Here is a 105944-nt window from a genome sequence, read left to right on the forward strand (position 1 = left end):
CTTTGATAAACTGCAGACTTCAAACTGTAACTTCTCAAACTCCCTGGTATGCTGACAAATAAATGAAAGGTTTTCTGGACGGCATGCACAAATGCAGCACTTAGGTTTCCTCTGAAGTAATAGGATGTTGGGTTGTTATGATTGCAAATCCATATGAACTTGCATTAACCGTGGTTAATGTGGGTAAGAGACTCTTCTCTCTTGACTTATGTATGTGCATCACAGATTGCATTTGCGCGTGGACGGATAGACCAAGCATATCTGAATGCAGAAAGAGGCTCTCGCTGTCTGTGAGGAGATTTGAGCTGACGAAGCTCTTGTGAGGCAGGCTCACCAGGACGGGAAATGGGATCGTACAAGCAACGGGCGGATTTAAAAAGGCAGCCATGCCATACCGAGCATCAGGCTGCAGAGAGCTGACCTTGTTACCTCCCACAGGGCATTCTTTGAAAAAGGGGTGACATCATTTTTGAGAGCTCTTGAGCAGTGTAAGAGAAGGTTTTTGCTCATCAAAACTCTGGCGTGTGCACGCACTGCGCTGCCACCACCTCCCCCTTCATCTCTCCCCAAATCTCTCAGCACATAATGAACAAAAATATGTAAAATTCATACGCTCTCATTCATTATTTACACTGAAAAGGGAAAAAAAGAAGCATAGCTTAATGTGGTAGAGGAGCGAGGCAGGCTGCTAACTAGGCTGTCTTTCAAAATATTAATGATCAAATGCGGACATGTTGTTAATCAGTTTTGTTCTTGGAGCATTATTTTTGTCTGTTGTTCACTGGAAGACATAAAAGTACAAATTAGAAAATGATTGAAAATTCATTTTCATTAAAAAGTTAAACTAGATTCATCATTTATTTTTTTAAGCATTTATGTCTTTTAATTTTGAGGAATATGAAACACAGTCAATGGAAACTCAATGTTCTATTTCTTAGATAATTGCAATATTGCATAAGACCAGTGGATTTTCAATGTCAGCCTGCTGAAAGATACAACTCTGTGAAAAAATTAAGAGTCTACTGCACTGAACCCCATTCAAAACCTCTTGGTTATTCCACCAGATATTGATTCCTGAACTCTTCCCGAGTTAAAACATTAGTATTGTTGGTTCTTAGTAAAAATAAACTTGTTTTCTTTTAATTATTTGAGGTCTGAAAGCTCTGCATCTTTTTTCATTACTTTGACTTCTTCAATTTCAGCAAATAAAAACAAAATTTTTGCTTTTAATTTCAGAGACGTGCTGTCAGTACTTCATAGAATAAAAGAACAATATTCATTTCATTCAAACATATACCTACAAAAAATAAAAACAGAGAAACTGACCATTTTAAGTGGTTTCTTAATTTTTTTCCAGAGATGTATGTCCATGATGTGCACTGTGTTCTATTTCTTTAGTAAACAGTGACATAGAAGATAAGAGGACATCGGTCAGAATAAAGGGAATGCCTTTCTTTATGTCTTTAAGCTGACACGGAAGTGCTGCTGTTGGTGAGACTTGAGGTAATTCCCACACTGAGAGGGACTGAAGCTTCCAGCTTCATGTTCCCAGTGAGACTGTGACCATTAAGGCCATCGTGTTAAAAGCCTCAATGTAGCCTTCTTTTCTCACCCTACTGGAGTCAGAGTAGCTGTCTGATACTGTAGGTGGACTGTTATATCCTCACCATCCTTTAAAAAGGTCCCCTTTGACCAACACTTTGCATTTTCATTTCTTTTATTTCATTTGAAAATGCTTAAATGTGTAAAGTTCTTCAGTCTGTCACTCTGTTCATTGGGATGGACTTTACTCATGCAGATGCTTGAGTGTTGTTCCCGTGACATGCAAACTGTCGATTCTGCTTTGCCGTCCATTATTGACGAGATCAATATTGCAGACACGGTAGGGTCATACAGGTCTGGAGATATGAAAATATCTGTATCTGTAACCTGTAAGCTGAGAGTTTTGCTTCTGGTGAAGCTTTCCTAATCAAGCAGACATGCTGAGACATGTTGGACTGGCAAAAAAAAAAGTGTGAGAAGCCTGAAAATGCTTCGTGTCAGTGAATCTCATATGTCGGGTGGCAGGTGTGCATGTTAAAAAATGCATAACGCTGGGTGCCACTGCATGCGCCAGGTTATGCTGATGGTTGATTCAACTCCTAAGCTTAAAAATAACTTTATACAGTCAGCAGGGGCCATCGAGGAAAACTGCTGGGGGAGGTTCAAGCTTAATTTCAATAAAGAGAAGAGTTCAGAAACAGCCTCAGTGTCTGTCACAAACTGTCATGTTGAACTTCCCGACACACTTCTCTGTTTCTTTTCCACAGGATGACACAGGAAATTCTAAGATTACAAAATTATTACAGTGTAACATGTGAGAATGTTGAGTTATTGATTGTTGTTCACACTAGAGAATGTGTTTCCTCACTTAAGATAAAATTAGTCTTTTAGCTGTTAAGTAGTTTGTGCAATCTAGTCCCCATCTTCTTATATCCAACAGTCATATTTCAAGCAAATATCATAAAAACAATCTAGATAGATAATAGTTTATATATTGCATATATATTTTGTGTCACGGTTCTACCATTTATCTTTTTCTCACTTCTCAACACATCTGTCTGTCCCCTTTGTTTTCTGAACCAGATGCAGTACATTCCTGCAATTTAATGAAATTAATTTAGCAACAGAGGTACGTCACCTGCTCTTTTGTTGGTGAAATTTGCTGTAAGGCAGCCAGACCCACCACAGAGTTTCACTTTACTGCCAAAAGAGGATACTTTGAAAGTAATAATAATAAAAAAACCTAGAATGATACCTAGTTACATTTATCTCAGTATTTATCATAAATATGATTGTCTCTCTCTCTCTAGAAGTTCTCAGATCAGTTGAGTGAATGATCAAATAATATAAACACATAAGTGTGTCAATTTTTTTTAAAGTCAAATTGAGATTCCCATTATTGGAAATAAGATGTATGAGAGGATGCACCTATACATTCAGAGTCTCTTTTCTTCAAGGATAGTTTTAACATTAACATTAACCCTTGGATTACCTGCACTCTAATCAGACTTGTGCACAATGTAGTCTGTTATCACCTGCTCATTACCTTCATTATTTTCTCTACCTTTTGCTGCAATTCCCTCCTCGATGTTCTACCAAAGAAATCAATTGTGAACCTGCAGTGAGTTCAGAATGCTGCTGCCTCATCTGCACAAAAAAGAGAAAGCACATTACTGCATCACTCAAGTCCCTCCACTGACTTCCTGTAGCTTTTAAAATTGATTTTAAGATTTTATTACTTGTTTTTAAATGTCCTATTGCCTTGCAATCCATTTTTGTTCCATCTAAGCCGGCGGTAATCTTTTGGTGACAACTAAGTATCAAATTAGGAGGAAAGATGTCCGCTTTTGGCTACAGATGCTGTAATGCTCTTCTAGAGCAAAAAAGACTCCTAAGACTAATTTTTTATTGTTTCCATTAATTGGATTATATTTTAATTGTGGTTACATTTATTGGATCTGTACAGCACTTATCGGTTTACATTTGCTGATTACACTTTATTGCAATAGAACTTTATTAGGGCTATTGTTGTTTTCTATTTGTGTCTTTATTTTTCTCTGCAAAGTATTTTGAAAACACTGATAGTGACAAGGTACTATACAAATAAAACTGTCTTTCCCTTGTGTTTTTTTGTTTTTGTTACAATTATTTCCAATAATAAAAACGTATTATTAGTATGGAAATGGGACACACTACTGCCTCGGTCCTTGGTTAGAATCTCAGCCTGCTTACCTAATAATGCAGGATCAAACCTGTACAGGGCTCCTTTAGCAAAATTACTAAAATCGCTGTACAGCATTGCTATTTATTAATACGACCTACATTTCAATATGAATTTGGTACATATGGAAATAAATTATGCTTTTAAAGCATCTCTGTCTGAATCATAGGTGCTCCTCTGTTGTAAACTCATCATTCCCCGGGTGGACCGCCTCATCATCACAAGCAGAATGAGAGCCAGCGATCTGTACCTCCTCAGCCTGCCACGGCCTGGTTGCTGAGGGGTTAAAAGTCGTGTTATTGTAGGAAGTGGGTGGCATTGGAGACGAGGATGGAGCGATGTCTGTGTGGCAACATGAGATCCCTTTGAACCGGAGAAGCGGCGGTACATCGGAGGAGAGCAACCCGGATTGAACGCACAGCTCACCAGATGACGAGAAAATCCGCGTCCCGAGGAAGTAAAACGAGAAGCGATCGTCCTGTTACCACCGCTGCTGTTTGAATCCTGCCGTATGGACGCTGCACACTGGCTGCAGATTGTGTTTGACCGTGCCGTTGTTAGTGCTTAGATGCTCTAACACTGTATGTGTCATACTATCAAGGCTCCTAGTTAAATGTGCGGCAAGCGTGAACTCTAAATAAATGCGACGAGCGAATATACGAATCTGGACGTGGTTCGACGCTTTAAGAGGACTTCGGGTGTCAGGTGTTTTATAGGTGAGATACAAGATTTCACCCCCGCCCCCCATACTGACAGATGACAGAAGCAGAATTCAATGTCCAACAAACAGATGCGAAGGAATTGCTTTTGTCTTGGATCGTTGCCTGGAAGTGGGGACCTCTGCAAACTTGTTTGTTCTATCTAATCTGTGGTGTAATAACCTTCGGTCTGACCGTCTGGGTTCCTAGCAGAGACTCATCTCTATCACTCAGCTGGACTTCAGTTCATCCCTCTGATCCCTCCATGCAGCCTCCCCACCAAAGAGCAGCCCTGACAGTGGTTCTTGTCTGACAGCATGGATTGTCTGCTCGTGTGGAACGCAGGGGCCACACTGTATCATGAACCTTGTTCATAGATGGTTGTCTTTTTGACTGTAAACCAACCCCTCCTCTGCGTTTCTGTTTATAACAACAAACATGATGTTACAGCTTTAGTATATTTTTGTTTTCACCCGAAAATTGGTGTGGGCCCTCAGCGAAGTGTGCAGCTGTGATGGTATATCGTGAACCGTGCTGGTCGGCTGGAAGCAACGCGAGACTTGGAACTCTACGTCCAATATTAAGAACTCAAGACAAGGAGACCCGCCACAGGTGTAACCCGGGCACGCGCCATGGATGATTCTGGTATCATCAGAAGACGAAGATTGCAGGTGAGCAGTTTTTTTTATTTTAATTAATTAATTTTTTTTTAACTCTTTAGTAATTTGTCAGAAATTATAGGTTCATTAGCATGATTGTCAGGTCTTATTGTATTTCATGTATATTATTTTATTCTTTTAGAATGATACACAAACACCGACTTCTTCCCTCGCTAATGAACTAATGATGTTTCTTATTGCCTGAGAAAAAGGCTAAGGTGGTTATTTTGGGGGAAAATGGAAGCTGTATAATACTCATACTGTGATAGATTCCAAAGTTGGTGTTAGGAACATATAATTGTTCCTAACACCATCCCCATAACACCATATGGGGAGGTTCTTGGCTGGGGAAGCACCAACTCTTCTGGAGTTAGATTTATATTGCAGAACTCGAAATAGACGCCCATTAAAATGTGAACTTAATTGTAACGTTTAATTGTTTTTAGAAGCTTTCAAAAATGCTTTCATTAGTTCCATGTTAAACAATACTAAGACAAACAAAAGGCTATTCAATATAATATTTTTTATCAGTCAGTCTGTAACACACAGATCACCACTACCTCACCTCACTCTTCTATGTCTTTGGCTTTGTGTAAATTCAACAATTCTGACCTTAAAAATGTCGAAATCGTACAGAAAACAAATTGATTTTCTCTTATCATTGTCAGTGATTGCCTCACTTGCCTCCCCTGACTAAACACCACTGAACCCACCAGGTGTGATATTTTGTAGTCACTTTAAAACTGTATATAAATATATACAATATATATATAAAATATAAATATAAACTAATGAAAGAAAACAATTGTTGATGAAGAATACTTCTTTACCCAATTGTTTCAGGTGTGAAATGCAGCCACAGGACGTTTGGTATGTTGTAGAAACACTGTTGAGTAATGCGTCTAGTTGGAGACAGCTCTATTTTATTAAGCCCTTTCTTTGCTGACTAATTGAGAATATCTGGTGAAAAGGGCTACTGTTTAAATAATTATTAAAATCTTTTAGAAGCTTTAGACAAGTGGCATCAACTGCTATTAGGTGTTTGCCATTGCTGGAAATGAGTCTTTTACGTCACTGTGTGGAGTAGTAACAGGATTTTTCTTTGTAGTTTTATTATAATCCAGACAGACTGGAAGATTTTCAAGCATGAGTGGATTTTTTAAGATCACTCTGAAGCATTCAAATCAGATTTAAGTTCAGACATCAACTAGGCCTCTCCTAGACATTTTGAGCATTTACAGATGAACTTGCTGGTGTGCTTTGGATCATTGTCCTTCTGCTATTCCCAAGTGAGTTTAGCTATTTGATAGCTTGGCATTCTCCTCCAGGACTTTCTGGTGGCGAGCAAAAGTCATGGTTCCATAAATCACAGAAAGTAAATAAAACAGCCCAAAGCCATCATTCTATCTCAGTGTTTAACCTATGACATTCATTTTCTAAGATGCTACTAGTATGCCTTAAGTGAAGGAATGGACAGCTTCCAAAAGGTTTCTGTTTTGTCAGTCCACATAATGCTTTAACCCAGTGGTTCCCAAAGATTTTCGTCTGGGTCCCCCTATGGATTACTATAAAGTCCCCCCCAAAAATGAAAAAAAAAAAAAAATCAACTGGGCACACACATCGTTCAACCAGACATAAACCTACACACATATTTTGTTTTCAAACTCCACTGAAGTTTATTCAACACTTCAGGTTGCAACAAAACAAACTACAAACCACCTTTACAGTGAAACATGTTTATTTTTATTAATGCATACTGCTTTCTGCACCCCCCTCCCTTCCCCTGCAATGGCACTGTACCCCACCTAGGGGGCACACCCCACACTTTGGGAACCAATGCTTTAACCCAAGTTTTGTAGATCATCAATCATATAAGACCCTATAAAACTCCACAGTGAAAGCCTGAAAACAAATATTGAAAATCATGGTCAATATATATGCAGGGATCATACACAGGAAAGCTCATGTTGGTATACTGAATGAGAAAATTAGGCGAGAATCTGTGGTCAGGAATCAGAGCAAGAGGTTCGAGTTCAGATGTCAGAAAGGCTGTAGAGATCCGGTAAGGCAAGGCAGGAATAAAAGTGAAATTGGTGGGAAACTTGGAACGGCACAAGAGGGAGGAAAGGACCGTTGGATTTCTACTGGCACAAAGTTGTAGATAATCTGGCAGGAAGGCAGAGACTGAGGAGAGGTTAAATAGTGCATACAGGTGATACTGGGAGACAATTAAGCATGGCTCAGGTGAGTTGAATAAGGCTGATTAGAGAGAGACTTGGCAGGAACAACATGCTGATGTGGAAACAAAATAAAGCATCGGGTTGACATTGGAATAACGTGAATCTTTACAGGCAGGAAAGAGATTGCCATGATAACCTTTAGTGAATATACTGTTTTGACTGTATTACTGTTTTTTCCCAAATATATAAACCAAAAATGGGAACATTATCTAAGTACTTAGATTTAGAGACAAAAATTACAATTAGTCTTGCTGCAGAAAAAATGTATATTGAATCCAAATGCCTAAGTAGAAGGTAACTGGACTTCCTTTGTTTCTTGAATATGTTTAACTTCTCAACCAAAAGGCTTTTTAAAGTGCCTTTAAAAAGTATTCAGCCACTTTTACTGGTTTCACAAATGAATCATGATCAGCAAAACGTGGCTTGTTTGGCATTTTTTAACAAAAAAGACTTTAATGCCTAAAGGAAAACTGATTTCTACAAAACAATGACAATTGAATAAAAACATTTAATGTAAAATAAGTGGCTGCTTTAATGTTCACCCCATTGAAGTCAAGATTTAGCAGATGCACCTTTGGCTGCAGTCATAGCACAGAGTCTGTGAGGATGGATCTGAATTAGGCTAGGAAGACTGTGGTTGTCATCATTGTGTCTGCACAAAGCAAAAACCTTTCATATTTTATAGGCAAAATATGAATCACACATTTTTAGCTTAAACTTGCGATATATGCCTTTGCTTAAATAAATAACTATGGTAACTCCTGATTTGAGAGTAATACAATTTTTTTTATTGAGATCTTGTTTAAATGTTAGACATTTTGTTATGGATTTAATTTGTTCAACCTAATTTAGCTTCTTTTTAAACACCTACAGTACTTTGGTCACTAATAATTCAGGCACATTTGGCAGAAAACACTGTAGAAGTGATTCAATAGCAAGTTAGAAAAATATTCATTCTGGGATAGGTGTCTATATATAAGAAACTTTCATATGTATGCATATAAATCCTCTGTCATGAGGTGCGGTGGTGAGGCAGACGCTGTAGACCCAGGTTGAAGTGAAAGATGGTAATTTTAATAATAAATCATGCTCCAAACAGTCCACAAAGTTCTGGCGGCATGGCTGAGCAGAAGCCAGGGCTCACACCAGTAGCAACAGAAATTATCCTTGGCAAACAAACAGACAGACAGACAGACAGACAGACAGACAGACAGACAGACAGACAGACAGACAGACAGACAGACAGACAGACAGACAGACAGACAGACAGACAGACAGACAGACAGACAGACAGACAGACAGACAGACAGACAGACAGACAGACAGACAGACAGACAGACAGACAGACAGACAGACAGACAGACAGACAGACAGACAGACAGACAGAACAGACAGACAGACAGACAGACAGACAGACAGACAGACAGACAGACAGACAGACAGACAGACAGACAGACAGACAGAAATGACGCGACAAGCGACGAGAACCCAACAAAACACAGAGACACAGGTGAGACTAAATACACAGGAGATAATTAGGGAACGAGAAACACCTGGGAGTAATCAAAGGGAGACATGACAACACGGAGACTCAGAGACACAGGAAACTCAAAATAAACACACAGAAAAACACGGAACATGACATCCACGGTGTTGAAGTGTTATTCTGGATACATTACCTGAGTTACCAGTTTGTGCATTTGTACCTTAGCCATTACCAGAATCCAGAGTCTCCAGTGTGAATGGACAATATCCGTGCCTCTGTGTACATATGAAATTGACTCCCACCCCAAGTCTGTGCTCTCCATTTTCACTGAAGTGATCAATATCCATATCTCACACAGAGAAGGTCTAAATGCTGAGGATGTGGTGCTGTTGTCAGGCCCATTAGCAAGACATAATGGTGGCCTAAGAGCCTTGTGTGCCCTCAGGGAGGAAGATCAACCACCAGCAGCAGGACAAGCTGAAAGGCTTGAGGGGTAGTGGGATGGGAGGGGGCAGCATAGACTGGAAGAAGGCAGCAACTGTATGCAATGAGAGAAGCTGTTTAAAGGGCTGGGATGTCTGAGTCTGGAGGAGGTAATATAACTTACTCCTTCACGTTTGCATGGTGGAGGCTAGACACATGAAAATCATACCAATGCACTTCCTTTAGGAGGATACTAAACAGATGAAGCATGGTCACTTTCTGCTGTTTATCTCTGACTCCTTCATTCAATTAATATTTAAAGTACTTTGTCCCAAGATTTTCACCTCAACTTTTCCTGCAGACATTATAACCATAAAAGGGGAGGAATTAAAGTGTAATTTTAGTTACAAAATGACAAAAAGTAATAAATTAGAGGAAATGGTGACGAATGGATGGGCCACAGCCAGCTTCTATGCTTGGCCTTTGGTAAAAGTATAGCTGTCTCTCAGGTATTGTTGTTAATTTTATCTACAGATTATATTTTTTCTACACAACCAAAAAAATCTAACTTACCAGGATCACTTCTAACAGTAACATGTAGCAACTTATTGAGATTTTTTTTTTAGAAAAAAAACCCAAAACTGTTTCCAAATGTTCTCAAACCAGATCTGGACGACTTCTGGTCGTTCGGATGTTACAGTGCTGCGTATTTAGTGAAAAAAAAAAAAAAAAAAAAAACTTAATATACATTTGATTTAAACTGTTAATTTGTTGCAGCTTAAATGACATTGTATTGCAATGTGATGTAGCTTAAAAAACAAAAGTGATTTTTTGTTACTTTGAGAAATAGCTCAGAGATTTCAGCATGCAAGATAAAGATAACACTTTTTTATCTTTATCTTGATCATGAATGTGAGAATGGTTTAATAAAAACAAGTTTGCTGCCCAACTCTCCTTTTATCACAAAGTAATCTGATCTGCAACCAACCTGGTTGGGTGTGAGATATGGCCTCAGGGTAATAATTTAGTTTGTAATGAAGCCTGTAAAAATAGAAAGTAGTTCAGCTTAAAAGATGATCAGTGCTGTGATCTGCAGCATCAATTGGTGCATTTTATTTGACTGTAGCTGTATGACTGTGTCTGAGTGAGGCAAGTTGATTTCATCTCAAGCAAAACATCTTTGTGCAATTGTAGGTGTTTGTGGAGTGCACTTATGCTTAACCCATATGCTCTTTTACTCACGCTGACAAAGAAAAGCATGTCTCATCCCTCTGTGACGTAGGAGTATATAGTGCTCTATTTACACACACTTGGAAGCATAATTTGTCCAATATTTTGTTCTGGGCAGTGTGCCCATTTCCAATATGCTAAGCACAGGGGATAAGAGTGTGATCACTGCGAGGACCCAGTTCTCTGTGCCAAGTCCTGTCACTCACTGCTTTGTTTTGTCTCAACATGTCCTTCTGATGTCAGTGTTAATCAGAAAAAGTTTGGCTTTGAACTTAGAGAGCTAAGCTAGTAAAAAAAAAAACAACAAAAAAAAAACAATAAACATATTAGATCCAGGTTGTGTTTTGTGAATAAATTAAAACTTATTACTTCTTGGCCTGAGAAAACAAAATAAGTTATTTACAACCTAATCACTAAAATAGATAAAAATAGAAAGATTCCACTATTACAGTTTTAAGATCCATGTGAAACAAATATATAACATACATAACAACACAGTTCTAAATTTAAGGGTTTGTTAAAAAACCCCCAACTAAAATCATTAAACCAAGGAGTATACTGTGCTTTGCAGCCTGCTGTTAGTTTGGCAGTAAAAACAGAGCAGACGCCTTGTAATTTATCCAGAACATTTGCCCCGCATAGTAACATTTTTATGCCTTTGCTTACTGTCTGTCCTTTGCTTCCCCTCTATAGTTAAATGACAAAAACAGAACACCTGCTTTCAGTTGCAAGGTCTTATACATCAGGATATGTTAGAAATGATCAGAACCCTCATTAGCTGCGTGTCCATTACAAATGTGTGGAAAATGAAAAAAAAAAACCCACAATTTTGTAATTGGGGTGTTTCCATTAATTAAGAAACGCAATTAAAATCACACGTGAATAAGTTTGTTCTTGCAATAAGTAATTAAAAAACATGCTGCGCCATGATCCTCCTGCTACTTCCTGTATTCTTCTTTGTGATTTGTGCCAGTGGCGACATAATGCAATGTTTCTATTGCTGTACAAACCAATTTTGATGCAAACTCATCCTAGCGCCAAAACCTTTTCTTGAAAAACTAGAGCTTTTATTTTAATTGGCATTTGACGTTTATTTTCAAAATGTCAAATTGTGTAATTATGGTCACTGGAAATGCAGCTACTCTTAAAGACTCTCAGATTCCTCTCAGACAGTTCCTATCTTAGCTTCTTCTTCTAGGAACTGTGATTAGTTGATACACAGAACAAAGTAAGACACTCACACACAAACAAATACGCCCCAGTTAATAAATAATCAATAAATTGAAGTAACCTTTTTTATACAGTCATAAGGTCCCACCACTGCATTTCCATCAGATCGAAGTCTGGACCTTAGATGAGCTATTGCAACATTTTCAGTGTTTGCCTTTTCAGTCATTTTGTTGGAAAATTACTGATGTATTGTGCATGTTGATGATCCAGTTTGCTACTTGTTCATTAGTTATTAGTTGTCTCTTGATTATTTTGGTTTACATGCAAGTTTGTGATGGGCTTTGCCCCTCCAGGAACCAGACAACTTGCCATAATTACTCTACTTCAATGCTGCTTACGAACATTTGACCAAAAGTTTGTGACATTAAGTTTATCCGCACAGCAGGACAAGTCCACCTTCCTTAGAATTGCTTAAAATAAATAAATCCAGGTGATTTGAAGTAACCTAGTTAAAAGTTGGACTTAAATAAGATTCAGATGCTGTGGCATCACTTTAGAGAGGTTATTTGGTTACTCTAAATTGTGAATAAATTAAGTTCAATCTGGAAGAAGAGTGAGTCATTACTAGTTATTGTCAACACTTGATTGTAGTTGTTGCTCCCGAAGATGGTGCATCCAGTTATTAAGTTTACAGAGCAATAACTCTTGAATAGCTTTTCTCCTTAATAAATAAAATCATTTGTAAACCTTTTTTTTTTCCTCATTATGAAGAAGCTGTGGTCTGATAAATGTAGGCACACAGAGTAATGTCTGATGTCCCTTTTCCATGCCCTAATTATAATAGGATTAGCAACAAAATGCTGTTGTAGAAGTCTTTGTCTTCATTCAAAGTGCTGCGAAAACCAGTGCCGGGGGTCTTGGAAACCCACTAATAATTGACAAGTAGGGAATAGGAATGTGTTGACCTTCATCTCTGGCACGAAATTGTTTATATAGTTATACAAGAGAATCTGTCACATCTGTCATTGTGTCCAAAGTCATGAATACTAATAGTAGATTTTATTATGAACCGTTTGGAGGTCTAGATGTAACCTTCTAGTTGTAACTGATCATTTTCTTTCACTCTTCTAGAATAAATACTTTCTGGATTCATGGATCTGGAGTATGGGTAAAGGAATAATGCTCAAAACTTTAATGCATTATTGTTATTACTTGAATTCTGACAGATAGAAATGATGGGATGACCAGTACCATGGCAACAGCGCACACAATGTCTGTGGATTGGACAGACTTTGAGAGGGAGCAGGTGTTGGCGGCTTTATCCATTAGCCAGGCATATCACCCCATATCCAAACACACACTCATGCACACGTGCACACGCTGGCACACGCACACACACACCCCAATGCACACACACATGCGCACCCCCACACACATACACACACGGACAAGACTCCTATGGGGCTCTCTCTGAGTCACCCTGGCCAAGCTTACTTCCTCTTGATGATGTAGTGTATTAGCATCTCAGAAAGCGCTCACCATAACAGATGATCTCACTCTCATTGAAAAAAAGGTTGATGTGCTCTTCTAAAAATGTTAGGATGCAACTCTAAGTGGTTTTTAATCTCTAACATTTTTAATTTAATTAACTGAATGTCAGCCAGAGGAGACTGCACATTTTCCAGTCCCAAATTTTTATTTTAGTTTTGAAATAATAATAATAAAAAAATGGTAACACTTTATTTGACGGGGTGTGCATAAGACTGACATGACGCTGTCATAAACATGACATAACACCTGCATTGAACATGAAGGAGTCTTTATGAATGTCTATGACCGTTATCATGAAGTGTCATTCGGTAAATAATGGCACTTTTAATGCAAAGTTGCTTTAAAAGATGCATTGAAAGTCCATTAAAAGTCCCAACTTTGCAATATTTTGTAAATAATGACACTTTAAAGCAACTTTGCATTAAAAGTGTCATTATTTACCGAATGACACTTAATGACAACGGTCATAGACATTCATAAAGACTCCTTCATGTTCATGACAGGTGTTATGTCATGTTTATGACAGCGTCATGTCAGTCTTATGCACACCCCGTCAAATAAAGAGTTACCAAAAAAACTCATGTATTGATCTTGACAGGATGGTAAAGACAGAACATAGTATGTTTATTAAATTAAAGTAGCTAAAGTAGTCAAACTCATTAAACTTTACCACTTTTTGTCACAACTACAAACTTTAGTGTAATCTAGTAAAATTTTAGACTAACAAAACCAGAACAAAATTATGAAGTGAAAGTAAAGTGATTCATGGTAATAGTTTTTTTTAAGAAATAAAAATAGAAAAAGTTTAGCATCCTTTTTCAGGTCTCCTGAGTCAATACTTTGTAAAACCACCATGTGTTGCAGTTGCAACTGTCTCTACCAGCTGAGCACATCTAGAAATACATTTTCCCCATTTTTCCGTGCAAAATAGCACAACCTCAGTCAGATAAGGTGAAAACAGCAATTTCAAGTCTTGCCACAGATTTCCAGCTTGTTTTAGTGCTGGATTTTGACTGAGTCAATGTAAAATGAAAATATGCTTCATCTGTTGTGATCATATTTTCACCTGTTTTTATTTTTATTTTTGAGGCCTTTTTATGCTTTGTCATTTGCTTTTATTTTGTATCACAGTCATGCCTTTGTGTCTTTCTGCGTCATTTGAGTGAAAGCAAAATCCACATACATTAACTTCTTTTTTTTTGCAAAGCCATCAAGCAGTATAAAATGTCTTGATAAGTAAAGTATGGCAGGCTGGCAATAGAAATTGAGTCATCTGATCTTATATAAACTGAATGTTCAATGGTTTTAAATTACAAACAGATGGACAGCAAGCAGTGTACAGATTCATTGCAGCAGAACCTAATCACATCAGGGTCGTTGCTGTTGTTTCCCAATGTCATAAATATAGCAGCAACAATTTTTCTATTGACTTTTGCTCCACTCAACCTGCTGGTTCCTGAAGCTTTGAAGTCTCAGAGCACTTAGGATGGATCGGTTTTCAAACCGCCTTTCACCCACTCCAGACATGAATGGAGACATTTCAAAACAACATCAGAATGGAGTTAAACTCAAATTAATCTAAACGCTAAATTGCATCCAGTGATTTCAAGTATTTACAATAATGCGTTACTTCTTTGATCTCAGATGTTAATTTGTATAATTGTTTAAAGACTTTATTGTTGATTTATTTGGCTAAAGCTGGTCAATTACTGTCACTTTGGTTTTATGGAAGACATGCCAGGGGACATACCTAGGTCGGTGGATTTAGGTCTTTTGAATATTGTCTTATATGAGTATTGTTATTGGATTCCTTGCTCTGTTATTAGTTATTTATTGTTATTAACAATATAATGTTATTAACCATCTATTTCATCCTATCTGAAATTGATCTAACCTGGATTATCTGTTTTCTCTCCCTCCGCCCTTCTGATTTGTCTTCCTCACCAGAAGGATTTACCTCTGCCCCGAAAAAGTAGCAGGTAAGATCAACTTTCTTCTTCTTTGAGTTAGGCTACGTAAAGTACATGGGTGCTTTTAAAGTTTATAGGATACATAAGGCATCTTCAAACTGTTTATTTTTTATTTTTTGGCTGAAAATTGTCACACAACTATTCACAAAATAGATTACAATACTGTGCTTTAGCTGTTGCTATAAATATATTCTCACTACTTACAGCATGTCTCTAATTTCAAAATGTGAAGACGTTGTGTGAGGTGTTATTAAGACAGAATGTGCTCATTTTGAGCCAAATCTTCTCAGCAGAATGGACATTTCCTGCTGTGTTTGCTTTTTCTTGCAGCATGCAACGTCACACTATTTATTTATGAAAGAGAAAGTACAGAATTAATTGAGCTGATGTTTTGAGTTTTTTTAAAATCTGGTCCCTTTTCTTCTGACTCGTGCTGAAAAGTTTAATGTCCAAAGGGAGTTGATCAGTAGTGGCAAAGAAAACATGACACAGTTTGTAAGAATCTTTAGTAAGTAAGAAATTCTTAGTCCATGACTTTCTGTCTTTTTTTGGTTGATGAATTGTTCTTGCCTGCATCTACTTGCATGCATTAATATTTCAGTGTTTTTGTTGTAGTCCGATTTTCTGATATTCATAAGATTGTGTCTTTATTCACTGTACATCAGGTGAGTTTCATTTGTCGGATTGATCCATTTTTAGTTGACAGTTTTAAGCCTCTTGTGAAGAGAACTGTCTCCACTGACTGCAAGTGTCTTTGAATATTTTGGGTGGCTTGATAAGGAGTCATTTAAACAAGATAATCTGGCTAGAACTGGAAAATCTATCAAACATAAACCTAACATAAAGTGATCCTTGTAGAAGAAACTATTGCAGTCTATTTTTGAATTTCTCTTGCTATTTCCTAGTAAATTTCAATTTAATTGGATACAATTTTCTTGCATCAAATCAACTTCCACATTCCATCTGAATGACTTTACCTGTAATAGTTCTTGGACAACATGAATGTAACATTTTATCACAATATTTTGTGATATTTATTGTAAAAACATGAAGATGAAAAAAAATCTATTTACAACTTATTTTCAGTCACTTTTAGGTAACTATGACTACAAACAGAAATACTGCTTTTAAAAACACTCCCATTTATATTTACTGATGTTCTCATGGAAACCAACAGAGAAAATAGCAATATATATATATTTCATGGATTTACTGCATCTTGTCTCTTTGTTATATTTACATAAAGACTTGACCAGTTTTCTTCCAAAAAAATTGCAATCTGTAATAATTTAACCATGTGCAGTTGCACTCATTCACAGAATAGTGAACTATGCATCATATTTAAACATTTAAATTACAAATTGCGTGTCCCCATCATCCTTTTGCTATAAACAATCATGTTTACACTAAAGATTCAACAAAAAAGATAAAACGATTTATTTTTTGATTTTTTTTGGTTGATGATAGGCCAGTAAAACATGGAAAACCATCAAAAGCAACAACTCTCCCAATTTTCAGTCTGAAAATGCTTAAGTCAATAGCATGTTTCCTATTGGCTCTGTTTTGAGTTCAACAATTCATCAGATGAACCTCTGAGAACTTAATCTAATGGAAATTAACTATAAAATCCTTAAAAATTCCCTCAAGGAAAATTGTAGATCTGTATCAGCTAGATCCTGACTGCTGCATCTCCAGATGATTCCTATGTGCTTCCCATTTTCAAACATTTGGCTTTTATTGAGTAGAAAGCACAGAAGCTGAGCTACAAATGAAGACAAATAGCTTTTTTTTTAAAGATCCAGACTCTCTCCTGCTTTGTAATAGGAAGTCATGGTCAAGTGGGGTTATTGTGCTCTGCCTGCCTTGTCTTTCAACTTCAGCATGTTTCAGCTTTGTGTGAGGCCTTTCACTTGGAGAGCTCCTCTGCCGCCCAATCTGTTGCACCAGTGAACTGTGCGATGAACAGTCAGCCGCGGGAGAGCTGTGCTTTCACCCCAATGGCCTTTCTGGATGGGGGGGGGGGGGGGGGGGGGGGCGTCAGAGGGTTCAAGAAGAGAGGGGAATACAGCAGTGTTCATAGTGAACATGTGTACTTTTTTAAAGATTTTCCTAGTTTTAAAAATATCACATTAATCAATAGCTGTCAGTGAATAACAGACAGGTTGTGTTAGTTTAGAGTAATTCCTTGACTCAAGAGAGGGAAGTCTCTTAGTTGTGATTTTAACCTCTTGTCCTAGCTTCTCCTTTCAAGCATCAACATTAAATCCAGTTATTGACATTGTGTAGCAGCTTTACAATATATGTCCAATGTTTGTCCGAGAGAAACAGACAAATCTGGCTTCAATTGACACATGCATTCATTAAGTGATTAATATTGAAGCTTTGCAATCTGTTTGTATATATAATTTAGAAAGGAGTGTGATTAAATTATCATTGAAAAATAAATTTAAATGTAGTACTTAAGGGTAAAAGTATTTGTATTAGACAGCTTCAGCAGATAAACTGTGAAGTATTTGTTAAAAAGAAAAACAAGCTAGTTTTTAGTCTCTGTCCATGGTGCTGAAATACCGTCTATTCTTTAAAAAGCATCTATGAAATAGGATCAAGGACTTCAATTGCTTTTGCTCCCACTATTTCATTTAATTGTGAGACTGTAAAGCAGCAATCTTTTTCTTAATTTAAATCACTAATTTGTTTTTACTTCTGCTTCTGCTGGCCATGTTTGGGCTCACAAACAAAGACTGACTCGGTTTCACACACACTCAAATGATTAACTTCAAAGGACATAAAATAACAAAATGCACAAATATATGTGTATGTATGTACACATATGTCTGAGTATATGTATGTACCGATAGTTTGGAACAAATACAGTGCAAATGTGTGTATTTTTTACTTGACAGAAAATCAGGAAATAGAGTCTCTGCTTGGCTTACTTCCAAACATCTATGTACAAGGACTATCTCAGTACATACATTTTCTGTCTGTATGTAGCTGTAACTATGAAAAGAATGTTTTATTGATTGTTTCCCGTGTTTACATTTACAGACAACAGTCTGTCTAAATTGGTGACTGATCAGGGATATCAAGATGCATTAGCCAAAGAGTAGCAGGCTCAAAAACTTCAAATTCTACTCACAAAATCCTCCCGTATTATTGAAATAACCAGTGAGTGAGAAGGTAGTTTGCATAGGCAGCTGACAACCCTACAATGAGTTGAAAGGACAATTTTACAATTCAAATTCCAGTAACATGTTCTTGTTGATGTTTAGCTTAAATAATTTTTATTGTTTTAATAGTTGATAATTGAAAACAATTTTTTTCTTCCCACCATCTTTTAGCGATTCACTGTTCTTTGAAGCACAGCATTGAGTTCCTTTGAGGTGACCAAACAAGCACAACTGGAAATTAAAATGATGCTGTCTCTTTAAAAACGGAAGCCAAAGGGCATCACTGTGCAAAACTGCCCCATCAGTGTAATAAAATAAACGTGTGTACGAATACATGCTGAATTTGTCGCTCACAGTTTGGTTGCCTTCATATGAGTGGTGCATGGAACTCATGTGTGTGCTCCTAATTGCAGTCAGTGGACAGGAGTGTGTGTGCATTTTGTCAGTGACCTGTGACCTTTGTGGTGGAGTGGCAGATGTCACAGCCAGACATGAGGGAGACTATAGAGCCGGAAGTTCACAATCAGCTCCCCCCTCCTTTATGTGGTGCTGCTCCTGCTGTTGTATTTGTCTCATTAAGTCCTGCTATGGGTGAAGTTTTGTGCTGTCGGTTTAACTGTTATGGAAAAAGACAGCCAGGATAACAAATAAAAGATTTAATGTTTCAGAAAAGCACTGACACTCAGGAACACTAGTCCCATCTTCTATATGATATCATGATCCTCATCACCATCTCTGACCTCCCACTGTGCTACAGTGATATCACCCCCTTCCCTCCCTCTGCCCTCCTCTTCTCTCCCATGTATATTTCATCCATCCAGACTCCCACATTAGAGACAGCATCCATTATTGAATTACTCCCTTCAGCACTACTGTGCAACTGTCACCCGGCGTCAGCTTTAACATTTGGTGGATTGGTTTCAAAGGGAGGGACAGAGGGAATATGTGCGCACATACAGCAGAGTGACATCTCTTGGTCAGACACTGAAGAGCAGCTCCGGTGTTACAGACAATACCTGGATTCATGCAGGGTGGCAACTTGCTTCTTAGAAAAATTTTAACTATGTTTGTGTGAAACTGTGCACTTTTTTTAGCTGCTGGTGTATTTATATTAGTGCTGTCAATTGATTCAAAAGTGTAATCAGATTACTCACTAGCGCTGTGAATAATCTTGGTTATTCATTATGCTTAACTTTGCATAGTGTGTTATGCAACGGAACACACCAGTGTGACTGTCCTCGCTTATTTTTCGCGCCTCTACATTGTTGAGGGCAATACAAAACCGCGTTACCTAGCAGGTAACGCGGTTAAACGTTTTAGATCAATAGCGTGCGTTAACATGTTAATGTGACAGCCCTAATTTCTAAGATTATAAATTGCTGTCTTGATATTCTACCAGCTGCTCCTTATTGTAGGACTGATAGTAAACTTAAAGGAGTTCATGATTTGCTTCTCTTGAGGCAAATCAGTTGAGGAGTAATCTGCCCTTGGAAATTAGAAAGGTGTCTTCTTGTAAATCTCTTCTGGAAACCCATTGTTTACCCTGGGATTAGACACCATGAGAGATGTTTTTAAGAGATTCTTCTGTAGATTTTTTAAAAATTATTTTTTATTATGAGGTTGTTTACTTGTATATTGTGTGTTATAATGAGGTTTTGTTTGTAACTTATTCAACCATTGAGCACTTTGGTCCTGTACTGTGTGTCTCATGTGCTTTATAAATAAAGTTGGGTTGGCTTGAGTAAATACAAACTGTAGTTTTCAACTGATGACTTACTTTATTATGAGGGAAGACACACAAGACTTTGGGTGCTTTATATACTTTGTGGTTCTTTTGTGATATCTTTGAGTACTTTTATAGTAGTGTGTTTTAGTCTACTTCATGTTGATTTGACTGGTCAAATCAAACTTTGCTGAAATTAAAAGGGAACTACCATTTGTGTTTACTCATTTAAGGTCACCATTATCAGATTTCAGAATTTGTTTATTGACTTGAAAATATTGCGTTCAGCAAAAAGCAAAAGGCAAAAATCTGTAAGGGGACAAACAGTTTTTCACGGCACAGCAGATCATTATAGAAAATATCTGAGAACAGATCTCGAGGTACCTACGAATTACTTATGGAAGATGAGCCCATTTTTTATAAATGTTAGTCACATAGAAGTAATTGGCATGTTTGTAACATTTTTGAACTGCAGATGAACTGATTTCATGGTTATGCAGCAATAAATATCAGTCAAGGGAATGACTCAGAACAATAACATCCCCCTGTTTATAGTAATCAAGTAATATGCCACTCAGTAAACTATGTGACTCAATTGTGTACTTTTTAAAAGAAATGTCTGTAGATGTTCTGTGCTTCAGTTATCTGCTTCCATTTAGCTTTTTAATAAGAACTGCATCATTTGTGTCACTCCACAGACTGCTGATTAAATACCGTGACTGTCAATGATGAAAAAGCAGTTAATTATTGGTAGCAAAAAAATTATAATCCCATTCCACTGAAATTAGTTTTGTTTTTCTCCTTGTATCCCATATGTTTATAAATTATTTTCTTCAGATTTATCCATGGCTTATTTACGTTTAACCATGAAGTATTGTTAGACTGATCCTATATTATCATTAGTGTGATATTGATGACAGATGTAGTGTTGTATAACAATAATACTCTGAAGAAGTTGATGTAGGTGACACAGTAAACTAAAGGTCAGCAAAACTGAGAATCAATTTTCTTCAATTACTCTCACATTGTTTCATACATTGTTGGCATATTGAAAAATATGTTTTCTTCTGCACATTCAGAGGGACATGAATTTCTGTCATGTCTGAATTATTTGTCTGGCTTTTGAGGCACTTTATTCTGAATTTTGTGTGTCTGCAGGGATAAGGGATGTAAAATTTAGATCCTGCTGTACCAGGCATCATTGTCTCTTGACTTGTTTTCATATTCAAGGTCAACTGAGGAAGTGAGGGTTAAAGTGTGAAATTAGTGTGCAACTGTGTGGGAAGGCAATGCTAAAGCTTAATTGCTTTGTCTTATTATGCCAATGCAAAACAACAGTGTAACAGAGGTATTAAGATATTCTATCTATAAAATAATCTGAAATATAAACATCCTTATTTTTTACTCTCTTTTTCATTTTAGAAATAAATGCGTAACAAATCTCATCACACAAGATGTCCCCATATTAAAAAGTCATAATATTTCAAACTGAAACTATGTCAACTAGATAGCGCTATATCAGTTTAAGCTGTAACTGTGAGCCTTGATATCACAGTAAGTGGTTTAGTCTTGACATATTCTTGAGTCGTTGTCTTGCTGTGTTGACAGTCAGCTGTCAGCTGCATAAACATCAAAGAAGATCCCACCACTTTTAAATACATTTTTAGAAATATTTTTGCCGAAGAAAGCAAAAATGTTAAGTTCACGTGAGTTCATCAGCATTAATTATGCTGATACGCTCATCAGTCAGTGTCTTTTATGCCACTAATACTATATTAGTCAGTTTCCTTTTTACTTCTCCCACTGGTTTTCCTTCAAATTCACACATTTCTCCAATAGTTTATTGACATACTCCTGTTTTGATGACGATGAGAGCAAACACATGCTCTCTCACTCCCTCTCTTTTTGTATGCCTAACTCCCTAACTCCCCCCTTTGTCACTGTACACTTCCTGGCTTGGCACGATACCCTTGAGATCATCCCCACAGTCCTCTCTCCTTTAGAGAGGGATGCTCGACAGCCTGCTCTCTCTGTCTGCCTCTGCTCTCCTTGTTTAAATTCTAATCTGCTTGCAGCTGTAACACAGATGACACCTCCAAGTCTTTTTTTCACTTTTTTCATGGACCCCTGAAGAAATACTCATTTGTGCAGAGTCTGTGGGAGCAATAAGGGACAGTTTGAAGCTGTGTTTGTGTGTGTAAGTGGCCAAGGGAAGATGTCATGCCAGCGTGGAGCGTAATTGCTGCTTCTTGACTGCCTCTTTCTGTGTGTGTGTGTGTGTGTTTATTTCTGTAAAAAGCAATTGTGGCTGTGCTGCTCTCATGTTTATCTGCCAACACATCATTCTGCTGCGAGAAACATGTTTCGACGAACAAAAAGGTAAACGGCGACGTTCTGTCAACGTGCATTCTTTGTGACCGTTGTGGTGCCCTGCTGTTGTAGCTGTTTGTGGAGGTTGTGTTTTTTCCATGATGTTTCCGTGGTCACTGCCAGCTCTCATGCTGTCTCACAGTTGTCCCCTGTCTCCATTTAGCTTCAGCAATATGCCATTTGCTTATGTGTGTGTGTCTTTTTGTCCTTATGTGTTTATCAGCTGTATTCTTGTTGCACACAGCATTGTGCAAAGTACAACGCCATGCCCTTCAGGGTAATTGAAGTACAGTATTTGGTTTCAAAAGCTATGTATTTTCTCTGTGTGTGCTCTCATATGCAAATGCAGTGAACATGTGACACATGAATTTATAGTCATGTTGAGCTACATTGTAATAATGCTGAAGCATTTTGTTTCAGTTTATGATTTGTGTACTTGTCTCTCTATATGCATGCATAATGTGTTTGTACTTGGTGGTAGCCTGTGTGTCAGAGATAGAAATATGGAGAGAAAGCATTATTTTCAGTGTCCAGGGAGTGCTTGCAGAGAGCCAACAGCGGGCAGTGCATGAGTGCTGTCTTCCTGGCTCAATTCCCCTATCCTCCATTCCTCTTCATCCCTCCTAAAACACACGCACACACACATAAGTACATCACTGTTGCCTGAATTTTGTGCCCCTAACATTATCCCTTTCTCTACTGTCGTTCTCTCCTCTCCTTTATGGGCCATCTGCACAGGGCCTTTAGTCCCCCTGCTGCTAGCTTTCTCCCCTTCTAATCTCAGGGGGATTAGTGTTAGACTTCACTATTATTTCCATCATGCATGCACTGAGCAACAGGATGCCCAGATGCATAAGGGAGAAGAGCTCACTTAGCTCTGGCTTAAGTGTTTGTGAGACATTACAGCTGACTTTTGTTCTAGTAGATGCAGTAGATTTAACCAAATGGGGGATTGATCCCATTAGGCTGTGGATCTAGGCCCTTTTTTCAGTGTTTGTGGTTTGACAGTAAAAACAACAAAACACACACACACACACACACACACACACACACACACACACACACACACACACACACACATATACAGTATATATATATATATATATATATGTATATATATATATATATATAAAGTAAAATCAAAGAAATTGATAATTTTAAGTGGTCTCTTAATTTTTTCCAGAGCTGTACATGTGCAATTTTTAAGTACTAATGTTGTAGTAATGCTATTGACTATCTGCCTTCAGTTTCAATGACTTGGAAATACAGCAAAAACTCAATAATTTCATGTTGTACTATGCAGATTCTCAGTTTGCACTGATGAAGATTTACTCACCTCTGCATGCTGAATAGTTGGAGCAGCTTCAACTGAGTGCAACTCTGTCTTAATTTGGTTGATACTTAATTCTTAGGGAATTGAATGTTTATACACTGATTCTGAGCTAACTAAAACAATTAAATCATTTAGTGGCACCTCGTTTTCTGTGTGTGTATTCATTCCAAATACACACATGGAAAATGGGGCAGTTTCAAAAGTGACACAGATTTCAAAGACAGGACCTGATATTATATAAAACGCTCTTCATTTCCTCCTCTTTAGATCCCCCTAACCTGTCTTATTTAATCGTCCCACAAACATGGCAGAAGACAGAATAATAAGACAGAGTGTTCCAGCAGCTTAAGCTGAAAGATACTCTTAGCTGAGCCAAAGTTTTCCAAAATCAAAAATACCACAACACTTAAAGTCTCCACTGTGCTTCAAGGAAGTATGTGCATGTTTCCCACTCAGCCACTTCCCCATTAAACAAATGGATGCTTTGGTATTATTTTTTTTAATTAACAACATCCATGTTGTCATTGCTGGACTGGAGTTGATTCATGCACGTATCTTGTGGTCTGCTCAGCAACAATAGACAGTTTTGTTTTTGTCACTGTGTGCCTGAAAAATGAATGCAACAACAGCACAAGAAAATATTCTAAGAAGACTACTGATGGTATTTTCTTGGGGTTTCTTCTTTGGGGGGGCTTGTTAATTATATTTAGAACAAAGTCAGTGTCACATCTTGTCAGAGAGGAGTGGCTGTAAAACAGGGTTGTACTGATATTTTAAAACAAAGAGGAAATGATTTGAGTTTGTAAAATGTCTATTAGCTAATTAAACAAATTAACTAAAATTATTAGCATCTAGTATTAAGAGATTAGCACGGTGAGCACTATTATATATAAACAACAGCATGTGTGTGAAGTCTCTCTTGATCTCTGCCTCTAACAGGCTGCCAACGTTTTCAAATCCAGCAGTTTGCATGATAGCCAGAGGTTGAGACAGACATATTTCTGTACTCTTTTAGGTTCAGTATTTCTTTTATCAACTGAAACTCTGTTACAGCTTGCATAATAAATGTCTGGACATGTAGAAAACATAATTTCCTTTTACATCCTTGAGGTTCCTTGATGAAACTTGAAATAGCTAGTCTAAAGTCTTCCTCCAGTTGTGGGATGCTGTTACCATGAATTGTTTGAGCTTATCTTGGTGAGTTCACTGATGAGAAAAAGATCAATTCTTGACTTTCTGACTGGCACATGACGGATCAGGATTGATCAGGCTTAAAATTGGACGATTCCAGTCTACAGTCAACTTCTCTGTGCACCTCTTACTCAGTATTAAATTTCTTGTTTAAAGATTAGCAGTAGTGTACAATAAATGCTACATGCGAAGCTAAAACCAGCAAATATTTAGCTTTGTTTTTCTTTTTGCATTTTCAGCCATTGTAAATCAGTTCTGTTTTAAATTTGCTCAATCATTGCTAATTTAATTTGTAATTTACAGAAAAATTACATCTGCGGGAATTTATCATTTTTAAATCTTTGCAGTTATTTCTTCCACTAACTAGAAATCACAACTTTAACTATAAGATTATGTGGAAGATGGATTTAAAGGTCTGTAAAGGTCCAGAATCTTGTTTCCAAACACAAATATTTTCCAGGCTTTCTGATTATGTTTCATAAATAGCTGTTGAAAACCAGATCTAAATTTACATGCAAGGATTGTTTAACAATTGGGCCCATAATAAAGCATTGGAGGAGCATTTGGCTGCCCATCCCTGGTTTGTGTTATAAATAAAATATCTTTGATCCCTACTTTCTCTTTGTTCATTTTTTAATTACCTCACATTTTGTCCTTCTGTCCTTTCTCCCTTGCTTTGTGTTGCATCTGTCCATCTGTGTATTTTTGGCTGGCTGTAGCAATTAAGAGGATAATGCTTTTCATCCACTCCAAACAGTCTGAGCTAAAGACACTGAAAATATGAGTAAGAGAGGGAACATTAAGCAGTAGACAGAGACCGTGGCAGAGCTGCAGGAAGAGGAGAGTGGAGTTGGATGAAAGGAAGAGCCTGAGGTAGTGCCTCAGCCTACATTTAAGAGAAGCCCACCGGGGTTAACAGAGCCCTTGACGATAGATTCTTAAGTCCATTCCTGCTTGTTACTTGTTTGTTTTTACCACTTCTTGTGGGTCTCTGTTGGATTGTGAAAGAAAGAGGTAAACAAAACATCTAAAGCTTAAATACTTTCCTATAAGTAGCTTAGTTGCCAAAAAAGTCATCTCACTCACACTCAATGCAAATAATAATGATTTGCACATTTACATTTATGTTCATCCATGATGCAATATAGAAAGGATTATGATAAAGCAGAAGATATCTCACAACCGTGTTGTACAATTTGCATATGCTACATTAAATATATAGCACTTTCTAGAGGTGATAGGGCTGGATAATAAGTCAGTAACAATATCGCGAAAAACACATGATCAATATCAGTAGATAACACATTAGAATATTCAATAATTTCACTAAACTCCGAACCAGAACCACACAGCATTCTGGGGGATGGAGGCAGAGGAAAGGCTTTATCTGGCCTGCTCAACATCTCATGGCCAGCTAAGAAAGGTTGCTGGCATCAACTAACTAACTCACTCACTCTTTGGTTACCTAGCAACAACCTGTTACTAGGTGACTTGCACAGCAGGTTCAGCCTGAAGCAACCAGTTTGCCAGTATTTCAGATATGTGAGCATAGTTATGTTCATTGATCAGAAAATGTTTATCCAAATTGCAGAAAATTTGGAATCTGGATAACTGAATTTGGTCAGGGCCGATCACATACAAACTTTCTGGTCACCGGCCAGTTTCTTGGTACATGTGATTTACTTTACTTTTCAAACACTGTGATGTAGATGTGGTCTCTGCAGATGGCTATTTTGCACATTATAAGCTTCCATAAAACCATCATCATAATGATAGCTCTGATACAACAGTGAGAGATCCAGTCATGCACTTCAGCATTGCTACAATGAGGCACACACTCATGGCTTTTATACGGCTCTGAGACAAATATGCTCTGATTTTATTTTTTTCATACATGATGCTGAAAATAATAATATTGCTACCTGCCTTCTTGCTGCTGAAGATGACTGAGATAGAGTTAAATGTTCATCCATTTGTTTTTACTGTATAAGAGTTGTGGAGTAAATTCTTAGCACCAAACATAGAAATACTCTCCATGTTTTTTGTTCCTGTTTGTACCGTGACAGGACCATCTGTTACTGACTGATGTTATGGTTGGCTTAAACCAAAATGCATGCTGACTGCAGTTTATTGCTATGGGATACTATGTTTGTCATATGTAATCTGTATTTATATGACAACCTGTACAGGGGCTGCAACAAAATTGCATTCACTCTTTTGTCTTCTTTGTACTCATAATATTGCTTGAATGCAATTTTTATTGGGACTTGGTTATGTATTTATAAAGGCTGCTGTCAAATGATTTGTCTTTTTATATCTGACAGTGTTGACCAAAACTTGGGACAAATTTCAATTGAGTTGGAAAATATATAAAAATGAATTTTAATTCAATTTATTGATACTTTTATAATTATTTATTTGAATACTTATACTTGTCATAATATATTATCTTAGTATTCCTTTAATTGTTTTAAACTATTATAATGTATTGAGTTTTGCTCCAGGACAAAAGATTTTAAAGACACCCTCTTACTACAATGTTTAAAATAAAAAATACTGGATCTGGGCATTAAGGGAAGTTAAAGTCCACTTTACTGGCCAAATTTGCAAAGTGGGACTGCATGAAACTTTGAATTGTATATCCTAATATCCTGGATGCAGTGCAATGGAGATATTTCACAGACAGTTTTTGTAATAATGAGCATTTTTTTATTATGTTCTTTATCGTGTCAATAGTAGAAATAAAAAATGGCTTCCTAAAATTCAGTTACAGCTCTAAATTGGTACTTCTTGGTGATGGAAATATCCCATATGAGATGCTGCATTTAATCCCATATGAGATGCTGATTGAACTCATGGCAATCATTAAGTCTGGTATATCATAGCATCCCTGCCAAAATGACAGGAAAAGACATTGTCCTAGTAGCAGCTAAAATACTAATCTTCAGCTATTTAGGTTCACATTCCTGAAAACTTTGCTTTCATTCATGATACTAGAATAAACAAAAGGGTGCTTTTCAGGACTGGAATATAAACCATGTCCCAAAACTGTACCACAAAATGCCCCAAGATCTGTTGGTACTTATATTTGTCAAACATAAAGCAAAGCCACAACTGATATCAGGGTAGGGGGAGGGTAAATCAAGACAAAAATGAAAGATGAACTATGAAATGACCAGCTAATCGAAGAGCTACAGCACACAGTTCCCATCTCTGTCAAACTGTATAACTCACCGTCCTGTCACTATCACTCCTTTGGTCTCATCCATCAGTATTCTACCTGGTTGCTGCTGATGGAATCACTGAAGCGACTGCACAGCGTACCGCTATCTGCCATTAATCTGACGTGGTTCTGGCTTCTGCATCCCATCTGGGATCATATTGCTTGGTACATAACCCTTCTGTCTAAAATGAGCAGCACACATAGTTGTTGTTTTTTTCACTACTGACAGGTCAGTAAAATCTCATCCCTTCACCTGCACAACATGCACACAGGACAGAAAGCTCTGACAGGCCAATAAAACTCCTAAAAAGGCTGTCGCTTGTACATATTTTGCTATCCAATAAAAGTCACAAAGTTAAAAGAGAAATTAATCATAATGGAAATCTATCAAGCACATTTTTAAGCTTATGTTTCTGTGTAAGTTTGTGTATCTGCAGGAAATTCTAGACGAGTTTGTCCTGCTTCTGCTTAGTTTTTCAATTTCAATTCACCACTGTAACATTTCTTGAGTTCTTGTGGTGCCTTGGGAAATAAGCCATATTGTCTATGTCATAAACTGTCACTGGACAATAAACAGCCACTGCCTTCATAGTAGATGTTCCTTTTTAGATGACATCAGATACAAAACTGTGTACTCTTGTTACTATCAAATGTTATGAGAAATAATAGCCACAAATGATGTCCTTATGTTGAGAGTATTGAGATTACTTAAATCCAGTTAATCTTAGAAACAAAGCATGCTGTCTGTAAAGATGATGCACAATTTGCAGGGTTTTGATGGGCTGCTATAATGTTTGCATGAAACCATAAGCATCACACTGAACATTTGTTTATAACCACCCTCCTGCTGTTGTCTTTATTTTAGATTTGGTTTTTCAGAGCCTTGGAGCCTTAGCCACAGTCACAACATTTTTGCTTTCTTTTAGAAATGCTGCAAGAGTCAAGCTGGATGCAAATAAGGTCTATTCACTGTGGGACGCTTTCATTTTCTCTGTAAGGTTACTGCCACGGATCACTTCCTGCAAATGAGGACACTTTTTGGATAAAATGAAATGTCATTATTGCAGTGATTCAGGTGCACTTTCTGGCTCTTTACATACAGTCATTGTAGAGAAATTTCACGGCCAGAAACACACACACTCACAGAAAACAACAAAATAAAACACAAGACAGACAGTGTCATGCAAATACTCAGAAAATCGACAGAGGAAAAGCTGATATGGAGGAAGGATCCTGTTGCATCTATGCGATGGGGGACGATTTTAGCGTTTCAGAGGACATTTGACAAGAAGTCACAGACAAAAAGTCAACATTTTGATGTTTGTTGTTCCCTTCTGGGTTAAATCTGTGCCCAAACTGTGTTGTGCTGATGCTTCTCATTAAATACCATGTTAATAGTTCTTACTTTATCACTGTCCACAAACACATGAATGAGTGGTTTTACTAATTTGGAGAACTTACAATGTTTTTTTTTACTTTTTTATTTTTTTTACAAGAAAATGTTGAACTGAGCTCAGTCCTCCCTGACATCATCTGTTTGAAAGTGAACAAAGGGTTTTAATTGAGAAACTTTTCAAATAAACTTTAACTTGTTTATGCAGAAAAGACTCACAAAATTGACTTGTGAAAGGAAGAGGATGGTGACTGCTGTTTCTTCCTGTTTCTGTGGGTGTCCACTCACATTTCGGGCTGTGGTGCACACACATCGGAAATCACATCTAACTATTTTTGTAGAGATAAATACAGCCAAATTAAAAGCGCACATGTTAATCTATGTGGCTGACTTTTTGGTAGCTGAAGAAACAGGATCAGGATTTAAAACACTCCTTTTCTGCCGTTTAAATGGGGCCTGACTATAAAAAATATACTTTTAATGAGCAAACTTGTGTACTGTTGTAATTTCGTGGCAGTTTTGCTGTTTGCCAACTAAAACAGGACATTATGTTAATAAGAGCAGCTCTTTGAAAGTTTTGTCCTAATAAAATACAGTTTATGTGAGAAAAGAGAATGGGAGAGAATTACAGAGATGTGTATGAGCTGACAAAGTCCAGGTTGAAATTGCTGAGTTATAATATGCTAACTGATACATGACGGCATGATCGATACATGGATGAGAAATAGTTCATGCTGGGACTGTAAAGCTTAACTCAGTTTTGAAGGTGTGAAATAAACTTGGAACTAGCTCTCAATGATTTATTGTTTTTGAAAACAATATTCATTTGGCCCCTCTTTGTCCTAAATTGTGTTACTCACCCCACTGAATCTGACTAAGTTTCTTTTAATTGCAGAGGTGTAGTTAAATGTATTTTTTCTGCTGTGATTTAGCGCAGGTTGACGCCACTCTTCCCTTCACCAGTGTAAAAACTTTCCATCTGAAGATTAGGGTTGTCACAATTTTAAATGTCAAAGTTGATACTGACACTAAGAAAAAAAAACTCAATACCATTTCTACAACATTAATTGAAATGCCCAGGGTTTTGCCCAGAGCAAAAATCTGATTTATTTTAACTTCCTTAATTCTGACAAAATCGGAAAGTAGGGGAGAATTAAATCTTTCTTTAGAAAAAAAAAGTAATTTAAGCATTACTTCCCTGTTTGGCAAATCAGTAGAGAAGATAACACTTCACAGTATAAGTGTTAATATCCTTCATGTAAATATGAGCCTTTGATTTAGACATGCAATTATTTTATTCCATAATAGTTACTCATCTTTAGTGTAACACGGTGTGCTTCTGTTTTTGTCTTTGTTTGCTGTTGGGACAAATATATTTTTATACTGAGAGGCAAATAAAGCCCATCAGCCTTACTCAAAATAGAATAGAATAGAGTTTATTATCATTTGCACAGAATCATTAAGCACATTGAAATTCATGTGTGTTTCTCCAACTTAAGGATAATAAATGTTTATAAAATATAAAAAAATAAATGTAAGATAAAAAGGACACATTGAAAACAAACATTTAAGAAAAAGCATCAAGCGTTCGTGTAAATAAATAGTAATTGATGTTGCACATTAAAATGATCTGATTGCAGTTCAAAGGCTTCACATTTATCATATTTTGTGTTGCAGTAATGAATAGTTCCTGCCATCTTTTATGTCATGTGCCACTAATTTAACAGTGGCTCTGAAAAAACCTCCTGTGTAATTACTTTGTATTATTTGTATGACTTTGGCTTTCTATTGTTACAAAAGCGATGCAGTGGGTGTTACTCTGTCATCTTTGTTCTCTTTCTTCAACAGAAAAACACCAGATCTTCTATTTTTGTCCCTCTGTGCCAACGAGCTTAGCAGCAGGAGGACCATGTGAATAACACCTGCAACAACCTTTCACATCAACATGACAATGTTGTTCTTCACCTCATCTCATCTTATCTTATTTATCTCTTCTCCTATCATTTTTGTCTCAGCTTGGCCCATTTTCTTAGATCTGCTGCCTGTCAGCATCACTCAGTCATCCTCTCAATCTTCATTTAAATGCCTAAAGCCTGTTAAATCTGGCCACATGGCTTGATTTGGACCCTGTCCCAAATTTGGGATCAGTCCTAGTCCCAGAGGATGTTTTGGACTGTGGATGCAGTAGATGTTGAGTAATTGGATGCACAAACAGGAACCAACCTAACTGAGCGGGGAAGCATTTTAAAGATACAGCTTTTTATCCCATTCAGCTTTATCCCATTGCACACGATGCAAAACATGCACTCACCTTTAAGAGGGACTGATGTAACCTAATGTGTCCTGTCTGCCCCTGTGAGTCAGCACTCAGTGCAGAAGACGACACCACTGACTGACAGACAACATACACACACATACACACTCGGAGAGTTAATAACCTTCAGGGTAAAACCTATTAAATATGCACAGACGCTAGATCACATCATTCACAAGCTAACGTGTGCAGGCAGATGGAGGTTGAGTCGTGATCTCTCACCCAAACAGAGTGATAGGAAAACTCACATTTTTTTCTTTACTTGTTCTATTTACATGCACTACTCACTGTGACAAATCTCTATAACTTTGGACTCTTAATGTTTTCTTTGAATGATTTTTGTTTTCAGGGAGGAGTAAGCTTACAGCAAATAACATCAATAAATTCGACTTAAGTAAGAGGTCAAGAGCTGGACACATAACTTAGATGTTTTGTGGATTTTCACTTTATAGAGATTCGGGCTCAAATATATACATACACTTGAATATGTGAAATGTCTCTTAGCAAGTTGCAGAAAAGCTCCACTCCTATCATATTGACTAATAAGGTTCTGGATTAATTTTGGCTGAAGATTTAAATTGTTTTGTTTCCTAGCAGATTTTAAGTATACACCATGCAATTTCAATAGAGCTTAGGTCACAACCAATACAAAAGCATCACATTAGCCGTCTTTGTCCACTCTTAAACCGTTGGAAGGATCATTAGGAGTATGACGAGCCAGAGAGCTAGCCTACTGACTGCTCATGTACAAAGCTGAAATGGCAAGCTGGAAGACCAGTGATTCCAGAACATGTCTTCACAGTACCTACTCTGTAGATAAATGGAGTGCTACCAACAGGAAATAGAGAAAGATAAAACACTTTTGATGAATGAGTAGTAGAATGTCAGCAAGATCTTGGTGAGTTTATTTATCCAAGAAGATGCAACCTCCAGTGACACTTTAGGATTCCCTCAGTGTTAGAGGAGAACCTTGTTATCGGAGATGGTACCTAAATACTTAATCCCTCTACTATCTCAACTGGAGAACTGTGAACCACAGTGGTGACAGCCAAATGCCAGTTCCCTAGAGAAAATAATGAAGAAATTTAAATTTAATGACTTTAGCAGAAGCTTTTTTGGAGGGTTCTCCAACTCCCAAAAAACAGGATTGTAAATTTACAGAGACGTTGATGGCCCAATTGCCAGTTGTAGGCCTGCGGGGGATAATTGTTCGTCAAAGCTTTTGCTCGAGTCATTACTGTGGTTTTAACCTCGTAGCATCTCGCAGCATGCCGACTGGAGCAACCAGTGCCACTACAGTCTGTCATTAGTGACACACAGGCAGAGGTCACATGTGTGTCAGTCTGACAGTTTTACTAAGTCATGTAAATAAATCCTGAAATTTCTGCACTGTGAAGTTATTGTACAAGTTTCAGAGGCATCTGGTAGGATTGTCCTTGATGACTTTGTGTGTCCATGCTGTAAAACACCATAAGATGCAAACAGGTGGAAGTTAAAAATCTGTTTTTTTGAATACAGTCTGATTCAAACAGATGGACTGTTATCTATTCAAGATTCAAGGGGTGAAAATACTGTAGTGATGCTCTGTACGTATATACTATATATGTGTTGCGGTGCTGCCCACTCCATGTCTTGTGTCTCTTTGCCCTGTCAAGGATTCTGGTAATGTTAAGATGAGAAAACCTAGATGCACAAACCTTCTGATTCCTGCAAAACACACAGAAAATCACTTACTTGCTTTGCACCTTGTGATAGACTGACACGTTCACTTATATCAACAGACCCCCATGCGATGCACCTGACACTTCTAGACCGAGTGAATCACCCCGCTCCTGAATGACAGCATCACAGATTGAGTCTACGTTATGGATTAGACAGCGGATTATAATGGATTAGAAATCTGGCATTCACAAAAACCAGTGAATGCCAGATCCCTGCTTTCATTGCAGGGTGACGTCATTCTGTTTGGCTTTGCAGGCTGTCGATCGGAGCTCATTCAGCCTCATGCCCTCCTTCATTACTTCGTTTGTTTGACACGTCTGCTTCTCACTGTTAGCTTTGGTGAAAACAGTTGCATTTGTCACCGTTTGCTTTTTATAAGTGTGACTCTGCATGTGTTACTATGGCAACGCCGTACATTCCTCCTTACGCGTTTTCCCTTCTGGCTACTCTTCATCTTTCTTCTTTTTTGGTCCATCAGCTCTAGATGGAGGAGAGTCGTGCTGAATGAACCCAATTAGGGTTATAAATTTCTATTAGTGGAGGGTCGCAGTTTTTTTTATTAAACCTTCAGTTATTTTTTCAATTTAAGATGAATAATGCATAAGTGATTGACTTAATGATCTGCATGTGTATCTCGAAGGCTTTCTTGTGTGTGACACAGAGACGCATGCACGTTTAGATTTATGGTTTAATGACGACAGTGTGCTGCTTTCTAACTTCCCACTCAGACACAAACACACATGCCATCTTAGCCAGATTGAAAGAGGATGAGCAGTCTGCTGTGGACAGATCTGTGAGAGAGTAATTTATAGCCGTGTAGACACAAACACACCTCAACACACTTACACAAACACCCCCAACAGAATTTACTCATCGCTTTCTCATTCAAGTTTATCATTTAATTTAGTTTAATTTGCTGACAGCCTCCTACAGCTACTGTAATCTTTACAGACTACTTCTGCTAATGACAGATAAAAGATTTTCTTTTACACCTCTTCTCTAAAGACTCCAGGCTCCGATTCACCTAAACCACCGTGTCACTTTTTTTTTAATGTTCAGTATTTTCATGAATTTTGAGACAATTTGTGAAGCTCTCTTTCTAAGATGTGTTCTGTGTACATTTTTACTGAAAGAAACAAAATCAATTAGATTTTTTTTTTTGTAAACAGACTCTGGTTTACACAAGAACTACAGTATATGACCAAACATGTTTTCTCCTTATACATGCTTCTCTTAAAACAAATCAAAATTAAGTTGTAGTTTGACCTTTACTGGCAGCAAGAATAAAGAGCAGCCCTTCTGTTTAGCCTTTGTTACAGTACAAATGCTTTGGGCAAGATGCCCTTTTCCAGAACTCATTTAAGATAACAATGTTGTAGAGCAAAAAGACTTTTCTCTTTATGGGAAGATTAGATGGCTTTACCCTCAGGAGCTTTCATTGTGTTTCTGTCTTTAATAGTCTTGTCAGCTCTGAGCTCTTTACTTGGGACTTACAGGGGAACAATGTTCTTGACTTCACACGTTTCAATAATTTATAATTCAACGAGCTCTGAACAGGATGAGAGCAAGGTTGGATGTGGCGCTCTGTGAAAGAACAGACTGAGAACAGAAAGAGCGACCAGCCATCGGAAGAAGTTAGGATTATTTATGGCAATTAAAATTGATTTACTGAGAGTTCACAGTGACAAGCCACAGATTGATGTGCCATCTGGATAAGATGCAGGTTGATGATTAACCTTAAAATGTATTAAAAACCGGTGGTAAATATCAGGAAGCCTGGTTCAGCTGTAATACATGATGAATCATGAATCAAAAGCCGGGAATATGATCTGGTGTCAAGATGGAGCAGTATGTTTGTTTGCTTAAGTGACTCAGCTTCTGAATAAGGATGAGCAGGTGGATTATCAACACTGGACATGAAATAAATAAGCTGGTGATTTCAGGCAGGTGTAGGAGCAGGACATCAGTGGTCGACACAAATGAGATAAGTATGTGCAGTTGGTGCCTCTTCACTGCGTCTGTTGTCTTTCCCTCCTCCCCATTGCTTTACTTGTCTTTTCTTATTGAAAAATCTAGAGTGAGGGATGCTGTTAAGTCTGCTCCAGCCCTCTCTGTTCAAAGCCTAATGCATTTCCCTTAAATATTTCAATGTATTCCTCTTCTGTTCTGCAAGGCTGAGTACAAGCTCTCCGTCAGCTGGCGCCCACATAGGCAGACTGCCACCAGGAAAATCCTTCTACTGGTTTGATGTCTCAGAATGCCAGAGAAAATAGCTGAAGAGTGACATCAGTAGGGAGAGAGATAAGGCAGGCAGGAAGGCAGGGTTTTGGAGCGATGCAAGATGATAGATCCAGGCTTCTCACATTATTTAAAGTGCATTAAATAATCGCCTTGTTCTCTGTGGCTATATGTTCAGATTTCTCTTTGTGTTCTGCTATTTACTATACTTCCTATGCAGATGTGAGAAGGTTTAGTGGCTGATGCAATGAGAAACCAACTTGTTTTTTTCTTTTTCTTTCTTTTCAGTGGTTCTGCTTCGCAACATCTGATATTGCTGAAGCACACACAGCCACAAAGAGTAGTAAGCAAAAATCCCAGTCAGTACATGACAGTAACACCTGTATCATTCACTTCCCACTTTATGAGCTGTTGTGTGAAACAATAACTCCCGTGTTTCTGTGTGTGTGCCCTCCTGTCAGAATCTCCAATGGCACATCGAGTCTTGCCGCACCAACATGTGAAGCCCTAGCGCTTCATTAATTTCAGTTTTTCATTACGGTGAACTCCCGTCTTCCCTGATTTTTTCCCCCTCCCTCTCTTTCCTTCACCACTCCTTCCATTAAATTTCTTGGCAGCAGCTGTCAAGGAGGTGAACCTTAAGGAAGTAAAATATTTTCTTGCTTTGTCGCTGCTTACTGAATAAGCAAATGTTGAAGTCCTGTGAAATGCAGAAACAAAGACATACTTCACTTAAGGTTGCAATATGCTTACACCTACATGTAGTTTACTAGGATTTTACTAAACATCCTATCAGAACAACAAGTAAGGACATATCTAAGAGCAGATGGTATTGATCTGGATGTCTTGGGGTAATCGGTGCAGCTGATTTATGGAGGAAAGACAAATACTTATTTGCTCTTTGTTCTGTTTCCAGTTGCAGAACCAGTAACCGGAAGAGCCTCATCCTGACCAGTACTTCCCCCACCCTGCCGAGGCCACACTCTCCATTACCTGGACACATAGGTCAGTGAGACATATACCTGCCTGCCAATATATAAAGGTAATCTCATGTATTCTAAATGTCAACATATACAGGGGAAAAACCCCTCAGCACATTCTTACCTCCAATGTGTCTCGATTCATCTAAGAGATCAGGTATTTTTTTTTACCACTATTTCATTTTGCAGATATAGTAAGGACCGTTTTCACCATCTGGCTAACATACATTAAGGAAAATGTGATTTTTTTATATATACTTAGCTTTTTGTCCAAACTCGTTACATTCATTTTGCTAGATTTTGTTCATTTATATTTTTGTGTGTTTGAATATCTTTAAAGTATGAATCAGTGATAGGAATTCAACTAATTTAAAGCACAAAGACTGGTTGAATATACAGGCAAAATTATGCCAGAAAAATTATGGCAACACAAAGGATGTAATTTTACTGTAGCTTTCTTAGAAAAATGTTTCCATATATTAGTCAGAGTATGTTATATAGATCTACATTTGAGCCTATATGCTTAATTTTCAACCTGTGTGCAGAATATATCCACAAAATATTAAACCAATATACCTAATTATTTGTATTAGTTAAAAAAATGTATTGAAGTAATTTATTAACAACTTTTAAAAAAGACAAATATTTAAATTAACCTAATTTCTATTATAAAATGTTTGGTGAGAATTTTCCTCCTGCTATTTTAGAAAGTACAGATAAAATTGGATATACAAAACAATCTGTATGTTTACACTTTAAAGCTCTTTGCAGTTTCTTGAAAAACTCCTCAATATTTTATATCTAATCTGGTCTAATTGTTTCTGTATTTGCATTGTAAGACTGGCGTCATACACTCCAAAAGTCTCCACAGTTTTTCTACTGGGGGCTGTATTGTAAATAGGCCATTACAGCACCTGTAGTAACTTCTCCATGTCTTTGATATGCATGCAGGAAGCGGTTATGCAAATTCTTGTTGAAAAATGCATGGACTTCTGTGGAAAAGATGTCGTCTTGAAGGCAGCATATGCTGCTCTAAAACCTCTGCTGTACCTGCTGGCATTAAGGCTGCCATCATAGAAGTGGAAATTAGCTTTGCCAGGGGCACTGATACAAACCCCTGCTGTTACAGAGCCTGGCTTGGAGACCAATTTTTAAAAGTAGTCAAAATCACCCCTTAGTGTCTTTGATCTAAAGCACAGGTCATCCTTTCACCATTTGAACTAATCTCTAATCTACAACTCAGAATTAAATTATTTTGTATTCCTAGAATCAATTTATTAGACATTATGTAGAGAGAATCATTTTTCTTTAAATATTTAATATTCATTTACTTATCATTTTTGTTAAGTAATTGAAAATCCCCTGACCTTCTTTGCTGCTCAATGGTTTATTCTTTTGGCATCTTTTGCTTTTGTGCCAAATCATAATTCTAATCGCTTGTAGAGTTTGAGCACAGACATCACCTTGCATTGCATTCTGGGATTTTTGGGGTCTTACTGTCAGATCTGCTAAACAGTTGTCTACTGGGTGGTGGAAGAGTGATACAGTAGAGAAAGAGAAAGAAAAACAGAAAGGAATATAAAGAAATATGGTTTTATTTATTTTAACAGAAAGCCTTACAGACAAGCAGCAATTTCTTTTTACTCCATAATGTTTTGTAGATGTTTTGCTGAAAAGCTCTCCACAAAGTGAAGAATTAGCTATTATTTTCTGCACACATAAATCTTACCTTTTATCTGATGTTGAAGTTTGAATCTGCCTTAGACCTACACAGTATTCACTGCTAGTATAAGCTCCAAGATGAAGATATGCTACTGTGACACAATGTTAAATAAAATGCTGAAAGATTAAAATGTTACTCTTAATAAATATTAAGATTTAAAGATGCTTAATAATTAACATTCAGTCTTTTGTAGAATATTTTTGTAATAATGTTTTGTAATAAGGACAAACAGTACAGTTTTGGATTCCTAACCTACTGTGATTCAGGATTAGAAGTGACCTAGATTTTGACGATTAGATATGAAAATGTCTATGTCCGTCATTAGAGACTTGAGACTTGACTTGGACTTGGAAAAAAAGACTCTGAATCACAACAGTTAAAAGCAAAACTAAAAAAAAACACATAGTGCGTGTATCTTTGGTAACTTTGTTTAGTGTTGTATTCATATTTCCATACAACTGCTTCCCTGCTTCACCATCACTTTACCTTAGCAGATTAAACGTAGAAACATTTCCTGTAGGTGTCCAAGTGCAAAAAAGGCAAGCTAGATCATAGTTGTCTCAAAGACAAGAGTGTAATGTCCTGCTTTATATTGCTGGCTTATTCTTCTCTCCACCTGCGTTTCATCAGGAAGCAGTCCACTGGACAGCCCTCGCAACTTCTCACCAAGCGGACCTGCCCACTTCTCCTTTGCCTCATCTCGAAGGTTGGCTTTGCCTTTTATCACACCATCTGTAGCCACACCTGTGCTTTACAAAAACACAAGGCATTGCAGTTAAATTGTTCTTTGGATTACTTTTGCACACACAACGTCTATCGCAGATCTATACGTCTTTGTCCTGGCCTGCTCCCTCTACGCCTGTGTGACAATGTCTTGACAGCAGGCTGACACAGTTTGAATCAGGCGAAGAGCCAGGACTGTGCCCCTCATTACTCACTCAGAGGAGGCGTCAGACTCTGTGATGATTGGAGAAAGCCTCGAAGGAGAAGAACGAAAGAATCCTACATGTAATTGGATTGGGAGGAAGTGAAGGTGGCGGATTTGCTCTTGTTTAACTGCCAGTTGTGTTTTGCCATGAAAATAAAATAGAAACATAAGGTTACAAAAGAACTCATCCTCCTCTCGGTGTCTAACAAGAATCCTCTTTTCTGATTGTAATTTTTTGTCTTTTGTCAGGGCTGATGGGCGTAGATGGTCTTTGGCATCTTTGCCTTCCTCAGGATATGGTACCAATACACCCAGCTCAACGGTAGGCTCAACAAAAAATTAATACAGTTTTTTTATTTAACTTACAAGAAAGATGATTTTTATTTGTCTTGAAATACTATACTTAAATGGTCAAATCTTTTTTATATTAATCTTTCTCTTGTGATCTGCTTTATATCAACACACCCATAATTTGCCACATATATAATTATATGTATTGCAGAGTTTCACCAACATGTACAGCTGGCTCATGAGGACAGTAGATGACATTTTATCTGTAAATCTGGGAAAATTACTAATGCCATTTTTTTTTGTTTTTACAAATAAAGTATGTGCAAATTACAAACTTTCTTTTAAAGAGTTTCTAATCCGTTAGAACTATTGATGTCCATGTTAGACTTTTTGATGCAAAAATGTCAAACAAACAAGTTTTGACTTGAGGCTCAGACTCTCCTGTGTTCACATTATCCTGTCTATAAGGTGTAGCCAAGTTATCTGACAAAAAGCATTCAATAGAAAGCAAAAGCAGCCTTTACGTCCCTTGAGTTTGTTGTCTTATTATTGCAGCAGCAACCTCTCTTATCCCCTCTCAAATCGAGGAGCCTTCTGACTAAGTGTGCCCTTGTAACAGGAAACTTGTCTATCAAAAAGCAACAGAGGATTTCTCTTCCCTCTGCACAGTGTGAAAATGGAAACTCACTGGGATCATATGCTTTCATCTCCATGTGTACCAGAGAAGCTCAGGAAGAAAACTAACATGAAAGCGAGAGAGATCTGGGTTTCTTCCACACTAATCTTTCTACCTACCAAAAATCCTGATCTTAGAAGCTCTCTTATTTCTGAGTGAAAAGTTTTGCATCATTCTCATGCATATATTTATTCTATTCAAAGACTTAATTTGCATATATTGTAAAGATTTAAGCATGGATGAATCTGAAGATACATAGTTTTGTTTTGCTTTAAAATGATTACATGCCGCAGTTGCAGCTGAATGCCATGGATACACAAACATGTTCACTCAAGCGTTCTTTGACTTTGTGTTCTCTTCAGTGAGTCTTGGGTGATTTTCTTCTCAAAGCTTTTGACTCGCAAGAACATGCAACGCATGTAAAGCAGAGCTAAAAATATCTAATCAGTTGCTAAGATATGATCGACCTGGCTTAGCTGCAACTCATATCTTAGAGTTTCAGGGAAAAAAAACGTGCAGCAGAGGTAATTGAAAGGAAATGTAACCAATCGTTGTGTTTGCAAGTGGTTTCTCTTTTCATCTCTAAATCTCCAGAGAGGCAGCGAAAGATGATAAAAGGAGCCAACTGAGACAAAATGAAAGAGAGGGAGTTAGAGATGAAATATGATTTCAGGCAAACGGAGAGACTAAAACAGCAATCGGCTCAGTCTGAATGCAAGATGTTCGAAACATAAGAGGCTTCTGTGAGAGATGAACACTGCCAAGGCACATTTATGTCTTTTAAATTGTCCATTTAGGAAATGGATTGTAATGCGAGGGAAGCTCAGGTGGATGTGTCAACTCAGTCCACTTGCAGTGCATTTATTTATATCCTGGAGAAACTCACCTCCTCTGCATCCTTTCTGCTTATTCCTCCTAATTTCTGCACTGCAACAACAAAGTAATTCACTTTACTGACTCTTTTTATTGAAGCTGAAGATATCTGCTCTGTCTCTCCAAATTCTTTTTACCTCCAACACACCTCTCCAGCCTTTCCACCCAGTCATTACTGCTCTGCTGGTTCTGACATGCGCCATTACTCGCTTGATTAGCTACAGTGGGACACTTGCATACTAACCAGAAACAATGACAGGAGAACTCTTGTGTTTAAAAAGGAGTTTTTCTTTGAGAACGTTATATATAATAGAAGCGCTGCTGTAAACCCATGCAACGTATCAAATCACAATCGCAATCTCTAAGGACTGTTGGGTTGCAGTAATTGGTAGTATATGTACTTAGTTTTTTAAAGCTTTGATTGATCAGTGAACAGTCAGAGGTTTTCCCAGGATGATCTATGGAGTCAGGCGCAGGCAGATCTATTGATCTGAATTGACTCTGAGCTGGAGTCCAGTACACTTCAGCAGGGCTGTTGTAAACGAATATTTTAGTAATCGAGCAATCTATCAATTATTCTTACGATTAATCAACTAATTGGATAAAAAAAAAGATAAAATAAAACATTGGTAAATCTAACATAACAGCAGTGTTACTATCGCATATCAACATCAGTCCAATTTTTCACATTTGAGCTTCGCTAACAATAACTTTTATGTAGGTTAGAAAATGAACTTGTAACAATAATAGCTCACTTTCTAAGTTAACCAGAAGAAAAGTTACACAAGAATCTGAAGTTATATTAAATTTAATGATAAAGAGGCAGGCTCACAAATACGCTTATAAAAATGTCTATACTCCAGCTTTTGGTTTATGTATTCATCTTCAGTCAATTTAATAGATGAACTCTCACCTTGCCCAGTCATTTATAGCTTTGTGTTTATGTTAGCGACGAGATTTGACACCTTCTTTCGTCACACACAGAAACTCATCAACCAGCTATGTGCCGCCATGATGAGCTCCGCCACCCATTCATTTAGACCGGGATGATATTAAAAACATTTTCCGGTTCGTCCGTAAGACTACACTTAGGTTAATCATCTAATGCGCAGCCGCCCGCAGTGTTCAGTCTATCTGCTCACCTGTATAAATACACCTTGAGCTCTTCCCCACTGTTCGCTGTGAACCGCCACCAGGCAGCAGCTCCGGGATGAAAAAAGCTGCCTTACTCCAGCATCGTGCCAGTCATTTTAAGGATGCTTATTGATCTCCCTAAAAACGACAAAGACCCGCCGGACATAATCATCAATCAATAAAATCCTCCCAGGCCGAACTTGAAAATTGGACCTTCTGCTGCTAACACTTAGCTTTCGTCAACAACTCAGGCAGAAGTGAGAGCGCTGCGCAACGCAAGTAATTACCCGGCCGGAACACGGTGCATTAAATAATGAAACATAACTTAACGAAGCTTCGAGGCAGTGAAATTTTCCTCGAGGAATTTTAATAATCGAGGTACTCGAATCACTCGAGGAATCGTTTCAGCCCCAAACTTCAGTGCATCTTGCAGATATTTGCTTGTTTTTGACCTTAAGCATTTTCTACTTTATACAGTCCCTTGCAAAGGCATCCGGTTGAGCTTTTCCATGTTTTTTGATATCACCAAAACAACCTCGATGTATTTTATTGTGACTTCATGTGGCACACAAACACAAACTAGTGCTTGGATAAAGATATGTTTAAAGTTATTGTCTGGTACAAGGTGAATCTTCACACTAGTTGCAAGTACTTTGGAGCTTCTAACAAGTTTTATTACAGCTTTGCCTTTTATTTAGGTCCGTCTGTCTTTCTTGTTTCTGCTGAAGAAAATTATCTAAACAGCATGATTCTGCCACCTTGGGGGTCAGTGAACTTTTTAGATTTAACTGCGGTATAAAATCTCGATGGGGCATGAATACTTTTGCAATGCATTGCATTACTCCTGTGAAGCAGAGTGCACTATCCTGTTGGGCTGCGGCAGCTGCCATCCTGCAGGTGCTGTTGAAACGGAAATCGTTTTGTGGTAAATCAGTGCTTAGCTGGGTGCGGTGACAAAGAGGCATCTATATTAACTCTAAATCCAAAGATTTTCCTGCAGAAAGTTGCATTATGCCATCATGATCAGCACTTTGTTCTCGTTTTACTGCTTTAAACTGTGTCAGTGTGAATCTGTGTGTATCCAAAATCAATAAAACCTCATCAAAATGCTACAAAGTCTTGAAATTGACTGCTAGGTGATCCAACTGTGCTCCTCGTATAGAAAGCAGTTGTAGATGAAGTGAAAAGATATACTCACAGAAACTCTTTGAAATATGAGGTCAATACTAAACATATCTCTTCTATATTGATCATTATATTAAATAAAATTTCTATGAAATAATCTTTGTGTCCAAGAACTTCCTAATTAATTTAGTCCTGTCAGCTCTTCTCTAAACTGAGCATCAACTGGATTTTTGTAGCAGAAATGATTGTGACCAAAGCTAGCTAGCCTTGAACTCCCAAAGGGAGATGTGTTCATTAAGCCTCACATTGATCCAGGCCACTTTCCACTCCTGTGGAGAAGAAAAGTCTTTTGTTTGAGCCCAAACAGCGTTACCTTCACCTCCCAGTGGTATCAAACACTTAAAGCAGCAAGTCAACTTCCACTTTAAGTTACATTTTTGAGGGGCTGAGGTCTTTCTGATGTTTTCTAGACTACTAAAGTTGGCTATGCTCCTACACAAACCCTTTCAGTGCTGTATTTTCTCCACCTCTCGTAGTTGCTTTCCTTTTACTTAGCTGTTTCTATCAATCAGTTTTCTACCCACACACATCATGCTGTGCTTTCTTCTTTTCTTTTTGATGTGGTCTTTGTTATCTCTGGGTATCTATTTTTAAATGTTTGATGTTTTTCCTCCAAAGCCTTAAAAAAAAAGTCAAAGAAAGAGCAGGTCACTTTAACCCCTCTCTTTTTTCCCTTCTTTCTGTCTCTGATCCCTCTCCAGTCGTCCAGTTCCTCTCAGGAGCGTCTGCACCAGCTGCCCTTTCAACCAACCATGGATGAGTTGCACTTCCTGTCCAAGCACTTTGGCAGCACAGAGAGCATCACAGACGATGACGGGGGGCGGCGTTCGCCTCATGTGCGACCTCGCTCCAGAAGCCTCAGGTACAAGAGCTGCAGGTCAAAAGAACGATGTAGAAAAGCATTTTCAAGTGCTTGCTTGCATCCTAATGGAAAGATCTTATGCCAAATGGTGGAGGTAGAACAGATGAAAACCAAGAAAACAAGTCTACATGTAAGGTTTTGTTTTTTTTTCTCTGGGTTAATTTAGGTTTTTGTGTCGTTTTCAGTTAAATTTAGTCTTCGTGTTGTCCTGTCCACTCCATGATTGTCCCCAGCTGTCCCTTGTTTCTCCTGATTGTCTTCCTGTGTATTTAATCCCACCTGTGTTCCTGGTTTCTTGTTGGGTCCTTGTCTAATCTGTCTAGTTCTTGAGTAACGTCTGTCGTTTCGTCTGCTGTCAGTTATTCATTTGTTCCAGTTGTGAGCATTAGCCTTCCGCTCATCTGTGCTGCCTGGATTATTGTGTTTTTTGGATCTATGGATATTAAATCATCATTCTCACTCAACAACCTGGGTTCATTGCATAATCCTCACATTTAAATGACACTACATTTAAAATGCTGATTAATTTTACAGGGATACAGAAGCTTATTTTATAAAGGATAGGGTTCTTCTTAGAGCAATATTTGTGTTCATATCAATCATTGTTGTAACCCTTGAAAAGAGAGATTTTTAGGAACACCTTAGAAATAAAGGGGTGAATACTGCACTTGCAAATTCCCTAAAAAGAGTAAATGTGTCCTCAATTAACATATTTTTCATCATCAGTTGTTAATCCAGATAACATTTTGATTGGCTGTATGTTTAAGATGTACTGGTCGGAGCTTTGTAGTTGATTTCAGGTTTCTAGTTGATCTTTGCCCTGCTGTTTTGTACATGGAAAAAGTCAGGTATGTAACAAACAAAAGCATAGAACCCAAAACTGCTACAGAGCTAAATGACCATCTCTATTGTAGCAGTCTGAATGAACAGCAGCCATTTCTGTGTAGACAGAAGTTTACTTCTTCTTATTTGGTCTTTTGTTTGACTTATATTGATATTGTAATTAGTCTTCTCCCTTCAGCATTAACTTCCACACTAAAGAGTGTGTGAGATAGGTGTGGTGGATTTTCTGATCAGATTGAATTTTGAGTTTTCAACTGGCTGGTTGCTCAGATTGTGTATATAGAAATCTAGTAGCATTAAACTACAGTGTTCCCCTGCTTCTCATTGCTGGGTGATGATTTTGTATTAAATCTGTTTCTGGCGGTTAATGGGGATTGTAATAAAAACATTACAGAAGCGGAGTGCACTGAATTTCTGATGACTTTATTAACATAATGGACCAAAACAACATTCATAAAATTAAGTAGAGCAAAAAAAAAACTCTCTTTAAGTATAAATTATAAGATAGCATCTGTTAACTTCTTTTGTTTTGCTGTATTTTTTGCCTGATTTCCTCAGTAAGAGCTGCACCAGAATATTCAGTGGTGTGACAAAGTGTTTCCTGATTTCATATTTTTATGCAGTTTTGTCACACTTAGGTGTTAATTTCTTTGGATTTCTTAATGTTGTGTTGCTTTTGTGGATCTTTTAGTGTACTTCACTTTGTCATGCAGGTCGTATTTAAATGATGTCTTAATTCAGCAGTGTGGCAGTAACCAGGCTTTTCTGTGCCTAGATACACTAAACTCAGGTGTGTTAAATCACAGTTAAGTTATTTTTGTGAGGATTTTTTGTCTCCATTAATAAACGCCTTAATTTAAAAACTGCATTTTGTGTTTACTTGTGTCGTCTTTGACTAATATTTAAATTGGTTTGATCTAAAACACTTTAAGTGTGATGAACATGCAAAAATAAAGAAAATGAGGAAGGGGGTAAACACTTTTTCACACCACTGTATGTGTATATTACTCTCCTGCTGTCTGTTTGTCTCCTCAGCCCAGGGCGCTCTCCATCCTGCTATGACAATGAAATTGTGATGATGAACCATGTCTACAAGGAACGCTTCCCCAAGGTCAGGCTCACACAAACCTTACCTAAACACACACACACATATTCCTCTAACACACAGCACAATGGTCAAGTCTTACTTGCAGATAAAACATTCATTTTTTAACAGGAATCAGACCTTTCAAGAACACAGATACCAATTATTTTAGCAAGAACTTCCAAGCAACAGATACAATCTTAAAAACCTTTCAAGAAAACACATTTAAGATTTTTTTTGTTTGTTTTAGGGTTGACAGGTGGCTCAGTATAAACACCTTTTATCCATTTCAGGTGTTAAAGGATCGGTTAATTTGTTTACATTATAAGTTTGACTTTTGTTGAGAATGAGCTAATTTGACCTCAAGATGAAAAGTAGAATATCATCTCACAGGCTGTGCTGATTTATTTCCAATGCTATTGCACACAGCTGCTGCTGTTTATGTTGCCCACATGAGTCATTTATAACATTCAGCAACAAGTCGGCATTCGGAAAAATGAGAAGCACTTTCTGAATCCTGTCTCAAACATTGCTGCCATTTTTATTGCAGCTGGATGAGACAGAATAATGCAATACATGTTTACATAGTGGGTTTAAGATAAAAGTTCTTCACACCTCTTTGTTTCTCACCCCAGAAGCTTCTTAAGTTAGTCAGCTGTAGAACATATTGCAGGTATTTATGTAAATCGGGAATGTTGAGGCAAAGAAGGTCTAAAACCTGCAGTGTTGAAAGCTTTGAGCACTAAACACTGCTTTCAGTAGTAATTGCTTACCTTAAATTTGACATTATTGAGGTTTGGGTCTTCAGACTGAGTTCCAAATACAATCAAAAGTTTGGCCTAATTCCTCTCAGAATATTATTTGTCCTGTAAATGCCAGTAGATTTCACATGAGTGTCTCCTTTAAAGCTCAGTCAAATGCTTGCATTCTCATACCTTCACTGTTTATTTATAGAGAACCCTTGTGAATACTTACATTTAGCTGACCTCCACTAAAGTGCAGAGCACACTGCAAGAACAAAGAGAAGTATTGATATTTCGTGAGGACTTTTGTGAAAAGGGGATCCTAAGATGTTCAGTCAATCAAGCTCTGCTGGTTACTGTTCAAAAGCTTTTCACAGCTGAGGGAGCAGACAAGCACGAGACAGGCGTCCTGGTTTCTGTTTCCATTGGAGACTTGGACCTGACTTCAGTTTGTACTTCTAACACAAGAGTACCTAGACTGACAGAGGAACAGGCAATATTAATATAATTTCTATATAAAGTGGTCATGATAAAAAGAAAGTCTTTTTCTCATTGTTTGATCATATGCTGAAGGAACATTTTAATCTGAATCTGTACGAAAACGTAAAACGTATTAAACACTGTCATAATTACTGAAAGGAAATGAGGTCACAATGTGTATTTGTCTAAAAATGTAATAATATACCCTTATTCAGTTGCTTGTAAAATCATATTTTTCAGCACAAACATGGTTTCCTGCCTGACTTTAACTCTTAATTGTCTCTAGAATTTTGACTTAAATGTCTGTATTTTATGTAGGGTTGTGAGGATTTGCTTATTCAAATGCATGCCATGCAACAAATGTCATGTAATATACTTTAATAGAAGAATCCTCTACTTCTAAAACTTTACAGAAGTGTGCAGTCAAGGTTCTGTTGCATTGTAGTCTAACTCATCACACATGTCCCCACTAAGGCCACAGCTCAGATGGAGGAGAGGTTGGCAGAGTTCATCCAGAACTACTCTCCAGAGAACGTGCTGCCCCTGGCCGACGGGGTCCTCAGTTTCATCCACCACCAGGTCGCCGAGATGTCCAGAGACTGCCTGACCAAATCACACGAGGGGCTGATTACAAGCGTTTACTTCCGAGAGCTGCAGGAGAATCTGGAGAAGCTGTTGCATGATGTGAGTTACGCATGAATCATAAAGATGGAGATAATTGTTGACTTCATATCTCACCTAACGTCATCCTGTCTTTCTTTGCCAGGCGTATGAGCGCTCAGAGAGTTCAGAGCTCACCTTTGTCACTGAGCTTGTGAAAAAGCTCTTCATCATCATATCTCGTCCTGCCAGGCTGCTGGAGTGTTTGGCAAGTTCCTTCTGACCATATATATGTTCCTTTTATCAGTTTGGTTAGTTGGTTAAAAAAAGTGTTACAAATCTACTGGGATTTATTAATGCTAAGAGGAAAAAATAAAAATCTTTAGTAATAATCAATACTTCCTGTTATCTGCTGAAAGTGCTGCTCTTTTATTTCCTCGCAATAAATCTCTCAAGCAAAGAATAAACTGTTTAGTTTGAAATAGTTTCTTACATCTCTCTGAGAAATTTCAACCCTCAGTAAAATCATCGTTTTAGATTTTGTGCCAAATTCCAGTCACCTACCAATTTCCCTAAGCATCTTTACACTCACTCTGCATATCGGTTTCTTATTAGAATTACATAAATTATAATAGGCATAATAAGCTTTTTCCTGCATACAAGCACTAAATAGTTCATTAGCATAACATTGTTGCATATTATCTGTAGCAATTCTTCAGTTGTGATATTCATTTTGCATGTGTCATTGCATTTAGAAATAGATTCCAGTGTTTATTTGTTGCTTTTAATTAAATAGCAGTATTTGTATCGTATGATATGTTGGAAACATATAGATGTGTTGTATTATGCAGTAGAGGTCAGGGTCTTGTTAAAACTGTGTGATTCGGTGTATCGCAAATGCTCTGCTGCCGCAGCATATATACTTAATCCTCCAGGATATTTTTTTACTTATCTGCAATATGGAAATTGGAATATTCCTTCCTCCTGTACCTGGCTGTTCTCTCAGAATCAAATCTGCCCTGTTAGATGGAGCCATGTCCTTGGCATGCTGATGCATATTTCACCTGAAATTATCTAGGAATAACACTAGTTGTTGTGCACATATAAGGTCTAACCACACCTGCATATCTGCTCGCTGATTGATGGCCTCCACTGTTCATCTGGCTCCTAAACCCTCCGGCTCATCTTTCCGTTGTCAAGGCAACCGTCAGAAGAGGTCGATAGGGTCAGTCAGGATGTAGCAGGGACTTTAGATCCTCACGGCTCTAAGGTTGGAAAGGAGAATACTTGCACTGATAAAATGTTGTCCGTGGCTGTGGAGTTCATTTGGCATTCAGGTCAGTTACAAAGTCTGATTTGTTGAAAATGTCACACAGTGAGTACGCTGCTAGCTGCCGGAATATTATCCTCCCAGCATAGGAAGTGATCAGAAAGCCAGGTTAATTCCTTCTCCTCTGGAATAGAGGAGCAAAGATGAGAAAGCATGGACGGAAATGATCCAACATGCCCTCGGTTTTCCAATCAAAATGTTTTCCCTGCTACAAGAATGAAACTGAGTCCCACAAAAACGTGTTCCACTTGAAAAAAGGAGGATTTTGACAAGAAAAAGGGAGCAATTCAAAGTCTACAGGAATGTTAATGCTGATTGTGTTTTGTCATGTAGTGGACCAGTTATGCTTCTACAACTCTAGTGCATTCTTTTAAATTAGCAAAATATTACTTGTATGATGTTCTTCTATCCTTCATTCTTGTGTACGTTTTCATTCTTTCAACTCTTCCTACTGGCGCTTCCACGATATTTTAAACCTCTTCTCGAAATTTCTTCCTTGCATTTATAGCTTTAGTTTCCTATACTTAAAAATGAATGTAAATAACTGTAGACTCTTGAAAACCTAAAAATACATAGGGATGCTCTTAGGATTGGTTCTTCAAATAAATGCCCAATTAGTTTCTGTCTTTCTGTCATGAATACATTTGTGTGCTTACTGTTTACATTGATTTCTCTTCAACATTTATCCATCCAATGACAGGAGTTCAACCCAGAAGAGTTTTACCATCTACTGGAGGCTGCAGAGGATCATGCCAAAGAGGGACAATTAATGAAAGCTGACATCCCCAGATATATCATCAGTCAACTGGGACTGACCCGAGATCCTTTAGAAGGTTAAAGAAAGAGCGAATATTTTTTATCTTTTTGTACAACGTTCTGCCTGAAGCAATTCATACAGAATTATTTTTTCAGTTTGGAGACAGGCTTTAATAGTTTCAATTTATTTCCTGAAGTCCAAGGATCACTGCCACTCTTTTAGGTGCTGAGCTTCCTATCCTGGAGATGAACAAATAATTCACCGTAAACACTTGAAATAGTTGGAAAGATGAAGGAAATGCACCATGAAGCTCAACCCACAGTAAAAGCATCTGAGGATAAAAAGCTCACTTGTTATCAGTGAGTGTACAGACCAAAATAAGAAAAGTGGTACATTTGTGCTGAGAAAAAGACAGATTATCTGTTTTAGTGATTTCTGAAGGGAGCAGCTCTATCCTGCATCAATCTGAATGTTTAATGCACAGATTTCTTCATGAATTAGATCTGGGAACTGAGATGATCATTTAATAAGTTTAATTTTGTATGTTGCAAAACGTTTTGCATCAGTACTTTGCTGAAAGATCCACTGACAATCCAGTTTCCAGATTATTCATTTGAAACCTCCTGATGTTTCAACTCTGATGAACTTAAAAATTAAATTATACATTAACAAAATACTTCATTTAACTTAAAGAGGTTGTTAGGGGAAATAACTGAGTTTGATAAAAAACAGTTATTACCTAAAATTATATTTTTTCACCACTAAATAAATTTACTCATAATGGTTGTATTGAAAAAGAAATTTCGGAATGACGGTGTGGATAAGGATGCTTTGAATAAGACTGTCTGTTTTAACAGTAACATTTGCTGGGTAATATTGTGTAAACGTTGCTCTCTTACATTTATGGTGAGTTAATTTGAGCCCTCTCACTCAAAGTTTTGTCAATTTCTGGTGAACTGCTCCTTTTGTAATCCTTTAGGAGCTTTAATGGTTTAATGTGACAGAATAACTCACTAAGAAATAACCACATGGTTTTATTTCTGACTGAGTGAAATACTTTATTTTAATAAATCTCTGCTAACAATGTGCCACTTGATATCTTATCCTGCACAGCCTTTTGCACTTACATTGTCATGCACTGGCATGCATGCACACCCACATAGCCTCTTGCACGTTCTTACTTTCACACTATTGTTTCTTTTCTTGGTTTCTTAGCGACGAATGACAAGTCTTTCAGTCTGAAACAGAAAACTCACTAATTATGTGATTCTCTCCTCTGTGACTTTTATCTACAAACAATTTATTAACTACAGCGAAGCGTTGTCGGGGCTTTGGAAACTAAATTCTCAGTCAATTATTTCTCTGCCACGTCAAAACTGTGGCACAATCGGAGGATTTAACCAGCTGTCACATAGAAAATGCAGGAATGTTAACCGTTGGTTGGCAGTGCTGCCGAAGAGGAGAGAGAACAAAACAGGGAGGAAGGAGAGCTGAAGAAAATAGCACCACTTAAAAGGAGGACATTTTGGTTGCCAAAACAAAGTGGGATGCATGTGCTTTTTTTATCTTTATAACACCACTTTTGTTTGAAACAAACATGTTTCTCTACAGAAATTGTGAGCCTTGACAGCTATGACAGTGAGGGTCCACACACTCCAGAGACGGATGACTCAGCAGAGGTGAGGAACTAACAAACAAACATCCACCCGATGCTCCTGTTTCATATCAGCAGTCACACACATTTCACATGGATGTCCCTACAGACTAGCATAAAAACTTGGACAGTCAGCTGTTGCAAAAGAAATTGCTTACGTTAATGTTTGAGTTGTGATTTTAAGTCGTTGGATGTTCCCAGGGAAAAGGCAAATCCATCAAGCCACCCTGTGAAGAAGACTTTCAGACCATCAAACTGATAAGCAATGGAGCTTACGGGTAAGTAAAGGATTTGTACCTCACTGAGTCCGCACCGAAAGGAAATCACATCTGCTTAAGGTATATAAAGTCTTTAGAGGATAAAATCTGGAGAGTTTTTTGGGGACTTACAATCGACTTAAAAAGTTTACACAAGTTTAACACTCCTAGAAAAAGCTGGTTTTTAAAGGTATAAAAATTAGACGTTTATTAATAATCGTTTTTCCACCTCTAATGTGGCATATCATTTAAAAGTAAAGTAACAAAGTAATTAAACTGTTGGAGGGTGACATAAAAATGTTAATGAAAAAGCTGCCATAAGGCCACTTCAGGTGACTGTAAGCATTTCCTGTCGGATTTAGTTTAGTTTCGCGTTGAACTTTTTTCTATTGAAGCCAGTCATTTGATGATATGAATGGCTAGGCATAGTTTTGCTGTTTTAAAACCTAATATATGTTTTGAAATTGTGGAAAAAAAGTTGTTGCTTGACTTATTGGAAGATTATAAAACATTGTTCCGCAAGATTTTAGTGGAACACAACCAGTGCTAGTTAGGAACTCATGCAACTATTTTAGTGTTTGTCTCTTGGCAGTCTTTGCTGACCTTTTTCTAGCTTATCTTTCCTTCCCTGACATACATTATGCAGTGATTTTTTTGTGCCCATCTGCTGCTTTCATACAATGGTTTCCTTTTATTTGTAACTTCTGTACAAAGTGGGGTGTTTACATTTCAGCAAATGTCAGGAAAAACCTACAGATTAACTTTTTTAAGGATTTGATTTTAATTGATGGCTGAATGTTTAAATTGAATCAGAAAGTGTTTTAACAAAGTAACAATCTAATGCACACATATGCAACCAGCTTATTGCAGTGTTTCTTTTTCATTAAACTTCACTAAGTTTTTTTTTTTTTCTCAGATTAACTGTTGAATAAAATATCACTATAAATGTTGAAAATGATTTATCACTTTACTACAGCAGAAACTATAGGATTTAATATGGGTGTGTTCACTTTTTAGTTCCCCTCTAAAGCTAAACAAAATTGGGAATATTATCATTACATCATTTTTTAAAACTATTTAAAATAGGATTTTAGAAAAAAGGCAAAAGATATATATAAATCAGTTCCATATTTAAAATATTAAAATTTAAAATATTTTGGTCAATCATCGGTAATAGAACACTTAGGTTCTATTGTTAGGTAACAAAACCCAGATATTCTAAGCTTCTCAGCCCTGCTGACTTTGTTATACTTCACATTCTGTTTAGCCAAAATTAAGATAACTACTTTTAAATTGCTAAATATTTAATATATTTTAACAGCTAGAATGTCATAAGCCAATATTTCTCAAACTAATAACAGAAACTCCTAAGATAAAAGTTTTTTCAGTATTCCAGCTTTTTCTGCTCCTAACTGTGTGGAGCTATGATATTTTATAGACAGAAATAATAGTGTCTTTATGAAACCTAAAGTACCACTAAGTCTGTGGACTTACATATTTTAAATTCAGTTATGTCTGTCAGTGCCTGAGTGATATGCGAGACAAAACAGTTTTGGCATCGCAATTTTTTTAAATCTTGCCCTCCTTTGCTCTATCAATATTTAAAAGAGCAGGAAGTCAAAACCCATGGGATTTAGATTGGACACATTTTATTGGGTTCATGTCAGACATCTGTTCAGGGAATGGCTTTTTCATTTATTTGAAAGTATGTTACATAATTTTAAATGGATTCAGGAAATAATATACCCAAAGGGATTTAAAATAATGAATAACATGTAGTGTCATTTTTATCTTGACCTGCACAAGCTGCTGCATGATAAAAGCTGCCTCAGGTAGCACAGGGAGCAAGAACAGTGCTGTCTCTGCAAAGCCTGCAGTAGACAGGAATTATATGTGTCATGGTTGAGGTAGGAAGGATCCAAGTGAAGAGATATAGTATAGCTGGTAAAACAGAGTACTTTAATAAAAAATTTGAAATTGCAGAAAAAACGTGGAGAGACAGCAGGTCAAAGATTGTAATGAACAAAAGAATCAAGCAACAAGCAATGAAAGACCAGGAGCTTAAATACTGAGGCAGGGATACAAACTGACAGATTAACCAGCACAACTGTAGGAAAACTGAGCAGGACGACTAATTAATATAAAGTGAGTTGAACTAAGACTCAAAGGATCTATAAACCAAAATGGAAAGACCTGTCAATAACCTAAGATGAATAAATTTAAATGTACAAAGAACAAAACAAAAGTATAATCTAAGAAACTAAGCAATGAACACATTCCTGTGTTCATTATTGTTGTTGAATAAGGGAAGACCTAATGCACAAAAATAAACAAGCAAATGATTAAAAACACAAAACAAAAGCAAAACACTCTAGAATCATGACAATATGCTACTATATTCTACTCCAGCAAGAGATATTCTGAACAGGAAAGTTGCTTGTGTTGTATATTCTAAATTTAAAAACTATATTTTTTTTCTCGCTCCTCTTCCCTTGTTCTCCACTCCTCTTTGCAGTGCCGTCTACCTGGTGCGGCACAGGGAGACACGTCAGCGATTTGCCATGAAGAAGATCAACAAGCAGAATCTGATACTAAGGAACCAGATCCAGCAAGCATTTGTGGAGAGGGACATCCTCACCTTCGCAGAGAACCCCTTTGTTGTGTCCATGTTCTGTTCCTTCGAAACGCGCCGCCATCTCTGCATGGTCATGGAGTACGTGGAAGGTAACTGGATCAGAACTGGTTTATGTCAGATACACAGGGTGTGTGTTCAGTTTGTAAAGCTTACAAAGCTTTGCAAGTTTACTAAGCTTTATAAATCTTAGTACGTTTGTAAAGCTTCCTAAGCTTTGCAACTTGGTTGATCCTTTGAACTTCTGAACTCCCGTTTATTAAAGCCAAATGTCGTCAACTGGAACAGATCATTGATCTCCCTCACAAGTCACTCCGGAAACTTCAAACGGTCCAGAATCAGCTGCCCGTATCATTACTAAAACCCCCTCATTTTCTCACATCACCCTAGTTTTACAGCATCTTCACTAGCTTCTGGTCATGTTCAGAATCCAATTTAAAATACTGCTGAACACCTTCAAAGCCATCCATAACATCTCCCCTCCTTATCTGTCCGATCTCCTGCACATCGCCACTCTTTCACGCTCCCTTTGCATTTCCTCTTCTATCCACCCCACTGTTTCCTCTGACTGCCTCAGCACCATGGGAAGTCTGGAACTCTCTATTTCCAGATATTCTCAATATACTCTCTTCTTACTTTTAAATCACAACTCAAAGCACATCTATTCTAGTTGGCTTTTTCATTGTAATCTCTTGTTAGTTTCTTGTTTTTTTTCTTTCTTTTGTTTTTTTCTGTTGTTTCTTTTTTTGTGTATTTTTCTCCTGTAAATGTTCTTAGCTGTCTTGTAAACAAATAAAATGCTTATTATTATTAAAACCCAAAGGGATTTACAATAATGAATAACATGTAGTGTCATTTATATCTTGACCTGCACAAGCTGCTGCATGATAAAAGCTGCCTCAGGTGGCTCAGGGAGCAAGAACAGTGCTGTCTCTGCAAAGCCTGCAGTAGACAGGAAATATGTGTGTCATGGTTGAGGTAGGAAGGATCCAAGTGCAGAGATATAATATAGCTGGTAAACAGAGTACTTTAATAAAAAATTAGAAATTGCAGAAAAAAAAGTGGAGAGACAGCAGGTCATAGATTCAGTCCATTGGATTTGTGGATTGAGCCTAAACTGTTTTCTGTAACAAAATGATAAAAGTTACTCTTGTTTAAAAAAGCTGCTTGTTTTTTTCTCAGGAGGTGACTGTGCCACTTTGCTGAAGAACATCGGAGCTCTGCCTGTAGAGCTAGCGAGGATGTACTTTGCTGAAACCGTTTTGGCCTTGGAGTATCTGCATAATTATGGTATTGTTCACAGAGACCTGAAACCTGACAAGTGAGTTCTTTGTGCTGCAGTAATGACTTTCTTTAGATTTGTGTTTTCATGCCCTTCATGTTTTAAAAGTTACCCACTGGCTTTTAATAACCGGCTGAGAAATAAATTAAAGTTCAATGTCGATGTTAACATATACTGTAAGTAACCATTGTGACTGATAAAAATTATCCAGTATTCTTTTAACTCAGTTTGAGAATTTTAAAGACAACCCTTTATTTTTTTGTTACTTATGGAAGAGCAGTAGCTAAAACCCAAAAGAAAAGTTGAAGGAGTGAACAGGGCAATACCCAAACATTTTGATATATAAAATTTATTTAAAAATAAAACATTAATGGCACAACAGCAAGAAAGTTTATTTTCCATTTTTCAACAGCGTTAATGCCTTTTTCTTGTTTCCTTGCAGTCTATTGATCACTTCCATGGGGCACATAAAGCTGACAGACTTTGGTTTGTCAAAGATGGGTCTAATGAGTCTCACCACCAACCTGTATGAAGGACACATTGAGAAAGACGCTCGGGAATTCCTCGACAAACAGGTGCAGTCAGAAAAGGCCTTTATTTGAACATTTATTTAAAAGCTTCTCTCACACTGTTTCCTATCTTTCAACATATATTTTCTACATGCGTTTCACATGAGTCTAAATATGAAGAAATTATGGGCATTTTGAGAAACATCAAGCCCTGCTTTATCTGTCAAGTTAATGTGTGTTCCTTATAAGGTTGTCAAAATTTCAAACTTGATACCAATCCTTAGAAAAATCCTTCATACTGAACACCATTTTTAAAACCATGGCAGTGTTTTTTACAAAATAAAGGGTTCTTTGTAGATGACAACAAAGTATGATTAATTACAATGTACAATACAATTGCAACATTTTTGCCAACAGTAAAGACAAAAAACTAAGCTCCCAGCAAGAGCTGAATGTGGTGGAAAATAATGAGAACATCTGGTGCCACAAGCACATTATTCCCAAAAAGTGACATCTTGAAATATTATGTTGTAATTTCTTGAAATACTCAGCGTGTTGACGTAAAACAAACACCACATCCAAGCCATACTAGAAACTGTGTTGAATTAAACTGACCGCAGTTAATGGGTCATTGTCACAATTTAGTATTACAATACTTCAGTGGTTTTTATAAGTAGTATCTGAAATTACACGTGCAAACAGTCACTCTCTCTACTTTGGAAAGGTTTTGCAGGAGAAACCCATTTTATAGGAGTCGAAACTTTGTATGTAATATAATCTTTATGTCATTGGAACTGAAATACATTTTTTAAAGTGTTTTGTTGCTTCTGCTATACTAAATACCATTAATGCACTGCACCTTCAAATTATTTCTGCTATTTTGTGCGCTTTTGTGTTTGTACCTTTAAAAAAGCTGTATAAAGTTATCCAGACAACATTTAACTTGGTAGCCTTAAGATTATGTGAAGCTCGGTATGTTGTCTGTCTGTTCAGCTTACAGTGTTTTTTGCCTGCATCATTTAGATTGTGCAAAAGATGAGACATCCAGATGTTGCTTAGCAATTTAAAACATATTTTATCCCTTCCAGTCATTTATGCAAACTTGCCAAATCATCCTCCTAAAACCTATAAGCTCTTAAAACCTGCTACACAATTCCTCCTGTAGAGTTGCTGTTACTGAATCATTTATGCTCTCCAGCTTCATCACAAATCAATTTTGCAATCAAATTTATTTAGTCTGTAAATTAAACTGTAATCAGTCATTCAGGCTGCATGGATTCTACAGGCGCCTGTTAGTCTGCCAGTAATCATCTCATATTTGTGGCTAGCACAGACCACTAATTTGCTTTTTAAGTTTTTAATGGAGTCCCTTATTGAAGGGAAATGCCTCATTCAGTCGTCAGCAATGCCTGTCTTTATAAGACGGTGGGCACAAGTAGAAGCACTTACACCCTCACACAAAAGCATGCATTTATTACTCGGCAACAGATAGTCTAAAATTGCACATTAATGAATAGCGTATGCTAAGTATGGTTTCAGAGCGTAACCGTGAACATTTGAACACATCACAAGGGACTCATTGAATATCAGAGGACGCCATGGCACCATTTTAATCCAATAAAATCCCCTTATTTTCATGACATTGTCATCAGGTCCAAAGAAAAAATCCTCAACATATTTCAGTAGACGAGCCTTTTTCGGCTAGTCAGACACTGTTGTGGTCATGTATGGTTTTTCCACAGAGTTTACTAAATGAATAAATTGTTAAATCGCTAGTATGTCTTGTTTATTCAGACTTCAATTATCAAATCCAATAAACAACAACCCACAAGAGTCAATAGCAGAATGAGCTGTTTGGCATTGGCAGAGTGGTTTTGCCAAGCTTTTCCTGTGAACAACCCACACACTCAACTCAGTTGCTAAACGCACCAATGCATTCTCCTTGCAAATGTGGCACCATTTAAAGGGAAATAAACAGACTTTCCAATGATATGTTATTGCCCAGAAGTATTGGTACAAAAAAGAAAGAATCAACTAAATACAAATTTCCTTAGTTTTCATGCTAAGTTTACATGGCTAATACAAGTATTTTTAGTGAAAAATAAGAAAGAGCACAAACTGCTTTTCCCAGAGGTAACATTAGTTTTCTCCCATGACCAGATTCTGCTTTTGTTTGCAGAACAAAGATGCATCTTTATTAAAAGCTGCTGGAATTGATTAAATCCCTATGAAAAGGAAGAAAAAGGAAAACAATAGGAACACATTTTTATTTGTAAATGACAAGCTTCAAACTTTCTAGTTATTATTTAGGATTTTTTTTTTGTCATTTTTCTCTCCATTGTCTGATTTGAATGTTGCATTATTTTTCCAGCTTCAGCTAAAATTGTGGACCACAAGAGATGTTTTTCCTGCCATTTGTGGAACAAGGTGTTCATGGGTTAATTCGCACTCCTGAGAGTGGAACATCTCTTTTGAAATACAATGATTGATTTTTATCTGTTTGACTCCCCTGTTTGACGAAGAAAACATTTCAAAGGTTTAATTGATGTTAATGACATGGGAATAGAGGCATTTTAACAGTTCCAACAAGAGAGAACATCTGAGTTCTTTTGACATTAAGGTTTATGTTCATTTCAACAAAATACAGTGTTATAAATGAAAATTTTTGCCTCCTTAAATATTTTTTCTTTATGTTTGTTTTCAAATTATGATATTGTTTATTAAAGAAAAAAAGCTGTCCAAACCAAAATAGTAATTCTCCTCTACACCTAAAAGCTGCCATTACGAGATTGTGATAATTGGTAATGAGTTTTTATATCACTTTGGAGGAATTTAGGCCCACATTTCTTTCCAAAATTGCTTTATTCAGCCAGACTGAAGAGTTTTTAGCCATGATCAGCCTACTTGATTTTATGTCACAGTATATCAATCAGTTTTCACTCCAAATCCTTCATTTATTTGTTTACTTTGTTTATTTTTTAATTGTTGGTGTGGTTTGAATCACTGCCTTTGAATCATTGCCCAAATTCACTTGTGGTTAAGGTCACAAGCTAACAGAAGCAGTCAAGGGTCTTCACAATATGTTTCTTTTCAAAGCAGGGGTTTTGTCCTTGTGACTCTGGGGGGGGAAAGCCAATTTTCCCAGTCTCTTTGTAATAGTTAAACACTGATGTGCAGTGTTTAAGACATTCTGGGTTCTTTTCATGACCTTTTGGATGAGCTCTCAAAGCACTCTTGAACTAATTTTTGTAGGGTGGCCATTTTTTAGAAGGTTGAACACTTTTCCAGTTTGGATAATGACTCGATCTGCTACATTGGGTCCAGAAACCATAAAATTGTCTACGTAAATCTTTCCAGAGTGATCAATGTCAAAAAATATATGTCTCGTCTCTTGCTTTATTGCCTTGGCTTTGGGTATGATGTGTTGTTTTTTTAGATCATTTAGCTGATATTCAGATTTTTTTTAAGGGATTTCTTGTCTTGCCAAAATAACACCCGAAAATATTGTTAGGACAGGAGTCACAGCTGAAAATCGTGATTCAACTAAACCTATGATTTCCCACTGGGCCCACTTTTGTCTCTTAATAAAAGAAATCATTACTTAGAAACTTTTTCTTGTGTTCACTCAGGTTCTCTTCATCTGATATTCATATTTGTTTAATAATCTGAAACATTTAATTGTGACCGATAAGCAAAGGAAGAAATCTATTAGGTGTTAAGTTTTTTTCTTTCTCACACTATAGAGCCTAATTTCAAACACTGGATCCAGCAAACCCTCTTGCACAAAAAAATGTTGTTTATTGTATAAATGACTTTCACAGAGTGAGCTAGACAGAGTTTAATTCAGTTTAAACATTTGCTTATTGACTGATGTGTCAACTTCTCAGGCACTTTTTCTATAAATAAATGAATACATTATATCCCAGCATGTCATTAAGCCTTCCTGTAGGAATTCCTCTTTTCAGTAGGTTCTCAGTATTTATCTGTGTCATTGTGCTATATTATAGCCTGGAAACTGTTAATTGATGTCACACTGTTGTCTGTAAAGCTTCTCTAATAACAAAGCTCAGTGTTTCCCCCCTGGCAGAGATTTCAGCAAACCTACACAGGCTTCACTTGAGCTTGTTTGAAGTTTAGATAATCTAGCCTGGGCTTTAGAACATTTCATAACATGCACAATAAGAGCTTACATTATTAAAAATTTTTCTATTACATTCTTGCTCTTTACCATCTCTCCATCACTTCCAGGTCTGTGGGACTCCTGAGTACATCGCTCCTGAGGTGATTCTCCGTCAAGGTTATGGGAAACCTGTGGATTGGTGGGCCATGGGCATCATCCTCTATGAGTTCTTGGTGGGATGTGTACCTTTCTTTGGAGACACTCCTGAAGAGCTGTTTGGACAGGTCATCACTGGTGAGAAACCCAAATTAATTTGGTCTTCAAGTGATTTATCAGGCTAACATTTTTAACCTTTGCTCTGTGTTTGCCATCTGTTGTAGATGACATAGTTTGGCCAGATGGTGATGATGCTTTGCCTGCAGACGCTCAGGCCCTCATCTCTGCTCTGTTACAGACTAACCCTCTTTTAAGGCTGGGCACAGGTACGGTTTCATGCATTTACTGTAACATTGTGTCTGTATTTAGAACCAAGTTACAAATTATATAGAATTACTATTGATCCAGTATCAATATTTTGGCAAGTTTTTTTCAGGGTTTTTTTCTACATTGCATTGTTTCTGATTTTGTGTTGAATAACAATTATGAGCATTATGCATCTTTCATTTTTTTTTTAGAACACATAAAACCTAAATCTCTTAGTCTGGACAAATGTAACTTAAACTTAGCAAATGAAAAGCTCTTTATAGGTGAAGCAGATGCCATTCACAGCCAATAGTTGTACACTTTTTCAAGAAAAACACTACTTTTTAAAGTGTATGGGAAAGTGTTTAATTTCATTTAAGCATTTTCAAAACCTGCATAGGTTTAAAAGAAAAACTTTGTATAAATAAATGTTTAAATATACAGAGTTTATTCTGTATACTGACAGCAAATCAGAATTTTTGAAAAATTGAATATTAGACTTCATTGGTTTATGTTTTGGTTGCCGACGGCAATGCTTTCAGCTGCTTTTGAGATGCTCTCAGTATTGCACAAATGTATAATTTCAATAAATCAAACTTTCTTTTAGTTTAGATTATTTTTTTTATAAATTTAACACTGTTGTTGCAACAAGTACTCCTATTAAAGTAAGACTGATTTTAATTGGGATTACTGCCTGAGAACCCTGTAATTGCCAAAGGGCAATCACTTTAAATGAATCGCTGACAACTTTAACTGTTATTATGTTTTTAAATTATCAGTAAACCAGATAGTATAGGATGCACTAAAAATAAAAATGAACAAATCTAAATATTTTTGTCACATTTTTGTCCATTATTTTAAATCACTGGAAGACAGACATTTGTTGCCTCTGTTTCTCTCACCAGGTGGAGCATTTGAGGTTAAGCAGCATGCTTTTTTTTCTGCGCTGGACTGGAACAGTTTGTTGAGACAGAAAGCAGAGTTTGTCCCCCACCTGGAGTCAGAGGAAGACACTAGCTACTTTGATAGTATGTGCACTTTGTGTCTCTGCATTAATATGCCTAAAAATAAGAGTAACTGCATTTATGACAAGTTTAGGTTATAATCTGACACCATTAAAGTCACAGCTCTCCTGTCTCCCATGTTCCTGTTTTCCAGCCCGTTCAGATCGTTACCACCACATCAACACATACGATGAGGATGACACCAATGATGATGAACCTGTGGAGATCAGACAGTTCTCCTCTTGTTCTCCTCGCTTCAGTAAGGTACACCTCTTCCTTTTTCTTACCCTTGGTTGTGTTTCTATCTACGCTTTTATCTTCCCCTCTTTGTGTCAACACACCATACTTTCTTTGCACTTGAGATTACATGACAAGGGTTGATGAGGAAGGGGAAAAATGTGGGTCAGACTGCACCAAGAGGCTCTACAAGGCTGAGCCTGGTTTCATACCTGCTGTTAATGAGGTCTGTGTCGATTTTCTAACAGCCACACTATGTATGCTGCTTTCACTGGTCTCCAATTTCTACTGAAGGTTCAAAATGTTTATGCACCTTTTCAATATATTTAGAAGGTATTCATTCTCCTTTTTGCATTTTGTCATGTTACACCCCACAAACTGTAGTGTATTTTAGATGGTTTTTCGTGATAAACTAATAAAAAGCAATATATAAATGTAAACCCTCATGTAATTTTAGTGCAATGCTAAGGAGGAGTGCAGAAAATGTCACGATCAGACAGCAGGGAACTGTGAGAGGTCGTCCCGTCAGACCGTCAGTTCCCAAAACCACATAGAAAAAAAACTAACTCGTAAATCTTGTGCTGGTTCACCATAAGTGACCAACCCAATGCAAATCAAAACACAAAGTCCTTGGTCTTGATTATGTCAAGACCAAGGATAGACAAATACAGTGGTGAAGAAATTTAAAGCAAAGTTAGATCAGAAGAATTCAATATCTCATGAACTTTTCAATTTATTCTCTGAAACAGGAAAAAATGCAACACAACTGTAAACAAACCAAAACATCAACTACTTAAACTTGGTAGGTTTGCAGTCATTTACAGACAATGGGCTGAATGTTTCCTAACAAACTTCTGAGGCCTTCTTTCCACACAGATGGGTTCTATTTACTTATTTGGCATCTTGTGAAGGAAGTCGGCTACACTGGATTTTATTTACAAATACTCACCTTTTTTTATTGCAAAAAATGTTAGAAAATATTAGAAACCATGAATACTTTTGCTTTCTTTACAGCTATACACTACTTTGTGGTAGTCTGTCACATAAAGCCCAGAGAAAATACATTGAGGTTTGTGGTTAAAACACAGCAAAACTGGAACAAATGTATTTTTAAAGTACTGTATGTGGCTGTTAACATTGCTGTTTTCCTTCTGAGAAGACAGCTGGGTCTTCAGCCATTGCTTGTTTCCATGGTGCACTCCTGCAGCTCGTCTCATTGTCCTCCCCCACAAACTGTTACTCTGCACATAATGAGAGCCTTACAAGCCATGACAAATAAAAAATGTGACCAACATTAAACCTCAAGTTAAAATTGGTACTCTAATTATTTGCCACAATTACATAGTGTAATCAGCTTTACAACCTGGTGTGAAAGAAAACAAAATCACTGCTTGATGTATTCCACATAAACCTCTAATTACTAATCTTAGCCTAACAGATGACAGGGGCAGTGAAACTCTTGGCAGAAATTTAGGCATTTGGCTTTATGCTGCTTGTAGCTAAAGTGCATGTCTGTTCATCAGTTGGTTAAAATATTTGAGTCACATTCTGTCTTTTACCGAAGTTTTGTAAACAACCTCAAAAGTCTGGGCAAAGCTGTCACTGTGTTTATTAAAGGATCAAGATGCAGTTTGGCTGGTAGAAACAAGCAGTTATTCATATCATAAGAAAAAAACACAATGCAGAACTGATTTCATTAACCTAACTGATGAGAATGAAAATATACAGATTATGTATTATTTACTTTAATACATAAGGAAGGGCTAATCAACCGGGAAGCAGGGAGCAACTATTGGAAGCAAAGCAAATAGGAAGACAAAGTCCTTGTAAAAGACTTGTCAGTTTACAGCCTCTCAAAAGTATTTATTCCCACATAGATTGTGTCACATTGCAACCACAAACTACAATGTTTTTTCATTGACCATAACTGATAGGCTAGTACAAAGTAGTGCCTAATTTTGGAGTGGAGGGGAAATGAAATGGGAATGAAAAGTCAAAACATTTCTCTGCAATTACAGCTGTAAGTCTTCTGGTCTTACAGCTGTCTTTCCAGATTTACCTCCCATACAGGTAAATCTGCCTTCCATTAACTGCTAAGCAAGTCCATACACCTTTGTGTTGGCAGAGTCATATCTGCTTTCAGAATGATATAAAATGTTAGTTTTCTGCCACACAAAGCTGCCTGCATAACCCAAAAAGTTAAAACAAAACAATTGACTTGCTCATCTTCTTTCACATATTTACTGTCTGCTGCATGGCTTGTAACAAACTGCAAACAATGCTTGTTATAGTTTTCTTTAAGCAATAGCTGTCATGGATAACAGGGTGGATTATTTAGGGTTTTATATCAGGATTGTCTGGATTTCTTTCTTGGTCTCTAAATAAAGTCTCAGAACACATTCATTTTTATTTGTTCAGTTGCTCATCACTTTGTGTTTGCCTTTTATATACAAAGGCAAACACAAAGTGTTTACAACCACAAATCATTATTTGTGGCTGTAAAATGACAAAATAGGATACGGTTCATGGGATCTGAAAATTTTTGCAAGGCACTGTTATTGCTTTATTTAAGGTTAAAGGTCATGAAGATGGAAAATAGTTCTCTTAGAAATCTTGAATTGTCAAACACAAATGTGATAAAAATCCTCCTATATTGAGAACTTTTTCTAATGAAAAGTGAATATTCTTCCTCTGTAATAAAACCTTCCACCATTATTCATAATGCAACACAAGTGCTGACAGTTATGTTTAACATGCAGCCGTATTTCTCTGCGAAATTTATGTAGCCTGACAGTTAACATAATCACCACACAGAAACACTGTATGGATCTTTGTTACAACTCAGCAGTTACATTATTAGTTTAAGACATCCAACTTAAGGATTTACGAGTTGTTTGTCTTTCCGCAGGTGTACAGCAGCATGGAGCACCTTTCCCAGCTGGAGCAGAAAGCCACAACCTCTGTGTCCCGTCGAGAACACAGGAGCCCACGAGAGGACAAGGTGGCAAAAAGAGAGAGCCTGGGAAGCTTCGGCATGAGGGAGAAAAGCTGGAGGACTGGATCTCCTGAGATGTGAGTTGCTGTCAGCTTTCTGTAAGGTTTTTTTTATTGTAAATATATCTTAATTCTTCCAAGAAAACACGTTGCTATTTACTCTTAATACATCAAAGATTTTGTTGCTGATTTTCACTTCTGAAAAGCTTTATCTGGAGATATCCATTTTAGCCAATTCCCATTTACCTTTAAGAATCATTAATAGCTTGAGCAGACTTTCTGCTCTCTTCACAAACGCAAAATGTAATTGTTTTAGCATTAAAATGTTCATGGCAAAGTAAAAAAAAAAAGAAAAGATTTTTGTCAGATACCACCACAGATTACCTCGCTATCTGTTTCTGCATCACTGGGAATCTATAAATACAGTAAAAGAAGAAGCAAGGTCAATCCCCGTGTGAAAGAGAAGTTGGTGTTACGCAGATCTACAATTAAACAGGGCTTCACTGTCCTCACTTCTCTTTTCTCTCTACCCTTCCTCCTGTCCACCTGCTGTTGAACAAAGACCTATAGTGCCACAAAAACCGTTAAAAATTCCGTTAATGCACATGAGCAAATGTTTTTATGCTAAAACTATAGTAATTGTTTTACATCACCACCCTTATGGTTGTTCAGGAAGCGGCTGTCTTGTTCTGAGTCTCTGTACATGGAAGGAGACGCTAGCCCTCCTCTTGGTGCCAGGCGACGCTTCTCAGCTTTGATGGACACCCATCGCTTTGCGTCACCCTTCGAAGGAGAGTCCGACTCCCTGACCCGTCAGAACCTCATGAAGTTCCGAGGAACGTCGCTTGATGGTACCACTGTCCCTTCACCAAGCCTCCTGGAACACAGGCCCATTGTGAGGGAGATAAATGGAGCAGGTTTGTTGGCAAAACTTAGAAAGCACAAAGTCTGTAATGCCTGATTTGATGCAGAGAATCGAACCAGTGGGACTATTTCTAATTTCAGCTGAAATTATCCTGTAGTGTTCAAACCATTTGGATTTCTTGCAGACAAATCAAGTAGACTTGGAGAGAGCGCCAGTGTAAGTTCAGCCATCATGACATTATCCCCCGGTCCTGCCGCACCCAGTCGGGATGTGATCACTCCTCTGTATGACCCTCTGGGGCCCAGAGCCACAAATGACCTGGTCCTCCGCCGGGCACGCCACCACCATTTATCTGGCGATGGAGAAAAACGGAACTCCAGACAAGGAAACAAAGTTATCAAGTCAGCGTCTGCCACAGCTCTGTCTGTTATCATCCCATCAGGTGAGAGACTGAAGGTCCTAAAGCACTGCTACTCTCTGAAACGCCTGAAGTCTATTTTCTCTGATCTTGCCTCCTCCTTGCCTGCAGTGGAGCAACACGGTGGCTTCTCTCCACTGGCCAGCCCCATGTCGCCTCACTCTTTCTCCTCCAATCCCTCGTCACGTGACTCCTCACCCAGCAGAGACTTCTTTCCTGCAGTCAGTGTTCTGCGCTCCCCGATCACAATCCATCGCTCTGGAAAGAAATACGGCTTTACCCTAAGGGCTATCAGGGTCTACATTGGAGACAGTGACATCTACAGTGTCCATCACATGGTTTGGGTAAGAAAAATGTGGAAATGACATGAGTCATAGTTTTGTGGCATTTACTCTACTGGAGTTGAACATTTACTAGCTTAAACTACTTTATTACTTTGACTGTTGAATGTGCAAATGGAAATGAATGGTCTCATATAACAGATCAATAGCTGAAAAAATGAAATAAAAGTTGAACACAGAGGAAAACTAGTCTATCTTTTGACCTGCATCTTTATATATCAGGCAGATTTGTTGGCACCCCTGTTAAAATTGTGTACCCCGGGGTTTCAATTAGTGTGTTCGCACAATGACATGGATATAAATCACCTCAACAGAAACCATCTGGATCATTTTTAAATGTTCCAAAAATGTAATGGTGCTACAATTTTTATTTTTTTTATATTTGAATCATGACTAGAGGTATTTTGTTTTTCTGAATGCAATCTTATATATTTTTTTGTGCCTCGGCAGCATGTTGAAGATGGAGGCCCCGCTCAGGAAGCCGGTCTTTGTGCAGGTGACCTAATAACTCATGTCAACGGTGAGCCGGTCCACGGTTTGGTCCACACTGAAGTGGTAGAGCTCATCCTCAAGGTTGGCATCAGTTACATTTCATCTTATTTATAGGCTATGCTAGCAACTTTTAAATGACAAAGCACGACTACTTTCAGACATGTCAGCATTGAATCATTGTAAGCTTTCACGGCAGAACTCATTTAATTGCTCTGTGCAGAGTGGGAATAAGGTGACGGTGACAACCACGCCTTTTGAGAACACCTCCATTAAAGTGGGCCCTGCCCGCAAAGCCAGCTACAAGTGTAAGATGGCTCGACGAAACAAGAGGACAGCTGGGAAGGAAAGCCAGGACAGGTAGGATCTACAGGTGTCATGAAGCTAACATTTAAAACTCATTACTTTAAATAAGCTACTAATTCCTTTACTGCTGAACAGAGGAGTAATGAAGGAATGGTGAGCTGCTTCATCATGAAGGTTTTGGTGTCATATTCCAGTTATATTTTGAAAGAGTGTTTTGTCAATACATGCCTTTCTTCAAAATTTTGGGTAGCTTTACAGTCAACATTTTCAGCAGTTTGCTAGACAGTTTTACCATTAAATTCCCTTAACTAAAACTTGCCAGGTGCTTAACAACATTTGTAATATACAGTCCTGCTTCTTTAAATCTTGTCTCTTGGCCACATGAGTTAAAAGTAGATCAAATTCAGTTTTTCTGCATTTTTAGTGTATGGGTGTTGATTACCTACTTCCTTTATTTAGTTAGCCAGGGTTTATCTTGTTTGAGTTTTCCTCTTCATATTAACTGTGTAAGGAAATGGTCTTTTATAGAATCTCTAACGATCTGGTTTGAAACATCAAGAGTCATTTCTGTGCCAGTTAGTATGAGTATGTGTTAATTTAAGATCAACACGTTCATTTTGTACACTTCAATTCTCTGTCAATCCTGCAGTAAGAAGCGCAACTCCTTGTTCCGCAAGATCACAAAGCAGTCCAATCTCCTCCACACCAGCCGCAGTCTGTCCTCTCTGAATCGCTCATTATCCTCCAGTGAAAGTCTTCCTGGCTCCCCAACTCACAGCCTCTCTGCCCGGTCCCCAACTCAGGTCCACCGCTCAACCCCGGAGCCCTCCTACCTCGGTATGTTGCCATGTTTAGATAGTTATCCAGCAATTATCCGTGAGATCACCTTTCTTTGTGTAGCTGTGAACCTCTTCCTCTGGTGATTTCTTACATCTCCCCATGTGTCTGCTGAACTCTTTAGGTGCTTCCTCCCAGAGCAGCTCTCCTGCCTCCAGCACTCCAAACTCACCCTCTCCCTCTCAGCACATGCGGCCCAGCTCCTTGCATGGCCTGTCCCCAAAACTTCACCGCCAGTATCGCTCTGCCCGTTGCAAGTCTGCTGGAAACATCCCGCTGTCCCCTCTGGCACACACACCCTCCCCGACTCAGTCTTCCCCTCCTGCGATGCCAGGCCACACAATAGGGAGTTCCAACACAACACAGTCCTTTCCTGCAAAGCTCCACTCCTCGCCACCGGTGGTCCGGCCCAGGCCAAAGAGCGCAGAGCCCCCGCGGTCACCTCTTCTCAAGCGGGTGCAATCAGCAGAGAAGCTCGGCTCACCTCTGACCCAGTCAAGTTCTACCGGAGGGCTTGGAGGTCCGTTGAGGAAGCATAGCCTGGAGGTGCAGCACTCTGAGTACCGCAAAGATGCCTTCCTCTGTGAGCTGGGGCTCCAGAGCCTGCTGGAGACGGAAGGAGAAAATCTGCCTCCTAATGCTCCTCCGCTGCCCGTGTCCTCCACCACTCCAGAGACTGGTGTGCTGAAGCCTGTGAGGAGACTCGGGAGACAGGAGTCGCCGCTCAGCAGGGAGACTCTGCTGGCCGGAAGGGAGAGGGAAGAGAGAGAGCGAGAAAGAGGAAGGGACAGGGAGAAAGACAGAGATGTAAACCACGCAGGTCTGCCAGCGTCACAGTCATCTTTGGCAAGGAAATCTCATGCAAGCGATTTTAACATGAACTCCAAACAAAGTGAAGAAACTAGTAGACTCATAACCCCTGCCTCTCCTATTAAAACTGCAAGCACACCCCCAACGCAGGTAGAAATTAGAAACAGCAAAGATCTCCAGCTCAAGCAACAAGGAGGAAAACCTGAGCCAAAGCAAGATGGGGAGAACAAAAATCGGTCCTGTCTGCCAACTGCTGCCTTCAACAAGAGCTCATCTACTCCGGATAAATCCAGTGGAATCAATACAGTCGCGACAGGAGCCTCTTCAAGCATAAATAAGACTTTTAAATCATCAGGAATGGGGAACGGTCAACGGAAGTCTGACGGCAATGATTCAAGAACTGCTGAGCTCGGCTCCAAAAGCCCCAAACTGGCAGCTCGGGTCCTGGCTCCCGTAGTTCCCTCGCATGGGCAGCCGCTCTCGCTAGGCAAAGTGCGACAGGGTTTGGGCCCTGTTAATTGTTACAGGGGAACTCTTGACTGGGAGGACAAATGTCGCCTGGAAGTGGTGGAGGAGCACTCCCCTTCTCCCTCCCCCTCTCCAACAGCTGTCACCCCCTCCCTCTGTGGACCTTCGCTGTGTAAGTCACGGCCTGTCTCCCCCGGAGATAAGACTAGCTTCGTCAGCCAGCTCACCACCGTGGCCAAAAACGTCCTCGGACCAATCAAACTAGGCTCTACGGAGGGGAATAGGAATAAAGAGCAGCAGAGCAAGGCATCAGAGGAGAAGCTGGGATCTGCCACCGGGAGGTCCGATACTCCTGCAGGAGCGCGAACGGTTCTGGGCGCTGCAGTGGTGACTCAAAGTCCTGGCAGTTCTTTGCTTGAAAAGTCAGCACCACCTGGGAACCTGCCAAAAAAGTGACCCCCTGGATCATTACATCAAACTTTAGTAGAAAATAGTAAAAAAAATGTTGTTTGGAGGGACAAAAAACAGAAGAGAGGCACTTAAAGATGTACATTCCAGTTTCATAGTATACAAAGTCTTATTTATTGATTAAATCCTTGAATAAATCTAATGTAAAAGCAGTAAGAAAATAGCTGTAAAGGTGCATTAACTGTTGGTTTTCTATGATGCATAATTTATTAAGACACATAGTCATGTAAAGTGAAACACTTTATCAGATATATATGTGTGAGTCAATGTGAATGCATGTTATATTCTATATATGTACTGTATGTGCATAACAGGTACAAGAGGGTCAAAAAGTGCTTTACTGATCAAAACATGCTGAATACTGTGAATACCAAATTCTGTAACTCTTTTTCAACTAGACCATTCAGAATTTTTTACTGCTGTTCAAAATAGAAGAGTGAATAAGTCAAGTTGTAATATTTGCATTAAGCAGCACAGCATCGGTTTGGCTTCTCTATAAAAGCAGCAACATGATTAGGCATGTATATTCATCATGCAGCAGTTTACTTTCTCTGAGCGGTTAGACGAATCCACAACAACCCTCTCTGTCAGTGGATGTTACATTAGGACCTGTCTAACTCCCAGTCTGTCATAGAGGATTGTCTGTGAGTGTGTTTATCCTCCTCCTATGGTTCCTATCACTCTTGAAGGCTGCAGAGGAGAAAAGAAACGACTGAACTTGGGCTCAGTGCTTATCTCGTCCTTGCAGGAAGGCCACACCGGCCTTTCTTCTCCCTCCGCCTCCCAGTGCTGCAATGGGCAGGAGCACAAACACCCCAAAACATTTGCATTGCCACAGGAGACGGCTCTGTCAGCAGCTGATTTCAATACTTTTTAATCCATACTCCTTTTGTGGTCTGTGAAGCAGGACATAAGTGTGCTTGGGAGAGTGATTTGGAAAGGTTCAAACATGTGTACATAACATGTGTGTTATGTTCATTAAAGTAACATGACAGAAAACAGCCTGGAAATTTGTAGTTTGGATCCAGGGGTACCAGTGGGATTATAAGGCTCTAATTGACTTATCGCACTCACACTGTGCATGCTGATTTTACCGTAGAAGCATAAAACAGAGTAGAATACATATATGTCATAAGAACATAATGTATATACTAAAATCAAGAGTTTTCAGCCAGACAGTTACTGATGTAGCTTAAAATAATTTGCTGAAGAGCTCTGTGGCTAAAATAGAGGTAGCTCGTATAGACCTAAAAATATCATGAATCAATTTAAAAATGGTCCTGTGTTAAAATCAAAGGGAATATTTAATGTAACACGTTGATAAAGACTGTTACCCACGTCAAAGCTCAGATAATATTTCACAGGACACAAAATTTATCTCACAATGACGGCAACCGTATTCATATCCATTGAACACATTTTGTTGTGTTATAAGAACCTTATTGTATTTTTTCTTTGAATGGATGGAATGTGATAGACCAACACAAACTAACAAATATTTAGACATTAGAAGAAATTACATGGTTTTTAACTTAAAGCAGTAAATTATGTTATTTATATCCATCTCCAATGAGACAATAGTTTGCAGAGCTGCTTGTTGCTGCAGTTACAGCTGCATATCTTTTGGGGATATGTCTCACCTAGCTTTGTACATCTACACTGTGTATTTGAGCTTCTTTTTACTTTCATAATAGCACAAACTTGGTGGAGATCATTTGAAGCTACATTTTTCAGTGCAGCAACATACTTCAGTTGGGTTTTATGTCTGGACTTTGGCTAGACCATCCTAATAAATTAATATACTTGCAACACTCAGCATCCAAGAGCAGAGAAGGGCTGGAAGACACACCAGACAAGGTACCACCTGACAGTGGTGCATGGCAAACCTGCAACAACCCCCAGGCCAAAGAGGCACAGCTAGAGATGTAGGAAACCAAACCCGTCAACACAGCTGTTTGTTCTCTAATGCTCTCTTTGACTCTTCAAAGCAGTTTGTTGCACCAGAATAGGAATGCACAGCACACTTTTTAGATTGTTACTGGTAAAAGTGTGAATGTATCATTTTCCTTCCAACTCACAATTCTTTATGAGTTTGTGTTGGTCTGTCCCAATGGTCAAATCTCAATATTATGTAGTTTATAAATCTAACATTGCAAAATGTCATAACTTCAAAGGATATAACTACTATTGTAACACATTGTTTTTCCTTAAATGTAAGCATCTTAACCTATTTTAAGCACATACATATACATTGTATGTAAATGTATGCAATTTGTCTTTGATTTCTTTTGATTAACTTATGCAAAAATGCAACATAAAATTATCCAAGAGCAGCATATCAATTTGTCAGTAAGATAGTGTTTAAAAGCTGAAATATATGTTTGAATTTGTACTTGAACTATAATTTTTTAGGACTTGGTTGGAAACTGTTTTTACCACATTAGACTATCGTACTGTCCAATTTGAGATTAAGTCTACATAAAGTTACAGCAAAGTGAAAACCTGATTCCTCTTACATGCAGTGGTATCACCTCTATTGTTCACATGAATGCATATACCCTATCTAGTAGATGCTATGGAGTCTAAAGGATTTTTTACATTCATGTAGTTCTCTACTGCCCTCAACTGGTTCCTAGTGATGACTATTTAATGTGTTTAATATTCTAACAAACCTGAGATTGGTGATTTATTGCGGGATGTTACAAACCATAGTGTTATAAATATGCATTCATGTTTCTGAACTATTACCTGAACACTTGGAACAAAAATTATTTTCTCTGGTGTTCTACTTGTGACTGTTAATTTTATATCTGGATTCCATTTTTGAATATAATGTATGCATAATTCTGACAGGAAAGACTACTTCTTATATATTAATGTAACAATGAAAATGTAATAAATAATTAATGTGATAAAGAAATAATCTTTTTTTTTTCATATTTAGGCCTTAGACCAAGCAGTTGAGTCAAAAAAAATACCCTTTTTTTAGTATTTTGGATTGACTGAGAGAACATCATCCAAGCACTTTATTTGAGAGAAGAATATCTTTGTTTTCGGCGTTGCTTCAAAGTTACCAGATGCTAACAAAGATAGATGGTAAAAATGATCACAGTAATCCAACTATAAACATTCCACTCCTCTCTGTTCACTCTGTGTATTTAGTTGTTCCACTGGGGTATTTTTGTTTGTAATAGATGCAGACACCTGAAGTGCAGTATGTGGAATAAAGTGAAGAAATTTGTTCTCAAACTTTACTCTCTTGTCGATTGCTCTTTTCTCATTTATGTTTTAGATTGACAATACTTTATCAATCTTCTGATTAGCTAACTTCTGTTTATAGCATCAGCTGCCAATCAGGACGTCTAAGACCTGTATTTACAGGTACATCTCAATCATTTAAATAGTATCATTTCAATTGATTTGTAAAAGGATAAATCATAAATTATTTAGATTTTTTTTCCCACACATTGAGATTTTTTTAAGTTGGTATTTCTGTTCATTTAGCTGTGGCTTACAGATAATAAAATTAAATTGCCCAGAATACTATATAAATAAGACAACAAATTTTAAATGACTTTTTATATTATGTTATGTGTCATGCTGGGTTCTACATGGTGGGGAAAACTTCTTACTTGATAGTGGTTGAGAATACAAATTAGTAACACATTCCACAGGAAGAGTAAGAAACAACTGATTGTTATAAAAAAACAATAAAAGAATAAAAAATAAAAAAAGGCTGCTTTGTGCAGCATGCTTCATCAAAACATATGAATGGAGAGCTAAGTGGTTGAAAAAAGTTTGGTAGATTGGATTGAGTCAAAGTCTAATCAAGCCAAAATGGCCTAGTCTAGCATCACAGTGCTTAATTGATCAGCCAACTGGCCTGACCTACAAGGAGAGGCTTTAAACATCTTAAGGGTTGCTGTTTAATCAATCATTTAAAACAGAGTATGGCCCTTCTACGTTTGTGTATATATATATATATATATATATATATATATATATATATATATATATATATATATATATATATATATATATAAACATGTAATTTTCAGTTCAATTCACAATTCTGTACTACTGTTTATACATAATATAATTATAATTACATATGCAGTAATTACATATATTATAATAACTAAATTACATATAATTAAAATTATATGTACATATATAATTTAATAATTAATATATATATAACATATAATTTACATATATAATAATTATATGTACATATATAATGTTAATTATGTTGCATATAATTAAAATTATATGGATTATTACATATAATTAAAATGTTAGCATCTGGTATAATTTAAATGACATATAATTATACATATAAGTACAATTATAATTACATTTTTATGTTTTTAGATAATATAATTATCTGTTTTTTTATATTGCATAAAATACCACTAAATTAGATTCAAATGTGTGGCTCAGACAAATGCGGATAAATCCAAGAGGGTGTGAATAATTTCTAAAGGCACTGTATTAAAGGTTACTTCTGAGATTACCGTTAAAAGTTGTGTCGTAATAGCCTGATCTTAAATATATATACTAAGTACTTATTGAAATTACATTTTTATGGAACATATTTTGTATTGCATATACTGAAGCAGGGAATGTGTTCGTTAGATATTTTTATTTTTAGTTCCGGTCACAAAGTAAAACGTAGTTAATATCACCCAATGAAGGTTTGCCGATTACAAATACGAGCTGAACGGCGAATCAGCGTTCTCGCAACGGTTATTTCAACCAATCGCGTGGCAGCAGGAACGGGGAACAGGAAGTAAGTACAGCGATAACTAAAGGGAGACCCTAAAGCCGGAGCTGTACAGTGGGGCGGACGGTATTACTCTGGTTTAAACTAAACTAATTCACCTGGGTGTCTTAAGGAGAAACATCTTCTGCACTGAGATCTGATGTAGAGTGTTGGGATATAATGGCGTTCGTTGTTGTGTGCTCATAATTTTTACCGAGCTAACGCCGGGTCTAGCGCTAAAGTTAGCTTATTAAGGCATCTAGTTTTAGTGACGGGACCGAAGAAGGCAACGAAATGAGTGAATGTGCGACCAGACATCGGCATGCTTAACCAAGAGCTGAGACAGGTAAGTAGGCCCTCACCTGAGGGAACTTTAACTCTGCATAAAGCTTGGTGTTAGGTCCGTATTGCTGGACCCAATGTCGTAAGACGTTACTACAGTGTAATTACTCTAACGCTGTTGGACATATTCACAATAGCATGTTCTTGCTGCTCTGGCACTCATAATTTTTGGTGTAGACTGTAAAAAAAAAAAAAAAACTTAACCGGATGGATGACATCCATCTGACTGTGATCAGATGACTTTCTGTGGCACTGAAAAAAAGCCTGACATACCGGTTGTCAAATGGGAATCACATGACGTCTGTGCTTCCTTTTTATTTTCCAGCATTGTAAAATTGCACAGCAGTGTGTTCCTTATTGAAACTACTATTCATCAGTTTCAGGGCGGGGTGAGAAAATCCTTCAGTGTTTAAGGCTTTAGGATGATTGTTAGTTGAATTTGATCAAGTTTACGGTCACTATTTGGCTTTTTTTTTTTTTTGCTGTTTTAGAATAGTGTTATTAAATGAGGTACAATTTCAGTTATAGAAGTTATTTAACTACTTGTATAAATTTCCCAAGGAAAGAGTCAAAAATATTTTGCCAGATCACAGTTTCCAATGGCAAATTATAAGTGTGTTATTGAGACTTTCAGAAGATGTGTGTGACCAAAATGTCAACAGTAAGTCATGGTTATCGTCAACATCCCTATTTAACATTGGCAGTGTTTAAAAAGGGGCAACGCTCTGATACCTTATGCTCTCTGCAATCTCAATTAAAGCAATTTAATTTGTAAGAATTACATTAAAAAGATGTTGCTGTTTTCAAAATAGTTATATAGTTTTTGTCATGATCTGGCTTCATACTGGTAAACCACACATGTTCATATTGAGTTATTACCATATTTATATCAAACGCTAAAAAAAAGGATCAAATATAAAATGTGTTGCAAAAGAACATTTGAGACTAGAAATAATTGAACATTTTACGTAGAGGTAATGATTATAAAGTAGGCTTAAAATCATGGAACGATTCAGCTTAAGAAGTGAAATAGTTTTAAACTTCTAAAAAAACAACAGACTTATTATTAAAGAGCCATAACAAGAGAGGACAGTATATTAATTTAGTGTCCCTTATTTCTTTCACTTTAGTTCAGTGTTGCAATGAGGACCATCAGCATCCGTCTTTGAGGGCTCGGAGGCATGAACTCGGTTTCCCCCAGCGCAGCGCAGTACATGGGGGTAGTGATGCAGGATGAGCAGGTGGAGAGCCGGAGGCCGCCGTCCCTGGAGCGGCAGGGCAGCTTTGGATTCAGAGGGCCTCAAGCTTCAGATGCAAGCAGAGATACAGCCAGAGAGCCTGATGAGATGGACAAAGTCAAGGCCAAACTGATGTCAGCATGGAACAATGTCAAATATGGTGTGTAATTACATCTTTGCAGAGGCTTCAAAGTTGAAATCATGAGAATGAGTTTTCTGAGCCAACACCCTTCACCTGTTTTCTCTGCTATTTTCAGGTTGGACTATTAAAACTAAAACCTCTTTCAACAAAATATCTCCTGTCACAATCCTGGGGCACTCTTATCTACTCAACAATGAAGGTATTTGTTCCTTCTTTCCTCTGTGATAACTGTATCCTCTGACTCAGATGTGCTATTTTTTTTGTCTGAAAAATGTCAGCTTTGCTCAATAGACTGTGTAACGCTGGAAAATGAAACTTTAAGAAGAACAGGTCCTCTGTGATGTGGGAATGTGTTAACAAAGCTAATGAAAATGCCGTTCCTTCACGAAGGTTGTAAAATCTACATTTATTAGATATTTTTACACCTTTTTTTCACTTTTCTCTTACGTTGTCAGATGAGGTGGAGCGGTTCCGTCGGGATTTTGTGTCCAGAATATGGCTGACCTACCGTAGGGAGTTTCCCCTGCTGGAAGGCTCTACCTGGACAACAGACTGTGGCTGGGGCTGCATGCTGCGCAGCGGACAGATGCTGCTGGCACAGGGGCTTGTGGTCCACCTGATGCCCAGAGGTTTGTGCACTTAACCTTTAGTAATCATTTGTGACGTGTTTATCTCTTGACTTTTGACAATCTATTGACAAACTTGCTTCATCTGCTCTGCACTTGCACTCAGCCCCGCGTCTGCATTTACAGCTTACCAAAGTTTATGTAAATGAACCACACCACCAGTCAGTCACAGACAGATATTGTTTTCATCCAGTATTCCTTGCAAGTCCTTGTTTGGTTGAAAAACAACCAATCACAACCAGCAAAAATAAAAAAAGGAACATATATCTCCAGTATTTCTTTAAGTGGCAGAAACTACAACATTACAGTAGTTTCATTGGGAATTTTACCAGATCTGTCTTAGTCTTCTGATTTTCTTTATATTAAGCTTCAAATGTGAGGTTGATAGAGAAGAAACTATTTTTGAAGAACTTTTTAGCCTGGCACTGCTTCAATCATGCAGGATCTTCTTTTGAATGATCACCCCTAGTTAAACTTTGTATTTACAACATAACTGCTCAGTTCTTGGGTTGATTGCATGTTAAGCTCATATCTTTGTAATATAATTACTGCCCTGAGAAAGCATATTTATAACAACAAAGTTTCAACCGATTTATTCTAAGCAATACTTCTGTACCTTTTAGAATTAAAAACCAATATCCTATTGATCAATGAGACTTTGCTACGTTACTATTCTTAAGCTTTTTTTGTAATCTGTAGATTGGACTTGGCCAGATGCTCTGCAGCTAACTGATGTGGACTTCGAGGTATTCCGACCTCGTTCCCCAGTTCGGGCTGGAGGGGTTCCTATCCCGTCCTTTGGTTCTTTGCGAGGATCCAGCAGCCCAGAGAAAACTCCAGCTGGCAGTCAGGCGCCCAGATGCTGCCAGAGAAAGAGACCTGAATCTGCCAGGGACCGGCAGGCGGAGCCCATCCACTCCAAGCTAATCACCTGGTTTGGAGACCAGCCTCCAGCACCTTTTGGTGTTCACCAGCTGGTGGAAATAGGCAAAAGTTCAGGGAAGAAGGCTGGCGACTGGTACGGCCCATCGATAGTTGCGCATATTCTTCGGTAAGTGCTCTACATTTGGATAAATGCTATTTCAAATTGTTCTGAAGTCATTTAGATGGTTTGAGATGCTGAGTGATTAAGTCTTTTCCCTCTGTTTGCAGGAAAGCAGTAGCCAAAACCCCTGTGGCACAAAGCCTAGCTGTATATGTTGCTCAGGACTGCACAAGTAAGAATTAGAGCTAAGTGTTAGCGATTTTTCTTTTTCTACTCACAGTGACGTATTTCTCCTCGTATTTTAATCCCATGATGTGATTTTGTATCCTAGTATACAAAGAGGATGTGGTGCATCTCTGCGATCTGTCACTAAGTCAGAGTCCTGCTGATCCTTCCGACCAAGCCTGGAAGTCTGTCATCATACTGGTCCCTGTCCGGCTCGGAGGAGAGGCCCTTAACCCGTCTTACATTGAGTGTGTCAAGGTCTGCATATTCTGATTAATCAGCTCCTTGTTCAATCATGTCTTACTAAAATAAAAAGCAGTACGAAAGTACTGAAAACACTTTTGTTAAATTTCAGAATATCCTGAAGCTGGATTGTTGTATTGGAATAATTGGAGGGAAACCAAAGCACTCACTCTACTTCATTGGCTTCCAAGGTGAAAACCATCTGCTTCATCTTGTTTGGTTTAGAATAATCAGAGTAAAGAGAATAAACCCTACAAAGCTGAAATGTAGCAAATGTTGTTGTTTTTTCTCGAAATAAACTTCACCTTAAGAATTTAAGACAGATTATTTTTTTCCTTTTGTGTCATGCAGATGAGCAGCTTCTCTATCTGGATCCACACTTCTGCCAACCGGTTGTCGATGTCGCTCAAGCAGACTTCTCACTGGAGGTCTGTTATCATGTCTGCACGTGTCAGTGCACCTCGCTCTCAATATCACAAGATTTATCTATCATAGTGGAATTCAAGAATCATGTTGACTTTTTCTTGTGTGACTCGTCTCCGTGTATCACTCTGCAGTCGTTCCACTGCAGCTCCCCTAAAAAGATGCCCTTCAGCCGCATGGATCCCAGCTGCACCATCGGCTTCTATGCCAAGAACAAGAAGGACTTTGAGTCTCTATGTGCTGCTGTTGGCATGGTGAGACTTTAAAACGCCTGCCTATTTAAGGGGCTCAGTTTTTACTAGCACCAAAAACCAGATGCATACACTCTTTTTAAAAAACAAAACCCTTTTTAAATTCAGATGCATAAAGTACCATGAAATACTTCATTAACAAATGGTTTGAATTGACAAGTTGCAGCAAGGAGAATGTAAAAACCTCTGACTTTTGTCTTATAATGCACATGAAAAATCTTTTTGTTTTTTTATTTATTTGTTTCACACTGTTTTTTTGTTTTTTTTAACAAAACAAGTAATCACTAGAACAGGAAAAAGCTTGCAACGACTTTTCTGTTTGAAAACGAGTAGGGAGAAGTAAAGCCCTTACTTAATCCAACCACTTATCTTCGTTTTTTTATAAAACAAAAAAAACCCACCATTTTAATTTATGCTTGTTTTGTCTGGTATTTAGTGAGGATATAACAAAACTTTTTTGGGCTATTAGGCAGAGGTTTGGGTTTAGCGTTATTTTTTTGTTTGTTTTAAACTTAATTAGCACTTCTTTCCACTTCACCCATATGCACTACTTTGTTTACATTTTAAATTTTACAGGAACATGTCGGTGCCAAATATACTAAATTAAACATTAATTACACACTCATTACAGATGTAAACAAACGTTTAATTTGACTGCATATTTTTTGTATGTTACAAACTGCTCTCCAGAGCACGTCCTTTTCTAACGTTGCATTTTGTAGACTTTTTGGAGTTTATTTTCACTGTTGTCATCTGTCCAGGCTCTGTCCTCATCCAAGGAGAAATACCCCATCTTCACCTTCGTCGAGGGGCCGGGGCAGGACTATGGACTTGAGGGTGACAGCAGCAACCACAGTGGACCCTCAGCCCACATCTTGCCTCCAGACACACTGAGCAGGAGTAACAACAGAAGAAGCAGTGAGGAGTTTGTCTTCCTGTGAGCCGCTGAGGAACATGACCTCCCACATTCCACCACTTGGTGGCAGAAGACTTATCCTGACTTGGTTCCGGTGGATACAGCTCTTGGTTCAAAGATATTATCGTTTCTATATGAATCAGTTGACTGATCTGCTTTCTTGATTGGAGGAAGATAATTTTCAGATCTCTCTCTTGACTTCTTAACTGGAAAGGACTGATTATTTTTCCCTTGATAAAGTCAAAAAAATCTAAAACTCCAATACTCAAGGTTGCAGCTTCCCATTATAATTCCTGTGTAATGTACAGTTCTCATTGAATTCAATGAGAAAGTGTGTCCAAACTTTTGGTCTGTACTGTATATCACCTTCTGTACACATTTTTCTTTTTAAAATAGTTTCATCCTCTTTCGAGTTTATTTATAAGATTTATGAATGTGTGTGTGTGTGAGTGAGTGCAAGGTTTGTGTAAGTTATTGGTCTTTAATTGTCCTGATATATTTAGATGTCAGTGCTGTCGTACCTCCCAGAGGTTTTGGGCTCTTGCAAGTGTTTATTGAACATCTTCAGTGAAACTTTTGTATCTCTGAGAAAGCCACAGCCCAGAACCTTTCCTAATTATTTGCCATCAGGAATATAAAATTCTCCCAGAAATCTGCTGTTACATTTCTCTTGCTGCTAGAAATTGGTATTTATCTTTACTGATTAGCCAAGCCTCGTCAAACATTTTGTAAAACGTAATCTGGATACATTTTCAAAGTAAAACCCAAAGGAGCTCTGCTTAATCAACAAAGTTGAGGTTTTATTGTGTTAATGTGTCACATGACCATGCTGAGTTGAGTTTTTGGTCCCATGGCCTGTTCTTTCACATGACAGCACTTACTGGAAATTGCACTACTACTGTTAGTTTGCTGTCCAGATTAAATACAAACACTGGAACACTATCCTCCTTGTGTGTCTTTTTTTAAATATAATTTAAGATCTGTGCTGTTTTATCTTTACCTACTTTCTAGAAAATGCCACCTCAATTTGGGCATTGAGTCTTTTGCACTCAATACCCAAATTTTTGTTTTATTTCGATACTTTATTTCAGCATATTCTTGCATTCTCCCCTTTTTGTATCCTTTGTTTTTCCAAGTCTCCTATTCTTTTGTTCCTTCATTTCTTTTTTCCTTACTGTTTCTGGATCTTATTTAAAGGGGTATAACATGTTTTCCAGCCACATAGAATCACTTTACAGCACAATAACTGTTTCATAATGTTGTTATAAAATGCTGTATATGTCAGATGACTTCATAATTGAATGCCTTGAAATTGGGCTGCTGTCCCTTTTAGAAAATCCTGCTCCTTTCAACACTCTGCCTTAAGAAAGTCTTCACAACATCCCTCTTCTATTAACCCTTCAACAACAATTTTACCAGAATTGCACTGAGAACTAGCTTGTGTAATGAGCACAGCAGATGCCAGTTTCACCAGATTATTGCTGATTGCTGTTGGCTAGTCTGAAGGAGCTGAGTTGGGGGAGTAGCAGGGTGGGCTGCTCCATGAAACAGAAGCTTGGAGGGTTGTGGTTGTTGTACCTTAGTCTAAATTGTACTGAATAAATCTCTTTCCTCTAAATTCTACACACAAATAGATAATTATGACAATGTGGATTTTTTTGTGTATTGCAGATTTGTTAAAAATATAAAAATGAGTCACATTGTCCCTTTTGGAAACAGGAAGGTGGCAGTATTATGTGCTAAGGATGCTTTTCTTCAGCATGGACACAAACACTGGACAGAGTTGATACATGGCAATCCTGGGATAAAACCTTGGATTGCCACAGTTAGCAAAACAAAAATCCTAAACATAAATCTGATTTAAATGAATAGTTTTCTTCAAATCAGTTTGTTAGAACGTTCAAACATAATGCATTTGAGAAAGACTGGAAATGTGATACTTACAGATAAGCTACTTTGCGAAGAAACATTGGGGACATTTATTTTCTCAAAAAAGCTGAAGCCATAACCAGTAGTGATTATAATGAAAAAGCAAGCCACACGTTTCAGATTTTTATTTTAAAAAACATTTGAAAACCTAGTATAACTTATGTTCCACAATGTGCACTATTTTGTGTTGGCCTGATACATAAAATCCCAGAAAATAGAAGGCAGTAGTTGCAAGATGACAAAATATGAAGAAGTTCAAGGCGTATTAATATTTTTGCTGCTACTGCTTTTGAAATCCCACCGCGAGAAGAATCGTTTAATCACCAAAGGCTATGAACGCCTTCTTGCAGGAGCAGGTATCTGTTGGTGTAGTTTTGTTTGGGAGTTCAGACTGCTTTCCCTCGTAGTTATCATGATGGTTAAGTTGACTGTAAGCAGATTCAATTCCGTATTGTTCTGTCTTGATGCGCTGCTATCGCTGCGCACGCATGCGCGCTGCTGCACGGCCGTGACTAGACATTCGGTCATAGGAGCGGTGGAGGGGGGCGCTCGAGCCACGTCGGTAAAACAAATCAACGCTTGAAGGCGGATTACAAAGAGGCTGAGGAGACTAATTGCGACAACCGCGGCTTCTTCTTTTCTTTCCCACAAATATCAGGTCGGGAGCGCAGAGATTCGGCCCAGGCTGCCTGTCCTGTTGATGCCGGTAGGTCAGTCAGCACAAGCACGGTCCGCCATTCCCCCTTTTTTATGTTTTACTAGACTCCCTTCCATGGGCTGATTGAGGAAATTCTCAGCAGCAGGGGCTCGTGTGCATAATTTACTGTATTTCCCCATGCTCGGATCAAGTTCAGCGCGAGAGCCGGCAGTTGTAATTGCATATGCAGGCATCGGGCGGTTTGGTGCAGCGCAGCAGGAGAAAATCTACATCTGACATTCGTTTGGAAAATTTCTCTCTTTTCTGCAATTTACTTATTCAAAATACTATATTGTTAAACAGAGATGCGCATCTGGTTTTGGCAATTCAGCTCCAGTGTCACTGCATCTATAAGAAATATCAAATCGGCCTAATGACTTTTGCATATTAAATGGCCACTTTTGCAAAGGTTTTCTTCCTATTTTTGATCCCTTTCTCCCAGGAGATCCAGGGCGATGTCAACACCTGATCCTCCCATGGGGGGTACCCCCCGTCCGGGTCCATCACCCGGTCCTGGCCCCTCCCCCAATGCTATGCTTGGCCCCAGCCCGGGTCCTTCCCCTGGCTCCTCTCACAGCATGATGGGGCCCAGCCCCGGTCCTCCTTCCTCGGGACACTCCCAGCCAGTACCCTCTGGATATGGCCCCGAAAACATGCACCCTTTGCACAAAGTAAGGACAAAATACACCCAGGGGTTCCCATTCTACCCTTCATCACTTCAAACAATTTAGCACTGAAGATGGTAGATACACTGTTATTTCAAGAACAATTGTTTAGAAGCAGGATAATTTTAAAAAACATACAAACTGTGTGTATTTGTGCATGAAAACAATTATCTATTTAAAATAAGTGACAATATAATTGTGCAAACAACAGAAATGTGTAGATAATGCAGAAATGTTATTTAAAATGAAACATCTCAAATACCAGTAGGGATGTCAAAATTGATTGAGTTTGCTGGGAGCATCTGCTGGACGGAAGGATCTATTATTACGATCCTTTGTGCACCCAGGATGCAGCAGTCTGCCACTCAACAAGCTCTCCGGTTCAGCACCAGTTTCATGGATAGAGCCGGAGACATTGTCTAACAGCGATGCTATCTTAACCAGAATCCTTCTGCCCTCTTGACCTGCACCAGCTCAAGGGGGAGTCCTGGCACAGATCTTCCTGATGAGCAGCTTCACTAAGAGACAACATTATAGAAGATGTGCAAGTCTTTCATGCACCTGTGTCATCTAAAATAGTTTCATCTTATGACCTCCTTTACCAGGCCAGCTGTCCGAAATTGCCTGTTTTAAAGTGTTTGTCAGATGTTTTTTTTTATTGACTACAAGTAATGTGGAGCTGCCTGTACATTGCTTTTGCTTCTTTGTGTCGTTCTTCATCTGTCCCGAAAAACAGGACGGAAATTAGTTTTCTGTTTTATTTTTGAGAAGCCATTGTGCAGTAACCTCTCCAAGCCTGTCTCCACCAGCTTTGTGTGTCAAGAGACTAAAATTTTGCTCATTCTTTTTGCAAGTTTAGTCTGAATGCAGAGGAACATCAAGGCTGACCACAGATTCCCAATTCTTTGAGTAGGCAATTCTAGCACATCACTATGCTTATATGTAAATCATACAGTTTTAGCTCTGGCTGTAGGATCACTGTGTTTTTGAAAAGATGAACATCCCCCAATTTCTTGCAAGTTTTCTTCTAGGGTAGCCCTGTTTGTAGCTCCATCCATCTTCCCATCAAATCTGATCAGAATCTTCCACAAAGCTTAATGCTTCCACCACCATTTCAGATCGTAGTTATTGTATTCTACGTTGCTTACTGTTCTGTTTTGATTTCTCCACACAGCCCATGGAGGGCATGCATGAGAAGAGCTTGTGTGATGACAGTCGCTTCAGTCAGATGAAGGGACTTTCGATGAGACAGGGCGGGCACAGTGGTATGGGCCCTCCACCCAGCCCTCTGGACCAACACTCACAAGGTAAATTAGCAACAAGCTGTCTGAAGCAACGTCTTTCCATCTAGGGTTGAGTAAGAAGACCAGTGGTGCGCAGCTTATTGCTTGTTACAACATGTGTGAGGCATTGTCTCAAACTGTTTTTTTTTTATGTCTGCCACTAAATAGAAATGATCATGATTTCACAATTCAGTCTAGCTAAAACAATAAAAGCATGTTTAATCACATTGTTGCTATGTAATAATTCCTCCTATCATGAAGACATCCAGGTTTACTACTAGACAGCTGGTCTTGGGTTTAACTCAGGGAGTTTGTCTGAGAAAGCTTTTGAAATAACATTTGGGCAGGATTTAATGAGGGTTGGGTAATGATTCATTGTTTTGAAACAGGAAATTGTTTTGACATTTAGGAATATGTACATCACTGATGTGCTAGAATTCCAGCAAGAAAACTAGTACCATCCCAGTCAGCAGTTGGTTTGAAGATTTGTGAACACATTGTTTGGGTTTTTGACCTACTTCTTTTAGCAAACTCAGTGAGTAATCTGTTTCTTTTTGCCTTTCTATTTGGGCCTTCCAGGCTACCACTCTCCACTTGGTGGCTCGGACCACTCCAGCCCTGTCGCTTCAAATGGCCCCCCATCCGGTCCTCTTATGCCATCAACCTCCTCCTCATCATCTTCTGCAGGTTCTGGTTCTGCTTCAGCCTCTCTTGATGGCCCCAATGTAGATCAACATTCCTTGGGGCCTAATAACCGGTCTGGACCTCCGGGGAATTCTGGACCTGGCCCTAGCCCTGGGCCTAGCCTTGGCTCCAGCGTTCCCAGCCTCGGTTCTGGCCTTGATGGTAGTGGCCCTGGAGGACCTGGTGGGCCGACTCCCTTTAACCAAAACCAGCTTCACCAACTCAGAGCCCAGATCATGGCGTATAAGATGCTCGCCCGAGGACAGCCCCTGCCGGATCATCTCCAAATGGCTGTTCAAGGAAAAAGGCCGATGCCAGGGATGCAGCAGCAGCAGCCCATGTCCAGTCTGGTTTCTGGAACTAGTGCAGGACCAGGAGGTGGTCCAACAGGACCCGGATCAGGGCCTGGACCTATGGGCTCAAGCTACAGTCGGCCTCATGGTGAGTCTGCTTGTACAGAATACTCTTTGATTTTTTTTTTTTTTGTGTGGCAAGATTTGTGTATCTTTCTGAATTTCTGGGAAAGATGCAAAAAACTACCAAGCTTTTGCACATCTTTTCTCCTAATTCAAAATAATTTTGTGAAAATGCAGTTATTGAACCAGAGATGGTCTGTGTTTTTCCATAACACAGGCATGATGGGTCCCAACATGCCTCCCCCTGGTCCTTCAGGGACCCCAGTTGGCATGCAAGGACCGAATCCCAATGGACCCTCCAAGTCATGGCCTGAAGGTTAGCAGTTGTTCTGTCAGGCTACAAAATGCAGCAACTTTCTTAGCTGTTTGGAGCCCTGTTACTGAATGTTTATCTTATTTACAGTACTGGTAGGAAAATATCAGACTTCCCCCAACAGTCCTCCTCATTGTAGTTGTTTATAAATGGTATAAAATATTGAAGTTGTCTTTAACAACTCTGACAGTTTTCCTTTCCACTTTATCTCTTTAGTAATGTCATTTTCTTAATCTTCTGAATACTGACCTATGAATTGCTCCAAAGGGTTCTAAATTAAGAAATAAACCAGTGCAAACAGTAAACTCAGCAAATAGCCAGTTGTAAATTAGATCTTTTAAACATCCATCCATCCATTTTCTGTTCACCCTTGTCCCTAATGGGGTCAGAAGGGTTGCTGGTGCCTATCTCTAGGGAGAATTTAGAGAGACCAATTAACCTAACAGTCATGTTTTTGGTCTGTGGGAGGAAGCCGAAGAACCCGGAGAGAACCCACGCATGCACAGGGAGAACATGCAAACTCCATGCAGAAAGACCCCGGTCGGGAATCGAACCCAGGACCTTCAGTGCTACCAACTGCTCCACTGTGCAGCCATCTTTTAAACATGAAACGTCAAATTTAACATAATATGACATAGAAAGTGTTTTTGCTAGGCTTCCCATGTGCTCAGCAGTAAAGTGTTATGATTTTACTTTTTTATGTTTGCTGTTATTACAGAGGCGGGGCTACGTTGTCTGTGGTTCTTTATTTTATATAGGTTCGAAAGGAAAAATACCTATCAGGGGCTTTAAGTTTTTCTTCCTTTGCTCATTTCTCTTTCCTTCAGGCCCCATGGTGAATGCAGCGGCCCCCTCCAACGCACCCCAAAAATTGATCCCTCCTCAGCCCACAGGCAGGCCTTCTCCTGCTCCCCCATCAGTTCCCCCAGCTGCTTCCCCTGTAATGCCCCCACAGACCCAGTCCCCTGGTCAGCCTGCTCAGCCTCCTCCCATGATGCCTTACCACGCCAAGCAGAACCGCATTACCCCCATCCAGAAACCCTGTGGTCTCGACCCTGTAGAGATTCTGCAAGAGAGGGAGTACAGGTACATCAAGCTCCATTAGGGATCCTTCTTCTATTATCACAAGTAAATTTTTTATATCTCATGGACAGCATTCTTAAGCACTAATGTTAGCATTTTTACTTTTGATATGACTCATTGATAACTGATTTTATATTAATGTGGTTCAACTTACTTGTTTTCTGGCAAAACTTACAGAATTAGGTGTTATAACTTTATAACTTTTGCTATTGAATATGAGCTGCTTACTGTGCAGATCTCTCATAAATGGACAAATCTGCTTGTCTTAGCAAAGCAGATTTTTATTATAAATATCACTGTAAACAATGAGATACTCTCAGATTGTTAAGGTTATCATATGGTTATGTTAGTTATGTACAAAAATAGAGCATTATTTATAATAAAAACACAAAGTACACCAACAACAGGCATGAAGGGGTTGAGTATAATTTGTGACCGCGATGATAACACCTAGGATCGAATCTGAGCATCCCTAATGAACACAATGATGAATATCAAAGAAACTGACAGTGTGTCATTTGCTTTTTCAGGTTGCAGGCTCGTATTGCTCATCGCATTGCTGAATTGGAGAACCTGCCTGGTTCTTTGGCGGGTGATCTACGTACCAAAGCTACAATAGAGCTCAAAGCTCTTCGTTTGCTGAACTTCCAGAGACAGGTGGGAACTAAAACATCTTCACCTTCAGGTGTAAAGATAACATTATTTTCCTTCACTGTGGATCACAGTGGTTGTGTGTTTTTTTTCTGTGTCTGAGGTGAGTTTATGCTTAAGTGTTCGTTGCTGTCCGTAGCTGCGTCAAGAAGTAGTGGTGTGCATGCGACGTGACACAGCTCTCGAGACTGCTCTGGATGCCAAAGCCTACAAGCGGAGCAAGCGCCAGTCTCTGCGGGAGGCCCGCATCACAGAGAAACTGGAGAAACAGCAAAAGATTGAGCAAGAGCGCAAACGCAGACAAAAACATCAGGTAAAAGAGAAACAGAAAGCCACATGTAAAATTATTCTAATGACTCCTTTAATGGTTTGGGTTTTTGTTTGTCTACGCCAGGAGTACCTCAACAGCATTCTCCAGCATGCCAAAGACTTCAAGGAGTATCACCGCTCAGTCACGGGAAAGATGCAGAAGCTGACCAAAGCCGTGTCCACCTACCACGCCAACACGGAGCGTGAGCAGAAGAAGGAGAATGAGCGCATTGAGAAAGAACGGATGAGGAGGCTTATGGTAAGACGTGACAGCTATATCACTGCACTATACAGACGTACAAATGGCCAAAGGCAGGGGTGTCAAACTCATTTCTATTTTGAGCCACATTAAAATTATGAATGTGCTTGAAGAGCCAGTTGTGGCAAAATATATCAATAAAACGACCCGTTAAAGTGTTAAAATATGAATAAGTAGGTGTTTTTACGTACAATGAGTTTTTTTAAGTTAAATAACATTGAACTTTTTTCACATTAATGTAAATTGGCAGAATACAGATAAAAACTGCTTTAATGTGACGGATAAAATATTTAGACAAACTAATTCATAGTCTCCAGCTCAACTCTTATTTAAACCCAGAAATGTGAGCATATAACCCCAGTATTGGCTTCTCTGCATTGGCTGCCAGTTTTCTTATCGGATTGATTTTAAAATGATTTTATTTGTTTTTAAAGTTGTAAATAACTTGGCCCCGGCTTATCACCAGGATCTTCTTTATGACCATTCCATTTCCAGAACACTTCGATCAAATAATAAACTGCTCCTACATATTCCCAGAACCAGACTTAAAAGCAGAGGAGACTGGGCATTTGCAGTCACTGCTCCTAATTTGTGGAACAACTTATCCTTCATAGTCTGGAACACTTCAAATGGCTCCTTAAAACTCAGTTTTATTCTTTGGCATTTACATAATGCCTGGCATTTTAATTTACCTGTCCGATCTGATTAATTTATTGTGTTTTATTACCTTATCTTTTATTCCAATGTGTTTTACTGGTGGTTTTATGATTACTGTGCAGCAGTTTGGTGAAGTTAATAGCTGTTTTAACGTGCTTTTTGAATAAAATTGACATTGACAACTGTTTTCTTGAAAGCTCTATCTATATGTGTCTCTTTAGAGTGTAGATGGCTACGTAAAAAGTTATGATGGGCTGGATTTAGTCCCCAGGCCTTTTTTATGTCATCTATATCTAGTCTCAGTGCAATGATGCAATAAATTTAGCAAGAAAAATGTATCTGAACCGATACCGGAATGAACGACTGTTGAACAGCTAAAGAAAAAGTTATTCTCATGTTTTATCAACATTGTCATGAATCTAGTAAAACTTTACGTCAAGACGCTGTCCCTCAAGACAGCTCTGTATACAAACCTCCCATTTCCACCTGTTTTGTTTTCTCAGGCTGAAGATGAAGAGGGCTACCGTAAACTGATTGACCAGAAGAAGGATAAGCGCCTGGCCTATTTGCTGCAGCAAACTGACGAGTATGTCGCTAACCTCACTGAGCTGGTACGAGCCCACAAAGCTGCACAGGCCCTCAAGGAGAAGAAAAAGAAGAAAAAGAAAAAGAAGAAGGTAAAAAGATGTTTCTAGAAAGTTTAATCTTCTACTGTATGAAGCTGCTGCTGAGTATTTGGAACATTGTATGTCATTGCATGTCATTGTTTCATGACTTATTTTGTTCGCTTGTGCTGCAGTTGGAGAATGCAGAGGGTCAAACTCCTGCTCTTGGGCCGGATGGAGAGGTGAGGCGAAGGGAGACACAGACTTCTGTAGTTTTACAACATAGACACTGCAGGCATAAAAATAAAGCAATGCATCTTTTCAATAAAAACAATAATAGACAGCAGATTTGAGAGCGTATTACTGTACCATATTTTACTCTTTATACTGACATTTAAAAACAACTTGCCTGTGCGAGAAGAATCAGATCTAGCGTATGTCTTCTTGCAGCCCCTGGATGAAACTAGCCAGATGAGTGACCTGCCTGTAAAGGTCATCCATGTGGACAGCGGCAATATCTTGACGGGCGTGGATGCTCCGAAGGCTGGACAGTTGGAAACATGGCTGGAGATGAACCCTGGGTGAGGAAAAATACATGGAGAAAGATCATTTAGTCACCACCAAATCTAAATCAGGAAATAATGCAGGGTAGAACATGCTGCATGCACAAAAGATGCAATCTGCTCACTAACTTTTCTCATTCTTATTATATATTTTCTGCATTATCATAATAGCTGCCTGCTTTATTTGTATTTTATTTAAATTTCACTGTAAAAAATGCCCAAAGGGATATGATTTCACATTTCACATATGATAACTTTATACAATTTAACTAAAATCTTGTTTGTTTAGTGAGCTTTTGTGTTTTCTGATAATGCAAAGAATCTTTTCAGTTGATTTAATTTTGGCAATTGTCTGTGTATGTTTAGTTATGAGGTCGCTCCCCGCTCAGACAGTGAAGACAGTGAGGAGGAGGAAGAAGAAGAGGTGGGTTGCTTCTCTATACTTGTTATGATAATGTAGCTGTAGTTACTGTACATCATCACTGTTCCAATGAGACACAAAGGAACTTCTAGCTGAAAAATTGTGTGGTAGGAAGAAGAAGAGGAGCCTCAACCTTCATCAGCTCCAGTGGAAGAAAAGAAGAAGATTACGGACCCAGACAGCGAAGACGTGTCAGAAGTGGATGTCCGACATATCATTGAGTGAGTTTACTTGCTTTGATCATGTGTTAGATACGTTTTCAGTTGATATTTTTAAAGCAAAGCTAACTATGTGTTATGTACAGAAACGCTAAACAGGATGTGGACGACGAGTACAGTGGTGCAGCGTTCGCTCGAGGGCTCCAGTCGTATTATTCTGTGGCCCATGCCGTCACAGAGAAGGTGGAGAAACAGTCTACTTTACTGATAAATGGACAGCTTAAACAATATCAGGTAAACACTAATACCTAGAAATGCAGGTTTCAGTGAATGCTATGCTGAAGCTAGTTATTTAATGGGATATTAAGACATGTCACACAGTGAAGTGGATCAGAGTTACCAGTTGTGATTCTATTTCCTGTGCTCGATTTTAAATTATTATGGCTCTGATTGTTACTTACCTGTGTGGAGACAACAGAGGTAAATATTTCTCTTACTGTCTAACAATAAATATAAGAGATGGTCTGATCGAATTTATTTGCTGAAACATGTCATTTAACGTTAGGTATTTGATGATCAAAACTCCCACTCCATTATTATACTGTATTAAAATAATTACCAGTGTATGCTTAAAATCTCAGTGACTTAAATGTGCAGGAAAAACACATTACATTTCTTTGGTACCAAAGACCTTCCATATCTCATTTTCTGCTCAGTGACGGATATATTATCCCAACAAGAGTTTTGCAGAATATATATCTGACTCACACACACATCTGGAGCTTTTAATAAAATGCCTCTCCTGATGTCTTTTTTCTGAAAAACCTTTCAAAATCCTAGGCTGATATTTACTTGTTCTTTCCCTGTTTTTATTGTCAGTCACGATCCATAAAAAAAACTTAGCTGTTTGAACATTGTAAAATTTATTGAGTGATGTTTCAGCTGCAAGAGGTATTACCATATTTGTCTTTCAGATTAAAGGTCTGGAATGGCTAGTTTCTCTTTACAATAATAATCTGAATGGGATCCTGGCTGATGAGATGGGTTTGGGAAAAACCATCCAGACGATTGCTCTTATCACCTACCTCATGGAGCACAAGCGGCTCAACGGACCCTACCTCATCATTGTCCCCCTCTCGTGAGTTAATCCGTCTTTGCAAGATGTGACGTTTACATAAACTGCAGTTTAACGAAAACATTATATTGCTAAAATAAATCTGAGGTGAATCTGTTTGGCAGAACTTTGTCCAACTGGGTGTATGAGTTTGACAAGTGGGCACCATCGGTCGTTAAAGTGTCCTACAAAGTGAGTTTTTACTTACATCCACATTCAGCAGGTATGTAACCTTTTGCACACATTTGTAGAGATTATGTGTGTGTTGTAGGGGTCTCCTGCTGCTAGAAGAGCCTTTGTCCCCCAGCTGCGAAGCGGCAAGTTTAATGTTTTACTCACCACTTACGAGTACATCATCAAGGACAAACAAGTACTGGCCAAGGTAAGAGACGTTGGAAAAACAAACACAGACGCAAGGATGTGTACAAACAAGCACAAGCAGACATAATGCAACTCCCACCATTTACACGTGCCTTCGATAAGACATTCTATGCAGCTGTTTGTGCTCAATTGAATAATCTTTTGACTTCCCAAACCCATTGAAAGGTGTTGAGTCCAATCTGACCTCCCACTCTGCTGTCTCTGTTCTCTCTCCTATGTTCTCATTCTCCTGCCCCCCAGATTCGATGGAAGTACATGATTGTGGATGAAGGCCACCGCATGAAGAACCACCACTGTAAGCTGACCCAGGTTCTAAACACCCACTACCTCGCTCCGAGGAGAGTGTTGCTGACCGGGACGCCATTGCAGAACAAACTACCTGAACTGTGGGCGCTCCTCAACTTCCTGCTGCCCACCATTTTCAAGAGCTGCAGCACATTCGAGCAGTGGTTCAACGCCCCGTTTGCAATGACTGGAGAGAAGGTGTGCACTTCATGTAGAAGTATTCTAAATTAGACAGATATTTGCAGAGTTATTAGAGTTTATATTTTTGATCAAATCTTCTCCTTTTTAAGGTGGATCTTAATGAAGAGGAGACAATCTTGATTATTCGTCGCCTGCACAAAGTGCTCCGCCCCTTCCTGCTGCGAAGGTTAAAGAAAGAAGTGGAGGCTCAGCTTCCAGAAAAGGCAAGAGCTTCTTCCCTCAGCACGTACAAGACAGCGACTCCAGATATATATGAGGAGAAGTCTGTCTCACCACTATAGCAATCTAGCCAATTACTACTTTTTCTGGTCAAGATGTGTAAAATAGATGTCTTTTATTGCAGTAAATTGATCTCAGACTGACCAATTTTGAAATATCTAAGCTTTATTTGGAGGAGATTTATTTAGTGAGGTCAAGTAAATCTTGCCGTGTTTCAACTCCATCAGTTTTACTGAACCAAACCGAAAGTCTAAAGCCACCTACTGATAAAATTCAGAGTAAATCCCCAAACAATCAATGACCGTCTTGATCAAAACTCTTAATATGCATCATTGTCTGATTAATAAATCTTTTTTATTGTTTTTGGCTTTCATTTACCTGGAAAACACAAGAGGAATATATGATGTGTACAACCTTTTCCTCGCCCCCTCAGGTGGAGTATGTCATCAAGTGTGACATGTCGGCTCTTCAGAGGGTCCTGTACCGGCACATGCAGGCCAAAGGGGTCCTGCTCACTGACGGATCCGAGAAAGACAAGAAGGTAAAGGCATAAAGCAATAAACATTAATTGTTTCAGTTACCTTTATGTCTTGTTATGGGGGTACAGATACATTTTTACTATAATTTGGTGTCTTTGTGTTTCTAGGGACAGTTTGAATCTCTGCATGTCATGAAACGTAACGAAGATCACACAGTGTATGCATTAAATGTTGTTTGTCTCTCTGTTATGTCTCTAATTCAGGGTAAAGGAGGCACAAAAACTCTGATGAACACCATCATGCAGCTGAGGAAGATCTGTAATCATCCATATATGTTCCAGCAAATTGAGGTAAACTGAGATAAATTAACCCTGCATATCTGTCAGTCATATGACAAACATCAACTTAAATGATAAATGACAAGGTATATTTTGTTTGTGTTTTAAGGAATCTTTCTCTGAGCATTTAGGATTCTCTGGTGGAATAGTCCAAGGGTGAGAAAGTGCTTCTTATTATGCCAAACACAAACGCTTTCCTTTGTAATTACATTGTCCTGTTTGTTAGTCCTGACCTTTATCGAGCTTCAGGAAAGTTTGAGGTGCTGGATCGCATCCTGCCAAAGCTGAGGGCCACAAACCACAAAGTGCTGCTCTTCTGCCAGATGACCACACTCATGACCATCATGGAGGATTACTTCGCCTACCGCAACTTCAAGTATCTGCGTCTGGACGGTAGGGCGCCTTTTCAGATGACTTTACGTGCACATTTAAAATATTAATGTTCCACCTCCAACAAAACTTTAAAAATCTCTCCGTCATAACAAAGTATTCATTGTGGAGAATGAATACTCCACAATGAGTGGAAATTTAAGGAGGGCTGTCTATGGACTCTGCCATTCACTTCTACTTCTTTAATTTAATGAGCTGAGAAGTAATTTTTAGGCGAAATCCCTTAAAATTTCTTCTGTGCTGCATCCTACAAAAGATGCTGCTTATTAGCTCAGCTAAGACTGTCATCAAATAGCAAAGTAATGCATAATTGCAAAGTGGAAAGAATTTTAATATTTTTGCAAATAATAATCTTGAAACTTTGTGGTGCATTTGTGTTCAACCTTTGAAGATTTGTATTCCTAAAAATAATTTAAAAAACAGGTAGCATTTTTCTTCGGCCTCCCAGTGGAAGAAATTTGACCTAGCACATATTTGTGGAAGTTACAGGTATGCATTTTATTAAAAGTAAAAAAAAAAAAATCCATCTGTGTAAACATTTGGAGATTGTTTATTTAAGGATCCGCATTAGTCTCTACCATAATAGACTATTCTTCCTGGGGTCCACATCAACGTTACTTTAAGCATCCTTAACAAACAATCCTAAAAAGACATAGAGTTATTTCTTAAGAGACAGTGTTTAATTAAACACCAAATTTAAATCAACTGCCACAATAACTTACAAACATCACAGAAAGACATGAGAAAAAAAACCTTACATGACTTGTAGATAAGTGCGGCTTACATATGAACATTTTTGTTTTCTTTTTGAAGTTAGTAGGCGCAGCTTATATTCAGGTGCGCTCAACAGTCCAGAAATTACAGCATATTTCTCCTCTTCTCTGCATATAAGGCACAACAAAGGCTGAAGACCGAGGAATGCTGCTGAAGACATTTAATGAACCGGGGTCAGAGTACTTTATTTTTCTGCTGAGCACAAGAGCCGGCGGTCTCGGCCTCAACCTGCAGTCTGCAGACACTGTGATTATTTTTGACTCAGATTGGAACCCCCATCAGGTGTGTAAATCTATAACCAATGATCAAACTTCAAAGGCAAAATCACATCATATTTCCATCACTTTTTTAGCACTTATTTTCCAATTTTTTTTGCAGGAAAATGACAAATTAGGGAATATATGATGTTTCTCTGCAGGACTTACAGGCTCAAGACAGAGCCCATCGCATCGGCCAGCAGAACGAGGTGCGAGTGCTGCGCCTCTGCACCGTCAACAGCGTGGAAGAGAAAATTCTGGCAGCCGCCAAGTATAAATTGAATGTGGACCAGAAAGTCATCCAGGCCGGCATGTTCGATCAGAAATCCTCCAGCCACGAGCGCCGGGCCTTCCTGCAGGCCATCCTGGAGCACGAGGAGCAAGACGAGGTCTGGGGTCAAGAGCTTGTGAATGTGTGTGCCTGCACCGACTCATTTACACCCTGAGCTCCTGTTGCTGCGCTTGCCAACTTGTGTCTGCTGCTTTCAGGAGGAGGACGAGGTGCCGGACGATGAGACCGTCAACCAAATGATCGCCAGGAGCGAAGAGGAGTTTGAGCAGTTCATGGTCAGTCTCTGAGTAAGAATCAGAACTTTGACACTGAGTCAGGAAATCTTTAACTAGGACAGTCTTTTCTCCTTACCCCAGCGCATGGACCTGGACAGGCGTCGCGAGGAGGCTCGTAATCCTCGGCGAAAACCTCGTCTGATGGAAGAGGACGAGCTTCCCACCTGGATCATGAAGGACGATGCTGAAGTTGAGCGTCTGACCTGCGAAGAGGAGGAGGAAAAAATGTTTGGGCGAGGTTCTCGACAGCGCAAGGAGGTGGACTACAGCGATTCACTGACAGAGAAACAGTGGCTCAAGGTGGCTTTCTGGAAGACTCCCACAAAATTTACAAAGAATATGTATGAGTCAATGCCTTTTTAGGGATGTTAAAACATATATGTTAAACCAGCAATCATTTTTTTTCTATTCAGGCAATTGAGGAAGGCACACTTGAAGAGATGGAGGAAGAAGTGCGTCACAAAAAGACAACCCGAAAGAGGAAGAGGGACCGTGATCTGGATCTCCCAGGACCCTCGTCTTCCTCTGGGAGCCGGGGACGAGGCGACAGAGATGATGATGGGAAGAGACAACGGAAGAGGGGAAGACCGCCAGCTGAGAAACTCTCCCCCAACCCTCCGGGCCTCACAAAGAAAATGAGGAAAATAGTGGATGCTGTCATCAAATATAAAGACAGGTGAGGGAAAGGAGCTCAACAGGGAGATTAGGTTTTTCAACATATTACTTCTTTTGTAGAATCTCCTCATCAATATCTTTTTAACATGTTCATTTTTGTAATTGTTGGCCTGCTTATGAGTAAAATTGTTGCAAAGTCAAAAGTGTTTCCTTCTGCATCAAAGCTGCATCGATTTCCTACAAAAATCCAAATTGTCATCCAAACATGCGGAAACATGAACTGTTTTCTGAATTAGCTGTGTGAAATGATGTCATGCATACAGAGTGGATGCTCCTCTGTAAATGTAACTGCTGTTTCTCTTAAATTTTCTTGTAATGCAAATAAAATTAATAGAGGACAAAGGCTGGTTTGTTTCATCCTGTTGGTATAACCTCCTGCAGCACCAGTGGGCGTCAGCTCAGCGAGGTTTTCATCCAGCTGCCGTCTCGAAAGGAACTGCCCGAGTACTACGAGCTGATCCGCAAGCCAGTGGACTTCAGGAAGATCAAGGTAGGATGATCCTCCTAAAAATGAGAGAACAATAATTAATCCCTCAAACATGATTCACATGATGGGGCTTTCCTGTAGGAGAGGATTCGAAGCCACCGCTACCGCAGTCTGGGTGACCTGGAGAGAGACGTCATGCTCCTCTTCCAAAACGCTCAGACCTTCAACCTGGAGGGTTCCCTGGTGAGACCCCGGCACGCTTCTTTACATGTGACATCGTTCATGCGGTGACGATGACAGTGCTTTGTTTTCTGATAGATATACGAAGACTCCATCGTGCTGCAGTCAGTGTTCACCAGCTTGAGGCAGAAGATCGAGAAGGAGGAGGAAAGCGAGGGAGAGGAGAGCGATGAGGAGGAGGAAGAGCAGGAAGACGGATCGGAGTCAGAATGTGAGCACCTCTGTGCAAGCAATGCAAAAACTTTCACTTTGTTTTATTCTATTTGCTATCTAGGTTTAGTGTATTCAATTATTTATGGACATTGCTTGAATTCTAGTGCCATTCAAAAGTATTTATACCCACTGAACTGTTTCAAACCCTGCACTTGACACAAACTTTAGTGTATTAAAGTAGTGCACAATTGTGAAGTGGAGTTATTATAGCATATGGTTTTTATTGCTTTTCCAAATTAGAATCTGATTCTAATGTTACTTTGACACCCGTAAATAAAGCTTCACTAAATTCCTGAATAGAGTCCTGGGGATGTGAACACTTTTTTAACCTGCGCTCTATCTGAATGTTCTGCACATTCCTTCATTTATTTCCACTCCAAACACCACCTCTGTGGTTTGTACACAGCTCGCTCAGTCAAAGTGAAAATCCGCTTGAGTCGAAAGGATAAAGGTGGAGATCGAGGAAAGGGGCGCAGCAGGCGAACAGGACGCACCCGGGCCAAACCGGTCGTCAGTGATGACGACTCCGAGGATGAACAGGAGGAGGTAACTAAGGCTGTGTGTGGCCATGCACTGCAGCACAATAAGGGAAGTTAAAACACATTCATAAAACTGAGAACTTAAAGTAAAAGGGAAGTTATGAAGAAATGAAAGATGAAGTGTAGATATGACTTTTAATTTGTAACTTTTCACATACAACATGCTCCTCTTTTAATGCGACAGTTAGTTTGGAGAATCAATCAGACTAAAATGACCTGCTTGTCCGTTTCCCAGGAGCGCTCAGCCAGCGGCACTGATGAAGAGGCTTGAACTACACCAGGGGCTTAAAGAGAAGGAGGCACACATGGATTTTCCAACAAGTCAAAAAACAAATAACCATATAAACAAGCCACAGTCAGCTCCATCCACCCTCAGTCAAACGACACCTGAAAGAAAGGGCGATAGATGAGTTAAGTATAATTTCTGAGCTGAAAAAGCCTGGAAATAAATGAATCTGTTATCACAGTTGCAGAATCTGATTGTGAGAAATTAGGAAAAGTACAACTTTTAATTTGAAAGCATTTATTGGGGAAGAGTCTCGTGTTAAGAAATAATTGTTTTTAGGTCCCCAGGGTATAAATATAACATACAACTGAGGTATTTTTCCGTCAGCGACTCTTGAAAAAGGGAAACACTAAGAATCATGCTGTGCAATCACGCTGTTTCTTCATAAGTGATGAAAATGACTAGAAAAAAAATAAGCACTCAGCTCAAATCTTCCCATATCTGCAATCAGAGTTCTAGCAAAAAAGTTTAAAACGGTAGTGACCAACAAGGCTAGATGAGGACCCGTGTTTATGTTGCCAAGAGACGGACGTTAGAGGAGGGAATGAAAATTGGTCCCAACTCAGAGGTAGAAAAGGCTTAGGGTTAGAAAATTGCAACTGCAATAAGAGATATTATATATTAGATTACATTTCTGTAAATCAGTCACAGTCTGCACAGGTGAGGCTAAATACATTATGCAGGAGGGCTTAATGTAATGCTGATATTTTAGACAGATTCTTTAAAGAGCTTCACAATCATCAAGCAGGATAACCATGTCTAAACGGGGGATTTTTGGCAAAACGTTAGAAGCTTAGAAGCTACTGTTTCCCTCGGCAGAAGGATGCAGCCGCCAGTCTGGTTCATTAGGTGACGCCCAGTGAGTTCAGTTAAACATGATTGTGAAAGCACACATGGTGCCACCTGCACTCAGCAGTGCTATGGTAGAGGAAGCGATGTGCAACTGCTAAAATTTATTATAAGCTATAAAAATACTGACATCATGTTTTTTTTTTAAATCCTTTTAAGGATATTGTGATCTGGTATTATCTTTATAACGTTAGCAGGATGTGATCTTAATTGTTTTGATGTTTTTTGTAGGTTTGTTTTATGCTTGTCATCCTTTACTTGTAGGTATTTCTGACTTTAGTTATAGGAATATTTAAATATGGATCATATTTAATTCAAATTTTACAAAAACTGTGAAGCACTCATTTATTTTACTTCTAATCTTTGTAATTGATATCATGTGATTGTGCACACTTCTAATGTTAATTCAACTATAGTTATTGAGTTTTTGCTGCTTTTTCACAAACAATTTTTTTTCTTTATTGCTCACTGCAGACTGAAACTCTTGCTGTCTGTTTTTTTATTTATTGAGGTAAATACAGCATTATTATTCTGTGTTATGGAATGTTCCTAATTGATTTATTAAGCTTGTAAAGCAGAATTGAAAAGTCTAGTTAAAATTCTGTCTATCCAGATCACTAAAGATTGTTGAAGATTTTTATGTTTCCTCAAGCCAATATTTAAGGTTTTCAGAATTTTCTTTTTTTGCAGAATTTCTAAAAAAAAAAAAAAAAAAAAAAAAGAACAACTTCCACACTTCCATGAGGAATTAAACCTTTTGAGGATTGAAGTAAAATCAAGTCAACACCAATGAATGTAAACAGAAAATGAGTGCAGATAAAACGAGCGCATCTTAACAACCCAGCCTGGAGAACATAAACAAACCTGACCCTTGAATCAGTCTTCAGCCATGTGCTGTAGCCGTGTTTGGCCCCTCCGGAGCCACCGGGATTAGCAGATCGGGTGTAAATCAGGTGTTTGTTGTCGTCGGAGCTGGAGAGCGAAGCTGCTGTGGGTGCGATGTGTTCAACAACCCACCAGGGTTATTAGACTGAGGCTTAATGGAGCTGAGGTTACAGCATAAAAAACAATCCAGCTGCTGCTTCACCGATACCTATTAATGGTAGACTTGAATAATTTTTAGTTTGTATGAGTACTGTAGCTTTAATTGTCTCTTCTTCAGTTGTTGCGTAGTGATTTTAGGACTTCAGAGCTGTTTGGGGGAAGGGTTTGCACTTTTTTTTTCTCTTTTCAAGACAAAGGACCAGGGGGACAGTGGCTCCTCTCTGCTTGAGACTCCCTCATTCGAGGCTGTATGGTGTTGGATATACTGTGAAGACTATTTATAGAGTATAATGTCAGTGCACGTATGTACAGCTTGCAACTCATGTACTGTAACTTTTTCCTCATCCCCATAGGTAACCAGAGTGAACCAAAGCATCACTGTTTCCTCCACTGAGTTAACATGTGTCTGTGCTGTGCTGTATTGCTGTTGCTCATACTTATATAAAACAATAAACTGTTGACATTGTGCGATAGTGTGCTGTTAAAATGCCCATTTTTCAGCTCAACGTTTAGTTTTAGGCACAGACAGCACTAAAGGTAAGCCATAACATGTAATGATCCTGTTTCTCCACTGGGAGGAGTTCTTACATAGACACAGAGAGCAGCTAAGTTCAACCCTCTGCATCTTGGTTTCTTCTTTTTTTTTGGAATATTTTATACTACAGGGAGGGAAAAACTAAGTTTCCTTAGAGAACCTTTTCTACTTCCATCTTTTCTTAGTCTGACTTTTCAGTCAAACTTCACAAAATAAATTCCGACAGTTCACTTTAATGAAGTGAAAGTCAACAGTTTTTATATTTGTGAATGTACAGTTGGTCTGCTGAGTCAGAATGAGCAGAATGAGGGTGGGGTCTAACAGTTTAATTACAACCACAGACCTCCGTTTCCTGGTTTCTAGGAAATTATACTCCCAGCTTCTCTGCTTCACATTATGCTGAGGATGACTAGTTCTCCAATTTTTTTTTCTTTCACTGGAACTACAAAGACCAACACTTCGCAAAAGCATTGATGCCTTTTGACTCTTTAACATTTTGTAAAGTTGAAACCACAAACTTTGATGTGTTTTATTAGGCTTTTGTTTGACACAGCACAAGCTGCATAAATGTGAAGTGAAAGAATTGTTTTCCTCTTTTTTTTTTACCAATTAAAATTTAAAATTTGTGTCATACTGTTTGTACTAAGTCAATACTGTTCTAGAACCACAGTTTGCTGCTGGTTTGCACTGACTTGCCAGTTTGGTTGGAGCATGTGTGCACAGCTATTTGCCATCCTTGCACCAGGTTCTCAATTAGTTTAAAGTAAAAACTTTGACAAGGCCCTCCACTTTATCATTCCTAAACTTTTCAGCATTTGACCCACAAAATAGAAGTGAAAGAGATTCATGATCACAACTATTGTTTTATTGTATTAGCTCCATCCATCTATCCAATAACTCTGACCTGGTTCTCAGGAGAAAAGCATCACCACAGCATGATGCTGCCATTACCAGGATTCACAGTTTTCCAGTGGAGTTTGTATGCTAGTCAAAAAGGAACCAGACTAGAAAATCTTCTACAATGTTTGTTAGGTTCTTTACATGGTTTGTTGTACACAGCAAACACAACTTATGATCTTTTCTTTTTTTTTAAATAATGTCTTTCTTCTTGCCATTTGAATTTGTGGAATGAATGCCTCACATGTGTCCTGAAAAAGACATTCAAAACCTCATTAAGCTTATTGTTTCAGAACCTTGCCGTGGTTTTTAACAAATCTTTGAGACTTTCACAGCAGCTGAGTTTATTCTGATATTAAATCACACAGAAGCTGACTCTATTCACTAATCAGGAGACTTTTGAAGGCAATTGGCTGCCTCCTTTTTAGGGTTATCGGTAAAAAGTATTTTAACTTAGTTTATTCGCCTTAATTCTTTTATTATTTGTTTTTTTATTTATTGTCCATCAATGAATCATTTGTCCTGTTTAGCTGCTTTATAAAAGGGATGCAAGTCCACGCCATCATTTATTAGTCAGTGTGTTTGCTCACATTTTTATCTCTATGTGACATTTACAATAGTCAGGCTGCCTCTGTTCGAATTACTTTGTGAGAAAAACACCAATAACAAGAAGGATATAACCTTTGGGACTTGTGAGAACAATGAGCTGAGTTCCCCATGCCAGCTTCATTATTAGCTCTACACTTTTATGTTTGATAAATACAGGCTTTTCTTTAATACATTATCTTTTAAAGGAAGTTATTGTAGGGTAGTAGATATATTTTACAGTTTTATTACTTGTTTAGTGCATTATGATGTGCAAATCTTTAAAAAAAAAAGCAAACAATTATTTTAAAGCTAGCACCATGGAAGCACTGAGATGTGTGCCTGTGTGTGCGCATAGCTCTGATATGTTGTTACTCATGTGATAACGATGTTAGTATCGTTATCATCAAAACTATGCTGACGGCCTAGATGTTTTTAAATGTGTCTGTTCAGATTTTTTAAGCTGAGATGCGACGAGATTTACAGATGACTGAGGACATGCCGTACGTAACACTGAGTCTTTGCTCATTATCAAAAGATGCGCTCAGATGAGCCGTTGACAAAAAACTTGTTCCTGTTAAACTTCCATTTGAGCTTCCTTTTTTAATGTAAGCAGTGTGGATTTACAAGCGTCACATTCTATTAGCGGGGAACTAATCCATTTCTTTTGTTGCATAGTGCAAACAGTGTCACTGAAGCCTCCAAATTAATAGTTTGGGGCAAGAAGCTCTACTTCTGTCCCACAAAATTTACAAATATACAATTATTTGTACACAAGGTGAATTAGTAGGAATATACAAAACCAAACTTCTGATGTTTATTATTATTTAAAAGATTTTCTGTGGGCACCCCCAAATTTAACCTGTTTTAGGGCCTCAAACAGCGTCGGACATGATTTGTTCGCTATGCAAAAACACAAAAACTAGCAACAAAAACGTAGCTTTTCATCTAATGACTGATGAGACATTAACATCAAAACTGAAATCCAAATCCTAATGCAATTTGAAGAAGTTTTGTTTTTCCATCTTTTTTTGCTTTCTTGATGGTTTTTTTTTAGTAAGTTTTAATACATTTGTAAATGCAAATTGTAAGTTTGCATTTTGGTGGTAAATTCCTTCCAGTAAAAACCATCACACATACAAACCAAAGCAATATTTCAGCCTGAGAGGAACATGAATGTATTTAGCTGTCTTAAAAAATCTTCGACCACTAAATCCTTCTCGTTTTTCTTAAAATAACACATTTAACAGCATTTATTTCAGTGATTTCATGAAAGGTGTCGGATGTCTGAGTAAAATGGGAGAAATGTGGAATACAAACAGAGGTTATCAGGCAGCTGATCAATGCTGTTGTTGGTCAAAGCACAGACAGTGACCACATGCAGAAAGTGATAGCAGGGATATTAGATAGAGCTGAACAGATATTAGCCATGAATAGTGAACATGACTGAGCTTTAGAAAGATAATGTTTTACTTCAGCTGCTGGCTGTTCCATACAACACAGTTAACATATTTTAAAAATAATTTTTTGATAACATTAGCTTTGTCTGCATAGGCATTTTTGTTTAGACTTACAGTACTGTAGCAAGCAGTTGACTAGGTGTACCTAATAAAGTGGCCTATGGTTATTGTGTGTCTTACTTTAGCATCTAGTAATTCAGCTTCAGGCGACTGTCTAGGTGTCTGTTATTCCATCTTGTGAGTTGGATATCTCTTAGTAAGAACTGAATACACAATTAAACATTGTCTTTCAACTGTACAAAAATCATATAAGAAAATATGTATTATGGGAATTTTTTCAGAGGTGGTACTTGGTATAAAAAGCTTCCAAATTGCTTTGTCTAACGCAGTCCTACACGCCGACATTGTGAAACTACAGCATTCATGCTGTAGCTACTTTGTGTCTGAGTGTGCAGCGGGTGGAGCAAGGAATGCAACCCAGCAGCAATTCTGGCATTTATGGAAAACCTCAAGATGCTCATTCTTGGGCAACATTTGAATAAGGTCCACTCACCACACACCTATGTCTTTTTTTTTTTTTCAACGACTCATTTGATGAATTATAAAAGGGGCCCCTCCCCAAGGTGCCTGTCAGAAAAATAAAAAAACAGATTTTTTCAAAACTTATATTCTTAATAATGACAGCAGTTCTCTCAGTGAGACCACAAAGGATTATGAGTCATGAAACATAGTTAAAATATTGAATCACAGTGAGAAAAGCTGTGACAACCAACATTAAAGAAGGGAGCGGACTCCACACGGGGAGCTGAGCTTGGGCTCAGATTCACACTCAAATAAGTGAAACCTCCCAGCTACTCAGCTGGAAGGAGGCTGCAGGTTATTTGCTTTGACTTTCATTTAAGTAGAAATATTCAAATGAATAGGTGCCTAAATAAACAGAGTAATCAGTTTAAATGTCATTTTACCAAACTAAAAGAGAAAAAAAAACAGAGATCTGCTTTAATTTGTTGCATGAACTAGACCTAGCTGATGTAAAACATGATTAATTTATGTGCAGTGTCAATGCTCTAACCAAAAAGCAAATAGAGCATTTGCAAAACAAAATATTCCCTTTTCTACTGATGCAAAATACATGTTAGAGCACAGCACAAAAACAGGTGAAGTTACTGGAACTGATCTGGGTCAGAAGGGAGATGCCTTAGCTTCAGATAATATCCTATCTTTTTCTGGAAGTTGAATAATTTGGGGAAGCATGTGCAATATGTTACAGTCTATTTCTGCTCTTTATTCTAATCTAGCTCCAGAGAAACTCACAGAAAGCCCACTAACTGGCCTTCCTCATCAATGTGTTAATATACCATGATGAGGACATACAGATTGTCCTACAGCTTTTAAATTAAACCAGAATGAAAATGATAAAATTTACAGATTTCATGATGCAGTTTTCCATAAATAAATGGCGCAAATAAGTTTTGTATATGAAATGGGAAGAACTTTGTCTAGAGGGGCATAATGACGCACTTTAAACATTTATGCCTGGTGTTGATTAAAAAATAAAATAATTCATTTTCAATTAGATTTTTTTTTAAAGATAATTGTGTTCATTAACTTTGATATCCTGGCTTTTATTGACACTAATCCATGACTTCCTGTTTTCTGAGTCATAAATGTAACACAGACTGAATTCTCTTAGCCGCTTTTCAAAATAAAATAAAAAAACAAGAAAACGACATGAAACCCAGGTCTTTGTGAGTTTATCTTCATAAGTCAGGAAATAGCAATAAAAAATATATATATTCAGCTAAATGTGCTCATATCTACAGTCGGATCT

At 38.3% G+C, this 105944-nt stretch overlaps 3 protein-coding genes across 6 annotated transcripts; all 3 read left to right on the forward strand.

Moving 5' to 3' along the window:
* Window positions 1-3913: 3913 nt before the first annotated feature.
* Window positions 3914-73763, forward strand: LOC102221895 (microtubule-associated serine/threonine-protein kinase 1). 3 transcript variants are annotated; one of them, XM_005797516.2, is made up of 27 exons: window positions 3914-5132; window positions 15168-15199; window positions 36784-36872; window positions 39201-39276; window positions 39748-39820; window positions 44359-44519; window positions 46398-46473; window positions 48144-48353; window positions 48436-48537; window positions 50300-50432; window positions 51968-52035; window positions 52212-52288; window positions 54783-54991; window positions 56082-56220; window positions 56624-56756; window positions 60939-61104; window positions 61191-61292; window positions 62178-62300; window positions 62431-62540; window positions 65422-65585; window positions 66180-66424; window positions 66557-66814; window positions 66902-67134; window positions 67582-67704; window positions 67844-67980; window positions 68576-68763; window positions 68888-73763. In XM_005797516.2, exons 1-27 carry the CDS (start codon window positions 5094-5096, stop codon window positions 70495-70497), a joined length of 5076 nt encoding a protein of 1691 aa, XP_005797573.1. In that variant the 5' UTR covers window positions 3914-5093; the 3' UTR covers window positions 70498-73763. The 3 variants fall into 3 exon arrangements, with proteins under 3 accessions (XP_005797573.1, XP_023189688.1, XP_023189689.1); XM_023333920.1 differs by having other exon boundaries at window positions 15171-15199; XM_023333921.1 differs by lacking the exons at window positions 3914-5132; window positions 15168-15199 and adding exons at window positions 22079-22280; window positions 22383-22462.
* Window positions 73764-75290: 1527 nt separating this feature from the next.
* LOC102235796 (cysteine protease ATG4D) lies at window positions 75291-81607 on the forward strand. Its single transcript, XM_005797570.3, has 11 exons — window positions 75291-75620; window positions 76747-77014; window positions 77112-77195; window positions 77452-77625; window positions 78322-78673; window positions 78775-78839; window positions 78939-79090; window positions 79188-79266; window positions 79427-79503; window positions 79633-79752; window positions 80511-81607. Exons 2-11 carry the CDS (start codon window positions 76798-76800, stop codon window positions 80688-80690), a joined length of 1500 nt encoding a protein of 499 aa, XP_005797627.2. The 5' UTR covers window positions 75291-75620; window positions 76747-76797; the 3' UTR covers window positions 80691-81607.
* A 1497-nt stretch (window positions 81608-83104) lies between these two features.
* On the forward strand, window positions 83105-101104 carry LOC102222158 (transcription activator BRG1). Of its 2 annotated transcripts, none has more exons than XM_005797517.3 (34): window positions 83105-83300; window positions 83734-83962; window positions 85131-85263; window positions 85819-86364; window positions 86557-86655; window positions 87480-87738; window positions 88266-88392; window positions 88526-88699; window positions 88781-88954; window positions 90115-90288; window positions 90411-90458; window positions 90667-90797; window positions 91146-91203; window positions 91312-91421; window positions 91505-91652; window positions 92333-92496; window positions 92598-92664; window positions 92744-92854; window positions 93094-93336; window positions 93429-93542; window positions 93992-94099; window positions 94301-94387; window positions 94485-94531; window positions 94602-94768; window positions 95658-95821; window positions 95958-96209; window positions 96286-96363; window positions 96445-96663; window positions 96777-97039; window positions 97420-97528; window positions 97607-97708; window positions 97784-97916; window positions 98325-98464; window positions 98693-101104. In XM_005797517.3, the coding sequence occupies exons 2-34, from the start codon at window positions 83747-83749 to the stop codon at window positions 98726-98728; spliced, it is 5001 nt and encodes a 1666-aa protein (XP_005797574.1). In that variant the 5' UTR covers window positions 83105-83300; window positions 83734-83746; the 3' UTR covers window positions 98729-101104. The 2 variants fall into 2 exon arrangements, with proteins under 2 accessions (XP_005797574.1, XP_005797575.1); XM_005797518.3 differs by having other exon boundaries at window positions 95958-96185.
* The last annotated feature ends 4840 nt before the right edge of the window (window positions 101105-105944 follow it).

Source organism: Xiphophorus maculatus, chromosome 5 (assembly GCF_002775205.1).
Source record: "Xiphophorus maculatus strain JP 163 A chromosome 5, X_maculatus-5.0-male, whole genome shotgun sequence".
Taxonomy (NCBI): domain Eukaryota; kingdom Metazoa; phylum Chordata; class Actinopteri; order Cyprinodontiformes; family Poeciliidae; genus Xiphophorus; species Xiphophorus maculatus.

Coding starts and splice junctions, on each gene's coding strand:
- LOC102221895 (XM_005797516.2), top strand. CDS start 5,094: ATGGATGATTCTGGTATCATCAGAAGACGAAGATTGCAG. Junction 61,105..61,190: donor GTTTGGACAGGTCATCACTG/GTGAGAAACCCA, acceptor CATCTGTTGTAG/ATGACATAGTTTGGCCAGAT. Junction 66,815..66,901: donor GTCTGTTATCATCCCATCAG/GTGAGAGACTGA, acceptor CCTTGCCTGCAG/TGGAGCAACACGGTGGCTTC.
- LOC102235796 (XM_005797570.3), top strand. CDS start 76,798: ATGAACTCGGTTTCCCCCAGCGCAGCGCAGTACATGGGGGTAGTGATG. Junction 79,091..79,187: donor CTTACATTGAGTGTGTCAAG/GTCTGCATATTC, acceptor GTTAAATTTCAG/AATATCCTGAAGCTGGATTG. Junction 79,267..79,426: donor CTACTTCATTGGCTTCCAAG/GTGAAAACCATC, acceptor TGTGTCATGCAG/ATGAGCAGCTTCTCTATCTG.
- LOC102222158 (XM_005797517.3), top strand. CDS start 83,747: ATGTCAACACCTGATCCTCCCATGGGGGGTACCCCCCGTCCGGGTCCA. Junction 86,656..87,479: donor CTCCAAGTCATGGCCTGAAG/GTTAGCAGTTGT, acceptor TCTTTCCTTCAG/GCCCCATGGTGAATGCAGCG. Junction 98,465..98,692: donor CCGAGGATGAACAGGAGGAG/GTAACTAAGGCT, acceptor TCCGTTTCCCAG/GAGCGCTCAGCCAGCGGCAC.